The sequence below is a fragment of the Pelophylax lessonae genome (genome assembly GCF_965119305.1).
Source record: "Pelophylax lessonae genome assembly, chromosome: 2".
Taxonomy (NCBI): domain Eukaryota; kingdom Metazoa; phylum Chordata; class Amphibia; order Anura; family Ranidae; genus Pelophylax; species Pelophylax lessonae.
The window spans coordinates 322797439-322941617 of record NC_138769.1 but is presented as its reverse complement, the minus strand read 5'-3'; the positions used below and the strand labels follow the sequence as shown (position 1 = coordinate 322941617).

The following is a 144179-nucleotide window of genomic DNA, read 5'->3' as shown; positions in this document are numbered from 1 at the left end:
AAACAGAGGGGCGGGGACTACGTCTGTCAATGAGCTAAGAGAAAAGGATTTTACGGTAAGATTTTACAAAAATCCATTTTTCTCTAGCGCTCATTGACAGACGTAGTCCTCGGTGATACACCACCTTCGGGACGTCCCAGAGCAGTATCACAACTGAGGGGTGGGAAAATGGAAATCAAATCCCAATCTAGAAGGCCCAACCGGTGCCAACTAGAAGTTTACAATGCTCATCCTTAATGATGAGACTCAACAAAAAGAGAAAACAATTTTTTTTTTTTTTTCAAACAGAAAAAAACCCTCGAGGTAGACCACCGGTCTCCTCAAATTGCGGCCTGCAAAACCTTGCGGCCAAATGAGGCATCCGCCGATGCCGTCACATCAATTTTATAGAATTTTGTAAAGGTATGTACTGACGACCAGGTGGCCGCCTTACATACCTGGACCACTGACGCCTGATGGCGAAAGGCCCAGGAAGTACTGAGCGCTCGAGTGGAGTGCGCCCTAACAGGGAACGGAGGACTCTGACCCTTAATAGAATAAGCCTGTACCACCGTTTGTCTAATCCATTTGGCAATGGTCGCGGCAGATGCAGGCAAACCCTTTCTGGGGCCATCCGTGATCACAAAAAGTGAATCCGTCTTACGGAATGATTCCGTAGCTTTCAGGTATACCCTGATTGCCCGAACCACATCTAAGGAATGCAACGCATGTTCCCGATGATGCTTGGGCTGAGGACACAAGGAAGGTAGTACAATATCTTCATTCAGATGAAAATCTGAAACCACCTTGGGAAGAAAAGATGGCTTAGGATGAAGTACTACCTTATTCCTATGAATCACTAGGTATGGGGACTGGTATGATAATGCAGCCAGTTCTGACACCCTGCGAGCAGAAGTAATAGCCACCAAGAAGGCCACCTTCTGGGATAAAGTAAGCAAGGGAATCTCCCTGATGTTTTCAAAGGGAGGTTTCTGTAGAACCGACAAAACCAAATTAAGATCCCAAGGCGGTAAGGGCGCGCGGACTGGAGGAGCCAGGTGCCGCACCCCCTGGATGAAATTCCGCACCAAGGATTTGGTAGCTAAAGGCTTCTGAAAGAAGATTGCTAATGCTGAAACTTGACCCTTGATGGAGCTCAAGGCTAGCTTCTGCTCAACCCCCTGTTGCAAAAAGGCCAATATTCGAGACACCGAATAGGTATGTGGAGGAAATCCTAAAGATTCGCACCACGCAATATAAGTTTTCCATGTGTGATAATAGACTTTGCTGGAAGTCGCTTTCCTTGCTTTAATAAGGGTAGGAATGACTGAAGCTGACAAACCTCTGTCCTTCAGTACTTGGGTCTCAATGGCCAGGCCATTAAACCCAGCGACTGTAAAGCATGATGGTAAATTGGTCCTTGAGACCACAGACACTCCCTGAGACGAAGTTCCCACGGAACGTCTACGACTAACATGTCCAAGTCGGCCAGGCCGGCTTGAGGAGGCCAGCCTAGAATTTCTAGGACCACTGGCGCTGATTGGATCTGAACCAGGCGTCCCTAGAGGTATCTGGCCCCGACCATCCGAGAAAGTCTGGTCGTTTTCTGTTCCCACACATTTATCAGATACCTGATAGTTATCAGGAAAGGTGATCTTTTCTGGTTGAACCTCAGGGACCGAAGTCACCCGACTAGAGGCTACTTGGCCTATCTGGTCAACCAGATCCGATTCCTGTGAGGTATCGGGACTAATCTTAGGAAAAAGTAAAGGAAAAGATCTATTCAGGGAACGGTAATTACCGCTTCCTGTAGTACTTAAATGTTGGAAGGGAAGAATCGCACCGGTAGTAGTGGTTGATGCTCGATCTAATGTCCTGAATACCGGTGAAAACGTCCCCCCACCCTGAAACCGGGTGGGGGCGCACCTTCAGGCTGTGTACTCCTTTGCTTCGGGTTTGGCTGGGTTGGTCCTTTGCTTGTCCGACCAGCCCTTCTTGAACCCTCCTGGAGGAGTCTTGCCTTTCCCGCTAGTACCAGCCGGGCGCCCTTTATGGGCGGTAAAGAAAGGTCCTCCCTTGTTGCGAGGTCCCTTAGCTTTAGCAGCCTGTGGCAAAAAAGTGCTCTTGCCCCCAGTGGCATCCTTAATGATTTCATCTAGGTTGGCCCCAAATAGACGATTCCCCTGAAAGGGGAGATTTGTCAAGGTCTTCTTGGAACCTAGGTCAGCTGACCAGCATTTTAACCATAGCACACGTCTGAGGATCACCGCTGTCTTAGATGCATGCCCTAATAAGGGAGTAGTGTCCAAGGCTGCGTCACAGATAAACTGTAGCCCTTGTATAATCTGTTCCATCAAATCAGATGTCTCCTGGGGAATATCTTTTCCCCTAAGATCTTGGCGTACCATTTTCGCCCATTCCGTAAGTGTCTGGGAAACTAGACCAATAACAATTACTGGTCTAAAAGCTGACCCTATCAGAGAGAAGATGGTGCGGGACTCTGCTTCCATCTTTCGATCCACCGGATCCTTAAAGGACGAAGTGTCCTCCACTGGAATAACCGTGGCTTTATTCAGCCTGGAAATAGGCGGATCCACGACTGGTGGTACCGTCCATTTCTTAATGATGGATTCCTCAAACGGATAGCGTCTAGCAATACGCTTGGAAATAGTAAAGGTACGTTTAGAATGCTCCCATTCTCCTTTAATCTGATTACCGAAACATTTAGGTACAGGAAAAGCCTTCATCGTCTTGATGGGCTTATTAGTACCAAAAGGAATCTCTGTTTCAGTTGCCTCTGCCGGTAAAGCCTCAAGTTTTAAGGTTTCCTGCACTGCCACAACTAGTGCGTCCACCAATGCTTCTTCCTGAATAATAGCAGGAGAAGAAGCGTCCTCCTCACTGTCTGAGGGGGCTTTACCTGGGATAACAGCCCTTGCAGAGGAACCTGCAACTGCCGTGACCACCTCTGAATCTGAGTCAGAGGTGTCAGATGGTATAGGGGTAGGCGGGGGTCGCTTCCTTGACCCCCGTCCCTGACAGGCCGCCTCCACCCGAGCCACCATAGACTCCAAAATTGCTGTAAATGACTCTATACTCTGTGCACCGGCGGGTCCCGTGGCCCCCTCGAGGGAAACAGGTGGGGGAATATGTGTGGCAGGGTCCATGATAACTCCAGTTACTTCCTGGATAATATAATTCAAAAATAAAACTTTTTTTTTTTTTTTCGACCCCCAGCACCACAAAAGCCCCTTAGTGTTACCTGCTAGGGATCCCTATCGATCGAGAGAGAGAGAGAGAGAGAGATAGACCCCCAGGCTCACCACTTGATGCTCAGAGTTTAACTGCAACAGGTTACAGCGCTGTCTTAACAAACAGGAAGTCTTTTGGCTGGCTGCCCAGGAAGAAAGGAGGCGGCTCCGCCCCTCTGTACGCCTTCCGGCGCCTCCCCCAAGCTCCACGAGGTGTTTGGATCACCTCAAACATGGCCGCCCCCATGCTGGAGACACGAGGCTACGCCAAAATGGCGGCTCGTGTGATCCAGCAAAAAAAATGGCGGCGGCCCGTACTGAATAGCGGTGTGCTGCAGGGCACACAACACTCTCACTGCATGGGGATATGGCGTGGTTGGCGGTACCGGCCCTGGCGGACCGCATGGCCGTTCGGGAGGCCTGCTAATAGCTGGAGATCTGATTAGGAAGGCAGTCTACATGTCCGTGGCTTCTGACTGGTAGGTAGCTTATTCTTAACCCATAAGATTCCCAGAATGCCACAGATTACATCTTTAAAACATGTATACAATTAGATTGTTAGCTCCCAAACCAAGCCTCCTGGCTTTTTGCACACATAAAATCACACTCAAAGTAGGAGGATCTGTGTCATGTTGTAGGATAGAAAGGGACTCTATCTTACCATACAGAGAGGGGCCCGCGTTCACCACAAAACCCGTCAGGGGGAAAGGGGGAACATACTACTCACCATACCGGAACCAGGCGGGCACCAACTCCTGACAGTACCCCTCTCCACCGGGGCGGGAGGGCTGTCGACCGATACGGACGCCGTGACTCATGGTCTTTGGCGTTTCAGCGAGACGTTTAACTCGCGTGGACAGTCCTTTAATGGGACTTTGTCGCGGCCGACCCAGTGCGGAGCTATGGCCTGCACGCGCTCGTAGGCTGAACTGGGGTGACCACCGGATCTCAACATCCAGCCCGTCGCCCAGTTCAGCTTTCTTGCTTGAAGATCTCACAGGAACACTGGAGAAAAAAGCTGTCTAAAAAAAAATCCTTTAAGAAAAAATTCTTGCCAGGACCTAAGATCCCAGCAAGGTGTCTAGGTCCTTACTCCTAACTAGACAGAAAATAACTGATTTGCTGAGGCAGAGAGAGAGAGAGAGGATATACCCTCTGGGACTGCCCCTGGGGTGTGGCCAGAGCTTTTTAATTTCCTGTCTAGTCCTGCTCCTGTGGAGGCAACATAACCCGAAGGTGGTGTATCACCGAGGACTACGTCTGTCAATGAGCGCTAGAGAAAAGTAACTTGAAGCAGCTCAGAAGGCACATACAGTTGTAGTAAAGTCCTTATACTTAAAATCCACTGACAGGGTTTTTATAACAGAAGAGACCCTAGCAGTCTCTTCTGTCAAATGTCCCCCAATGCCCATCAGTGGGTAATGTGATCTTAGCCGTACATCAGCAGTTCAGATCACATTACTGGCTGCCCTCTGCGCCGCAGCATTATGACTCCCTTGCGCATGCAGAGTGCTGTCACCACAGCCCGACTAAAGTTAAAAAACCTGGAAGGAACACTGGTGTGAAGATGGAAGCACCAATGGACCCATGACAGCACTGCGCTGGAGGGCATAGTTTGCAGGCAAGTGTCATAATGTCCTAGGATTGGATTTTTTGATTTAAGAGATGACTTTACCACCACTTTAAAGAAACTCCAGGAATGGCAGCACTTTTCAGAATTTACCAGCTTGTAAGGGGTTAAGTCTAACAAGGTGTAAGCTATCTCCTGGACATCTCTTCCATTTACATTTTTTACTGAGGGCAAGCGGTTGCCATACTTCTCTAATGCCAATTCAACGATGGCCTTCCATAAAGAGTTTCTTTGCAGTTGCTTTGCTTGTCCTGCTCCTTTTACCCAATCACAGAAGGCTGTGTGTGTTATGTGAGTAAAGCTGCACTTTCACTGCTTAGTAGAAATGTAAATAGCAAATAAAACTAGAGGTGGCATACACCTTTTTGGACTTAACCCACTTCTAAAACAAACATATTCTAAAGGTGCTGTAATTCCTAGTGTTCTGCTTTAAATGCAAGTGAATGCATTTAACCACTTGCCCTCCTAAAGATTTTACCCCCCCCCCTCTCTTCATGTTCAGGCTATGCAATGCTGTACCCTAAACACATTTTATATATCTTTTTCACACAAATAGAGCGGTCTTTTAGTGCGATTCGATCAACTCTGGGGTTATTTTGTTTTTTTTATATAAATAAAAAACCCCAAGGATTTGGAAAAAAAAAAAAAGATGGGTTATACTTACTGATAACTCCTTTTCTAATAGTCTTCCAGGACAGCCCATGAGACCTTAGGCTCCTCCCCCAGGGACAGGAAACACATTCCAAAATTCAAATAAAAGGCGGTGCCTTAGTCCTCACCTTCAGTATTTCATGAGAACCGTAGGACACCCTGTAAAACATATACATAGATATATATATACACATATCATTTATACATAATACCAGATAAATCGGGTGGGAATCCGGCTGTCCTGGAAGACTATTAGAAAAGGAGTTATCAGTAAGTATAACCCATCTTTTCTCAAAGTCGTCTTCCAGGACAGCCCATGAGACGATAAGCAAGAAACTTACCAGTCTAGGGAGGGACCACTGCCTGGAGCACCTTTCGACCGAACGCCTGTTCCTGAGAAGATAGGAGGTCCAGGCGATAATGTCTAACAAAGGTCGAAAAGTTAGACCAGGTAGCTGCCTTACAGATTTGTTCTGGAGAGGCACCGGCCCTTTCAGCCCAAGACGTGGACAGTGCTCTAGTAGAGTGTGCAGTAATGAAAGGTGGAGTCACCTTATTCACCATATAGGCTTCTGTGATAGCCTGTTTGATCCATCTAGCTAAGGTTGCCTTAGAAGCTTTTTCCCCTTTATGGGGGCCGGAAAATTGTAAAAACAAAGTATCATTCTTCCTGAAGGTTTTAGTCACCTCCAGGTATCTCAGAAGGGCTCTTCTGACATCCAAACAACTAAATTCTCTTTCTTTATTGTTGTTTGGGAAATTGCAAAAGGAAGGAAGGACTATGTCCTGAGTCCTATGAAAAGAAGAGACCCTCTTGGGCAAAAATCCTGGATCTGTTTTTAGCACAATCCTGTCGTCAAAAATCATAAGAAAAGGTTCTCTGATTGAGAGAGCCTGTAATTCGCTAACTCTTCTAGCCGAAGTAATAGCTACTAAAAATAAAGTTTTTAGGGTGAGCATTTTTACTGACAGGTCTACCAAGGGTTCAAACGGACTGGTAACCAAAGCCTGGAGTACCAGGGATAGATCCCAAGCTGGACACGTTTTAATCCTGGTTGGCTTTGTCCTGGCAATTGCTCTGAAAAAGGCATTCACATTAGGGTCTTCTCTAAGGGAGAACCGAAGGAAGACACTAAGGGCGGCAGCCTGTACCTTTAAGGTCCCTAGGGAGAGACCTTTGTCTATGCCTTCTTGAAAAAAATCTAAGATAGTTGGAATATCTGGGGAAAATCTCTGATTCTCCACCATCCAAAAATGAAATTTCTTCCAACTTTTTGCATATATTTTCCTAGTGACCGGTTTTCGACAGCTGGTCAATGTTTGGATGACTCTGTCTGAGAACCCCTGAGAACCTAGAATTTGTTCCTCAGATACCAGGCCGACAGGTTTAGGGTCCTGAGAAATGGATGGACCACCGGACCTTGAGTTAAGAGATCTAGTCTCCAAGGGAAGGTCATTGGAGGTAGTGCAGCCAATGCCTGAAGGCGTGCCAACCATGGCCTCTTGGGCCAGTATGGGGTTATCAGGATCATCTCTATATCTACTAGGATTATGGAAAATAATTTTTCTATTTTCCTGTTTGCCTAGGAGGCAAACAGATCCACTACCGGTAGGCCCCAAGGGGTTGTGACTTTGAAAAACACCTCTTGGTTGAGGAACCAATTGTCCTGGTTCATCTGGTGGTGGTGCAGATATGTCTGTGATACCTGGATGGTCCAGCTTCGCCTTATTGATAGGTGAAGAGAGGATTTCCACCCCCAAAGGGTCCTTTTCAACTTGGTGGGAACCTTTACTTTCTGTTCTAAGGAACTTGACTATCCATCCCAATTCTGTAGGAAGAACATTTGGAGTGGACGTAGTTGGAACCCTGCCCAGGGGACCGCTGGGAAACAGGAGGTCATCAAGCACATCCTTCTTGTGACGTCCCTCAGAGAGACCCAGATTCTTTCTGGATGTAGAAGACAGAACTCCAGCCTGTGTCCTTGGCCTACTAGGTCTAGAATAAAAGGGCTGGAAGAAATCCTCTTCCATAGTGGGAGGAAGGCCCCTAAACTTCCTCCCACCCTGGGAAGGGAGTCATTGGGGCTTGTCGGGGCGTTGAGGAGGGTTAAACAGAATGTTGCCCTTCCCTTTTCCTTTATGCCCGGTCCAATGTTTTTTGAAATTTTGCTGGGTTTCAAAAGACTTCTGCTGTTTACCCCTGCCACGAGCATTCCTCTGAGCATAGGGGAATTTCTTCTTTTCTGGGAATCCCTTCTTTTTATCCGCTGTACGCTCCAGGGCTTCTGTTAGGCCTGGGCCAAAAAGGTGGTCTCCTGTGAAGGGAAGACCACAAAGGCGAGATTTAGAAGTAACATCACCTGACCATGTCTTGAGCCATAGGCTTCTTCTGGCCGTATTAGCCAAAGCTGAGGTCCTTGCTGCCATTCTTACAGCTTCAGCTGAAGAATCCGCCAGGAAACCAATTCCCTGAAACAAGAGCGGAAATGATTTATTAATCTGTTCCCTCGATGTTCCAGCAGACAAGTGTGTTTGGATTTGAGATAGCCAGAGCTCCAGGTGTCTGGCTATGCAGGTGGATGCCAGGGCTGGCTTTAAGCTCATAATGGAGGCTTCCCAGACCCTACGCAAAGAGATATCAGTTCTCTTATCCATAGGGTCTTTTAGAGCTCCTGAATCCTCAAATGCCAAGTCAGTGCCTTTGGAGATTCTGGAAAGGGAGGCATCCAGCTTAGGGATTTTGTTCCAAGGCTGATCCCCACTGTTGTCAAATGGATACCTTCTTTTCAAAGTCTTTGGAAAAAAAGGCTTTTTATCAGGAGAATTCCACTCCTGTTTAATCATATCCAATAGGGAGCTATGCACAGGGAACACTCTAGCATGCTTTTTATGACAAGCGTACATCAAGTCATGCTTAGAGAGATGCACTTCTTCCTCCTCAATTTCTAGAGTTGTATAAACTGCCTTTAGTAGGTTATCTACATCCTCCAAGCTCAATTTAAAGTTGGAGCTATTATGGGAATCCTTGTCTATGGGTTCCTCCCCTGATCCTGATCCTTCTTGCTCCCCACCGGAGGAGTGGGAAGAAGAAACTTCCTCCAAACCCACTGGGATATTCAAAGATGGGGCCTGGGCCAATGGAGCCTGAGCTGGGGTGGAAGGCTGGACTGGTGCCTGCATCTTTTCAACGAGAGTTTTGAATGAACTAATGGTACTTTTTAGTTCATCTCTCACTGAGGTCAGCATTTTCTGGGTAGAGACTGCAGGGTCGTCTCTGACCAGTTTAGCTATACATGCCCGGCACACTGCTTTGTTCCAAGAGGAACTCAATTTCTCTCCGCATACAGCACACTTCTTTTTGGGGGGCTGAGGTGGGTTATTGTCCTGAGCCTTGGCCTGGAAGATAAAAGACAAGAGAATTATAATCAGGGAAACTTGTCCTCCTCCCACCTCCCGCTTATCCCCCATCGTGATTTAGAAAAAAAAAGGAGCGGTGCTGCTTAACCCCTGCCCCTAACGATAGAAAAGAGAGGGGGGAAGGGGAACGGAGTTCCTAACAGGTATCTGCAAATAGGGTGTACATTTCCCCTTGCTTACCTGAGAGGTGCCGATGCCAGAGCCGACTTCCACCGCCTGTGCGGTTACTGTCGTGTCCATCGCTCTGTATGGTGATCCCAGCACTGCTGTTTCCACCTAACATCGGTCGCCCATATGTACTCACTGTTCGCGCCTTCGGAAACTGGAACGAGGGTTTCCGGCGCCCGCGGATGCCGTCACTGCGCCGGAAGTGACACTGTCGCTTCCCGTGAGGCCAGAGTGGATACGCTGAGTTCCGCCCCCTCCGTTTTTGGCGCCAACTTCAAAATTTCTTCCGAAGTTAGCGGTTCCGGGTACACAGGACTCTGCTCCAAGGAACCGGCCGACCAACGGAGTGGACTCCCCAACGTTCCACCAGACAGCATCCGTAGTCCTGCCGAGAGGCTAGAAGAACAGGAGACAGCGGTCAGCCCCTATTGCGGCACTAAGGGGGTACCGCTATGGGCTGAGGAGATGCATCTTTCCAAGTCTTTCCAAGGACAGTCCAGGAGACCGGGAGCTTCAGTTCCAGGAACATGTTACCCCCTGTCCGGAGGAAACACTAAATACTGAAGGTGAGGACTAAGGCACCGCCTTTTATTTGAATTTTGGAATGTGTTTCCTGTCCCTGGGGGAGGAGCCTAAGGTCTCATGGGCTGTCCTGGAAGACGACTTTGAGAAAATTTTTTACTTTGGGTTATAAAACATCTCTCAAAATAACTTATTAACTGAAACCGACATCACCAGTGATAGGATTACAGTGATCAGTGCCAATAATATGCACTGTCACTGTACTAATGACACTGGACAGAAAGGGGTTAACACCTAGGGTGATCAAGGTGTTACGCGTGTGCTGCTTTTACTGGGGAATCTATTGTTTTTCATCATCTACTGCAAGCAAAGAGATCCCGTCACATACCACAGAGCTGTGTTTGGGGAAGCTCAGAGCCGATTACCGGCAGTTAATCATTGGCCAGGAAGCGGTGATCGGCATGTGCTGTGACGAATCATAGCACAGCTGCGCCTCCCGCCTGAGTGCGCGGATCACATACTAGGTACGTGAGCTAGCGCAGGGAGGCTGCTTTGCCACTGTACATTCTCATGATGCAGTCATCAAGTGATTAAAAACCATGCTGCACAAGCCCTAACCCAGGTAACTGCATATACCACAAGGATCCCAAACTTCTGAAATATTTTTTTTAGTCTAAGCCATGATCAGTTTATTTTATCGTGCCAAGGTTAGCGAAGAGCTAGAGATAAGTCACAGTATAAAGCCAATTGTATGACATTTGAGGTTATGGGTAAGGGACACCAGTGCACACACAAATTTGAATTTGTTTTTGGTGGCAAAATCTCTGCATTTTATTCTACAATGTAGAGCTCCAGGGCCAAAAGCACTGGATGGCTGTATGGTTTCTGTCTTGACTTACCCGATATCTCTTCTCCCTCTTTCCTGCTTTCATCTTGGTTTACTTGCAATGTGGCAGTAAGTCCTGAACTCCACTCTGTACTGACATCCTCAATGGTCTCCTCAGACAAAGTAACAGAAGAAAGACTTCCTAGCAAGGGAAAAAATATGACTCTGGATAGTAAGTTGTGCACTTGACTTACCCAGTAATTTTGATAACAATATTGTTGCTGGTAAAAGCATATGCAGGATGACTTGTGAAGAACAATACAAATAAAAAGCTAGTGGGTGCAGGAGTGAGTCTTTTGGAACTAGAGAACAAACACTGTTATAGGTCTCCTATAAGCTGCTCACTTTATAGCAAAGAACAGCCACATTAAGAGCCGGTTCACACTGGGGCGACTTGTCAGGCCGTGGGTCGCCTGCCATAGATTAGCACAGGACCCGTTCTAATAGGAGCGACACAAGTCGCTCCGACTTAGAAAAAGGGTCCTGTACTACTTTGGGACGACCTGGAGCGACCTGCATTGACTTCAATGATATGAAGTCCGTGCATGTCGCTCCTAAGTCGCGGTGCGCGCTGTGCACCGCGACTTCACAGGTCGCCCCGGCAAGTCGGATCGCCTCAGTGTGAACCGGCTCTTAATGCAACTTTCAAATAGGCAGGGAATAAATTAATCCTACAAATGTTTACTGTAACAGAAAAAGACCCAATCAAAATACTGATAAGTATAGTTTGCAAAAAAAAAAAAAAAAAAGAAGGGGGGCAGGGGAATGGGGAGTACTCCTCTAGCAAGTGAAGGAAAAAACCCTTGAAAAAAAGTCCCACAGAGACTAAGACACGCCTCCCTTAAGATTCACTCTGAACGACTGATGTGAATGTGTAATGTATATGTAAAGCGCTGCGTAAATTAATAACTCCTCACCAGGCAGGTGACCTGCCACACTCTGAAAACTGAGGGAGATGAACCTAGCTGGCTCTGCACCATGACATACATGTCTTACATGTACATGACACAGAATGCAGAGGAAGCTGGACACTGCTGGGTCACTGCTCAGTGCATAGGGCATAGGGTCATCTGATCATTTCTTTTTTTATTCTTTTAAATAAATAAAGTCAGAGGAAAAATAGAATAGATGGAGCGATTTTGTTTTTTCAAGCAAAGAAAATCACTTGATTCCCCCCATCAACACAGCCCGTGTTGATGGGAAAGGCCCTCCCGTGGAGCTATTGTGCTCTCCTGGCAGGGCGAGCCATCTCGGCTGGGAGAACACACAGATTACAGTGCTAGTGGTTAAAACTGCTGCCAATAATCTGATGAAAAATCCAACAAGCTGGTTGTACCCAAGTTGTTCCATTGATCAACTTGGGTACGATCAGCCTGTCCATACATAACTCGCATCTCACCTAGCCCGTGCTGAACCGTCCAAAATTCAAACCATCTAAGGCCGGCTCTAGATTGTAAGGGAGAACACTGAGTATCTGGCTACAGAACAGAAAGTAAGTGGAAACCCTGCACGTATGGCTACTGCTATGCATGATTACTGAAGGAGTGTTAAGGGAAAGGTATATATAGTGGGTGCATGTTTGTACTGCATATGGCTTATGAAAGCAAGCTAGCCATCAGGAACCAACAAAAGGGTACTTTAAAACTATATATCAGAAATTTAAGTGAAAAAATAAACCCATACCTTCCGAAGTTGGGGTCTGTACCACACTAGTTTGTCCTGGAACAGGAGCACGAGCACTGCTGATCAGAAGGTCAAACTTTGTACTTCGGCAAGTGTTCGTGCACAGTTTATCATGCTGATAAAAGTCAATCTGCCCTGAATCCATCATTTTTCTGCAGAAAGAGAAAAAGATTGATAAAAAGGTCACTTGTTTTAGTGATAAAAGTACATTGGCACTTCCTGTGCTCTGCATATATTTCTTATAGAAACATAATGGACTATGGCAGTAAACAAAAGGCAATTCATATACCAGACTCCTGCAAACATAGTTTGTATGGCAACCATTAGGTTTTCAATGACTGTGTTCAATGGGAATCATTTAAAGCAAACTTGTCATAGGAGAAACATGAAAGCAGCCTTTCCTTCTGCAAAAGCTAGCTAGCAGTTATTGGCCATCTGTTTTAAAATGACTATCGCTATTTTGGAGAAGGAATGCAAATGAGGGCTTCTGAACATCCTTCTGTACCTATGATGCACACACACGTCTCAGTATATAGACAAGTGTCCTGGATCAGTGTTAGCAAAGATTGCCCAAGAATTTCTTTCCTTAAGGCCCGTAAACACGTAGCGATTGTCGGCCGTAAATATTCGGCCGCCGAACGAACGGCCGATTGTCAGCTTGTTAGTATGATGCTTCCGACAACCAACTGCGACTTTTCGGCCGAACAGAATCGGGTGTGCAGGCTATAAAATTTTTGTTGGCCGTCACCAGAACGGCCGATTGTTCGCCAGTCAGTACAGAATTCGGCCGACTAACAGCAGATGAGCAAGACTGGGCATGCTCAGAGAAGAAAAAAAAAAAAAACACACGGAAAGTTAACCATCACATGACATCACTTCTGCAGTCGGCTGTTGTTGGCCGACAAAATTTGTGTGCAGTCTTTAGTGCTTTTCAACTGACAGGACAGCACCGGACAAAAGACGGCCGATCGTTCGGCCGACATTCGGTACGTGTGTACGGAGCTTTATACTTTTAATGCAAGAAGACTAAGATATATGTTGGCCATACAATACTATCAGATGCTCTCTCGCATTTTTTAGAATTTAATTGTTAATAAAAAGAACAAAGATGCAGCCCAATGTGCCACTTCACAAAAGAAAATTCAGAGGTGCCCACCTTAGCATGACTCCCTCCAGGCGAATGGCTCGCTTCCAATCTTTCAGAGTTGATTTTCCAGCCAAATGAACAAAGTGTTTTGGACTAATCATCTGGTCATTAAACTGTGGTGAGAGGGACAAGCCAATAAAAATACATGTTGAAAGTACTGTGCATTTTATACACAAAAGTACAGAGAAAAAAAACCCCAAGTCCTTATCCAATTACCTTGACACATTTGACATTGATCCCAGGACAAACAAATTTCTTCCACAGCAAAACAGCCTTGCTGTCCCCACAGGTGATGGGATATGCAATGTCAATGTCCTCACTCAGTTCCACTGTACCACCATCTACAAGGGAATAGTTAAATTTATTAAAGAGCAGTAAGAACTTCTCAATAGGTAAATAAAGCAAAAGTCTTTTCACCAACCTAAGGTATCCCCCATCTTTAGAGTGTGAGTCTCAAGAGACACAACAGCTGCATTGGTATCAGACATCTCCTCGTACATTCTGTATGGACAGATCATCATACGGTTAGAGCTGAAGATATAGGATATGCAAACAGATAAAATATGAGAATCAAGAACGGCAATACTATAATAGAAGAAACATGCAGGCTGAGCTTTCTGGCCTCTAATTCTGCAAATGCTTGCTGCCCATCTTTCATGTTAACGCTATAACTTCATTACTTTAAGTGACTAACCCCAAACAAGTATGGAAAAGAGGCAAGGACTATTCTGACCCTACTTCTCTGCATACTCAGTACATTTTAGTTCACTGGGTATATTTGAGGGTTTACAACCACTAACCACTTCTGGACCACCCACAGCATATATACTGCGGTCCGGCTGCACAAGATCATGTATAGGCATGTGATTTTGTGTACGGACCGCCGCTTCCACTGTGATTAGACATAGCGGGAGCCAATCAGCAGGTCCAGGGGCCACCAACCACCCACGATCGTGCAGGAGAATGACAGAATGGTCGCCTGCCTATGTAAACAAGGCAGACGGCTGTTCTGTCAGAGGAAGAGTGAGCTCTTGTGTTTCGCTGAAACACAGATCTCTCTTTTCTTCTAGCACATCCATCCCCCACACAGTTAGAAAGCATTCCCTAGGAGCACACTTAACCCCTTGATCACCCCTTGTGTTAACCCCTTCCCTGCCAGTGTCATTTATACACTAACAGTGCATTTTTGTTTTAGCAATAATCACTATGTGTGTGTGTATATATATATATATATATATATATATATATATATATATATATATATATATATATAAAAATGCCATAAATCTATCCCATAGTTAGGAGACGCTATAACTTTTGCACAAACCAATCAAAATACACCGATTAGGATTTTTTTTACCAAAAATATGTAGCACCATACATATTGGCCTAAATTGATGAAAAAAAAAAAAAATTCATTTTATGAAAAAAAAAAATTTATTGGGAATGTTTTATAGCAGAAAGAAAAAAACTTTTTTTTCCCCCCTCAAAACTGTAGCTTTTTTTGTTTATAGTGCAAAAATAGGGTTGTTTGTACTTAGGGCTCTTTCACACGGCCGCTCCGTGTGAAAGCTCCGCTGCGGTCTTTTTTTTTTTTCACGGAGCGGATGACATTTCTGTCATCCGCTCCGTATGCCCGCATATCATCCCATCCGTTTGCGGATGATATGCGGACATAAAGCAAGTCTATGGGGATTGCGGATGTCAGCGGATGACACCGCTGACATCCGATTTTCCTTCCTTTCCGTTTTTTGAACGGAATAAAAATAGGGTTCTGTTCCGTTCCAAAAAACGGAACAGAACTGACAGGAAGAAAATCGGATGTCAGCGGATGGTATTCCGCTGACATCCGCAATGCCATAGACTTACATTATGTCCGCAAAAAAATAGGATGATTTGCGGACATACGGAGTGCCCGTGTGAAAGGGCCCTTACTGTTAAATCCATTTCTCTGGGTTCATCGACGGACACAGCACCCACCCCTCTATGGAGTTCTGACACTTCTAATACTGCTTGCTACTAAACTGATTACTTCGAGCAGAGGGGGGGGGTGTATATATCAAGCTGAGGACGGCCCATGGGCATAGCCAGGTGTTTTTTGTTCTGCCTAGTCTTACTTCTGGAGGTAATATAACCCAGTAGTTTTTATTTATGGAGCGCTGTGTTCATCGATGAACGAAAGAAATGGATTTTACAGCAAGTACAAAAATCCAATTTTTTCCTCTTTCGTTTATTGCCAGACAGCGCTCCATAAATCATAACTACTGGGACATCCAAAAGCAGTGCCAAAAGGTAAATGGGGGGTGGGGAAAATAACCCAAGACTAAAAATATAAAAGAGCCCTTAACCAGGACGCAGGAGCCTTAAACCTCAAGAGGGAACAGCCCTCCTAAACAGCAGCCTGCAAAACTTTGCGGCCAAAAGAAGCAACCGCAGATGCCAAAGTATCTAACATATAGAATTTTGTGAAGGTATGCGACGACCAAGTGGCCGCCTTACAAACTTGCGATATTGATGCCTGATGACAGAAGGACCAAGAAGCACTCAGCGCCCGAGTAGAACCTGACATTTAGTGGAATACGCCTGAGTCACCGTCTGTTTGATCCATCTGGAGATGGTAGCCAGAGAAGCAGCAAGCCCTTTTCTTGGACCGACCATAACCACAAAAAAAGCGAGTCTGACCTCGAAAGGACTCAATAGCTGCCAGATACACCCGAATTGCACAAACCACATCCAAGGTGTCCAAAGCATATTCCTTGGGATGAGCTGGCTTGGGACACAAGGAAGGCAACTCAATGTCCTCATTCAAATAGAAGTCAGACAACTTTGGGCAGGAATGATAGAGAGGGGAGAAGAACCGCTTTATCCCTATGGATCACTAAACAGGAACTGCAACAGGATAAAGCCACCAATCCTGATACCCTGCAGGCCGAGGTAATAGCCACCAAGAATGTCACCTTCTGGTATAACGCAGGCAAGAGAATCTCCCAAATATTCTCAAATGCAGGTTTCTGGAGAACCGAAAGTACTAAATTTAAATACCATGGCGGCAAAAGAGACCGTACAGGTGGAGCCACATGTTGAACCCCCCCTGAAAGAAGGTACGAACTAAAGAGTGCGTGGCTAGGGGTCACTGAAAGAAGATTGCCTGGGCAGAAACATGGCCCTTGATGGTACTCAAGGCCAACTTCTGATCAACGCCCTGTTGAAGAAAGGTTAAGATCCAAGCCAAAGAAAAGGCTAGTGGATGAGCGCCAATCAACTCACACCAATAAATGTACGCTTTCCACGTATGATGGTATATGTTGCTGGAAGAGGACTTCCTCGCCTTCACCATAGTAGGAATCACTGATCCAGACAGACCTCTATACCCCAGTACCTGGCTTTCAATGGTTAAGCCATTAAAACCAGCGACTGTAAAGCAGGATGGTAGATCAGCCCTTGGAATAACTGGTCTTTTATGAGGGGAAGCCACCAAGGGACGTTTACGGCCACCAGACTGATTGGAAGAGCCTCGTCTTCGATTCCTCGCAGGAATTGCGGAAGAAGCCTGAGCTGAGGATGATACTGGCCTTACCATGGCCCTTTGACATCTGCGGTGTCTGCCAGAGGAACCTGTGATCTCGTCACGAACCTCAGTATCCTCCTGTGGAGCAGAACCTGCTAAAGGAGCTGCATGCAAGACTGTGCAAACAGGACTGTCTTGAAGGTGGATACCACTAGACTAAGAACCTGTATGCAAAATGGGAGAGAGAACAGTATGACAGCAGCTAGTGAGTCACGGCCTGTGGTTCAAGTTTGTCCAGAGGAAGGACTACCTTGGTAAGAATTAGAATCAGACCTAGGTAAAATCAATTCCCTAGACAGGGATAGGGGGGACCTTAGGTAGTTCGGACATCAACTGAACCTTTACAGGAATCAAATCTGCACAGGACCTAAAAAAAGACGAGCTTTGTCCCCCTTTCTGGGTACCCCCAAAAGAATAATTTTGTGGATTCCCTTGATGCTCATGAAGGAGGTCCACGAGGCCCAAAACCAGCAAAGATGTCCCCCCCCACACCAATAATGGGTGAGGGCAGACATTTATGCTGAAGGAGTCTTGTCTGCGGGTCTGGAGAAGCTAGCTCAGGGCTTGCCAGACCAAAGACTTGGAACCTTGGACCAAAGACTTGGAACCTCCCGGGGAAGATTTTAAAGATCTATTTTCCAGAAGCCCAAAATAATTTTCTTTGTGCTAAGGAGGAGGGCCCCGTCTGCAACGAGGCAACTTCACTTTCCTAGACTATGGCAGGAAGGTACTTCCCCCCCCCCCCCCCACTGTGGTACCCTTAATGATGCCATTCAGGGTATCCCCAAACAGGCGATCACCTTGAAAAGGCAGATTAATGAGAGTCTGCGGACCAATCCTTAAGCCATAGCGCGTGTCTAATCACCACCGCAGAAACAGAAAGTTTGGACAGCACAGGAGCTGTATCCAAAGCTGCATCACAAATAAACCGCAGTACATGGACCAACTGGTTTGCTAAAACAACATAAGCAGTGGGGACGACAATAAGCCATATGCTCCATAGAGTTGGGCTTTATGGCAGAGTGGCCAGAAGAAAGCCATTACTTTCAACAAAAAACAAAATGGTACGTTTTGAGTTTGCGAAAGGCATGTGGGAGAATGCCAAAATGTATGGAGGAAGGTGCTCTGGTCTGATGAGACTAAAATTGAACTTTTCGGCCATCAAAGAAAACGCTATGCCTGGCGCAAACCCAACACATCACCCAAAGAACACCATACCCACAGTGAAACATGGCGGTGGCAGCATCGTGCTGTGGGGAGGTTTTTCAGCAGCCGGGACTGGGAAACTGGTCAGAGTTGAGGGAAAGATGGATGGTGCTAAATACAGGGATATTCTTGAGCAAAACCTGTACCACTCTGTCGTGATTTGAGGCTAGCACAGAGGTTCACCTTCCAGCAGGACAATGACCCCAAACACACTGCTAAAGCAACACTTGAGTGGTTTAAGGGGAAACATGTAAATGTGTTGGAATGGCCTAGTCAAAACCCAGACCTCAATCCAATAGAAAATCTGTGGTCAGACTTAAAGATTGCTGTTCACAAGCACAAACCATTCAACTTGAAGGAGCTGGAGCAGTTTTGCAAGGAGGAATGGGCAAAAATCCCAGTGGTAAGATGTGGCAAGCTCATAAGAGACTTAGCCAAAGCAACTTGGAGCTGTGATTGCCGCAAAAGGTTGCTCTACAAAGTATTGACTTTAGGGGGTGAATAGTTATGCACATTGGCTTTTTCTGTTATTTTGTCCTATTTGTTGTTTGCTTCACAGAAAAAAAAAAAAAAAACACAACATCTTCAAGGTTGTGGGCATGTTCTGTAAATTAAGTGATGCAAATCAAGAAATTCATGTTAATTCCTGGTTGTGAGGCAACAAAACACGAAAAATGCCAAGGAGCGTGAATACTTTTGCAAGGCACTGTATACATACCAGACGACACAGCCACGTCCGTGGCTACATCAGCCGCATCCTTCATTTTTAAAGTCTCACGTGCTGCACTGATAAGGGTGTCTACCGAGGGGAATCATCCTATCAGATTGATCTGGGGGTGTGATATTAAGCCCCCCTGGACAGGCCGCATCAGGCTCAGAATCAGATGAGAGACTGAGCAGGGAAAGGCAGGGGACGCTTCCTCCTGGGCCTTTGCCCACACGCCACTTCCACCTGGGACACTAAGGACTGCAGGACCACCGTCAGTGCACCCATGGGAATCTGGGGTTTCGAGGGACCTGCCACCTCCATGAGGGGGTTAGTGGGGGGAGATGTGACCCAGAGACTCCATAAGGAAAGGCAGACCTTGCAGTACAATAAAACTATCTTTTGGCACCACTAAAGGCTCCCCCCAAGGTTCAGGGTACCTATCAGCAGAAAGAGATAACAGGGGCCCCCAGGGACTCACCCTACCGATCAGAGGAGCACAGAGAATTTGAAACCCAGCATCACCATGGACACCATCACTGTTCATATGTCCCAGGCACAGAAAGAGGAGGAGGAGCTTTGGCATCCCCACGAGGCTTCGGTTGTCTACAGCATCTCCTGGACTAAGGGAAAAAAATCGCCCCCCGTGACATCGGGCTACACAAACATGGCCGCCAGCTGGAGACCAGCCAGACTAAGGGAAAATGGCTGCCATCAACTACAGCATGCTGCCAGGATCTTCCCTGTGCCCTCTGAACCCTCTGCAAGGGGACCCCTTCCTGAAGGTAGGACATGTGTTGGAGGAGATTCTCACACTGCACCAGTCTCTGCACTGGGCCCCCCTGCACTATACCCATGCTGCAAACAGTGCAGCATGCACATAGGGGTCTCCTACACTGGGACTCCTCCAAACTACCAGGGCAGGACACACTATCCTAGGACCCTTATAGAGTGGGAATAGCAGGGGGGGGGGGGGGGGTTGACCCCAGGGGTCTCCACTGCATCCACTGGCCTGGGACCCCCACTAGACTACAGGCCCAGACAGGGGGAAAAGGGAGTGTGGGGGGGAGCCCAGCTCACTGAGCGATTTTAAGGATGGGAGGAGGGCACCTGCAGGCAGGTCTTACCGTCACTGGAGGTTACCCGCTTCCACCCAAAAAAAAAAATGCCAAAAGGTGGAGGGGGGGTCTGTACTTACCCTTCCATGGTGCGGGTAATGCTCCAAACAGAATCCTCGGTACAGAAGTAGGGGAGCTGTCAGCCAAGGGACCGCTGCGACTCAGACCCAACCCTGGTCGTATGCAACCCTGCGAGACAATTAACTTGCGGGCCAGCCTCTGTCCGTGAGGCTATGTCATGGCCGACCTAGCGCGTAGCTGCGGTCTGCATGCGCTCGCTGGCTGTGGGACCACTGGATCCAGATTATCCAGCCCGGCAGTGGATTGTAGATCACTCAAGAAAAATCAAAAAAGATGTATTGAAGGAGAAGAAAATTCCTAGTACCAGAGATCCCAGCTGGGAGCCTAAGTCCTTACTCCTGACTAGACAGATTAAAAACTGATTACCTAGAGCCAAGGGGGGTTGGGGGTTATATACCAAGCTCACGGGGGCGATTTTCCCTTAGTCCAGGAGATGCTGGCCTAGCCAGGTGTTTTTTGTTCTGCCTAGTCCTACTGGAGGAGGCAAATAACCTAGTAGTTATGATTTACGGAGAGCTGTGTCCGTCGAACAAAATAAATAAAAACCACAGAGGTAATCAAATACCACCAAAAGAAAGCTCTATTTGTGGGGGGGGGGGGGGGGGGGGGAGACATCAATTTTATTTCGGTACAGTGTCATACAACCGTGCAATTGTCAGTTAAAGCAACGCAGTGCTGTATCGCAAAAAATGGCCTGCTCGTTAAGAGGATAAAACCATTAAGTGGTTAAAGATCCTGCCTGTTCGCCAATTTTATTTATTTATTTTTTTTTTTTAAAGCTAAAGTTTCACTTTAAAGTGCTGTTCTGATGGATTCTTTAGGGAAAAATAGCCTAATGGCTTAAACATTTTATATGGACATTTATTCACTTCAGTTTGCAGCTCTCTGCTTTTTTGCATTTTAATAAAGACCTGTATGGATTGAATATTCCATTGGTGTGAACAGCGTTCATTACACTGTAGCATTGTTTGTATAATTCATGCCATTAGGCACTTGCTTCTATGCATGAGGTATTGAATAAGAAGTTGATTGGAGTGTGCTTCATTGTGCTTTTTATTTATTTATTATTTTTTTTGTAGCATCCTCCCAGGTAGGTGCTAGGCAAAGCATACGTGTGGCCCTGTTCTGCTTATCAAGAGGGCCTGATCTGTTAGTTAGCCTGTCGCATGCTTTCAGGTGTGACCTGTTGAGTCTGGGGAATCTCCCCACTGTATCCAATGAAGGACCTTGTTGGACAGAGGAGAAAACCTAGCCAATAGCACCCCAGGGTTTATGACTATCCCACTGGGTGGGCATTTCCGCAATGCATCCTGGGATTGGGAATAAATCCAGGGAGGGCATGTGACAGAGGGTCTTTTGGCGGGAGCAAAGTCCCAGGAGGAGGTGGACGGCTGTCTCTCCTCCTGATGAAGTGAGGAAGGTGGTCCAGGCAGTCAGCCTAGGGACCAGGGGTTGAGCTGTGCTGCAGAAGGATCCAGGGTGCTGACCAAGTGGAGCTGCTGGGCAGACTATTTCTGGAAAAACAAACAGTGTCGTGAGTACTTAAGCATCTGCCCAGGAGTCTGCCTAAGAGAGGGGACAACTCCAGCGGGGTCAAGGGGATCAAGGAGCCAGCTAACCAGGAGTGATACAGTAAAGGGGGTGCCAAGTTGTCAAGCCCTGAAGATTAGGGGGTAAAGAGGGCGCCAGGAAGGGCCCTGAAGTCTCAGCAATACAGTCTACCTTAAAGATTAGCTACCTCAGGAACCTTTAAGGACTCTTTCACAGCCAAGGGCAAAGTGAATCAGCGGCCTAGCCGTGACTAGCTCAACATAGCGTTAATCAGCATTTTTCTGGATCGTCCCTGCCAATTGTGCATAATTCAGTTCAATTGGAGTATCCCACTCATCCCTTCTCCTACCCAAGTTCCTAATAAAACATAAAAAAAAAAAAAAAAAACAAAGAAACTGGACTGGTCCTTGTCTGAGGTAAAAACTCTTGGAAATATGTCAGAATGTTCTGCTGTTGCTAATGGTAACCCAGGGGAACCCACACACAGACACAGCAACTCCCATGGGAGTAGTGCTACATATTTACCTGAAATAAATAAATATTTTATATGGACATTTATTCACTTCAGTTTGCAGCTGTCTGCTTTTTTGCGCTTTAATAAAGACCTGTATGGATTGAATATTCCAGTACAAAAGGCCTTGGTGTGAACAGCGTTCATTACACTGTAGCATTATGTGTATAATTAATGCCATTAGGCTCTTGCTTCTATGCATGAGGTATTGAATAAGAAGTTGATTGGAGTGTGCTTCATTGTGCTTTCTATTTGGACATCTCTAAAAATGTAGTTTCTCCTTAAAGAAAACCTGATATTGCGGACCTCTGCGTCTGAGAATGAAAGCTGCCTGGCTGTCTCTGATTTCAGTCGTTTCTGTATCCATTACCTGGAACAAATATGCAAAGGAGGACTTGACTCTCCTGACCTCAATGCTTGCGCCAGGTCAAAGATCAGGAAAGTACTTTAAAGTGGAAGAAACTCTCCCACTCCGATGCTTCTTTTCATTAAGTCTATATTATTAAACTATAGCCATTGTAATTTAGCCCCAATCGCAAATGACTTTTTTTAAAGTAAGTAAAAAGTCGTGTCTCCAGGGGTAAAGCAGCGCAATCTTGGGCATAGTTTCCCCGCATCCGCAGTAGAGTGCATTTCCACCCTTTCATGTAGCCCTTGCTGTACTGTTAACCAAACCTCATTCCCAATCCAACGTTCCTACAGCAACCGTGCTCCGCTACTCATAGTTGTTTTATTCAACAGTTTTTACTTGTGCCGATCTTGTAATGTTTGCCTGTGTCAGTGTTATCAAGTCCGTTGTATGCTGCGGCTGATCTCCACTGCAGTATGCAGTCTGATGCCCAGGTTTACACCACATGTGATGTCACACAGCATAGGAGGAAGCTCTGAACGACTCTGCAGTCTTGCGGGGTTTGAGCACTGTGCCGCAGAGTGTGTAAATTACAGACACAGCATCCTGTCAATGGACAGACAGCACACAGTGTGCGTGCCATGAATCATGGGAAAAATGCGCATGCACTGGTGACATAAAGAACAGGACAGATTACAGCACTGAGCAAGTAAGGAGACCTCTATAAGCACTAATCATTAGGGTTTTTTCTGCTGATTTAAATGTGATAAAGTTGTTGGGGAGAGTTTACAACCACTTTAAGCAAAACCAGCCTGGCAACTATCATTCTCAAAAGAAGCAATGGCAGCCTACATCTTTCTCTTTCGATAGAAATAAAAATCTTGAATACTACTACTAATACATTTCTAAGGATCTTTTAACCACCTCCCACCCGGGCCATTGTAGATATACGGCCAGGCTGGAGTCTCGTCCTTCTGAATGGACGTTCCGGAACGTCCTTCAGAAGGAGAGAGATCGCGCCGCCGCGGGCGCACGCAGCGGCGCGATCTCGATGTGCCTGTGTCCCTAGGACACAGAGCAACATAACTCGGCAAGAGGGCCCTGTGATTGGCCCTCCTGATCACATGACGGCTGTGTCCAATCACAGCCGTCATGTAATGTCAATACAGCCGTTGTAAGTGAGTATTTCTGATTACTCACTGATCACAGGGGGGGGTCTGTGCTGGTAATCAGATGATTGATTACCAGTGCAGCCCTGGGGGGAGGGGGTGCCACTAGAGCCACCAGGGATGCCCACCCATGACCACCAGGGATGCCCACCATGGATGGCAAACATGGCTCAGAGAGCCTGCCAGTGGTGCCCCCCTATCAGTGCTGCCCACCAATGCCATCTATCAGTGCCGCCCACCAGTGCCCATTACTGCCCACCAGTGCTGCCGATCAGTCCCACCCATCAGTGCCGATCAGTCCCACCCATCAGTGCCGATCAGTCCCACCCCATCAGTGCCGATCAGTCCCGCCTCATCAGTGCGGCCTCATCAGTGCGGCCTCATCAGTGCGGCCTCATCAGTGCGGCCTCATCAGTGCGGCCTCATCAGTGCAGGAAAAAACGTATCCATTTACAAAATTTTATAACCTAAACAAAAAAATTTTTTTTTTTTTCAAACTTTTCGGTCTTTTTTTATTTGTGCACCAAAAAAGAAAAAAAAACCTGGCTGTGATCAAATACCACCAAAAGAAAGCTTTATTTGTGGGGAAAAAAATGACACAAATTTGGTTTAGGTACAGTGTTGCATGACCGCGCAATTGTCATTCAAAATGCAACAGCGCTAAAAGCTGAAAATTGGTCTGGGAAGGAAGGGGGTTTAAGTGCCCAGTATTGAGGTAGTTAATTACAAACAATTAGAAAATTAATTAAGGCACACTTCTACTTATTTCATTTTACAGATGTACAAGAACTGTTTGAGACAGGTTGAAATGATCTGTTTGGTTATAATTTTAACAGATCGTGGAGTAAAATTGTATAGAAATTGCCATACAGAATATACAGTATGCATAATTGCTCCTGCCTGTGGATGTAATGACGCCTTTCAACACGGAACTTGCTGATGGAAGCTGGTGGAAAGAGCCGGCGTAAAACATGCATTGTCTGATGTGTAATGGGCATGTTTATGTGCATTCAACATTTAGGCTAGGTTCACACCATGCGAGACAGAAACGTGCGGAAAATTGTGCGCTTTCTTGGCACACATAATCTCTCTGCCCTTTAGCATGGCAGTGCCATTAACCACTTAAGCCCCGGAGGATTTGGCTGCTAAACGACCAGAGGGGATTTTGCGATTCGGCACTGCGTGACTTTAACGGACAATTGCGCGGTCGTGCGACGCTGTACCTAAACGAATTTGGCGTCCTTTTTTTCCCACAAACAGAGCTTTCTTTTGGTGGTATTTGATCACCTGTGCGATTTTTTGATCACGCGCTATAAACAAAAAAAGAGCGTAAATTTTGCAAAAATAGCAATATTTTTCCCTTTTTTTTATATGAAATTCCCCCAAAAAAAAATGTAAAAATCAAAATTTTTTAATATTTTCGGCCAATTTGTTTTATGCTACCTATGTTTGGTAAAAAAAAAATCGCAAAAAGCGTATTTTGATTGGTTTGCGCAAAAGTTATTGCGTTTACTAACAAAGGGAAAGATTTTTGTCATTTTTGTTGTTTTTTTTTTTTAACGCGTAATGGCGGCGATCTGCGATTTTTTTTGCGGTACTGCGACATTGCGGCGGAAAGATCGGACCCTTGACTGACATTTTTGACACTTTTGGGGTTACCAGTGACATTTCTACAGTAATCAGTGCTATATATATGCACTGTTACTGTAAAAATACACTGGTAGTGAAGGGGTTAACTTTATTTGAGAGGGAGGGGCTGTGTGTGTCCCTAGGGGCGTGATTCTAACTGTGATTGGCTGTGGCTTCAACTGTATGCAGAGTGATCAATGGATCTACATAGTAGATCCATGTGATCAGCTCTCATACAGAGAGGAGAATGACAGGCAGCTTGTTTACACAAGCTGCCTGACTTTCTCCCTCTCCCCCGCCGATCGCAGAGTGGCCGGCGGCGATCGGGTCCGCCGGTCACACGCGCGGGGGGGTCCGTGACCACGCGGGAGCGGGAGCGCGCCTCCGGCGGCGCGCGCTCGCTCCCTAAACCCTCACAGGCGAGCGACGTAGACCTACGTCACTTTGCCTGTGAGGGGCTGACCGCCGCCGTAGATAGTCGTGCGGCGGTCGGCAAGTGGTTAATTCATAATAGCGCCCCCCCCCCCCCCCCTTACAAATCTGTAAAAGCACAAATAAAACATGGTGCTTCAGCACCATGCTCCTTGTTGCAACACAGTTTAGGATAAGAGTCTTTTCGGTGCAAAGGACAGCACACTGAAATGAATAGGCTGTCCTACATGTGATGCACAAGAACGTGAACAAACTGCGGCACCCCCATGCATGTCAATCACTCTAAAATACACATCCTTGAACGTGAGACTCTGGCATTTTTTTTTCTTTTGCACCTAAAACCTAGCACTAGAAAACGCTGTTGCTCAGCTATCAGAGCTGAATTCAGATCTGTAAAAAAGTATCAATCTAAAGGCACCATTTTTATCATCTGTGTACATGAGCATTTAGAGAATAGTGAAACTGCAGCCTGGCACAGAAGCATATCAAGGAACTGTTTTTAACAGGTACCTGCTTCCACTTCCAGGTAAGATTGTTGCGGTGATCTATGAGTATGTCCAACCCCTCCTCCTACCCCTGCAGCCTTCTGGGACACAGGGACACAAACAGGTCCCAGAAGATGGCAGGACCATTCACAAAGCACAGCACAACTCGCACGTGTGAAGTAGGAAACCAGCTGTGAGACCTGAAGGCTTCACTGTCGGTTTCCCTTAGTGAAGATGACGGCGCTGGACCCGAAGCCAATTGAAGAATTGGCTCGGGTGCCAACATCACTAGATCCCTAGAAGTTAAGTATCCTTATAGTAAAAGTCAACAGCTACAGTCATTTTTTTATTTGGGGGGGAGTTGGAGCTCCTCTTTAAAGTGATATTAAATACTTTTTTTTTTTTGTTTAAAAATAACAAACATGTTATACTTCCCTACTCTGTGTAGTGGTTTTGCACAGAGCAACCCAGACCCTCCGCTTCTCAGGTCCCTCTCTTCTGCCGAGTGCCCCCACAGCAAGCACCTTGCTATGGGGGGGGGGAGGGGGGGGTCACCCAAGCAGCTGCTCTGTGTGTCCCATCAGTCACAAAGCCACGGCTTGGCCCAACCCTCTCTCTATTGACTGACAGCAGTGGGAGCAAATGGTGCCTGCTGCTGTCTGTGCCAATGAGGAGAGAGAGTCCCCAGACAGCCAAGGCTCTCGTGCAACATCGCTGGATCAAGATGAGGCTCATAAGTATGGGGTCTGATGCACACAGAAGGTTTTTATCTTAATGCATTAAGATAAAAAAAAAAAAAAAAAAAAAAAAAAAAACATTCTGCCTGTAGAACCACTCTAATGCCTCTTTCACACTGTACTGATATAAAAGCATTAGACGTTCCGGATAGAGAAAAAAAAAAAAAAAAAAAAGAAAACACGAAAATGGGCTGTATATCACTTCTGCACATTTGCAAGTATGCACACAGAAGCAGAAAGCATGGCATTTGCGCATATTTGCGAGTTTACGTGCAAAAAACACTGATCGGCAAATCAGATTTCGGTTCCCATTTTGTTTTTTTTCCCCCTTGATCAATACGCAGCGCATTGAAAAGGCACATTGAAAACAACACCTACACAGGTTGAACTGGATGGACTATTGTCTTTATTCAACCTCACCTACTATGTAACTATGTAACTATGCTGCTTAAAGAAAAACACCCACAACATCTGTATGCCTGACAACTGAGAATTTTCAGGCAGCAGTTTGCAAGAGGTCTAACAAAAACACGAAACTAGGTTAGAGTGCAGTAATTTACACGCATGCGCACACTAGTGATCGATATCGTTTTTTTCGTTGCCAACAACGATATTTTGGCCAATGCATATCTGTATCAGGCCCATATTTTTGTACATTTTACAAAATATATTTTTTTTTGACCAGTACTTTTGTGGAGGGATCTGGGGGTCTAAAAGATCCCAAACCCCTCCTCTGCACTTAAAAGCATTCAAAACGCCAAGTTTGGCTGTTTGAATGCTGTAATTTTTTTTAAATCTGGCGCCAGACAGTACCCGGAAGTGATGTCGCTTATTATATCACTTCCGGGTTTTTGCATGGAGACCCAATCAGAGCCGAACGCCGCTTTGATCGGGTCTTCGGCGGCGTCTCACGGTGGGAGGGGGAGACACAGGCGAGCCGCGGAGGGGGGGGGGGGGTTCCCCTCCCGTTTCTTGTAATGACAGCCGGGCAGCTTCTCAGCACCATTGGTTGTCATTACAAGACAGCCGACCGTTGGCTATGGACGTCAGTACCGGGGTGATGCCTCTAGCTGCAGGCATCACTCCGGTACAAGCAGTTTCCCGAAATATCGGCAACCTCCGGGGCTGATTCCGATATATCGGGAAAAGTGCATATCGGCCCTCGATATATATATCAGCTTTGCCGATAATCGGTCGATCCCTAGCACACACACAGCAACAGTAGCAATTAGAAGAGGTACAACAATTTTATACATGCATACGCCTTTACATGTGTATGCACAATGTCTTAATCTGGCACTAGAGCCTGAGTTTAAACATCAAACGATTCCATCTATTCGCAAGAAGCCTAAAGCTGCGGACAATGAAATGTACCTATTGCATGCACTTACCCATGGGGAATAGATTGCAGCTGCAGGATAACCTGCGTCTTGGTGTCTTCAGGGTCCTCACCTTCTGTACAATCGCTAGGAATCACCACAACGTCCCCCATGGGGACAGTCACCTCCGCGTTGGCCATATGTCACATGGGTGGCTTTGCCGCATTCAGTAGTCTGTTAATTAGAAAGTTTGTCAACTATGTATGATCAGAAGACATCTCACAAAGCTGGAAACACAACCCATCACTACACAACACTGCACAACTCTCCCAGCCCCCATTCCACTCACAGAATACCAGCTGCAAAAACATGAATCACAAGAAAAACAAACTCTGCCTTAATTCCCAACCCAAACCATTGACACACCTGCGGGGCTCAGCTCCCTATAGAGAAACCTTCAGGACTCCTTTGACAATGGTACATTTCACTCCATGCTATCGGCCGAAATCCCACCTCTCCCCCGGGTGCTCACTACTACTCAACTCCCCGAGATTGTCCGGACCTCACCAGAACGCGCATGTGCTATTCACACCTACCGAGCCTGCGCACTCCCGCCACTTCCGGTCAGATGAGCGCGTGCACGAGCCGAGCAAGACGCTTGTTCTCCCAGCCAATCAGCGCGCTAGAGACAGGAAAGAGGAGGGTGTCGGTACAGTGTGTCCCACGCTGCTCAGCTCCACGCATGCCCGATTGTATTGACTTGTCCTATCGGGAAATGGCTGAAACTTTATATCATTAAACAAACATTGTTTAAGCACTCTATTAAGAGCAATTGCCTTTTATTTTCTTATTAAAAAAAAAACGTTTTCATTTGTTGCATTTTAGTTCTGTTTTGCAGTCACTTCCTGTTTACATGCAGGCAGTTTTCATTGTGGGGTTGCTGATGGTGACAACGGTGGACGGTGCATTACGGTTGACACTTTTTCTTCAAGCCAAACCCGAACACTTAAAGCGGAGTTCCACCCTAAAATTAAACTTACCTCCATCTTCATGCCCGGGTCACCTGAAAAACAAATGGATAATCGCATTTTTTTTTTTTTTTTTTACTTACCTGGTCTAGAAGATAGTATACTTACCTTACTTCCTCTTCCTCCCCTCGGCGGCCACGGCGAGTCGTCACTTCCTGGCTTGCAATGATTCCTGGGAGCAATCAATGCGCCTGCATCGGCCCCGACGTCAGTTCCGGTGCAGGCGCCGTCATACCTTGCTAAACAGCTTCTGGGCATGCCCAGAAGCTGTGCAGGGATGACGCTGCAGCACCGGAAGTGACGGCGGGGTCGGTGCAGTGCATCGTGGGACCGAAGAGGACACAGAAGAGGATCACGCTGGCTTCAAGCTGCCCACACCTGAGATGGCAGCGCTGGACAATACTTTTTCAAGGTAAGTATTTCTTCTAAAAGGTAAGTGCAACCCGGGACAGATCAGAGGCTAGCCATTGTGGAATGTACTAGCCCTGACTGTCCCGGGGGTATTTTTATTAAAAAAAGCTTTCCCAGGGTGGAACTCCGCTTTAAGGCTTCATGTACATGGGACGTTGTTAAAAGTCCCTTTAAATGCTGGAATTTTTAGGGCGTTTAAAACGTCCGTTAAGTCGCGAGCGCTAAACGCGGGTCATCGCGTTCGGCGCGTTTTTGCTTTTCAAACGCTGGGAAACACACGTTCTAACGCAAATAATTGCTTTCCAAAAAACGTCCCTGAACTCAACTGTCTGCAAATGACTGTAAACGACCCTGTGTACATGGACAGATAAGATAACAGAGGAGGGTTCAGGGGCTTCTGAAAAAAACGCCCAACTGCTCCTAAACGGCCGTTTACAACGTCCCGTGTACATGAAGCCTTAGAGGCACGCAGTAATTTTTTTTTTTTTTTAGCATACCCTATAACAGGGATATGCAAACTGTGGCCTTCCAGATGTTGCAGAACTACAAGTCCCATGAGACATAGCAAGACTCTTGACAGCCATAAGCATGACACCCAGTAGCATGATGGGGCTTGTAGTTTTACAACAGCTGGAGGACCACAGTTTACATATCCCTGCCTTATAGGATTGTAACAGACCTAGGACACCATTGGGCATGCCAAAGAGAATAGTAATGTGGCACATATAGTGCCCCCTCACTACGATTGCCACCTCATTCCTTTAAACCAGGACACATTATTTACACAGGTTCTGTGGCTGATTAAAGCGGAGTTCCGGCCTCAAAAAAATATTTTCAATAAAAATACCCTCGGGACAGTCAGGGCTAGTGCATTTCAGTAACGACAGCCTCTGAACTGTCCCCGGGTTCACTTACCTTTTACAAGAAATACTTACCTTGAAAATGTCTTGTCCAGCGTTGCCAGCTCAGGTGTGGGCAGCTGAAGCCAGAGCGTCCTCTTCGGTGAAGTCAGAGTCCCAGAATGCCCTGCACCGCCCCCGCTCGTCACTTCCGGTGCAGGCGCAGCATGCCCAGAAGCTGTTTAGCAGGGAATGACGCGCCTGCTCTGGAAGTGACGAGCAGGGCCGGTGCAGGTGCATTGACTCCTGGGAGCGATGACGTTCGGCTCCCAGGAGTCAATGCAAGCAGGAAGTCACGGCAGGGGCCATGGCCACAGAGGGAGGGAGTGGAAGGAAGGTAAGTATATTTTCTTCTAAAACAATTAAAGTAAAGCAAACAAAAAATCGTGATTATCCAATTCTTTTTCAGGTTATTTAGAGCAAGCGGATGTCAAATTTTCGTTTTGAGTCTGGAACTCCACGTTTAGGTGGTAAATAAAACTCACTCAGTGCCTTAATGTGTATTATATTAGCCTCAGAACCTGTGTAATTATTATGTGTCCTGGTTTAAAGGGATGGGGTGGCAACGCTGCCCCTCACCCTCCTGTCAAGCCCTGTTTTCTTGTCTAAATGTGTCTGGGTTTCAGGTGAAACTTTCAGGTTTCACATGATTCAAAACCCGGATTGTCTGGGTAAATCCTGGACAAGTGGCAGCCCTAATGTAGGCATGTGCAATGCATGTTGAAAGAGCCACTTGTAAACTTATTTTAGAAGCTTGTGTGAGAGGGTGACAATGCCAGAGCATATTTGGGAGAAAGCAACTGAGCGTTGTCACCCTATAATAGCTTTAGGTGTCTGAACAAGGACCATTATAGCAGGATCACTTGGTACCTTTTTAAAGGAGAAGTATGGGCAAAGCTTTCTTAGCTATACTTCTCCCATGGGTCACATGAGTGCAGTTTGTTCTGCGCTCCAAAGACCCATTTTCAGCCGACAGCGGGCCAAAGCCCACTGTCAGCTGATGTCACAGAGACGGTCCAATGAATATGTGCTATCCCGTGCTACTGGGAATACAATAAATCCTAATGGGTGGCTGCAAACAACAAAATTGTGCCCCCGCAATCCTAACAACCACATAACCAAAAAAAATATTACTGCGCCTTTAAACGTGCCCTTAAATGTGCCTTTAAATGTGCCTTTAAATTACTGCCCTTTAAATGTGCATTTATATTATATCCTCCTGTGATATGAATAAAACATAAACATTCCAAACCTTTGTTTGTGTCCTTTAAAAAAAAACAATATATATATATATATATATATATATATACATATAATATATATACATATATATACACACTGTATATATAAATATATACAGTGCCATGAAAAAGTATTCCTACCTCTTGAAATTTTTCCACATTTTGTCATGTTCCAACCAAAAACGTAAATATGTATTTTTTTAGGATTTTATGTGATAGACCAACACAAAGTGGCAGCAAAGTGGAAGGAAAATGATAAATGGTTTTCAAAATTTTTTACAAATAAATATCTAAAAAGTGTGGCGTGCATTTGTATTCAACCCCTTTACTCTGTTACCCCTAACTAAAATCTAGTGGAACCAATTGCCTTCAGAAGTCACCTAATTAGTAAATATAGTAATTTATTCTTGGTATAAATACAGCTGTTCTGTGAAGCCCTCAGAGGTTTGTTATAGAACAGCATCATGAAGGTCAAGGAACACCCCAGACAGGTCAGGGATAAAATTGTGGAGAAGTTTAAAGCAGGGTTAGGTTATAAACATCCCAAGCTTTGAACATCTCACGGAGCACTGTTCAATCCATCATCCGAAAATGGAAAGAGTATGGCACAACTGCAAACCTACCAAGACATGGCCGTCCACCTAGACTGACAGGCCCGGCAAGGAGAGCAATAATTAGATAAGCAGCCAAGAGGCCCATGGTAACTCTGGAGGAGCTGCAGAGATCCACAGCTGGGAGAATCTGTCCACAGGATAACTATTAGTTGTGCACTCCACAAATCTGGCCATTTTCGAAGAGTGTCAAGAAGAAAGCCATTGTTGAAAGAAAGCCGTGGTCAGATGAGACCAAAATTAAACTTTTTGGCCTAAAAGCAAAACACTGTGTGTTGCGGAAAACTAACACTGAACACACCATACCCACTGTGAAACATGGTGGTGGCAGCATCATGTTGTGGGGATGCTTTTCTTCAGCAGGGAGAGGGAAGCTGGTCAGAGTTGATGGGAAGATGGATAGAGCAAAATACAGGGAAATCTTAGAAGAAAACCTGTTAGAATCTGCAAAAGACTTTAGACTGGGGTGGAGGTTTACCTTCCAGCAGGACAACGACCCTAAACATACAGCCAGAGCTACAATGGAAGGGTTTAGATCAAAGCATTTTAGAATGGCCCAGTCAAAGTCCAGACCTAAATCCAACAGAGAATCTGTGGCAAGACTTGAAAATTGCTGTTCACAGACGTTCTCCATCTAATCTGGGAGAGCTTGAGCTATTTTGCTCAAGAAGAATGGGCAAAAATGTCACTCTCTAAATGTGCAAAGCTGATAGAGACATACCCAAAAAGACCTGCAGCTGTAATTGCAGCGAAAGGTGGTTCTACAAAGTATTGACGCCAGACACTAAATAACAAATGAATATATGAACAAAAATAAATAGTCCACAAAAAGTCCCAATAGTCCAAAAGATGGAGAGATAGTATAGACCAATTCCCAACTTCCAACTGTGCAGATGTAAGAAAACAGCACCCAGACGTGGAATAACACCAGCTGCTTACCAGATGTTATTGGATAAAAAGCGATGAATAAGGACTCATGTTGGCTATCAAACAAAGGATAGGTCACACCATACGGTCTCATCAGCTCCAATACTTTAGGCAGCCATAATGTCAGGTCAGCGATATAGGTTCAAATCAACCCACCAGGAAAGGTATATGTTCATAACAACTCCAGTTCACCTGTACGTCATTTGATGAAGTGGCATCACCCTGGTACCATTTTTTTTCAATAGTTATCACAAGAAAGCTGACCGTCCGCTTTAAAAAAACGGTACCAGGGTGATGCCACTTCATCAAATGACGTACAGGTGAACTGGAGTTGTTATGAACATATACCTTTCCTGGTGGGTTGATTTGAACCTATATCGCTGACCTGACATTATGGCTGCCTAAAGTATTGGAGCTGATGAGACCGTATGGTGTGACCTATCCTTTGTTTGATAGCCAACATGAGTCCTTATTCATCGCTTTTTATCCAATAACATCTGGTAAGCAGCTGGTGTTATTCCATGTCTGGGTGCTGTTTTCTTACATCTGGAGAAATTTGACTGTCCTGCACAGAATCCTGACCTCTACCCGATAGAACACCTTTGGGATGAATTAGAGCAGAGATTGCAAGCCAGGCCTTCTCGTCCAACATCAGTGCCTGACCTCACAAATGTGCTCTAGAAGTATGGTCAAACATTCCCATAGACACACTTCTAAACCTTGTGGACAGTCTTCCCAGAAGAGTTGAAGATGTTATAGCTGCAAAGGGTGGGCCAACTAAATATTGAACCCTATGGACTAAGACAGGGATGCCATTAAAGATCATGTGTGTGTAAAGGCTGGCGTCCCAATACTTTTGGTAATATAGTGTATTAACATATGTCAGACGCAGATTTTTGGATTCTGTGTTACAGATTTAAAGGCAGTGCATGCTTGCTCACCTGTGTGAATGGCTTTATTGAAAACAATGCAGCTGCATTTAGATCTGTAAAATGCGTTTTCTTTTTTTTTTCATGGCCGTGTGAAAAAGGCCTGAAATTTAATAGAACTATGTGAGATTTTAGCAGTTGGGTGTGGCTTGTTTATACTTCCTTCAAAATATGGCATTGGACATGATTTTAGCGCTCCGAATGTCAATCAAAGCATCTATCACTTAAGTAAAATAGTAAGCTTCCTGTTTACATGTTGTGTTTGCTTTGCTATGCTTTACCCCCTGTCGCTTTCTTGGTGCTTCAAAGCGTCTCCAAAGCCTCCTTAGACGTCTAAAACAAAACTTGCTAGCAGCACTTGCTGCTTTTGAAAGGCTTTTATTTAGCCATAGCTTTGTTTTTCTTTGGAGGTATTGCAGGTATCAGATATCCCAGGATGCACTGGAAAACCAACAAGTGAACCAGAATGCCATCAGCAGTCACTTCCGGCTCATGTGTATAAATTCTGGAAGTGTCTTGTGCAGACGTCACATCTGGTATGCAGCGAGAGGCAGCAGAAATGTGAGGGTGGTCTGGACTGGAGCAGAGAAACTAGCAGATGGCACACTTGAAATGTAACATGGGAATGCTATAGTGGAAGGTGAACAGGGACCAGAGAGAGAGGACTGAGAAGAAGAGGATCAGCAGAAATGGGGGACCAGAGCAGGAGAAACTAGCAATGTCACGCGTGGTGCACAGCATGGAAGCAATATAGCAGGAGGTGGGCGGGGATCAGAAAGAATGGAGGATCAGCAAACCAGAGGATCAGCAGTCCTGCGGGGGAGACTACTAAGCGAAGAATCAGTAGAGCTGGAGGTTACTACTGAGCGGGTATCAGCATAGCTGGGGATTATTACTGAGCAAGGGATCAGCAGAGGTGGGGGGTACTACTGAGCGGGGGATCAGCAGAGCTGGGGTCACTACTCAGTGGGGGACCACCAAAGCTAGAGATACTACTGAGTGGGGCATCAGCAGAGCTGGGAGTATTACTGAGCAGGGGATCTGCTTAACAGGGGTACTAATAAGCTGGGGATTTGTTGAACGAGAGTACCAATGAGCTGGGGATCTGCTGAACAGGGAAACTATGACCCGAGGATCTGCTGAGTGGGGGTACTATTTAGCTGGGGTTCTACTGGGCCCCTTTAAAAACAAATAAAAAATCAACACACACACACACAGGGCTATTGCCAAGCTTCATTAGAGCTTCAAAAAAGCATCAATGAAGCATCATCAAAGCATCATTGAAGCATCAAAATTACATCAAAAAGCATGTTGTAGGAGCTTTAATGTGTGTTAAGTTGAAGCAATTGTTAATTAGCCTTTAGGTCTTTTGCATGCCGACACCTAAAAATGCCACATTTTTAGGCATTCATGCATACTTTTTTTTACTGATCTAAACACAGCTTATTATTTTAATGGGCCTGTACACTCAGGGGTGGAAACTTGCACTGTGTATGGATCAATAAAAAATAAAAAAAATCGGTGTTGCTATACGGTATTTTACACGCATATGTGCATGTACAACATATCTCTAGAAAAGCTGGGAGAATTTTTATGCGCATTTCCAATACAGCTCATATTCAGGTAGAAATTTTCTGCTAGGAATCTGAAGTTCATACATCAGTACCATGTGCAAGTATCTCTAAAGCCAGCTTTAGGTTTGCAATGTCTACATGGAAGTTTTTTGGTTCTCTTATTTTCCCATCAAAACAGACTGGTATAGCCCTAATACAGTGCCTTGCGAAAGTATTCGGCCCCCTTGAACTTTTCGACCTTTTGCCACATTTCAGGCTTCAAACATAAAGATATAAAACTGTAATTTTTTGTGAAGAATCAACAACAAGTGGGACACAATCATGAAGTTGAATGAAATTTATTGGATATTTCAAACTTTATCAAATAAAAAACTGAAAAATTGGGCGTGCAAAACTATTCAGCCCCCTTAAGTTAAAGCGGAGTTCCGGGCACAAAAACGATATTTTTTTTTGTGCCCCTCCGCTAGTTCGAGATCACCTGAAAAGGAATTGGATAGTTTTTTTTTTTTTTTGTTTACTCACCTTTTAATTGAAGATCGTAAATACTCACCTCAGAGTACTTCCTCCCTCGGAGCCGCGGCTCACCCCGTCACTTCCTGTCTCGCTATGATTCCTGGGAGCTGAACGTCATTGCTCCCAGGAATCAATGCGACGGCACCGGCCCCGCTCGTCACTTCCGGGCATGCCCAGAAGCTGTTTAGGAATGCGGCGCCGCACCGGAAGTGACGAGAGGGGCCGGTGCATTCTGGGACAAGAAGACGCAGAAGAAGACACAGAAGAGGACCGCGCTGGCTTCAGCTGCCCACAAGAGAGATGGAAACGCTGTGGAAGAAATTTTATAAGTAAGTATTTCTTCTAAAAGGTAAGTGCGAACCGGGACAGATCAGAGGCTAGCCATTGTGGAATGTGCTAGCCCTGACTGTCCCGGGGGTATGTCTATTAAAAAATGACATCTGTGCCCGGAACTCCGCTTTAATACTTTGTAGCGCCCACTTTTGCTGCGATTACAGCTGTAAGTCGCTTGGGGTATGTCTCTATCAGTTTTGCACATCGAGAGACTGAAATTTTTGCCCATTCCTCCTTGCAAAACAGCTCAAGCTCAGTGAGGTTGGATGGAGATCGTTTGTGAACAGCAGTTTTCAGTTCTTTCCACAGATTCTCGATTGGATTCAGGTCTGGACTTTGACTTGGCCATTCTAACACCTGGATATGTTTATTTGTGAACCATTCCATTGTAGATTTTGCTTTATGTTTTGGATCATTGTCTTGTTGGAAGACAAATCTCCGTCCCAGTCCCAGGTCTTTTGCAGACTCCATCAGGTATTCTTCCAGAATGGTCCTGTATTTGGCTCCATCCATCTTCCCATCAATTTTAACCATCTTCCCTGTCTCTGCTGAAGAAAAGCAGGCCCAAACCATGATGCTGCCACCACCATGTTTGACAGTGGGGATGGTGTGTTCAGGGTGATGAGCTGTGTTGCTTTTACGCCAAACATAACATTTTGCATTGTTTCCAAAAAGTTAGATTTTGGTTTCATCTGACCAGAGCACCTTCTTCCACATGTTTGGTGTGTCTCCCAGGTGGCTTGTGGCAAACTTTAAATGACACTTTTTATGGATATCTTTAAGAAATGGCTTTCTTCTTGCCACTCTTCCATAAAGGCCAGATTTGTGCAGTATACGACTGATTGTTGTCCTATGGACAGAGTCTCCCACCTCAGCTGTAGATCTCTGCAGTTCATCCAGAGTGATCATGGGCCTCTTGGCAGCATCTCTGATCAGTCTTCTCCTTGTATGAGCTGAAAGTTTAGAGGGACGGCCAGGTCTTTGTAGATTTGCAGTGGTCTGATACTCCTTCCATTTCAATATTATCGCTTGCACAGTGCTCCTTGGGATGTTTAAAGCTTGGGAAATCTTTGTATCCAAATCCGGCTTTAAACTTCTCCACAACAGTATCTCGGACCTGCCTGGTGTGTTCCTTGTTGTTCTTCATGATGCTCTCTGCGCTTTAAACGGACCTCTGAGACTATCACAGTGCAGGTGCATTTATACGAAGACTCTATCTATAAGGTGGATTCTATTTATCATCATTAGTCATTTAGGTCAACATTGGATCATTTAGAGATCCTGATAAAGATATATTCTCCAATAGGTGTAAATCCCTCGTGCCTATGGAGGTCCTATCTGGGGATGAGTGAGTTAAATAAATAAATAAATAAAGTATGTGAAGGGTGGGGGTAGCAGCTGCTATATGATAAAAATAGAGAGTGAAAAATTAAAACCCCAAAATAGTGGGATTAATATAGCGCTTGCTAGTAATTATTCAGGGGTGAGCAGTTGCTTGTTCGTGCACTGGATAAAATTGACAATCAAGTGGTATAACAACATAAAATTATAAATAAGTAACTTTTTGTGTAGGTCACACAGCTATGTGATAGTAAACCAGTGATGTTCACAATTAACCACTTTACCGCTATGTACCGGAGTACTACTGCGGCAAAGTGGCTCGTTCCCGTCTGACGACGTAGACCTACTTCGCCAGACTCCTCCCCCTGTAGGCGGCGCTCGCGCGCCGCCGGAGGCGCGCTCCCACTGTTTTCATTCACAGCGGGAGTCGGGCCAGGGGAGGAGCAGCGGCAATCGCCGCTGCTCTGCCCCGATCGTCGGGGAATCCAGTTTGGAGATCCGCCCGCCTGTGTAAACAGAGCGGGCGGATCTCCTCAGTGACAGGCAGAGGCGGCTCTAGGCTTTGTGAGGCCTAAGGCAAAACTTGGACATGAGGCCCTACTCATGCCCATAATGCGAAAACTAATTAAAGCGATAAAAATTAACTGTATAAATTGCATATATTAAGAGCCTTAACCTTTGTACTATGAATTCACAGTTTCTAGGATTTTCTCTAGCCAATTCTTCTTTAATCAAAGATCATTAAACATCGGGTATGTATGTATATATATATGTCTGCTCTTACATCACAGTCCCCAGCATTTCCCTATAGGTCATGATTCCCTGAGTCCCTCCTTACATCAGAGTTCAGTGTCCCCCCTTACATAAGAGTTCTCCTTTAAATCAGATTCCCCCCAGCATCTCCTCCTTACATCAGAGTCCACAGAATTCCTCTTTACATTAGAGTCCCCCTCTTTAATCAAATTTCACAGAGCCCCCTTTACATCAGAGTCTCCAGAGTTTCCCCCCTTACACTGTAAGAGGGAACTCTGAAGACTGATGTAAGAGGAGTTCAGGGAACCCTGATTTAGGGGGAATGTTGGGGACTGTGAAGTTGGGGAGTTCTGGGAATCCCAATTTTAGGGGGAATGCGGGAGACTCTGATGTAAGGAGAGTTCTGGGAACCCTGATTTGAGGGGGGAAAGCTGGGGACTCTGGTGTAAAAGGGAACTCTGTGGTCACCAAAGCTCCCCCTTGCATTAGAGTTTCCAGAGACCCCCCTTACACTTCCCTTCCTCAGTCCGCCACAGTCTAGGGCACAACAAGTCCCACTGCAGAAGGCTGCCATACCTGAGTCCCTACAGAGGGCACTGTAAATTTCAGTATAGTGCACTGCCATTCCTCCCTGAGGAATGGAAGCCTACTATGCTTGGACTTGTACTGCTCTCTGTAGGGGACTGAGGAACTACTGCCTGCTATGCTAAGACTTGTAGTGCCCTCTGTGGGGACTAAGGCATGGCAGCCTGCTATTCTGGAACTTGTAGTGCCCTCTGTGAGGGACTGAGGATTCCTCAGTCCTCCACATTCTATGGCACTATAAGTCCCAGCATAGTGGGCTGTCATTTCTCAGTCCCTCACAGCTAGGGGGAAAAACAACAGAGTTAAACATCTAAAGGACAACTCCAACCAAAACTAATATCCAATAATATGCTCCATATGCTATATAATGTCAAAGCCCGGCTACCCCTAACCTTCCACCTCGGGTGCTGTCATTGTGTAGGGCAAAGGACTCTAGCTCCACCATGTTTGGCTTTGATGTCAGATATGCAGGACTGGCTCAGCTCCACTCTCTTCCCTGGCAACTGACTCTGGCGTCACGGGGGGGGGGGGGGTGCTCTCCTCCTCCCCCAGCCACCCAGGGGCCCTCTCCTTCTCCCCCAGCCACCCAGGGGCCCTCTCCTTCTTCCCCAGCCACCCAGGGGCCCCTCTCCTTTTCCTCTAGCCACCCAGGGGCCCTCTCCTTCTCCTCCAGCCACCCAGGGGCCCTCTACTTCTCCTCCAGCCACTCAGGGGCCCTCTCCTTCTTCTCCTCCAGCCACCCAGGGGCCCTCTCCTTCTTCTCCTCCAGCCACTCAGGGGCCCTCTCCTTCTTCTCCTCCAGCCACCCAGGGTCCCCCTCCTTCTCCTCCTCCAGCCACCCAGGGGCCCTCTCCTTTTCCTCCTTCAGCCACCCAGGGTCCCTCTCCTTTTCCCCTTGCCACCCAGGGACCCTCTCCTTTTCCCCTAGCCACCCAGGGACCCTCTCCTTTTCCCCTAGCCACCCAGGGACCCTCTCCTTCTCTTCCAGCCACCCCCTCCTCCCCCAGCCACCCAGGGCCTTCTTCTCCTCCTCCTCCACCAACCATTTTATGACTCTTCCAACTTCCCTGGGGGTACTTACCCCCTTTGCGTAGTAGACACCACAAATCTATAACCAGCCTGCAGAGTGACAAGTCGGGGCCTGGTTACCTGTATGTTTCTGGGCCAGGGCAGAGCTCTCCTCTCAGAGCAACAACCAATGATATCAGAGTGAGCTGACCGGGCAGTCACTTCCTACTGAGGTACACACCCACCGATTCCTCCACATCTTAGGATTACATGATCAGACGGCCATTCCCCAGGCAGAGAAGTGTAAGTGTCGGCGGACAACAGACACCTGGCAGCCGCAGTGAAGGGACTGCAGCACACTGCTGCAACTTTTTTATCCGAGGATTTAAAACAATCTTTTACTTGGGAAATTTCCCTGATTGCGCCCTTCTAAATGTTATCGCTCCGCCACTGGCCGCGAGGCCCCTGTAGGTGCGAGGCCTTAGGCGACCGCCTAATTTGCCTAATTAGAGAGCCGCATATGGTGACAGGGAGTGACAGATCGGAGTGTTCAGCATAGCTGGACATCCGATCTGTCCCTGTCTCACACAGTCACTTCCCCCCCCCACACGTCAGTAAGCACCAGGCATACATTAACCCCTCCCTCTCCAATAAAATTAACCCCTTCCCTGCCAGTGTCATTTTTACAGTAACAGTGCATATTTATAGCACTGATTACTGTAGTAATGTCACTGGTAACCCCAAAAGTGTCAAAAATGTCAGTCAAGGGTCCAATCTGTCCGCCGCAATGTCGCAGTTCCGCAAAAAAAATCGCAGATCGCCGCCATTACTCGTTAAAAAAAAAAAAAACACCAAAAATGACAGAAATCTTTCCCTTTGTTAGTAAACGCAATAACTTTTGCGCAAACCAATCAAAATACGCTTATTGCGATTTTTTTTACCAAACATGGGTAGCAGAAAACAAATTGGCCAAAAATTAAAAACAAAATTGGTTTTCACATCTTTTTTGGGGGGAATTTCATATAAAAAAATGTTAAAAATATTGTTATTTTTTCAAAATAAACGCTCTTTTTTTGTTTATAGCGCAAAAAGTAAAAATCGCACAGGTGATCAAATACCACCAAAAGAAAGCTCTGTTTGTGGGGAAAAAAGGACGTAAATTTCGTTTGGGTACGGCGTCGCATGACCGCGCAATTGTCAGTTAAAGTCGCACAGCGCCGAATCGCAAAAAGTGGCCCAGACGTAAGACAGCAAAATGCTCTAGTGGTAAAGTGGTTAATATGCATAAATAGATCACAATAAGCATCAACTTTAAATAAATAATTTGATTAACATAAAGTGCAGAGATAGTGCCAGACTTAGTGCGCAAAAATGTCCAAATAAACAGTTCATAAGTGACTTAGTGCATGGGTAGGAATTTTCAGTGCCAGGTAAAGGAAAGTGCTCGTGCTCAGTGTTGGGTCCTCCAGTAGTCCAACTGCTGGTATATTGGGCGTGACTTGAAATAGTGGGGGTTTGCAATCACCAGAGATAGTGGGTCTTAAATACCTTATGGTAAAAAGACCTTCAGAGCTTGTGGCTTCCTGAACCTGGGAGGTGACTGCTGGGCCTTGTAGTTCCCTGTGGTCCGGGATCACTCCCTTGGGTATAATCGATCCTCCAGGTCCGATATTTAGGGAGAAATAAAAGTGCTCCAATAGTGCAGTACCATTAAAAAAATTATTTTATTGAATAGTGCTGGTAAATAGTACAAAAAAGTATAAAACGGCTGCTGCGGATGGCGCCTGTAGGGGGAACGCAAACCGGTAGTCACCGCTCTCCACCTACAGGCGCCATCCGCAGCAGCCATTTTATACTTTTTTGTACTATTTACCAGCACTATTCAATAAAAGACATTTTATGTCGGTAATCAACGCCCCCTTGGTGCTGGAGGAGCTGCACTCTGCCGTCAGATCCTTTAGGCAAGGCAGGACCCCGGGCTGCGACGGTCTCCCAGCGGAGCTCTATGTAGCGCTGTGGGACCTCGTTGGCCCGGACCTGCTTGAGCTGTACGAGGAGATGGTGGTGGAGGGCACAATGCCTCCGTCGCTGAGGGAGGGGATGATCACGATTTTGTATAAGCGGAAGGGGGAGAGATGGGATCTGAGAAATTGGCGTCCCATCTCTCTCTTGAACGTGGACTACAAAATCCTCGCCAAGGTTCTGGCCAACAGGCTGAAATCTGTCATCGGACAGATCATCCACCCGGATCAGACTTGTGGCATTCCTGGCCGCAGGATTGCAGACAGCCTTTCGCTTGTCCGGGACACGGTCCAGTACATTTGAGGCCGCCGTGTGCACACGGCCCTGGTCAGTCTTGACCAGGAAAAGGCCTTTGACCGTGTCTCCCATGAGTTTATGTGCAGAGCTCTGCGCAGGTTTGGTCTTGGGGACATGCTTTGTTCGTATGTGAATGTGATGTACCATGACATTTGTAGCACGGTGTTGGTGAATGGCTGGAAAACTGACCCTTTCCCTATTCTCTCTGGGGTCAGACAAGGCTGCCCTCTCTCACCTCTGCTTTTTGTTTGCTGTATAGAGCTCTTTGCCAAATGCATCCGACAGAACCCAGAGATCAGAGGGATCACCGCACCGGGACCGGACAGAAGGGTTGTCAAGTGCTCACTCTACATGGACGACGTAACGGTGTTCTGTGCTGACCAGCGCTCCATCGACTCGCTCGTCCAGACCTGTGAGGACTTCGACAAAGCTTCAGGGGCAAAAGTCAACTGCGGGATGTCAGAGATCATGCTCTTCAGGAAGGTGGTTCCTGCCTTCTTCTGCATCCATCCCTTTCAGCATCAAGGCGGACTTCATCAAAATTCTTGGAGTTTGGTTTGGAGCTGAGGGCGCAGCCCTGAAGTCTTGGGAGGAGAAACTGTCCAAGATGAGACAAAAGTTTGGACTATGGAGCCTCAGAGAACTCACCATCGAAGGGAAAACACTGGTACTCCGCAGCGAGATTCTCCCTGTGTTGCAGTACCTCGCCCAGGCCTGGCCCCCGCGGGTCAACACCTGTAAGGCCATCACCAGGGCGGTGTTCCACTTCATCTGGGGCTCCAAGATGGACAGAGTGAAGCGGGCAGTCATGTTCAAGGAACCCCTCAAGGGTGGTAAGGGAGTGCCCGACATCGCAACGTTACTGGGGGTGTTCTTTGCCTGCAACTGCATCCGCAGAACTTTAGTAGACAGAACTTTGGACTCTGGAGGCAACTCCATGTCCCGTTTTTTCCTCCTGCCTCTCTGGAGGTCCCTTGGATGGGACAAATGGGACAGCTCCATCCCCTACAACTGGGACACTCCTTGGTACTACTTGGACACTTTCAAGTTCATCAGGGAGCGGGGGCTGCATGGAGTCAAGCCCGACTTGTAGAAGCCAAAAACTATCTACAAGTTGATCAGAGCATCGGACATTGCTGAGACTGTTCCAGGCCTCCCTTCAGCCACTTGCAAAGTGGTCTGTAGGAATGTTTCTTCAAAAGGACTCACCAACAGGCATAAAAATCTGGCGTGGATGGCTGTCCAGGGGGGGTTGCCACTCAGGACATTTATGCATGCCAGAAGCTTGTGCAGATACAGGCACTGCCCCTTTTGTATCATCCATGAGGAAACGTCATTTCACGTTTTCTGGGAGTGCTCCTTTGCACAGAGCCTGTTGAGGGCCTTGGAACCTGAACTTAGAGACTTTGTTCCACAGACTGCCATCACACACTTCGGTGTGCTGAATGGACTTTTTCATGGAACTTTTTCCCAAGAGGACATTGACAACGCCTGGCGGGTGGTCTGTTGCTTTAAGGACGCTTTATGGTGCGCCAGAAAGCGCCTTATCCACCAGAGGGAGAGGATGTCCATTGAGGACTGTCGCAGACTGGTCCACAGTCTGCTCAGAGACTATAGCCTGATGGATCTCATGGAGGAAGAGGAGGTCTGAAGATTTCCCCTTCCCCCACTCTCCCTTGTGTGTCTTTGTCCATTCAATAAAGCTTTGGGGCTGTGATTTCATTCCCCTCCCCTTACCCCACTCTCCCACCCCCCCATCACACCTGTTGCTTTTTTGAAATGTTATATTATTTGATATCGTTTGAGTAATGCAACGTATAGATAACGTATTTTCCAGTTTCATGCTTTAGGGGTATTGCGGCGTCATGCATGATGTGATGGCACGGGGTATCCTTACTCCGCACAACACATCAGGCATCATACTGCAGAATGAATGTATTTGATTGAATGTATTTATTTGTATGACCGAAAATGTATTGTAATGCAGTGTATTTATGCGCTGCGTCGCAGTACAGGGGAGATTGTACCCCGACAAAGTATTGTTTTTTGTATATCTTTTTTGCAAATAAAGATTACATTTTCAACAAAACCGCTGCGCGCTCTGCCCATCCACCCCGAGTGTGACTCGGAGATACCGATCCTAGCATAGAAAATCCACCCCGAGTCACGCTCGGGGTTACCCCTAGGCAGGTTAAAGAAGGATTTACAGCATAGTGCTCATGCTGTGTAATCTGTCCTTCCCTATGCTGTTAAATACCTGCTTGATCCTGCCTGTTCCTGTATCCCGCTATGTGTACTGACCATGGTAAACATGGCTGCTGATCCATGATTATCGTGGTCAATTTATGTGCCTCGGTAATCCCGCAGTCTCTTCTCTCTCCCCCTGCCTGTCAGCTCGGGAGTCTGTGTGTGTGAACCATCTCCTCCACTCCCACCGCTATTCCGCTGTGGCTGTTAGGTCATTGATTACAAGTCCTGGAATCCCGCGAGCAAGATATACAGTGCAGTGTATGTGTTTTTTTAAATTATGCAGCAATACCTTATTTTAGAGAAAACACATACACTGCACTGTATATCTTGCTAGAGGTGATTCCAGGATTTGTAATCAATGACTTACAACTGCTTTAAAGTGTAAGTCCACCCTAACAGTAAAATCCCTGCATCTACAGACATCCACGATCTAACACTAACCTATCTAGCCCTGTAAAGAAGAAATCAGTATACATACTGTATCTTTTCTGAAGCCAATCTGACCCGAACTCCAGCAGTGGAAGCTCTGCAGAGAACACATCTGCCAATGGCTGTGAAATGAATGGGAAGTGATGTCACCCATAAAGTTAGTATGGGGCTTCCATTGTCGGCTGTGTCCTCTGCACCCACCTGCACAGCGAAGCGGCCGCTGATGGCTCAGTGTGGGATCGGGTCGGATTAGCTTAAAAAAACTTTTTTTACAGGGCTAGATAGGTTCATGTTAGATCATGGATGTCTGTAAATGCAGGGATTTAAGTGGTAGGGTGGACTTCTACTTAGATGACCTTAGATGGATAAAAATTTGGGCAGGTCAGCAGGGCAGGGACTGGATGAATTGTGATCCATGTGTGGCCAACACAGTTGAACAGATGCCGATCTACCGATTGACTTCTATTTCAACTGCCCTGTTGGAGTTATCTCCTCTTTTAGCTGCTTGTCGTCCGCCCACCCTATAGGAGTTTTACTGCTACAGGACGGCAGCTGTGTGCCAGATCACATATACTGTATACGTGATCCCGCACTTACGGGTAGGGGCACACATGTGCTCCGACGGGGGCTCACTCCCACTGTTTACACACAGCAGAAGCCGATCGGCGGGTGCCGGCACCCACTGAGCGCCAGGCAGAAAGACAAAACTTTGATCTGCTGATGTAAACAGGGCAGATCGCCGTTCTGACAGAAGGGAAGGTAAAAAAGTTTGTGTCCCTGCAAAGCAGGGAATAAATTCCATCTCTTCCCCTAGTAAAAGCACCCCACACAGTTCACATAAACACTGGCTAGGCACACAGTTAATCCTATGATCACTCCTGATGTTAACCCCTTCCCAGACAGTGCCATTATTACAGTGACAGTGCATATTTATTTAGCACTGATCACTGTATTAGTGTTACTGATCCCCAAAAAGTGTCAGTTAGTGTCAGAATGTCCGCCACAGTATCGCAGTCCCACTATCAGTCGCTAATTGCCGCGATTACTAGTAAAAAAAATAAAATAACTAAAAATTTCCCATAGCAGGGCCCTCAAATTCCTCCTGTATTTAATTGTATTCTAACTGTATTGCCTTCCCTCACATTGTAAAGCACTGCACAAACTGCTGGCGCTATATAAATCCTGTATAATAATAATAATGTTATACTTACCTATTCTGTGCAATGGTAATTAAGAGAGTGGCCCCGAACCTCCTCTTCTGGGGTCCCCTGCCTGCACTCTCCGCTCCTCCTCTTCTCTGTGTGCCACCACAGCATCCATAGACAGACACAGCCCGGCTTGGTCCTGCCCCCTCCTCACAGGATTCCATCCGTCCATCGACAATATTAATAATAATGTACATTAATTGGGATGTTTTTTTACCAAAAATTTGTAAAAAAAATACATATTGGCCTAAATTGACGAAGAAATTCAATTTTTTAGAGGATATATTTTATAGCAGAATGTAAAAGAATTCTTTTTTCCAAAAACTGTTGTTTTTCTTTTGTGTTTTTAATGCAAAAATAAAAACAGCAGAGGTGATCAAATACCACCAAAAGAAAGCTCTATTTGTGGGCAAAAAAGGACATAAAATATATAGATCGCCACACAATTATTGAGGTTATCTTACCCGGAAGTGGGAGCGGGTACCTGGTTTTGACAAGTATCTGCCCCCCCCCCCCAAAAGGTGTTAAATGTGGCAGCGAGGGGAGGGGGGAGTGGATCTCTGCTTTAAGGAGATTCCTCCTCTCTATTCATCCTGTTTACCATTAGCATTGAAAGTAAAAGAAAATCCCAGAATTTTGGGTTGTCTAAAAAAAAAAAAAATAATAATAGAGTTGAAATCTTCCAATGGGGACATAGTTCTGGTGATCAGGGGGTCCCCAAGGAATTCCCTCAACCACTTTACCACCGGAGGATTTTCCTGCTTAACGTCCAGGCCACTTTTTGCAACTTGGCACTGTGCGACTTTAACTGACAATTGCGCGGTCATGCAACCCTGTACCCAAACGAAATTTACATCCTTTATTTCCCACAAACAGAGCTTTCTTTTGGTGGTATTTGATCATCTCTGCGCTTTTTATTTTTTGTGATATTAATAAAAAAAGAGCGAAAATTATGCGAAAAAATTGACATTTTCTACTTTTCAATTTTTGTCATATATTTAGGCCAAAATGTATTTAGCTACATGTCTTTGACAAAAAAATTCTCAATGAGCGTATTTTTAACCACTTTAAGACCGGAAGATTTTACCCCATTCCTGACCAGGCTATATTTTGCGATTCGGCACTGCATTACTTTAACAGACAATTGCGCGTTCGTGCAATGCTGTATCCAAATTAAATATATGTCCTTTTTTCCCCACAAATAGAGCTTTCTTTTGGTGGTATTTGATCTCCTGTGCGATTTTTAATTTTTGAAAAAAAGAGTGACAATTTTGAAAAAAAAAACAATATTTTTTACATTCTGATATACAGTATAACATTCCCAAAAAATATTTTATAAATCAACATTTTTTAACATTTTAGGCCAATTTGTTTTCTGCGACATATTTTTGGTAAAAAAAAAAAATCACAATAAGTGTATTTTGATTGGTTTGCGTTTAGGTCTACGTCGCCAGACGTTAACGAGCCACTTTGCCGCAGTAGCAGCACAGTGAGCAGTGGTTAATTTGCAGAGATTTCCTCTCATTTCCTGTTTTGTCTATGGAACAGGAAGTGAAGGGATCTCCCCCCAATGGGACACAGAGGACAAAAAAAAAATCTGACAGGTGTGATAACCCTCCCCTAAGGCTCATACACACTATAAAAAAATTGGGCGATAATTTTGGTCCAAGTAACTTTTGTAAGATTTTCGTATAGTGTATACGCAGCTTTCTACAGCTGATTGTGACTTTCTAAATGAAAATTTCAGAAAGGACAAGCTCCAAAATTATTCTCATACATGAACAGAACAAAAGATTTTTGCTTAACATGTACCGTTTTTGTACAATTTTCGCATGAGAAACATCAGAAACGAAAGACTGCGCATGATCAGAAACAATAAACAACACAAAAAAACCTTTGTTGTACGAGAATTTTCATACAAATTTTCTCTTTATCGGTCCTGATTCGCTGCGAAACAACGAGGAAAATCTGCCTGATTTATGTGGAGTGTGTACCCCACTTTACTCTATCCAACATGAAAAAAAAATGTTGCCTATAGTTCTACTTTAACTGTAAATTGGCACCCTCAACCGTTTACGCAGTGCGGACTGCCTGCGCTTCTGTTGCGGTGCGGGAAACTGCACAGGGAATCGCTGTGGTTCCCACATCGCATCAGTGTGAACCTAGCCTAAACGTTACGCAATGCTGCTGTTCTATAATTTTCCTCTGGACCGTATCACTTCCGGTGTGGCCGAGTCACTTCCATGGAGGTGCTTTTTTTTTTTTTTTTTTTTTTAATCAGGATTGAAGGATAAAATATTAGAACATACAGAAAGAAAAACTGAAACAACCAACTTGACATGGTAGTATGTAAGTTCAAGTTTTACATCAGCTGCAATTTAGAATAAAATAAAGGGGAACAAATAAAACTGTCCAGCAGGTTTATGCAGGGATTTTAATGTTGAGGTAGACTTCTACTTTAACTACATTATTTTGAAACCCCTGAGATGATTTAGATGTTTAGTTTTGAAAGCTTGCAGTCAGATGGTGGTGTCGACCATCTTGGTACGCCCCGCACAGCTTAGCACCAAACCTATAATCATAAGGTGCCAACTGACATTTTTGGACACCCCCACTCAGTCCCAGCAAGCCTGTTATCAGAATTTGGCAGCAGACATCTTGCTACACCCAACCCATTCTTTAATTTTAAATAATTTCAGCAATAGATTGAACTTATGGAAAAACTGCTATGTGGCCATATATATAGTTCTTTACATCAAAACACCTACGTCCCAAATAGAACATGTAAAAGAATGCTTCAAGGGGTTGCCGTGAGGCGAATGCATAAATGAAACCCAACTCAAAAGGTGGAAGACGCCCATCCACCCAATGTGAAGTGGGCCATTGCATTGCATTTTTTGCCCTACCCAGGCTATAGACATATCCAACACTATTAAAGACATACAAATGTTTGCACGCAATCTTACTTTTAAATACATATATGATGAAGAACGCAAACAAAAACAAATAGAGAGAGACATTTCAGAAAAAATGAAGAATTTTACTATGGCAGAGTGTAGGGCTCTGCGTGATTTAGCCTTGCTGTATGAGGAGGGGAATACGGGCGACCCCATGGCTCCTCAGGCGTTGTCCTCTGGGACATTGGGTCCCCTGTCTCCCCCTCCACAAAATCAGCTTGGCCCGCCAGGAAGAGCTTTCAAACCAAAATCCCGAAAATTTCCGGATCTCACTACTTGTCTTAACATCTGGACATTTGTACAACAAATGACCAAAGATCTCAAATCCCAGTCGTGGCATCCTATTTCCATGAATATAACCCCGGAACAAGAATTGGCCATTTCAGAACTTAAAAACAATCAGGAAATTATTGTCAAACCCTCCGATAAGGGGGGTAATGTTGTCATTATGACACATTTCCAATATTTGGCCATGTGTTATAAAGTATTGGATAACAGAGAATGGTACATTCCCATTTCACAAACCACAATAGGTGGTTATATCAAGGAATTTAGATATTTGATTGTTGATGCCTTCCATACAGGACTGATCAATAAGGATACATTAGATTTTTTGAATGTTAAGTTTCCCAGATTATCTACTTTTTACTGCCTACCAAAGGTACACAAAAATAGGTCTGACCCCCCAGGCAGACCTATTGTGTCTGGCAATGGGTCATTGACCGAAAATGCGAGCAGATACATAGATTCGTTTCTGCTACCACATGTCTTACGATTGCCATCATATATTCAAGACACTTTGGATTTTCTGCGACATCTGGATGGGATTCATGTTCCTCCAGACGCCCTGTATGTGACAGTTGATATTGAGGCTTTATACTCCAGTATCCCTTACGAGCAGGGTGTCCGGATGACTGAATCCTTCCTAAAAGAACAGGACAGGCACACCTGGCCCTTAATGGCATTTGTAACCAAGTTATTATACTTCATACTGACTCGGAATTACTTTTCATTTAATGACCGTCTGTTTCTTCAAGCCCAGGGGGTGGCCATGGGCACTTGCTGCGCACCTTCCTATGCTAACCTTTATCTAGGAGGATGGGAGAGACACTTGTTCTCGGATGATGGAATGGAACTTTGGCTTTCTCAAATTATCTGTTGGTACAGATATATTGACAACCTGTTCATTATCTGGACAGGGACTCTATCAGATTTACAGGACTTTCTTACCAGCCTCAATATTAACGAACTTAATTTAAAGTTCACGTATTCCATTCATCCCCGAGCAGTGTCCTTCCTAGACCTTGAGGTTCACTTAGAACCTAATGGTACCATTTCTACTAATTTATACAGGAAACCCAGTGCCGGTAACACGGTGCTATGCGCAGCAAGTGCCCACCCTGCCCCCCTGGTCAAAAGTATACCCTACGCACAATATTTAAGAGTGCGCAGGAACTGTTCCTCAGATGCAGACTTTGTGGACCAGGCCAACCAATTACGGTCCAGGCTATTGGACCGTGGATATACACAATCGACCCTTAGGAAGGCTTTCAACAAAGCATCAGGCCATTCAAGGACCTCCTTATTGCATAAAAAACCTAAACCACCTCCATCTAATGTGGTCAGATTGATTACACAATTCTCTGGTAATGAAGGGACTTTACGTCACCTTCTCAACAAACACTGGCATCTACTAACTAGTGACCCTACGCTTAAAAAGTACATTAGAAATACTCCTCAAATTACGTTCAGACGGGCCCTTTCGTTAAGAGATCAGTTTACCAATAGTCATTACGCTGAAAAACCCCCCACTTTAAAGTCTCCGAAAGGTACATACAAATGTGGATCATGTACACGTTGCCCATGGGTCCATCAAGCCAAGGGCATACGTTTACCAAATGGGGAATGGCTAAAGTGCAAATCCTTTGCAGACTGTACTACACGGGGAGTCATCTATCTTATGACTTGCCGTTGTAAGGCATTTTATGTAGGCAAAACTATCAGACAATTTGGTCAACGTATAGGCGACCACCTCAACTGTGCAGGAGGTGGTAAGACCCTTACTAGTGTCACTAGACACATTGGCCTACATCACAGGTATAATAATGAAGTTGTGTCTTTCTTTGTTCTAGAGGTGGTCCCCCAGGACCCCCGTGGGGGCGACTGGGATAGCCGCATCTTACAAAGAGAGACACTATGGATTGAACACCTTAGTGCTACCTTGCCTCCTGGTATCAATGAGATGTTGACATATAAGTATTTTCTATAATGCCAAATTTATATTCAATTATATTCAATTTTTTTGGCATAATAACAGCAATCCTGAAATTTATAATCCAATTTGCCTTTCCCCTTGTCTTGAATTTGTGATCTCAATGAAACGAACATTGTTTTGCTCTCTATCCATGTCTCTCAGCAGACTCTGGTGCGCGCACTACGTCCTGAGCTGTTCCCATTCTAGGTGTGCACAGTGGGGGGAGACCCAGTTGTTCCTGCAATTTGTATGTTGAAATTATTATTTAAGTGATTTATTGCAGACACCCGATTAGCGGTTGTCAGTGTAATATATCATATTGATCTTCTTTATCCTCTGTATATGATACTTTTTTAACTGTTTCTGTATTTATGTTGTTGTCTCTTGCCAGCTCACTGTTTGCTTCCCCTGACGCGGCACCGGTGTGCTTGTAATACCCCTACTTTTTTGATTGGCGGACGCACCATGGCCGTGTGTTGGTCCCCAGGGGCGGGCTCCTCCACGGGCAGGTTCCGCCCGTGGTTTCCGCCTCCTCTTGCAATCCCGGATGTGGAGCTCCACTCTGTTATGTCTGGGAGAAACAATGCGCGTGCGCTCACTCGCGCATGCGCACTTCGACAGCGGGTCCGGTGCGTCACTTCCGGCCCTCACAGATTGGATGACGCCCGGATTGTGGCGCGAATAAAGACACAGCCATGGCGTGTTAGTAGCCTCAGGCGGCCATTGTTGTTGTGCGATCTGGACACCAGGTATTGAATGCTCATTTTTATGCTACTTGGTCTTAGGATGCATTATAACGGTATGATTACCCTATACTTATTATTTTGATCCTCTTTTTTGCATCCCTACCCTAATTGTAGTTTGTCTACAGAGGGTCCGATACTTGGTCACCATGGAATTTCTTCCTTACTGAGACTTATTTGATGACAATCCCTGCTCATAAGGATATCCCTCTATGTTCAACTATACAGCCTGCTGATCGCACACCTTGGCCCTCCACTATCTTTAAGACCATATCTATGGTATGAACACATTTGATATTGCATTTGATTTTGTATATATATCCTTGTGTTGCGTTATTTAACTAGTCAAGGATATTATTATTCTAACCTTTATCCCCAATGTATCTGTTCTCTTTCTCAGATGTGGGATCTAATGGATCACACCATCATGCTGTAGTATGGGTCATCTTTTGTTTTTAATTTTAAAATAGAGGACTTAAGGATATCTGTGAGGCACTTATTCTACCTACTCAAGTATAGGTGGGTTTTCTCCTCCTTCTTCTGAGTATACTTGTAGATGGTTGCTTTCTCCCCTTTTTTACTATCTCCTTGTATCCCCTTGTTTCCTCTTTTACTTTGAGTCTAGTGTCTTCTTCCATGCTACCGCACCCGCCCGGGGGACCTTCTTAAATGGCTGGGTGGTCTACCTCCAATCACTCTGTCCAACTGTGCCTTTATGGCCCCACTAGGGGACACGCGCACGGGTGCTGGTCTTTCGGGGTGCAATCAGTGAGCTGCTACATTGTAACATGTATTCATGAAATTGTATCATTGACGCTGTTTTTCCTGTTTCATTCATATTATATTAGAGCATCTATATCAATTTGTCTAAACGCCGCGAAACATGTAAAGTATTCCAGACGGACATGGACCCCTTACAGCTATTTGCCGGATGTTCTGGCTCCTTGATGTATTTGTAAACTTCCATGCCCTTCTTGCTAGAATAACATATATATATATATATATATATATATATATATATATATATATATCCTTTACTTGTCATATCCTATGTCCTTTGAATGGGTGTATTTATCCTGTTCTTTGTACTTTTAAAGATATGTGTGTTTTGATGCAATAAAGAAAAATTTTTTTTTTCAATTTTATCACATTGTCTTTTGTATGACACCAATAAAGTCCCGTCTATTGCTCCCCCCTCACATTTGTTTCTTGGGGCTCCCGGTGTCGCGAATGCAATGGCCCACTTCACATTGGGTGGATGGGCGTCTTCCACCTTTTGAGTTGGGTTTCATTTATGCATTCGCCTCACGGCAACCCCTTGAAGCATTCTTTTACAATAGATTGAACTTATTTAACCACTTAAGGACAGGAAGGTTTCACCCCCTTAATGACCAGGCCATTTTTTGCAATTCGGCACTGCGTTACTTTAACTGACAATTGCGCGGTCGTGCAGCGCTGTACCCAAATAAAATTGATGTCCTTTTTTTTTCCCCACAAATAGAACTCTCTTTTGGTGATATTTGATCACCTCTGCGGTTTTTATTTTTTGCGCTATAAACATCAAAGGATCACAATTTAAAAAAATATATATAAACAATATTTTTTACTTTCCTTTACTATAAAACATTCCCAATAAAAAAATGTAAAAAATTACATTTTTTCATCAGTTTAGGCCAATTTGTATTCTGCTACATATTTTTGGTAAAGAAAATCCTAATAAGCGTATATTGATTGGTTTGCGCAAAATTTATAGCGTCTACAAACTATAGGACACATTTATGGACTTTTATTTATTTGACCAGGCCATTTTTTGCGATTCGGCACTGTGTTACTTTAACAGACAATTGCGCAGTCGTGCAATGCTGTACCCAAATAAAACTGATGTCCTTTTTTCCCACAAATAGGGCTTTCTTTTGGTGGTATTTGATCACCTCTGCGATTTTTATTTTTTGGGCTACAAACAAAAAAAGAGCGACAATTCTGAAAAAATATATATTTTTCTCTTTCTCCTATAAAAAAGAAAAAATCTAATCTTTTCATCCTTTTAGGCCAATTTGTATTCTTCTACAATATTTTTGGTAAAACAAAATCCCAATAAGCGTATTTTGATTGGTTTGCGTAAGGCCCCGTTCACATACAAGCGACGCTACTTCGCACCGCGACCTCGGAGCGGCCGCCACGGACTTCATAACATTGAAGTCTATGGCGGTCTCCTCCAGTTCGCCCCAAAGAAGCTCCGGACCCTTTTTCTAAGTTGGAGCAACTTGTGTCGCTCCTATTAGAACGGGTCCGCAGCTTTCCTATGGGAGGCGACCTGTGAGGCGACCAGGTCGCCTCACAGGTCGCCTTAGTGTGAACGGGGACTTAAAGTTATCGCGTCTACAAACAAGGGGAAAGATTGATGTCATATTTATTTATTTACTAGTAATGTCTGCAATCAGCGTTTTTTAGTGGGACTGCGACATTGCGGCGGACAGATCGGACCCCTGACTGACATTTTTGACACTTTTGAGGGGGCCAGGGACATTACTACAGCAATCAGTGCTAAAAATATGCACTGTTACTGTAATAATGACACTGACAGGGAAGGGGTTAACCTAGGGGTGATCAAAGGGTTAAGTGTGAGCCTAGGGGGTATTTTCTGACTCTGAGGGGGGATGGGCTTCTGAAATCAGTACAGAGACCTGTGATCCTAAATAGGAGGATCACAGGTGCTCTGTGTTCATTCCAGAGAGAAGAACGGTCTGCTGTGTTTACAACAGCAGACCGTCTACGGGAGTGGAGTGCCCGACAGCATTTGCACCTGCTGGCCCCACGCGCACCCATAGGGGCGCTCCAGGGAAGCGCTATACAGGTGTCGGGATTCGCAGGAACCTGCTGTTGTATAATTGCGGCAGCTAGTCGGCAAGTGGTTAAACCCCTCCATGAACCCCCCCCCCCCCTTCCACTTGCTCTAGCATTCTTATTGGTTGAGAAGAATCATGGAACACCAAATTGTACAACATGGCCTGGTCACTGAGTGATAATCCTTCTGGTGATCAGTTGATAGATACCACCATAAACTGTTGCTGTGAAAACTTTAAAGAATTCATTCCATTTTGGAACAGACCTGGTATATCTCCAGTATGGATTAATTCTATCTTTTACCAAAGTAATGTGGACGCCCGGAATAACGATCACAGGCAGTCCGGTTTATAAAAATTATGCTTTCGAAATCTCTTGATGTCGATTCCGCACCACAGACCCCAAAAGAGGAGCCAGTGATGTGCTGAGAACAGCACAAGCCCTTTTTAACGTTTCCTTGGCCGAGAAAAAAACCCAAGTGTACGAGCTCATAACCGCATATAAGGCGACCTTGATTATTAATTTTTATTTTTTTCTTATATTCTCATTTTAGTATGTAGTCTATATCTTGCGATATTATCACAACTATTAAAACTTAAATTTACAGTTAAATTAGACTAGTTTTAACCAAAAACAGCATCCTTCCCAAGCAAGTTACCACATGCAAATCAGATGCAGAGAAACTAAAGGATCATGGGAAAGTGCTTATTGTGCGAGTGCGACAAGAAAACAAAGGCTCCGCCGTCCGGCTGGTATTCATTACGTCACTTGTTGTTGTTGTGCCGCTTGCCAATAAACACATGCTAACATATTACTTCAGTGCATTCCTAATAAAGCTTGCACACGGCCTTTATCAGTGCAGTATAACAGGGTACGCTGTCGAGTGTTGATAAAGTTATTGAAAAAAAAAAAAAAAGGACAAGCTGCACGTGAGCGGAGGTGTGGCCGGATGACGCGATTCCGGCGGGTGAGGAAGCAGAATAGGTGAGGAGAGTGGGAGTTGTGTTCGTCGTGATGTTTGTACGGCTGTTGGCGCTTTATGCTGCAGTGTGTTTTCCTCATATAGGTGTAGGCTGCTGCCCATATCGGCCCGTCCTCTCCGGCCCAGCCTGACCCGTGTAGGTGAGCTGTGCTCCGAGGACGGCGAGCCGGGCTCCTACCCTGTCAGTAAATGGGCGCTATGTCCATGCCTCGTAGTCTTTATGTAGGGTTGTATGCTCAGGCCTTGTAGTTTTGTCATTTCTTAGGTGTAAAATGAAGTGTAACTGTATAATGTGAGCTCTACCAAGTACCAACTCCAGGAAAGTGGAAAAATCCTCCCTTGAAGTGAAGCTTCTTTGCATTGCAGAGGTTGGATCCTTGTTTAGTCTATGGCCCCTTTCACACGGGCGATCTGATCCAGTCTGCCTGTCCTTTTTTCAGCAAGGACCTAATCGGACATCCTTATAGACAGACAGGTGTAAATAGACTTGTCTGTTTACATCTACCTACTTCCAGGTCCGGTCCCGCCAGCTAAAAAGGGAGTCTGTTCCTACTTTTGTTTATTTTAGACACATTTTTATTGGTTTTCAGAGAAAAGTAAATCCAAAACCTATGCGAAGGCATCGGAAGAAGAGCATAACTGCCTTCAAAATATACAAACTGTAGTACAAGTCATTAGAATGATACACGCCATACAGTAGTTGTGACACTGCAAAGCTCAATTGACCCTTATGCCCCTTTTACACTTATTTGACTTGTCCTGCGACTTAGGACTGCAAAGTCTCAGCCCATGATTTAGAATGAGTACCATTCATATCTGTGCAACTTCAAAGTAGTCCCTACAGTACTCTGGTCCGACTTTGATGCAACTTGAGGTCCATAGACTTCAAGAGTACACAGGCATTGCTTTAAGGCATACAAGTGTAAAAGGGGCCTAAGACCCCTTGTACACGGGCGATCCGATTAGGTCAGCCTGCCTGTTTTTTAGGCGAACCTAATCGGACCCTCCACAGTCTCTTTTGTAGAGAAGCGGATGTCAGCGAGCACATGTCTGCTGACAACCGCCACCATCCGATCCTGTCCGCCAAAAAGAAATGGATGGTGGTCCTTTTCCCCATCTGTCAATCAGATGGAAATGAACAGGCAGTTTGTTTCTGTCCGAGTGCCCCATAGAGGAGAGCGGGATTGTGTTTGTGTCTGCTCTGCATAGCGAAGTGGACCCAGACCTGTCATTAACTGCTCGGCGGGGATCAATGGCAAGTTCCCCCGCTGAGCAATCGGATCCAGCTTGACAGAGGTGCCTGTGTAAAAGGGGCCTTAGGAGTTGGAAGCAAAGAAGTGGTAGCTGCAAATACAGTGAAGGAGTTTAAGCATGTATGGGATAGGCATAAGGCTATCCTTCATATAAGATAGGGCCAGGGACTATTCATAGGATTCAGATATATTGGGCAGACTAGATGGGCCAAATGGTTCTTATCTGCCGACACATTCTATGTTTCTATAATATATAGTAAACCTACCCCAAAGTGACTAAAGGCCCGTACACACAAGTGGAAATTCGGCCGGGAATCTTCGTCTGAGGACCGATCTGCCGATTTTCGGCTTGTTAGTATGATGCTTCCGACAACCGACTCCGACTTTTCCGCCAAAAAAAATCCTGGTGTGCAGGCTGTATAATTTTTGTCGACCATTAAAGAGGTTGTAAACCCATATTACTTTTTTTTTTTTTTTTTTGCAACCTGTAAGAGAAACACATAATGAGCTAGTATGCATCGCATACTAGCTCATTATGAAGTGCTTACCTTAGAACGAGCCCCCGCCGTGCCGCCCGCTTACCTGTATGACGGGCGACATGTCCAGTCGCCCGTCTTCCGGGATCGCGGCATCCGGCCATCTGATTGGCCGGAGCCGCTGTGATATCACGGCACGGGGCTCTGAAGAAACGGTACCAGCGGCCGTTCCTTCAGAGCGCATGCGCCAGTGACGTCACTGGCTGCATGTAAGGTAAATATCTCCTAAACGGTACATGTTTAGGAGATATTTACAGAACCTATAGGTAAGCCTTATCATAGGCTTACCTATAGGTAAAAGTGTCAGAGGAGGGTTTACTTCCTCTTTAAAACACATCCGATTTTCGTCTCATTAGTACAGATTTCGATGGGGAAAAATCTTATGAGCAAGACTAGACATGCTCAGAGACGAAAGAACACAAAGAAAGCAATCCAACACATGACATCACTTCTGAAGTAGAATTCTGTCGTGCGGGAAAATTCATGTGCAGTCTAGAGCACATTCCAACCAACAGACACTACTCTGGACAAAAGACGGACGACCGGTCGGCGGAAATTCGTTGCGTGTGTACGGGGCTTTAATGACACAGCTAGACCATGGCCTACTATTCCTATTTCTATCAGTTGAGAAGGCTACAGAAAGCTAGGGTTTTAATAGAGGAAGGGGTAGATGAGTGAGGCTCCACATACACCTGGATTTTACTTAGGGAGTTGATGAGCTCAGCTTTTAGGTACCATTCGGTATAGCTAAAAGGTAGCATCTGGGAAGACAATTCTGTTGGGGAGAAAAAGTATTCCATGAATGTCTCCATCTGACAATGAAACGTCTCTAGGATTTGAAGTTTTGGACAATAGTCTCCAATTTCTCTATACATTCTCTTGTATTTAGGTGGATCGGATCAGTAGTAAACAGACAACAGAGTCTGTTTTCTCCCAGCCTCCCCTAAAACAGAGCGGGCAGGCTTTGTGTCCCCTCTGCAGAAACAGAGTGGACACGTATGTCTCATCCACCAAATCTGTATGGGTTTTGTGAGCTGATCCTCTGCTGATCCGAATGGAATTCACCCTGTGTGAAAGGGGCCTAGGGGTAGAGGATAAAGGAGTACTTGCCTTATGGGCCACTTTTTGCAACTTGGCACTGTGCGAATTTAACTGACAATTGCGCGGTCATGCAACGCCGTACCCAAACAAAATTTACGTCCTTTTTTTCCCACAAACAGAGCTTTCTTTTGGTGGTATTTGATCACCTCTGCGCTTTTCATTTTTTGCAATATTAATAAAAAAAGGGCGACAATTTTGAAAAAATAACAATATTTTTCTACTTTTGACAGTTAAAAAATATCCAATATTTTCAATTTTTGTCATATATTTAGGCCAAAATGTATTTAGCTACGTGTCTTTGACAAAAAAATTTTCAATGAGCGGAAGATTTTACCCCATTCCTGACCAGGCCATATTTTGCGATTCGGCACTGCGTTCTTTTAACGGACAATTGCGCGGTCTTGCGACGCTATGCCCAAATTAAATTTGTCCTTTTTTTTCCCCACAAATAGAGCTTTCTTTTGGTGGTATTTGATCACCTGTGCAATTTTTACTTTTTGCCCTATAAACAAAAAAAGAGCAACAATTTTGAAAAAAATAACTATTTTTCACATTTTTTTATATGAAATTCCCCCCCCAAAAAATGTAAAAATCTAAATTTTTGAACATTTTAGGCCAATTTGTTTTCTGCTACATATGTTTGGTAAAAAAAATCGCAATAAGCGTATTTTGATTGGTTTGCGCAAAATTTATCACAGCTACTAACTACGGGAAATTGTAATCATTTTTATTGTTTTTTTTTTTTTTTAACTAGTAATGTCGGTGATCTGCGTTTTTTTTTGCGGGACTGCGACATTGCGGCAGACAGATCGGACCCTTGACTGACATTTTTGACACTGTTGGGGGTACCAGTGACATTACTACAGTAATCAGTGCTATAAATATGCACTGTTACTGTAATAATGACACGGGCAGGGAAGGGGTTAACTTTATTGGTGATCAAGGGGTTAAATATATGCCTGGTGCTTACTGACGTGTGTGGGGGGAGGGGACTGTGTGACACAGGCACAGATCGCAGGTACAGCTATGCTGAATCCTGTAATCTGTCCCTGCCTGTCACATAGGAGATCTGCCCGCTTTGTTTACACAAGCGGGCGGATCTCCTCACTCGATCCCCGACGATCGGGGAAGAGCGGCGGTGACCACCGCCTCTCCTCCCCTGGCCCGACTCCCGCTGTGTCTGAATACAGTGGGAGCTTTCCTCTGGCGGCGCGCGCGCGCAGCCCACAGGCGGAGGAGTCCAGCGACGTAGGTCTACGTCGCTGGACGATATCGAGCCACTTTGCCACAGTACGCTCCATGTGAGCGGTCTGCAAGTGGTTAAAGTCTAACTCCATGTGTGTTTTCACTAGTTTATTTGGACCAGGTGCTTCCGTTGGGCATGCTTTGTAAACTATATATAGCCTTGGCTGCATACAGTATACAGCTCTGTGTTTCCACAGTGGAATGGGAACTTACTGGTCACCTTCCGGAACAAAATTGAGTTGGGCTGTGCTCAGCCATTCATAGACTGCTTTGTATTCTTTGAATGAATACAAAGCTTCCTCTGATAAACTGAGGCTGGTGGATGACATCACGATCTCCAGCTCAGCCAATCAGGGAAAGTTTTGTATTCTATGAGATTTTTTTTTTTTGGAAGACCCTTCCCGCTGCCGGAACACTATGCTGTATGTAGCTGATGCAACATACAGTTTATACAGCACTTCTGAAGGGTGCACCAGTTAGTTTTGCAAATAGTTAAATGAACAGTAAATGTTGAGTTAGGCTTTACCATGGAAGAATCCTTGAGATAACTTTCTGGTCTCAGGAAACCCCGCTAATAACCATATTCACAATTCATTGAACATAATAAGGTTGTCAGTGGGGAGGAGTGCTCCTTATATTTCTGGCCAGTGGGAAGAACGTCTTACAGTTAGCTAACAAGGTCATTTATGTCAGTAGTTGCATATCTAAGGTTGGAATTGCTCAAAGTACCAATAGCAACCACTTGAGACACCCTAGGGCACCATAGGGCAGTAGTTGAGAAAGGTTGATCTAAGGTTTGTGGGTGGATGTGATCAGGATCAGTAGGATTCTGTAAACTACCAACTTGACGTATCTTAGAGGAGAACAGACTGAAAACAATAAAGCAAGCAGGATTCAGTTCAAATCTGAGTCTTGTGTGTAAAAGATGCTGTTATGACTCGCAAGACCTTGTAAATATGGGTTTTAGTTTGTGTAAGGGCCAGTTCACACCATAGAAACGCAGTCTGAATGCTTTCCCGCATGCGCATTTTTGATGCGTTTTTGTGGGTTTCAGTGCGCGATATAGACGAGTGTATCCCCCCTCCCTCTTTTTTCTTAACCTTAAACAAGGATGTGTGTTCTAGAGCATTTTTGGTGAGTTCCAGTGCGTTTGATACGTTTACTGCGTTCCAGTGCAGAAAAAAATGCTTTATGTTCTACTTTTTTTTCCCAGGAACTGGAATGCACTGGAACTGATGGCACTAGTGTGAACTATGCCATTGAAAAGCATATGACCTACTATCCATGCATTTTTAATGCAGATAAAAACACCTTGGACTGCATGTGGTGTGAACTGGCCGTAAGGGTGGATTCACAGACACAGATGTCAGCACATGTCCACAGTGCATTTGTGTGTGTTGCAGTGCCCAGCTTTTGCATTACTTTGCTTTTACATATGTTCTCTAGTACACTAAAATGCTTCCTACCTCATTTTGTTTTTTTATTAATCTGAGTTTATTGAATTTTGCAGTTGTAACAAGGATAAAATACAAAAACAACAAATAAAGAAGGGACAAAGGAAAAGGTAAATATACATGTGGTATGTCAAAGCAGATGTAAAGAGACGTGTCAGCCATGAGACTATTCTAATAAAATTAAGTTATTCTATGTATTCTTCCATGTAGGTAATGGACACTATTCAGCTTGGTCATATGGTAGGATCTTTCGTTAATCTAGGTTAGAAGATGGAATAGATTGATGTAGGCCCTTGTCGGAGGTGGGTGTACAGTAGCTCCTGGCTGGTCATGTATATTTAAAGGGGTGGTGTTGAGGAAACAACAAGGGGAGGAGGGAGATAGAAGAGAAATGAGAAAAAGGGAGAAGGAAAAAAAATCTAAACATTTTGGAAATAAGGATAAAAGGGATAAGGGGGGGGGGTGATGGTGGGTGGATACAGAAGAGGGTATAGTCCCTTAGGTAATTGCAGAATTCTTGAGAGCCTTGAAAATTGGTTCAAGCAGCCCAAGTTTGTATAAAGGTGTCTCATATTGTCCTCTTAGGCTAAATGTTTCATCTGTTTAGTGTGTTCCAGATCTGCGACGTATCTGCCTCCATTTTCTCCTTTCATCCTTCCAGGACGGCCTACATTTGGGAGATTATGGCTCCGCCTCACAGGAAACACAACTAATTTGCAGCTGTTTAAAAGGGTCCCACCCATCCTTAGCTCCAGTTCAGTTGTGTTTCCAACCTTACATCGGAAAGTTTTTTTTTTTTTTTTACTAACCTGAGGCAAATAGCTGGCCAAGACGGTACCCCTGGAAGGCAGCTTCGGTCGGCCTAATAGCAGGTTCCTCCCTAGCTGTGTCCTTGGAAAAAGGAGCTTTCAGGTCGCCAAACATACCAGGTAGTGCGGTTTGCCTTGTGGTGAAGGTCCCTCATACCTGAAGTCCTGCTGGTCTCTGCAGGAAGTCTCCTCCATTCACTTCGCTGGGCGGTAAGGATTTCGAATTTCCCGCCGAGCGGTGAGCCCCAAGCCTCGCTATGGAGACAGGAAGTTCCGGCGGAAGGGGCGGAGCGGCTGACTCCCGGAAGAAACCCAGCGTGGAGGAGACGCCGGATCGGAGCGAGCTCGGTACTACCATGGCTGACTCTCCGACTCCGAGAGGGCGGAAGCCCCAGAAAGAGACACAAGCAGCCGCAATCCTTACAGGGGAGAAAGCGGCAACGCAGGTGGCGACAGGATCGGGTAAGTGATACCGATGGCGGCCGACTGCTGTCTATTATGTGACAGGTATGCCATGCCATGCTTTTTCCTGTATATTGCCGTAGTGGTAGGCAAGAAGGTTATGTCGCTTCATGGTGTCCTCTCTTATTGTCTTTTCATGTGTTGTCACAGGTACGCCACCGGCACAGGAAGCCCCTGCCAGACCCTTATCCTCAACTAAAAAATGTGGGGAATGCAGGGTTAGGTTGTCTAAATCTTACACAAAGCCCTTATGTCAGACTTGCATTAATAAATTGGCAGGGCAGGACCTAATGAAAGATTTGCTTAAATCTATGAGGGAGGAAATGGTAGCTACAGTACAGTCCTTTAAGGCTACAGCAGCTATCCCTCTAGTCCCAGCAGTGGAAGGAGCAGATAATGCGTCCTCCCAAGACGGTGGGTGGTCAAGGGGACCCCCATCCCTCTGGGAAGAGTCTCTATCCATTCCCTCAACTCAAGTTAGGGAACAAGAGGATCCAGAAGAAGGTTCTAGTTATTTAAGAGACCCTTCTAGTTCAGAGGAGGACTCAGAAAATAACAGTGAAGGGGAAAAAGTTAAAAATCTTTTTTCCTTGGAATATATGCAGGGTCTTCTTAAAGTGGTATATGACACTGAAGAAATTCCTATTCCGGCAAAGAAGTCTTCTTGCAAAGACAAAGTGTACAAGGGCTTGGGGAAAGCCCAGTACAGAACCATTCCCATTCACCAGTCATTAAAAGACATAATACACCAGGAATGGAAAGTGCCTACATATGCCTTATCCAGGCCAAAAAACTGGAAAAGAAGGTTTCCCTTTGAGCCTCAAGAATTGGAGGTATTCACAAAAAAACCTAAACTTGATGCTCCCCTGGCACAGTTATCAAAAGGAACAGATTTATCCTTTGAAAATGCCGGGCATATTACAGATCCTATGGATCGCAGGATTGAATCCGTATTAAGTAAGGCCTGGGATTCTAATGCATATAATACAACTATAGCATTAGCTGATACCTGTATGGCCAGGAATACAGACTTTTGGCTTAAGGAACTGTTAAAACGTGTCCGCAGTATGGCAGGATCACAAGATCTGATAGATTCCTTAAACATGATTAGTAAAGCTGCGTCCTATTTGGCAGACGCAGCTGTGGAGTCATTAACAGCATCTGCTAAAACAGCAGCATTAGTAAATTCTGCTAGAAGGGCGCTTTGGGTCAAAGCTTGGGAAGGTGATACAAACTCCAAAGTAAGACTTTGTGCCCTGCCCTTTGAAGGTTCATTACTGTTCGGTTCAGGACTTGATGATACCTTGTCCAGATCTGCAGAAAAGGGGAAAAAGTTCCCCACCAAGAGAAAGTACAAATCAGGAAGATATTCCTTTCGAAACTTCCAAGGCAAGAATCAAAAAAGACCATTTAAGGCCAGGAAGAAAGGCTCTGGAAAAGGAAAACAAGGGGACAATTTGTTGTTCCTTAAACCTGGGCCTAAACCTAAAGAATCTAACTGACGTCAGCGTCAGTGTAGGGGGCAGACTGACCCATTTTGCTTCCCAATGGGAAAACATCTCTGCCAGTCCCTACTTTCTGCATCGGGAAGGGTACCAATTGGAGTTGGTCTCGCAACTGGTACCAAATTTAACTATGACCTGTCCCTTAAAAATAGAACAGAAGTTCATGGTCAGAAAAAATCTGTACCAAAATGTCTGTATGACAATGTTGGGTGTAAAAAATGCTTACCTACATGTTCCAAGGTACGGGGAACATCAAGTAGTTCTCAGATTCACCATAGTTACAGAAGAGGGGGCTGCACGTGGACAGCCCAGAGCTTCTCCTTTTTGCTTGGCAGCAAATCCAGGGATCTTTATAAAAATTTGGGTCAAGGTAGCAGGTCTTCTGTACCTACTAGGCCAAAGTTTGGTCCCGTGTCTGGACGATATGTGGATTTGGATAAAACCAGCAGATCTACTGGGAATCGGTTACCATCTCATCCAACAGGTAGAATGGGAACTGAACCCCATAATTCTCTAACACCTGGTCCAATAAATTTGGCAATCAGAAGTGGACATGTTTGTCACGCAGCAGAGCCAAAAAGTAGAGCAGTTCTCCCTTCTGATAGTACAGAAGGATATGCTGGGCTTGAAGGCCCCAGTAATACCTGGGCCTTTCAAGCTAACCTATGCCTTTCCACTACAGAATCCAATATCAAGAGTTCAAGGATGGTCGCAACCACGCCTCATCCGAGTCACGCCTGGGTAGCCAAAAACGATGTGATTTGCAACCCTGGTGTCTCTATTAGTGACAGTACCTCGGAAAATACTAGATCTATCACTACAAGGAACTCAACAATCTGGATAGGGAACGCCAAATATTAAAAGAAAAAAGATGCTCACACAGAGTCATTGAGACCCTCCTTTCTAGTAGAAAGCCAGTAACTAGAAAAATGTATTCCAAAATCTGGAAAACTTTTTGTACTTGGCAGAGTCAGAAGAAGGATTCCTCTGCCTCAACCGCAAGGATCCTGGATTTTTTACAGGATGGGGTAGATAAGGGGGTGGCGGTGAACACCCTTAAAGTACAGATAGCGGCACTTTCTGTTTTTTTAGACAAAAGGTTAGCCCAAGAACCTTTAATTAAAAGATTTCTGTTGGCTCGGAGAAGGGTGTCTCCAATTAACAGAACTATTGTTCCAGCCTGGAACTTAACGCTAGTACTAGAGGCATTATCTAGTGATGCGTTTGAACCTTTAAACAAAATTAGTTTAAATATTTTGTCTATTAAGTTAACCTTTTTGTTAGCAATCACCACAGCCAGGAGAGTGGGAGATTTGCAAAGCTTATCCATAAAAGAACCCTTTATGAGAATTCTCCAAGACAGGGTGATTCTTAAACCAGATCCACTGTACCTGCCCAAGGTAGTGTCATCTTTTCATAAGAATCAAGAGATGGTTCTCCCATCATTTTGTGAGAAACCTAAGTGTGCAAAAGAAGAAAAATTCCATTGTTTAGATGTTAGAAGATGCCTTCTAGCATATCTAGAAAGAACCAAGAGTTTTACAAGATCTAGTCACTTGTTGGTTCTGCATTCTGGACCAAGGAAGGGTTTACAAGCATCAAAACCCTCAATCTCTAGGTGGATTAAACAAGCCATTAGTATGTCATATAAGGTGTCAGGTACCCCCACACCAACAACTCTAAAGGCACATTCCACAAGGGGCATGGCAACTTCCTGGGCCGAAAAAGCCGGAGCATCCTGGGAACAGATCCGCCATGCTGCCACTTGGTCCAGTCAAGATACCTTCCTAAAGCACTATCGTGTGGAAGTACTGTCGCAACAAGACCTTGCCTTTGGCAGAAAGGTTTTACAGGCAGTGGTCCCGCCCTAAGGTAGGCCAGTATGGATTCCTTTATCATCCTCCCAAATGTAGGCCGTCCTGGAAGGATGAAAGGAGAAAACTTACAATAAGTTCACCGGTAACGGCTTTTCTCTTCAATCCTTCCAGGACGGCAGGCCTACTTCCCGCCCTATGTGGTGGTGAGTTCTAAAAGAATATGTATATATAAATGTATATGTATTTATATGTAGCTGTTTGACTATATTCCTTAAAGTTCGGTTGGAAACTACTTTCCTATTACTGGAGCTAAGGATGGGTGGGACCCTTTTAAACAGCTGCAAATTAGTTGTGTTTCCTGTGAGGCACAATCTCCCAAATGTAGGCCGTCCTGGAAGGATTGAAGAGAAAAGCCGTTACCGGTGAACTAACGGTAAGTTTTTTTTTTTCCCCCAGCACACTCCATAGAGAATATTGCTTTGTGTTTTGTCCATGTATTGGGATTGCGTTGCGCATGTGGTGAGAACAGGATCAGTATGTATAGCAAGCTTTTACAAATTGCTTGCACAATTTTCAGCACATTTCCAGCAACATTGTTGAAGCTTTTTTGGCTAATTCAGGAGGGAGATCAGACCCATTCTCGGATCTTAGCTGCTGTGTGTGAATCCACCTTGGAGCTGAATACAGGCAACACATAGAAGTGTATGCGGACGCAGCGGCTGCATGGACACAGTCGCATGTAACATTTTACATGCAGGTAGGAGTGGGTGCATGGATCCAAATGTAGAAATTGTTTGCGGGCTTTTACTAAAGCTGGAGAGTGCAAAATCTGGTGCAACTCTGCGTACAAACCAATTTATTTTCTAGGTTTTATTGTCAAAGCTTAATTGAACAAGCTGAAGTTAGAAGCTGATTGGCTACCATGCACGGCTGCACCAGATTCTGAGTGCTCAAGTTTTAGTAAATCTCCCTCTGTGTGTTCATACATGTGCAGCTGTTCCTGCCTGCATATCAGATTTTGACCTGCGACTGTGTCTGTGCATCAGCTGTGTTTACATGCACTTCTGTGAGTTGCCTGCACACACTTCCAAGGTGGATTCACACGCAGGAGACAGCAACTGAGATCAGAGGACGGGTCTTATTGCCTGTCTGAATTAACAGGCTTTTACATTTATAGCCTACTGAAATCTTTTCAAATGCTTTGTAAAAGATTGCTTTAATACAAGCTAAAGCCTGTGTGTACAAGGCCAAAGGGCTGTGTCCGCTGATGTTGTCTTAAAGACAAAGAGGTCTTCAACAAAATATAGCAGAAATAGTAAAGAATCCTAATATGACATGTAGTGCAAATCTTAAGTTCAGAACCATGTATGAGGAAAGCAGTTCACCTAGGAAGGGTTCTTGTGTGAACACCACAGTTACTGTTCATTGTCGCAACCACGCGGACGTCTGCACAGTTTCAAAGAAAGTAACTTATGCAAAACAGAGGGATCACATGATAGATCTGTTGCTTCAAGTTCCCTGGCAGGCTGAGTAAATCTTTGCTCATCTGGTGCCTCATTTACAAAACCTGCTAATATGGCAGTGTCGATCACTGCTTAATGCCTCAGTTCATTAACAAACACTACATGGTAAAGGACAATGGCAGAATCCCAGCCTGATGCCAATACAGGGTAATACTGCAAGGCTTAAACTGAAGATAGCGTGCCAATTTTGTACCAAGCATTTCTTTTTACAGCTCATTTATTGTGGTTTTGATTGTTCTGAAAGTTAACTTTTACTGAAAGAAATGTGGAGGTTGCCACTGCTGACTTTGCTGATTTTACTAATGCTAGTTGCCTGGGCGTCATGCTGTGACCCTCTTACTTATTCTGAGTCAATAACCTAGAACAGGTAAAGATTTGCAACTTTTTTTCTGAGGCTCCGTTCACCATTGTTGATTTGGAATAGCTGCAATCCTTCTTTCGATTCCAAATCGTGGTAAAGCACGCAATGTGCATTTGGGTGCCATAATTCTTAATGGCACCCCAAGAAGGTTGCATTTTTGCAGCGATTGTCACACGAAGAAGCTCATCACACAGAAAGGAGCAAAGGCTTCATTTGTGTGACATACGCGCATAAGGCGACTCTTTAAAGTGAATAGGCTGCCCTATGCACAGCACACGCAAACTCATGTAAATCACAATTTAAAAATCACAAAAGGGGAATGCTCATTCCCAATACCTGAAATCTGAAAGGGGTCGTCTGATTTTTATTATCAGCATGCTAGTTGCAGATCAGTGACTCAAAAGTAATAAAGCCAGAGGGCTACTGTTAAGGCTCCATTCACACCTGAGCGTATCGTTTTCAGGCGTTTTTACTGGCTTTTTTCAGGCGTTTGTTCTGGCTTTTTTCAGGCGTTCTGGCTTTTTTCAGGCATTTTGTTCTGGCTTTTTTCAGGCGTTTTGTTCTGGCTTTTTTTCTGGCTTTTTTCAGGCGTTTTTTGCAGGTAATTGGAGGCAGGCATTGACATCTAACAAAAACTCTTGTAATCAGCCAAGAAAGAAGCTCATGTACTTTTTTGAGCTTCAGGCGTTTTTTTTTTCTGGCGACAAAACGCTCCGATGTGAACAGGGGCCATTGAAATTAATGGGATTTTGCTTGTTGGGCGTGTTGAGACTTCAGAGATGAGCGTTTTACGAGCTGAAATACGCTCAGGTGTGAACAGGGCCTAACAGTTAGAAATCTGGTATTTTCAGAAGCAGGTCAGCAATAACAGCCCTTTTATATGTCTTAATGAATGTTTACTTTCAACTGACTGGCACACTTACCCAAGTATAATCATTTGTTAGAGAAGGTGGGGGGTTTAATCCAAGTTAATTAACCACTTGCCGACCGCCTGCTCTATTTGTGGCAAAAAAAGGACATCAATTGTATTTGGGTACAGCGTCGCACGAATGCGCAATTTTCCGTTAAAGTAACACAGTGCCGAATCGCAAAAAATGGCTTGGTCATTAAATGGGTAAAACCTTCCAGGGCTGAAGTGGTTAAATGCAGTGCCACCACATAAATGTTTCTAGAACACTGTAGCTCAGCAGCCACCAAACATGGCTGCACTCCCAGTTCTTTTTGAAGGGGGTTTTCTGAGCCCTGTTGCAGAATAACCATTGTGCCAGTACCCAGCATCCCGCAATACTTGGCACTCCTAGAGAGCTGCCTGCTCTCCACTATCCACTAATCACCATGTGAAACATATTTAAAAAAATAAATCTCATCACGTATTGTTTTTTTGTTGAATTCTTTATTTATAAATAAGGGATGTAAATAGTTATACAGCATGTACAAGGTAGCTGGAAGTCAACAGCTGAGAGATTTACATGTATCATGTCAGGTACCACATAGAAAGTAGGAGACATACTTAGGACTCCTGCTCATATATACTAAGAGTCTAAGTGATGGGATTTTAAAGGTGCGACCTCTCAATGATCTAGATTCATGCATAATAAGGTTAAAAAATATTGTTTTTGTTAAGACACACATTATAAAATGTGATTAAAATGTATATTGCATCAAAGCAGCAAGCTTAATCCCTCCCATAAACAGGCTAAATCCAAAGCCAAGAAAATATAATGTGGTATTGTATCAATAACAATTCAAAAACAGATTAACAATATATGGTTACTGGATGTAGCCTCATGAACTTGACATGTTTCACACTCTAGCTTCCTCAGGAGTCCTAGGGATGTAGTGACAGCAAAAAAAGATTACATATAGAAAACGTGTAGGGGACATGGTTAGCAATTTGGTGGCCATGTGAAGCAGCCAGCCGAAATAAGCTTGAACAACACTGAAAGTTGATCAGTCACCGGGCCTTACCTTCATGGTCACACAATTTAGGATGAAGAGGAGAAACATACCTCTTGATCATCTGGAAAGCAAAAAAAGTGTAGTGGCTGTTTTGCTGCCAGATTGTTGTCTCAGTCTGGTTTATCCATTTTGCTTTGGGTTTATTTTTTGCCACTTCATAGACATTACCCTGGATGGTTGATGATTGGTGTGAAGTAGAAACAAATTTGATTTTAATTGCAACAATTCAAAATTTGCATGTTATTGTTGACCTTGATATTTTCAGCTACATTTTATATGACCCTGTTCTGCTCAAATCTTCAGTTATTGTTTTTCAGCACTAGATTTTCAGTTAATGGTTCAGTTACCTGTTTGAGAGGTGCACAGCCATTTCCCTTGCATTTTCTATCTTACTTGTGGACTCGTAAGTAGGGTACAGTCTTCGCAAAAATATTTTTAATCTACTATCCGGTTTCAGTAAGATTTCTAAATCAGGAACCCCCTTGTGTTTTTAGTGATCAGCGGTGAACCACTGGTAGAAAAGAACACCCAAGCAGCCCCCAACATTTTTTGTTGTATGTCTTTGTTGCAGCAACAGGCAGACATGTGCACTTCAGTCTGTACACAACTTATGATGTTGTTGTCCACAGAAGGCCAGTGACCATGGCGTGTGTACTGAACGGTCCCACCGCCGTGTGTGATGTCATTACAGAGCTAGATACTCAGCTGGCTGTAAGTAAGAAGCGTGTGAGCATGAACTGCTGTATAGTGATCCCAAGTGTCTCTATGCTGTATGGCCCTATTAACCATCTGCAGTGCAAATAATGTGTGTATACTAAATTATAAACATGCTTCACTGTGTAATAATGCTGAGTATCTGTAATAAAAAATCCCACTGAATAGTTATTAATGTTTCCAATATAGTTGAGTGGTGTTGAAAATAGTTTGATCTTGTTATAAGGGGTTAGTAATGGTTCAAATAAAATCAAGATTAACGCCACACATATATAGTGTTGTATGATTTATGTATGTGTCATTTTTTTGACTTGAACAGTAATACATACAAAAGCATTTACACTTTCACCACGGATTTATCCATTTCTCTTTCGTTCATTGACGGACACAGCTCCTGATCTTCTTAACCATTGGGTTATGCTGCCCCCTGCAGGAGTAGGACACTAGGCAGAAAGAAGTCTGGCTACCCCTTTGGGCAGTCCCAGGGGGGTATACTCCCTCTCTCTGCTATAGGTACTCAGTTTTTTTTTCTGCCTAGTCAGGACCCAGTTACTTGCTGGGTTCTCTGGTCCTGGCAATTTCTTCTTTTTAGATAGAATTTTTTCTCCATTTTTTTTTTCCTGTGAGATCTACAATCAACTGCCGGACTGCTAGACGGGCTGGATATTCTAGATCCAGTAGTCACCCTTGTCTGGCCAGCGAGCGCACACAGACCTCAGCTGCGCGCTAGGTCGACTGTGACATAGCCTCACCGGACGAGGTCTGGCACGTGAGTGAAACACCTCGCGAGGTCGCATACGACCGGGTCTCGGCCCGAGTCGCAGCATTCCTCCTGGCCGACAGCCCCCCCCCCCATTTCGATGACTAGGAGTTTTGTCTGGAGTGGTGCCCATCTGGTTCTTGGTATGGTGAGTAACTGTCCCCCCCCCCCCCTCTCCCCCTGAAGAGTTTTGGGATGGACGTGGGCCCCACCTTGAGATGGTCAGACCCCCCCCCCCGGGTTCCCCTCCTTCCCGTCAGGAACCCCCCCTCATTTGTCCCCCCATCCTGGCGATGGGGGCAGGGGGGTTGCGCCCGGATGATCAGCTGTGCAGGGGGGGTACACCTGGGGGGAGGGCTCCTGCCAGGGCCCCTGTCCTCCCTGGGCCTGTCCTTGAGGCCTAGGGATCCCTCCTGGGTCCCTGGGAGCCTTGTGGGCTGCCATACCATGGCGGTATTGTGGTCTTGGACAAGTCGGCTTACCTGTTAAAGATGAATAAGATCTTGTCCGACCGGGAGACCTACATCACCCTTCCAGCCAACCCCACTTCTATTTATAGAAAAAGATTTGATTTAACTCAATTATCAGGGTTACCAGGATAAAATCCTTAAAAGGAAAGTGAAAGCGTTTTTTGGTACCTGTGGTCCCAAGGGTACCGGTGATTTATTACATTCCGAGGGTTCATAAGTATCCAGTTAACCCTCCAGGTGACCCCATCGTTAGTGGATTGGATTCAGTTACTTCTAGGGTGGGTAAGTACTGATGGGTATCTTCAGCCCTTGGTGATGCAGATTAAATCTTATCTGTGTGATTCAACTCGGTTATTGAAAATACTTGATGGGGTGGTGTGGAGGGAGGGTTATTTTCTAGCTGTTGCAGACGTATCCTCCCTCTACACCATTATTTCCCATAGACATGGCTATGAAGCAGTTGATACTTTTCTGGAGCGTGACTCTGGCTTAATGTACTTTTATATTGCGTCGACTCTCTTTTGCCATGGAGCACGATTATTGGCTTTTATTACTTGTAAAATAGGGGGGGTGGCCATAGGCGTTAAGTTTGCACCTAGTATGGCAAATCTTTTCATGGCCAAATGGGAGGAGGATGTTATTTTTAAGGAACGGAGATCTGAACTCCTCCTTTGGAGGAGGTATATTGACGATGTTCTCGTTTAGGATGGTAGCATTTATTCTTTGCATGATAATTTGTTTGGTATTCAATTACAGCATGAGGAGAGTAGTGAGAGAATCCATTTCCTGGATCTCTATATAGAGGTCGGGGTTGGTGCTCTCATCACCACTATGCATTTTAAGGAGACCAATCGCAACAGTTTCATCAGCAGTGATAGTTGCCACCACCCCTCATGGCTTAAATCGGTCCCCAAGAGCTATTTTTTGCGGGTACAACATCACTGAACCTTTTTAGCTGATTATTATCAGCAGGCCTCTGTTGAAAACTAGGTTTGTTGGTTATTAATCTGCCAAATTAGATTTGGACATCTCAGATGTAGCAAATCATGATAGGGCTAACTTGTGGTCACCCCGGAGTCCAGCCTGTCCGGAAGGGGTGACGTACTTGGCAAATATTCTGCTCAGGGGATCTGGACACTGGAGGAGTCTAGACTACTGATCAATGTCTTAGAACACCGAGCGATCAGACTGTGCCTGGAACATTGGACGGATTGTCTCCAGGGATGTCCAGTGCGTATTTAATTGGAAAATGCCACGGCCGTGGCTTGTGTCAGTCACCAGGGGGGCACAAGAAATGTGTCCTGGCGGCTCTAGAGGTAGCCGGCTTTCTATGGTGGGCAGAACGGTTTGTTCCAGCCGTACACATTACCGAGGTGGAAAACTGGCAGGCGGATTACCTCAGTCAGCAGGCGTTGGACCAAGGGGAGTGGTCCCTTCATCCGGAGGTGTTGTGTCTCGGGTGGGGCATCCCCGAGGTGGATCTGTTGGCTTCCCAGCTCAACAGAAAGGTGCAGAGGTTTGAGGCTCAGTCACGGGTTCCTCTGGCAGACGCCACAGATGCGATGGTGGCCCCGTGGGTTCAGTATTGTCTGATTTACGCATTCCCTCCTCTCAAGCTTCTGCCAAGACTTTTCTATGCAGGATCCAGGCAGAAGGAATTCCGGTCATCTTAGTGACCCCGGACTGGCCTCGCCGGGCTTGGTACGCCGATCTGGTGCGGCTGGTCGCCGACAATTCTTTGAAGCTTACTCTCAGGAAGGGTCTGCTGTCCCAAGGACCAGTTCTCAATCCCAAGCTTTACAGTTGTCACTAGGTGTTTCCAACACTGTTAAAAGCTTGGAAACCTACTTCTAGGAAGATCTATCGCCGTATGTGGAAGACGTACATTGCGTGGTGTAAGTCTCTTGGGGTTCATTCTCGCTCTTGTTCGGTGGCTCAGATCTTGACCTTACTTCCAACAGGAGGTTGAGCAGAAGCTGGCCTTGAGTACTATCAAGGGTCAGGTGTGACACAGCGGGAGTCGGGCCAGGGGAGGAGAGGCGGTGATCACCGCCGCTCTTCCTCGATCATCTGGGATCGAGTGTGGAAATCCGCCCACTTGTGTAAACAAAGTGGGCGGATCTCCTATGTGACAGACAGTCGCAGATTACAGGATTCAGCATAGCTGAACCTGCAATCTGTGTCTGTGTCACACAATCCCCCTCCCTCCCACACACACGTCAGCATGAGGCATACATTTAACCCCTTGATCACCAATAGTTAACCCCTTCCCTGCCAGTGTCATTATTACAGTAACAGTGCATATTTATAGCACTGATTACTGTAGTAATGTCACTGGTACCCCTAAAAGTGTCAAAAATGTCAGTTAGGGGTCCGATCTGTCCGCCGCAATGTCGCAGTCCAGGGAAAAAAAATCGCAGATCGCCGCCATTACTAGTAAAAAAATAAACAATAAAAATTACAAATCTTTCCCGTAGTTAGTAAACGCGATAACTTTTGCGCAAACATCAAAATACGCTTAGTGTGATTTTTTTTTTTTTTAACCAAAAATATGTAGCAGAAAACAAATTGGCCTAAAATGTTAAAAAATCTTGATTTTTAATTTTTTTTGGGGATTGTTGTATATCCGAATGTAAAATATATATATATATATTTTTTTTTTCCAAAAGTGTTGCTCTTTTTTTTAAAAAATTAAAAATCGCACAGGTGATCAAATACCACCAAAAGAAAGCTCTATTTGTGGGGGAAAAAAAGCATCAATTTAATTTGGGTACAGTGTCGCATGACCGCGCAATTGTCCGTTAAAGTAACACAGTGCCGAATCGCAAAATATAGCCTGGTAAGGAATGGGGTAAAATCTTCCGGTCTTACGCTCATTGAGGATTTTTTTTGTCAAAGACATGTAGCTAAATACATTTTGGCCTAAATATATGACAAAAAATGAATATATTGGATATTTTTTAACTGTTTAAGTAGAAAATGTCTTTTTTTCGCAAAATTTTTGCTCTTCTTTTTTTTATTAATATCGCAAAAAATGAAAAGCGCAGATGTGATCAAACACCACAAAAGGAAGCTCAGTTTGTGGGAAAAAAAGGATGTAAATTTAGTTTGGGTACAGCATTGCATGACCACGCAATTGTCAGTTAAAGCCGCGCAGTGCCAAGTTGCAAAAAAGTGGCCTGGACGGAGAGTTAGCAAAAACATTAGGTGTGGCCAAATCAACTGTTTGGAACGTCCTTAAAAAGTAAGAACGCTCCGGTGAGCTCAGCAACACCAAAAGACCCGAAAGACCACGGAAAACAACTTTGGGTGGATGACTGAAGAATTCTTTCCCTGGTGAAGAAAACACCCTTCACAACAGTTGGCCAGATCAAGAAGACTCTCCAGGAGGTAGGTGTATGTGTGTCAAAGTCAACAATCAAGAGAAGACTTCACCAGAGTGAATACAGAGGGTTCACCACAAGATGTAAACCATTGGTGAGCCTCAAAAACAAGAAGGCCAGAATAGAGTTTGCCAAACGACATCTAAAAAAGCCTTCACAGTTCTGGAACAACATCCTATGGACAGATGAGACCAAGATCAACTTGTACCAGAGTGATGGAAAGAGAAGAGTATGGAGAAGGAAAGGAACTGCTCATGATCCAAAGCATACCACCTCATCAGTGAAGCATGGTGGTAGTAGTGTCATGTAGGGCTGCAACTAACGATTAATTTGTCTGTCGACTAATCTATCGATTATTTTTACGATTAGTCGACTAATCTAACGATTATTTTTAATTTTATTTTTTTTGCTTAATTGAGTGTTTTTTTGATTAGCTAATTAATCTTGTAATTAATACAGACCCCTCAGTAAGCCCCCTCCCAGTACAGACCCCTCAGTAAGCCCCCCTCCCAGTACAGACCCCACAGTAAGCCCCCTCCCAGTACAGACCCCACAGTAAGCCCCCTCCCAGTACAGACCCCACAGTAAGCCCCCTCCCAGTACAGACCCCACAGTAAGCCCCCTCCCAGTACAGACCCCACAGTAAGCCCCCTCCCAGTACAGACCCCACAGTAAGCCCCCTCCCAGTACAGACCCCACAGTAAGCCCCCTCCCAGTACAGACCCCACAGTAAGCCCCCTCCCAGTACAGACCCCACAGTAAGCCCCCTCCCAGTACAGACCCCACAGTAAGCCCCCTCCCAGTACAGACCCCACAGTGAGTAAGCCCCCTCCCAGTACAGACCCCATAGTAAGCACCCTCCCAGTACAGACCCCTCAGTAAGCCCCCTCCCAGTACAGACCCCACAGTAAGCCCCCTCCCAGTACAGACCCCATAGTAAGCACCCTCCCAGTACAGACCCCACAGTGAGTAAGCCCCCTCCCAGTACAGACCAAATAGTAAGCACCCTCCCAGTACAGACCCCACAGTAAGCCCCCTCCCAGTACAGACCCCACAGTAAGTCCCCTCCCAGTACAGACCCCATAGTAAGCACCCTCCCAGTACAGACCCCATAGTAAGCACCCTCCCACCTAGTACAGACTTAGTAAGCCCCCCTCCCTGCAGTCAGTCTGTAGGAAAGACCCTAGATGTCTCGTATGTAGGACTGTGCCCACCCACTCATGTCCCAGGAGCTGTGGGGACTGACTGCTGGTAACATAAAGAAAGCCATGTGCACTCACTTGTTGGGCCCCCTCATTGAACTTCTGCAGGCTGAAGTCCTGGTCCAAGAAGGTCCGGATAAGGAGTATGTAGACTCTTGTTCTCATCCAGATGAAGGGATTGGGGAGGCTGGCGCTGCTTGCTGTAATCCCGCCTGATACATCGCTGCTCCGCTGCAGCCGGGGGCAGGAATGGGAGCCGCATGGGCTGAGCTCGGTCCCCTCAGACTCAAGCAGGACACTCGGAGCGCCGTCCACACATCCTGTGCACCTACTAATCCCTCCCCGGGAAACACAGGACTCAGCTGAAAGGGGCCGCTTACTACTAGGAGCCCGGGGAAGGTGATTTCACCCGGCCGGCAATGCTTCAAGCGGCGCTGCGGCCGGCCAGGGTGCGTGTGACGTCACGTGTAGACGCGTCGACGCCTTTCACGCACGTCGACGATTTTTTGTAGTCGACTAAGTCGACGCGTCGTGGCAGCCCTATGGCGTGGGCATGTATGGCTGCCAGTGGAACTGGTTCTCTTGTATTTATTGATGATGTGACTGCTGACAAAAGCAGCAGGATGAATTCTCAAGTGTTTCGGGCAATATTATCTGCTCATATTCAGCCAAATGCTTCAGAACTCATTGGACGGCGCTTCACAGTGCAGATGGACAATGACCCGAAGCATACTGCGAAAGCAACCAAAGAGTTTTTTAAGGGAAAGTGGAATGTTATGCATTGGCCAAGTCAATCACCTGACCTGAATCTGATTGAGCATACATTTCACTTGCTGAAGACAAAAATGAAGGGAAAATGCCCCAAGAACAAGCAGGAACTGAAGACCGTTGCAGTAGAGGCCTGGCAGAGCATCACCAGGGATGAAACCCAGCGTCTGGTGATGTCTATGCGTTCCAGACTTCAGGCTGTAATTGACTGCAAAGGATTTGCAACCAACTATTAAAAAGTGAAAGTTTGATTTATGATTGTCAATCCGTCCCATTACTTTTGGTCCCTTAAAAAGTGGGAGGCACATATACAAACTGTTGTAATTCATACACCTTTAACCTGATTTGGATGTAAATACCCTCAAATTAAAGCTGAAAGTGTGCATTTAAAACACATCTTGTTTCATTTCAAATCAATTGTGGTGGTGTACAGAGCCGCAACGATTAGAATTGTGTCAATGTCCCAATATTTATGGACCTGACTGTATGTCTGATATTGTTTTTTGGCTGGAGGATCATAGACTGGAGTCAGATCTTCAGACCTTGTGGAGAACTGCCTGTGGGCCATGAGCCAAGTGGATGATATCTGGTCTATGCTACTTTTGTTTCATTGATCTGATATGATGTTCCCTCTAGAGTCTAAAGGCCTTGACTGTCTCAAACCCATGGTAAATTTAATGATTAACAAGGTATAGCGTTGCTGAAAGATGCTCAAATCGGCAACATGGGGATTCTGGTATAACCTTTTCAGCATTTTTACTCATCATATACTTGGATTTAAAGTGACACTGTGGCAAAAAATAAAAAATGCATGTATGATACAGTCTGTCAGTACGGTAGCATTAAGGCCTTTTGCACACAATACTCCTGTTTGAGCATCTACTTTTTCCAGACTTTTTTTCGTGTGTATTTGCATGCATTGAGGCTTAAATTACTGACCAAAAATGCTGATTTCTCTTACGTCCTCCGACAGTAGCCGCCACCTCGAAGTCATCACTATTGGGTATTGACTTCCGCTCCGCAGGAGTACTGACCAAAAATGCTGATTTTTCTATTTTGTTTTTACTGAAGAATGCACAGCGCTTGTTTACGCACCCGTGTGCACAGGCACATTACAATTAATGGGCTGTATTTTAGCTCAGAAAAAAAAAAAAAAAAAGCTGTACTAAGCTTTTTCAAGCTGGGAGATGCTCAAACGGGTATCGTGTGCAAGAGGCCTAACACAGCAGTCTTTGTTTTTCTGAATCCCCCTGTAACAGTTTATTACATTTTAATCTAGCCAGTAAGTCTGATTTTTTTTTTTTTTTTTTTTGTGGTCCTAAATGATATTTGTTTTGCCCCTAAAATAAAACATATTATACTTACCTGCTCTGTGCAGTGGTATTACGCTCCTTAATAGATACAGTGGAGGAGTGAATGCTGCAATCGCTAAGAGAGGATGTGTGTTACTGGATGATCACCACATGAAAACAAAGGAATAAATGCTTGAAAAACTATTGCAGTCAGCACATTCAGCGATTGGCAAACTACCATATATTACATTTTTGGTTCAAAAAGGAAAATATTGTAAACTCATAATTTTTTTTTTTTTTTATAAATTCAATGTTTATTAAAAGAGTAAGAGGCATACAATACAGGCAAGAGTAATGGTACAGGTCCATATACAAAATATAAACAGATAACAACTCAAGAGGAAACAAAAGTGAACCTCCAATACCTATGACCACATAGTGATGGATAATATAGGAGATGTCAAAGAAACTCGCTACGGGAAGCTAGGCCCCCGGAGAGGTCTCACCCTCCACCGGCATCCATCACATGGCTGGGGTACGGAGGAAGAGAGGAGCAATCCGTGCGGCCCGATCTCATCCGTCCACCGCCCCCCCCCCCCCCCCGCAGTTGTCTAGAGGTAACAGGCGTACGTATGCCCAGGGGGAGAGGGGGAAACATTTTTTTTTTTTTGAGGATGGGAAGAACCCACAGAGTAAAGAGGGGAAAAAGGAGAGTAGAGCAAGGAAGGGGGGAAGTTAGAGGGGAAAGAAGGGGGGGAGGGAGGGCTTTGAGAGGAGGAGGGGGGGGGGGAGATGGCCAACCGGTCTACCTGTAGCAAGCTAGGCAACCAAGTCTTTGTATTCTGCGGAAAAACTGAACTCATGCCAGTAGTACCATCGTTTGAGGAACTTCTCCCTAGTGCCCCGTTCTGTAGTCACAAGATCTTCCATTTCGTTGATACTAGCTACTATGGGAGGTTGTGACTGTTTCCAGAGAAGAGGGACACAGCTTTTGGCCGCCGTGAACTCATAATTTTTAAAAGACAAGTATGGGTAAAACCGTTTTTGTTCATATTTCTTTTGTGACTAACAGAAGTACATTTTCTTGTGGTCTCCTGTGACCCAGAATCATCCCACTGTTGGCTGACATCACAGAGAGGGTCAGGACTCTGGAAGGATCCCAACATTAGTGCTGGAATCCAACCAGGTGCCTGATTGGCAGCTGGCTCAGCCTCACATCGGATTTCCCTAGATTTGCTGTTGATAGGACACTGCCCTTCCTTTCATTTTGGGTAAAAAGGTAATATTCATATTTTTTTTTTTTTTTTGGTAAATGTAAGGTTATCGCAAGGAACATGTAACTTTGAAGAATAATAACACACAAAATTAGGGATGGGATAGAGTTGAATTTTTGAGCCAACTAACAACTCTAAGTAGAGGAAACTATTTAGCAGCTGAAGTCTGATGCTACCTTCTTATCTTTCTGCTCATTTTTACACAAACTCTAATCTGTGTAATTTAGCCACACAAATATGTTCAGTGTTTAGGAAAATTGGGTGCGTCAGTTCCTCATCAATTTGTAGTGTTGTCTCACACATGGGTCAGCAGCTGCTGCCTTCTTGTCATGTAGGCATTCTCAAAATGTATTGTACCTGATTACATACATTTTTTGTTGAGTTATTATGGGTCCGGAGGATGGCTAAAGTATTGGAACACTGAAAAATCATATTTAAATCCTGTTTCTTGCAAAAATTAAAGCTGAACTCTGGGAAATTTAAAGGTCCTCCCTTAGAGTGGGGCTGTGCCCACACTGCAGGCATTAATTGCTCATTTATGTCTAAGGGGGCTGCAGTTTTACTTACCTGATCCTCCACTTTCCCAGGTTTCCTCCATGTAGCTTCTGCTCCCCTGCATTTTAGTGATCAGCCGCTGAGGTAATCAAGGCTGATGCAGAGACCACGGCCCTAACACCAAAAGACAGTCCACTACCAGAGTAGAAGGAAGTGGAGGATCAGGTAAGTAAAAGTGCTTTTGCCGTCCCCTAGACTAAAAGAGCAGTTAATCTTTGTAGTACTGGTGCAGCCCCTAGAGTTCAGCTGAAGTAAAACTTGCTTCTGTACAAAAGATTATTTGTATTGTAATTTTTTTTTTTCGTTGCTATTTTACAGCTTCTTGGGCCTGGGCCCCACACCCAAAAGCAGCGTTCTGACGTGTCCCGGTTGGGTGAGCTGAGGGGTAAAGCTCTCCAGATTATGAACCAATTCGGAGCTTCCACACTCATCAACCTGTCTAACTTTTCAACTTCCTCCACCATGTCTGCCTCAGCCACTGTGAAACAAGAGCAAACCGTGGCCAACAGCACTGCAGGAAGCAAAGTACCTGGCACAACACCAGGAGGAGGACGAGCAAGTCCAGATGCCAACCAGGTAAAATATCACTGGTAGAATTGGAGACAAGATTACCTTCTGTTCTTCTCGTGTACTGCATCAGATGTCTCATTTAAATTCAAGTTCCAGGAAGCATTGCTTAAAGTGGTTATGAAGCTTTGTTTTTTTTTTATAAACAAACATGTCTTTACTTACCTGCTCTGTGCAATGATTTTGCACAGAGCAGCCCCAATCCTTTTCTTCTGGGGTCCCCTGCTCCTCTTCATCAGGTGCCCCCAGGGAAAGCAGCATTCCCTGGGGCCACCCGTACGTGCACGCTCTTGTGTCCTACTGCTGCCAGATTTAATTGACACTAGTGGGAGCTAATCACTCCCGCTGCTATCAATTTTTCCGAAGAGGAAAAAAACAGCGGCGGGAGCTACTGCGCTCATGCAGATTGCTGAATCAGATGGGCTCAGGTAAGGAAAAAGAGGGGGGGGGGGTCTGTTTTGTTTTTATTAAATTATTATTACAAAAGTGTCGCTGCTGACTTTTAATAAACACATATTCACCTGTCCTTCTGTCCAGCGATGCACCCGCCCGAAGCCTAGCTTCTCTCTCTCCCCGACATGGCTCCCTAAATCATCACAGTCTGTGGAAAATGTTGCATTTCATTTGGAAATCAAGGTCTCGACCTCAGTGGACGGAATCCAAGTTGAATGAGGTCCAGTGTGAAGTTTCCACAGTCGGTGATGATTTGGAGTAACATGTCATCTGTTGGTGTTGGTCCACAGTGTTTTATCAAGTCCAAAGTCAGCGCAGCTCTCTACCAGGAAATTCTGCAGCACTTAATGCTTCCCTCTGCTGACCAGCTTTATGGGGATGCTAAATTTCATTTTCCAGCAGCACTTGGCATGATCATGGTATCGCTGTGCTTGATTGGCCAGCAAACTCGCCTGACCTAAACCTCAGAGAATCTGTGGGGTATTGTCAAGAGAAAGGTGAAAGACACCGGACCCAACAATGCAGACAAGCTGAAAGCCACTATCCAAGCAACCTGTGTTTCCAGAACACCTCAGCAGTGCCACGTTGCAGTGATGCAGTAATTCATGCAAAAGGACCCCCCGACCAAGTATTTAGATGTATACTATACTGTTAGATGGACATACTTTTCAGTAAGCCAGCATTTCTGTATTAAAAATCCTTATTTTTTATTTGTCTTGTGTAATAAAATTTTCTGAGATACAGAATTTTGGGTTTTCTCTATCATTCGACAGACGCAGCTCTGCTTAATCATAGACTGTAGGGTTATGCTCCTCCCACTAGGGATAGCCCTAGGCAGAATAGACTCTGCTATACTGAACAGTTAGTTCTGCCTAGTGACAGGGATAGGACCTAGTTCCCTGCTGGGACTTCAGTCTTAGCTGTAACAGGGAAAGTTTTTTGTGATTTTTTTTTTTTTCCAATTAGTTCCTGAGGACCAAGATCCAGAGGAACTACAAGCAACAGGGGAGAAACTTATTTGGAGTTTCTCTGGAGTTGGACAACAAGCTGTCTTCCCTCAGAGTTTGCATGCAAGCTTTGGGTCTGATGGTGTCAACCTTCAAAGCGGTTTCGTTTGCTCAGTTCCATACAAGAGCCTTGCAGAGGGAGATTCTGGTGAAGTGGAACAAGGAACCAAAGTCCTTGGACTCCTTGATTCGGTTGAGCCACAACACCAAGTCTGTTGTGGTGGATTTACTCTCTAGCACTATGCCACGGCGAGTCAAAACTTCAGATCAATGTTCTGGGAAAAAAAACAAGAGCTCAAACTTTGAGTCATTGGACGACTCGCCTACGCGATTGTCCGGTTCAGTTTTAATCAGACAACGCCACGGTTGTGGCTTACATCAATCACCAGGGGGGCACCAGGAGTTGGCCGAGATTCTGACTTGGGCAGAAAGATTTGTTCCAGCTCTTTCTGCTGTACACATCCCAGGTGTGGAAAACTGCAGACGGATTACCTAAATCGTCAGGTGTTGGATCAAAGGGAGTGGTCCCTACACCTGGCGGTGTTTCACCTACTGTGTGTTCGGTGGGGGACCCCTGAGGTTGATCTGTTTGCCTCTCATGTCAACAAGAAGGTGCAAAGATTTGTAGCCAGGTCTCGAGATCCCCTGGCCGACACCACAGACGCCCTGGTGGCTCCTTGGGATCAGTATCGGCTGATTTATGCATTTCCCCCGTTGAAACTTCTGCTGCGTCTTCTGTGCAGGATAGAGGTGGAAGGCATTCTGGTGGCTCCAGACTGGCCTCGTCGGTCTTGGTACGCAGACCTAATAAGATTGGCCACCGGTACCCCTTGGAGACTTCCTCTCAGGGAAGATCTGTTGTCTCAAAGTCCGATCTTCCATCCTGCTTTACAGTCGCTGGCTTTAACAGCATGGCCGTTGAAAGTCAGGTGTTGAGAGATAGGGCTCTCTCTGAGTCTGTAATTCCCACTCTCTTGAGGGCTAGGAAGTCGACTTCTCGAAAAATCTATCATCGTACGTGGAAATCGTACATTTCTTGGTGCGAATCGCTGAAAGTGCACCCTCGCTTGTTTTCTATCACCAGGGTTTTGGCTTTTCTGCAGAAAGGGGTTGAACAGCAGTTGGCCTTGGATACTATCAAAGGCCAAGTTTTGGCTTTGGCTATCTATTTTCAACGCCCGTTAGCCACGCACGCCCTTATCCGGACAATTATTCAAGGTGTTCGACATTTGTCGCCTCTGCGGCGATCCCTGTTACCGCCATGGGATCTCAATTTGGTGCTGTGTTCTTCAAAAGCCTCCTTTTTGAGAAAATTCGGGAGATTTCACTGCTTGCTTTATCTCAGAAGGTTGCCTTCTTGGTGGCTATCACTTCTGCCCACAGAGTATCTGAATTGGTGGTGTTGTCTTGCCGCTCACCTTATCTTGTGGTTCACAGAGATAATTTGGTACTTCGACCTAATCGATTGTTCCTTCCTAAGGTGGTTTCTGATTTTCATTTAAATGAAGACATTGTACTGCCTTCCCTTTTTGTCCTAAAACCTCAGCATCCTAAGGAGTCTGCTTTACATTCTTTGGATGTGGTCCGGGCTATCAGGGTTTCCTTAGAGACCACTGCGTCCTTCAGAAAATCGGACGCTCTTTTTGTCCTTATGGATGGACCTTGTAAGGGACTGGCTGCGTCTGCTGCAACCATTTCGAGATGGATGAGACAGACGGTGGTACAGGCCTATTCACTGAAGGGTCAGGTTTCTCCTTTTCCAGTGAAGGCACATTCTACTAGAGTACTGAGTGCCTTCTGGGCTTTTCGCCATCGGGCATCGGTGCTCCAAGTTTGCAAGGCGGCAACTTGGTCGTCTGTGCATACATTCACTAAATTCTACAAGGTAGATGTGTTGGCATCAGCGGATGCTTCTTTTGGCCGCATGGTTATGCAGGCTTCAGTTTTAAGAGAGCCCCCCCGTTTTGGTTTCTCTTTGAGGGGTTTCTCTTTGAGGGGTTGTTTTTGGTTGAGCTCTGTTTTACCTGATTTGGAATGTCCCAATGGCTATGTTGGCCATTGGGGCATTCAGGTTTTTTGTTCCTGTCTTATTTTCACCCCTCATGTTTTTACTGCTTTGGGACATCCCTATAGTCTGTGATTAAGCAGAGCTGCATCTGTCGATGAACAAAAACCTGGATTTTTGTAAGAACTTACAATTAAAATCCTTTTCTCTGAAGTTCGAGAGACGCAGCACCCGCCCCTCTACTTTTTGAATTATGGTTTATTTTTTCTGTCACTGCTTGCAACACAACTGTATAGCAGAGGCTGAGGGGTTATGCCTGCTGAAACAGCCCCTATAGGCGTGGACACGTTTTTTTCCACCTAGTGCCTATCCCTAGTGGGAGGAGCATAACCCTATAGTCTATGATTAAGCAGAGCAGCGTCTGTCGATGTCAATTTTCACTAGCTGTGAGCCATAATCAACATTAAAAGAAAAAAAATGCTTCAAATATATATTAAGCTGCACCTGTATACTTACCCAGCCACTCCCTCCCTGCCTTGTCTCGCTGCTGGAGCCCTCATTATTGGGGCAGGGTTTCCAAGTATGGATGAGTACATGTCTTCCCCTGTGACAACAGCACTTAGGCCTCAGATGCTAGTCACCAAGCCTGAAAATTTGTGGCATGACATCACCTCCCCCCGTCTTAAGTTCTGACTCCAGTCCACATCTGAGCTTTACCAGACAGCGATGCTAGCAGGTGGCATAGGCTTGGTAAATGTATAAACCTGGGGAGGTGGGCTGCGGATATAACTTTATATACATGTGACTCCTGCTGCTAAGTGGCTGCTTGTTGCTTATAAAACATAAGCTAGATACAAATCTTTTATAAGTAAGCTTACATAAAGTGGTTGTAAACCCCACACACAAAATGTGAAGAAACCATAACCTTCTATAGTGTGGACTTGTTTTATTAAGAGCACCAAGTGTCATTTCTGTCTGTGGCTTTGTTCCTCTGCTATCCTCATGAATCACTTCTGACCAGTTTTCCTGACACCAAGAGAATAATGTGCTGGGTGAAGGGGGGGGGGGGGCGGTCCCTTCCCTCCCCTCCAATCAGTTCTGTAGTGTGGAACTACAGCTCTCTGCCTACTTTTTTTCTAAACTGTTAGACAAGCTTATAAATTCTGAAATTTGGACTGATGTAGTTATGAGAAGACCGCAGATAAACGTATACAACGTATGTAGAAGGATTTGTTTAATCTCTGTGTATCACGTGAGAATAGCCACTTCACTGGGTATATGGAAGGGTTTTCAACCACTTTAACAGTGAATGTTCTTGCAAAATCCAAATTGTGACAAGTTCTCTTTAGGTACTCTTGGAACTCTGATGATTGCCATTTAAATTGGGCAACAGTAGTTGTGCTGAGTGACTGTAACAGCTAACAGAAAAAAAAACAAAGTGTTATTTCTCTTACGTCCTCCGACAGTCGCCGCCACCTTCATATTCGTCACAATGGGGTATTAGACTTTGCTCCGTAGGAGTAGCTAGGCAACAGAATATGTTAACATTAAAGCTTTTAACATATCCCACCCCCAGGGGGTGGTCCCCTCAGTCAATACCCTCCTACTTCCTGTATCCATATCTCAGTTTCAATGTCTAGCTTGTCAGGAGTAGCTGGATGTCTCTATGCTGGGGCATTTTGTCTCAGCCTTTTCTTTTTTGATTTTTGTTTGAGTTTTTTCTCTCTCTTTACTTAGCTGTTCTTTTTGTCAGCATTAGTTAGTTCTTCTGATGAAGAGGATTCGTGCGGGCTGGGTCTCGGGCTGATCCCCCTGGTCGCAGGTTGTGGGTCAGTGGCTTCCCAGCCTGCCATCGAGCGTTCAGTCAGGTAACGCTCCTGACACAATGAACGACCCATCCCTGTTCGGTGCAGGGATGCTATGGTGAGGTGGCTACCTCACTGGACGCTGTGTGGTTTCTCAACCCCAGTTTTTCTGCGTCCTGACTGCGACTCTCCCTGTCACATGTGCAGTGGCTTGTTTGCCTGTGCGGGTTCCCCACGCCATCTAGGAGGTAAGTGTATCTGTGTGGGGACCTGTCTGTTTGGGGGGGTGTCAGTCTGGGACTGTGTAACCTGCCTCTGTTCACACTGTTAAGCTCCCTATCTCTCTGGCTGCATGCTGTGGGCTGCAGGGGGGGGGGGGGGGGGGGGGCTGTGCTGCACTATCTGTGTCAGACTGTGGATGTGTGACAGGCTGTGTGCTGTGGGGCATGATGTTTCATGTTTGGGCACATACAGCGATCGCTGCGGCGGTCCGCCATGTTTTTTTACTATGCTGTGTTGTTTGTTCTGCGGTCCTCACTGTAGTGGAGGAGCGGCGTTTTCAGCGCCAAACGGCGCCATTTTGGCTGCGCTCGCTCCGGCCGCATGATTACACTGCAGGCGGCCATTTTCTTGTAGCCTTCCATAGGCTTTCGTAGAGCGCCCTGAGTTTCATCACTTTTCCCTGGGTGCACCGATCGAGGCAGCAGCAGCAGTGGTCTCTCCAGGTTTTTATCCTCTCTTCTTCCTATATCCTTACCTGAGTTAAGTTTTATCCCTGTGGGGGTCTCATTGTGCTAGTGTGTGTGTGCGGTGGGCTGCGCTCGCCGCGCTTGTTAAAGGGGCAGTTAACCCTTTATTCTCCAGCATTTTTTTGGGGCAATGGATTCTCAGGAAGGCAAATTTCCTGCCACTCTGGTGGGAAGCCAAGGGACTGCTGTTTCCCCCCCCAGGGGGGGATTTGCCTGCGGTGGTGGCTAACTTTGCTGCTCAGGTGCAAATGCTTGTGGCTGCTCAGTCCACAAAAAGGCCCAGAGTTTCAATTTCCTCTGATTCAGAGGGTGATGGTGATGGGGCTGCTATGGCTGGGGTCTCCTTATCGGGGTCCCGTTCCTCCCTGGATCTCGTGGGGTCCGAGGTGGAGGCTGAGGTTGAAGGGGTTGATAATTCCCCCCCTGGCTCGCCTGAAGAGCTTGCAATCATGGATGAATTGGTTGCTTCTATAAAACAAACGCTGCGTTTGCAGGATGAACCATGTCCTCCTGCTGCCCTGGCGGCTTATGGGATGCAGAAAAGACGCAAGACATCGCAGGTCTTTCCCTGCACTGCTGATTTTCAGCGCGCTGTTAAGGAACAATGGCGCAATTTATGCAAGCCTTTTGCTGTGCCAAGTAGGTTCAAGCTGCGTTATCCTTTCACGCCTACTACTGATGAACGGTGGTGTGTACCTCCTCCGGTGGATCACGCGATCGCAGTTTTGAATAAGTCCACTGCGATTCCTGCAGAGGATACTCCGGTGTTCCGAGATGCCACGGATAGGAGACTGGAGTCTCTTGCCCATCATACTTATTCTGTTACGGGCTCAATGCTAAAAGCTCTGTTTGCCTCTCTTATGGCAGCCCAGGCTGTCGCGAGTTGGACGCAGGTGCTTAGGCGCGTCCTGGTGGCTGATTCGGCCTCACCGGCGACATTGGATATGGTGGATCAAATCCATCAGGGTGTCATGTATTTGTGTGATGCGGACTTGGATTTAGTGCCGTTGGCTGCACGTGTACACAGCGTGGCGGTGTTGTCTCGCCGCCTGGTTTGGTTAAAGTGTTGGTCTGTGGACCAATCTTCGCGCAAGACCTTAGCCAATCTGCCTTATGATGGATCTCGCCTTTTTGGAGAATCCTTGGATACGTTGATAAAGGGGATCACGGGTGGTAAGAGCACGCTCTTGCCCCACTTCCGCAAGGCTAAGGCGGCTCCTGGTAAGAAGCATGCTAATTTTCGGCCTTCTCAGGGGTCCTTTCGTGCCTTTCGGTCGCACTATAAGGGCAAACCGTTCAAGGGTCAAGGCTCCCAAAAGAAGCCGTGGTCAGGTAAGCAGAAGTCCGGCCAGTCCGGACCCGCTGCCCATAACAATGCGGCCTGAAGGGACGTCCTCACCCAGTTCTGGGGTGGGGGGACGCTTGCTCGGTTTTCTTCAACCCTGGCTGGCCCGTGTTCGGGACAGGTGGGTTCAGGAAATTGTTCGATCTGGCTACAAGATCGAGTTTCTCTCCCGGCCGGAGAGCAGATACTTTCCCTCAAATCTTCAACTGTCTCCGGAGCGTGTGCGGGATCTGCACCTAGCGGTGCGGGACCTGAGGGCTCAGGGAGTGGTGGTTCCGGTTCCTCATCGGGACAGATTTCGGGGGTTCTGTTCCAATCTATTCACCGTGCCCAGGAATGGCCTCCATCGATTTGAAGGATGCGTACCTTCACATCCCGATTTTCGAAGGTCACCAGAGGTACCTTCAAATCGCCATTGCGGAGGATCACTACCAATTCCTGGCGTTACCTTTTGGTCTCGCTTCGGCTCCGCGGGTTTTCACCAAGGTGCTTGCGCCGGTTCTGCCTTTGTTGAGAGCCCAGGGCATCTCTGTCCTGGGGTATCTGGACGATATTCTGGTTCGGTCTGCGACCAGCCAGGGTCTGGAGAAGGACCTGTCCGTCACGTTGCAAACTCTACAGGAGTTTGGTTGGACGATAAATTTTCCAAAGTCGACGCTGGGTCCGTCGGTTCGGCTTCCCTACCTGGGAATGATCCTGGACTCGGTCCAGGCGAAGGTCTTCCTGCCAGACGACAAACTCAGGACTCTTCAGGAAGAAGTCAGGTCCCTCAGGGACGTTCCGTGCTCGTCGCTCCGGACATGCATGAGATGTCTGGGGTTGATGGTCTCGGCTTTCGAGGCGATTCCCTTCGCCCAGTTTCACACGCGAGGTCTCCAAGCGGAGATCCTGTCCAGGTGGGACGGGCGACCACAATCTCTGGATCTCCAGATTTCGTTGAGCCATCGCACCAGAAGGGATCTTCTGTGGTGGCTCCAGTCCCCGACGGTGTCAGGGGGCAAGTCCTTTCGTCCTCTTTCATGGACGGTGATCACCACGGATGCCAGCCTGTTGGGCTGGGGTGGTGTTCTGGGCGTTCTGTCCGCCCAGGGAACTTGGTCGGAGGGGGGAGTCCTCCCTTCCGATCAACATTCTGGAATTGCGTGCGATAAATCTCTGCCTTCGACGTTGGACGGACAGGCTCCAGGGCCGTCCGGTTCGGGTGCAGACGGACAATGCCATGGCGGTGGCCTACATCAACCACCAAGGGGGCACCAGGAGTGCCCGTGCGGCTCGGGAAGTAGCCGACATTCTGTCTTGGGCCGAGACTCGCGTCCCGGCGATATCGGCAGTTCACTTTCCGGGGGTGGAGAACTGGCAGGCGGATTATCTGAGCCGCCAGACCCTGGACCAGGGGGAATGGTCTCTCCACCCGGATGTCTTTCAGAAGTTGTGCGCGAAGTGGGGTCTTCCAGATGTGGACCTGTTCGCGTCTCGTCTGAATAACAAGGTGAAAAGGTACGTGGCAAGGACGCGCGATCCTCGGGCAGACGCGTCAGACGCGTTGGTAGCTCCGTGGCATCAGTACCGACTGATGTATACATTTCCACCGATTCAATTGCTGTCCAGGTTCCTTCGCAGGTTGCACTCGGAACACAGCACGGTGATTCTTGTGGCTCCGGACTGGCCTCGCCGGTCCTGGTACGCAGACCTCGTGAATCTGGCGGTCGACGCCCCGTGGCGTCTGCCTCTTCGAGACGATCTCCTGTCTCATGGGCCGATATTCCATCCTGCTTTACAGTCAATGGCTTTGACTGCCTGGCTGTTGAGACCGAGGTCCTGAAGGATAGGGGTCTCTCCCCTGAGGTCATTCACACTTTGATCAACGCGAGGAAGTCTTCCTCGGGGAAGGTCTATTACCGTACTTGGAAGGCCTATTTTGCCTGGTGTGAGTCCAGGGGGTTTTCACCTCGCACATACTCGGTTTCTAGAGTGTTGTCCTTCAAACGGGTGTCGACCAGCGTTTGGCGCTGGCTACGGTCAAGGGTCAGGTGTCTGCGCTGGCCGTTCTTTTTCAACGTCCTGTGGCTTCTAACTCCTTGGTTGGCACTTTTGTTCAAGGAGTGCGACATCTGGTCCCTCCTAGGAGGGAACCTCTGCCTCCTTGGGACTTGAATCTCGTCCTATCTGTGTTACAACATGCTCCTTTTGAACAGATCAGGGAGATCTCGTTGGCTGTGTTGTCCAAGAAGGTCGCCTTTTTGGTGGCGATCACTTCGGCTCGCAGAGTGTCGGAGCTGGCGGCCTTGTCCTGCAAGTCTCCGTATCTGGTCATTCACTTGAATAAGGTGGTCTTGCGACCTAATCCTTCCTTTCTTCCGAAGCGAGTTTCGGAGTTTCATCTCAATGAGGACATTGTCTTGCCTTCGCTTTGCGCGAAGCCTAAACATCCGAAGGAGGTGAGGTTTCACTATTTGGATGTTGTTCGGGCGATTAGGGTTTACCTTAAATCGACTGAGTCTTTTCGCAAGACGGATTCTTTGTTTGTCCTTCCAGAGGGTCCTCGGAAGGGCATGGCGGCGTCGGCTTCTACCATCGCCAAATGGATCAGACAGACCATTGAACAGGCATATGCTTTGAAGGGGAAAGTTCCCCCTATGCCTGTGAAGGCGCACTCTACTAGATCTCTGAGTACGTCTTGGGCCTGTCATCATGGGGCTTCTGTGGCCCAGGTGTGTAAGGCGGCGACCTGGTCGACCGTGCACACTTTCACAAAATTCTACAGAGTGGATGTTCAGGCATCGGCAGATGCTTCCTTTGGCCGCAAGGTTCTTAGTGCGGCAGTTCCTTAGGGTCCCTTGTTTTGGACCCCTGGCTGTTTGGGATACGTTTTTTATCCCTGGGTTATTTGTTTTTCCTGGGTTGTTGCTCCTGTTGAGCACCCTTTTTTTCATGTTGCCCAGCTGGTTTCCTTCCTTTGGTAAGGTTCCTTTCTCTGATGTGGAGACTGCGTTGCCTTTAGGCGCGGCTGCGTTTCCCACCCCTCATGTTTGCACTGCTTTGGGACGTCCCCATTGTGACGAATATGAAGGTGGCGGCGACTGTCGGAGGACGTAAGAGAAAACGGAATTTTTGTAAAATCTTACCTGTAAAATTCCTTTCTCTGAGTCCTCCGACAGTCGCCGCCCCCGCCCCTCTTTTGGGGTTTGGTTGTATACTCTATTGCTATTCCACTGAAACTGAGATATGGATACAGGAAGTAGGAGGGTATTGACTGAGGGGACCACCCCCTGGGGGTGGGATATGTTAAAAGCTTTAATGTTAACATATTCTGTTGCCTAGCTACTCCTACGGAGCAAAGTCTAATACCCCATTGTGATGAATATGAAGGTGGCGGCGACTGTCGGAGGACTCAGAGAAAGGAATTTTACAGGTAAGATTTTACAAAAATTCCGTTTTTCACAATGCCCCTTTTGTAGTAGTGTGTACGACAGCATGCCAGGTACCTTGTGCCTTTCATTTCTGTTCTATATATATATATATATGCACACCTCATGGTTTATTGTGATAGATCAGTGAAATCAGATGTTGAAAGCTTCTTTATGTTTGACTATGTATGATAAAGGCAGTTAGTGGATATTCTGAATATAGAACTGTAAAAACTTTAGGCATTGCTCCATCATCAATCAAGAGCAGAGGTAGAGTGATTAGTGCAAAAAGTTCTCCTGTTAGCACATTCTACTTTACAGGATTTGTCAGCTTTTTTAAACTCTTATTACTTAATTTCAGGTATTGACTAAGAAAAAGCTTCACGATTTGGTCAGAGAAATTGATCCAAATGAACAGTTAGATGAGGATGTGGAGGAGGTAAGACATTCAAAAATGAAACCGGACACTGTTCTGAATTAAAGTGGCTTGGTGACTGATAATTTCTCCCAATCCAGATGCTGCTTCAGATAGCGGATGATTTCATTGAGAGCGTGGTCTCTGCAGCTTGCCAGCTAGCCCGACATCGTAGATCAAACACTTTGGAAGTTAAAGATGTTCAGCTTCATCTAGGTATTTTGCTTATTGTACTCCTGTTTTGCAATCAGGATGGAGTTTAAGATGTCCGAATATGGAATTTCTATTGACATACATGATATTTTATTTTTACAGGACCTGTATTTGTCATTGTACTTATTTCCAGATCCGTTAAAAAAACTGACACTATACACTCCCCAAAAAATTAGGAAGCCTAGGGATGCTGAACTTACTAAAATACTTTTCTCTTTCGTTCATGGACGTGCACAGCTCCTCATCTTCTTGACTACGTGGGTTATACTGCCACCTACAGGAGTAGGACACTAGGCAGAAAAGAACTTGACTATGCCTATAGGCCAGTCCCATGGGGTATACTCCTACTCTCTACTATAGGTACTCAGTTATTTTTTTTTTCTGCCTATTTAGGAGTAAGGACCTAGTTCCTTACTGGGATCACTGGTTCTGGCGCTTTTTTCCTAGACATCACCCCCCCTTCTCTGTGGTCTTCTGCAGGCCTTGTCACCCCTCATCTTCCCACCCCCCATGGGGTGGACATACCGTTTTAGGTCAGTCTGGGGTGTTGAGATGGCGATGGGTGTGGATGATGATCAAACTTTGGGAGGAGGCTGGGCCTGCCATGGCCCTCCTTTCTGTTGGGATCGTTTTTGAGCTCCTGGGGTCCACCACCCTGGGAGCTTGCGGGGCGGCCATGTTTGTGTAGCCTTGGCTGCCTTTTTCTTGTGGTTTCCCATTGAAAATAGCGGCGGCCATGTTTTTAAAGCCGCATGGGCGGTAATAGGCGGTGGGAGCCCCTCCTCAGCCACAGTACTGATCCCTGGATACTTCTCTTCCTGATCGCCACATGGTGTGCAGTTCGGTGCTGTAAGTGCCTGATGGGTGGTAGTGAGTTTTTTTGTGGGGTTCTCTCTCACTCTCTCTGCTGTAGCAGCCGTAGTGTTCTGTGCTGGGCCTGGTGGGATGTCCCTTGCAGTGTGATACTTTTTTTTGTGTGGGTTCCCCTCTCCATTGATTGAGTCCCTGGAGAATATTTCACCCCCTGATCCCCCTCTCAGAGGCTGCCGGGCCCTCTGGGTCCTGACAGCTGACTGCACTGATGGCGGTCCTGGAGTCGTTGGTTTCCAAGGTAGATTTGGTCTTGGGAAAACAGGCTAGTGAAAAGTGTCCCCTCACCTTCACCTGCTTCCTCTGTCTCATCAGATCCTGAATCTGATTCGGCCGCCGCGGATATGAGTTACCCTTTTGGGCCTGCATGCTCAGATAGTGAGGAATATTCCTCTAGCCGCGCATGAAAAGGCGCTAGTGGATGCGCTGATTGTATCAAAGATGGAGGGTGCGACTAACGCAGTCTCGGAGGCGCGGGTCACCTTTTGGCACCCACAGGTCCTCCAAGGCAGCGAAGGTGTTCCCCTTTCCCACTTTCTTTGACAATATTGTCACAAAACAGTGGGGTTGACCAAAACGCACTTTTGCAATCCCTAAGCATTTTGCAATGCGGTACCCTTATAAGGATTCCCTCCTTAAAAAACGGACGGTTCCTCCTGTAGTGGACTCTTCAGGTTCCAGGTTTAATAAAGCCACTAATTCTGTTTGAAGAGTCCCCGGTCTTTACAGATCCGGCTGATAAGAGGTCGGAGGCCTTGACCCGCCATATGTTCACTGTGGCTGGTTCGGCACTTAGGCCAGTATTTACTATTGCCCTGATGTCACAAGCTATTACTGAGCAGGCAAAACTTCTACGTCGGGAACAGCTCTCTCCTCACCCCCCCCCCCCCGGCCCGCCTTAACAGAGCTGCCGGATCAGTTGGTCCAAAGGCTACAGTTTGTCTGTGACTCCTCTTTGGATGCGGCTCCCTTGGTTTCTAGACTGTCTCAGCAGTGGTCCTGCAGCGTATTATCTGGCTAAGAAGGTCTTATCGGATCTTCCATTTGTGGGGGATTGCCTGTTTGGAGCTTCCTTGGATGACATCATCAAAGGCCTCACAGGGGGAAAGAATACTCTTCTATCACAGGCTTCCAAGGATAAGGAGCCCCATCATAGATGGAGGGCCTTTCTTTTCAGCTCACAAACGGCCTTTTCGTCCCCCAGGGTCTCAAGACAAGGGTTCTAAGCCCTTCAGGGCCTCCGCCGGGGGTTCTAAGAGGACCTGGTCTGGCAAGTCACGAGCGGGTTCTGCCAGACCTGTGGACAAGGTTTCCTCTGCATGAAGGGGCGCCCTCACCCTTGTCTGCGGTGGGGGATGTCTTCGCTGGTTTCTGGATCCATTGACCCTACCTGATACAGGACAAGTGGGTCCACAAAGTCTTTCGCTCCACAAAGTCTTTTGCTCCAGCTACAAGATCGAGTTTCGATCTTATTTTCCGGAAAGATTCTTTCCTTCCAACCTTCGATTGGCCCCAGATCGTTTAGGGATCTCTTTAGGGCAGTGCAAGACTTGTTAGTTCAAGTGGTAATTGTTCCGGTTCTCACATCGGAACGTTTTTAAGGTTTTTACTCAAACCTGTTTACGGTTCCCGGGAAGGAAGGCAAGGTATGTCCAATTCTGGACCTCAAGCGCTAAACTGCTTTGTGCGGGTACAGAAGTTCCCGAATGGAGTCCATTTGCACAGTAGTGGTGTTCCTACACCAGGGGGGTTTCCTCACTTCCATTGACATCAAGGACGCCTACCTTCACATTCCAATATGTGCTGGCCACCAGCGCTTCCTCCGCTTTGCTGTGGGCGAGGAGCATTATCAGTTTTGCGGCGTTACCCTTTGGTCTCCCCTCCGCTCCTCGGGTCTTCACAAAAGTATTGGCCCGGTGCGAGCATTGTTATGTCAGCAGGGGATTGCGGTACTGGGGTACCTGGATGATCTGCTTTTGTGAGCAGAGTCTCTGACTGCTCTTCTGGACAACTTGGAGATTACTCAGCGAACTCTGCGGGAGTTCGGTTGGATTCGGAGTCTTCAGAAGGCTTCTGTCCACCAGTCTGGGGTATCTGGGTCTGACTCTGGACCTCAGCCAGGGTGTTTCTTCCTCTAGAAAAACTCCAAAAATTGCAGGAGGCAATTCAGCTTCTGCTGTCCAGCTGATGGTAATCTCTTCGGACTTGCATGTAGGTGCTGGGTCTGATGGTGTTTACCTTCAAGGAAGTTCTGTTTGCTCAGCTCCACATGAGATCTCTGCAAAAAGAAATCCTGGTAAAATGGAACAAGAATCCTCAGTCACCGGCACTTTGTTAGGAAAAATCTTTTCTTCCCCTGTACTGGATGGTCATCATCACGGATGCCAACCTGTCTGGGTGGGGAGGCGTCCTTTGCACGGATTGTGCTCAGGGGGTCTGGACTCAGGAAGACTCCAGGCTACCGATCAATGTACTGGAACTCCGAGCGATCAGACTTTGTCTGGATCATTGGACGAGTCGTCTTCAGGCGTGTCCGGTACTAATTCAATCAGACAATGCCACAGCTGTGGCTTATGTCAATCACCAAGGGGGCACAATAAGTGCCTTCGCAGCTTGGGAAGTAGCCGGTATTCTAAGGTGGGCAGAACGTTTAGTTCCAGCCCTCTCTGCTGTGCACATTCCAGGGGTGGAAAATTGGCAAGCGGATTACCTCAGTCAACAGGCGTTGGACTAGGGGGAATGAGCAGCACCTGGGCTTGAGTACCATCAAGGGCCAGATTTCGGCGTTGGAGGTTCTCTTTTAATGTCCATTACCACACATTCGTTGGTGCGTACCTTTATCCAGGGAGTTCGACACTTGGCTCCTCCAATGCGGTCTCCATTGCCGCTGTGGGATCTCAATTTGGCAGTTCTCCAGAAGCCTCCTTTTGAAAATATTAAGGAGGTTCCTCTGCTTAGGTTGTCCCAGAAGATGGCCTTTTTGGTGGCTTTCTTGTCGTTCACCTTACCTGGTGGTTCATAGGGATAAGGTCATGTCCATCGTTCTTTCCAAAGGTCGTCTCGGATTTCCATTTGAGTGAAGACATCGTGTTGCCTTCCCTGTGTCCCAGGCCTCAGCATCTTAAGGAAATTGCCTTACATTCCCTGGATGTGGTTTGGGCAATCGGGGTGTACCTGGCAGCTACGGAGTCTTTTAGGAAGTCAGACTCATTATTTGTCCTCACGGATGGACTTCGCAAAGGGTTGGCTGCTTCTGCTGTGATCATTTCCAGATGGATCAGACAGGCAGTGATTCAGGCTTATTCCATTAGGGGCCGGTTCCTCCTTTCCCTGTTAAGGCGCACTCTACTTGGGCGCTTCGTGCCTCCTGGGTCTTCTGTCATCGGGTGTCAGTGATGCAGGTTTGCAAGGCGGCTACCTGGTTGTCTGTGCACAAGTTCACAAAGTTTTATAAGGTGGATGTGTTGGCATCTGCGGATGCTTCCTTTGGTCACAAAGTTTTGCTACTCTTTAGATAACTTCGTCCTCTTTAAGGGTGTTTTTAATTTTTTTCAGGTGAGCTCCAGTTGTTTTATGGTTGAGCGTCCCAACCATAAAACGTCCCACGTAGTTTAGAAGATGAGGAGCTGTGTCCATCAATGAACGAAAGAGAAAATGTAATTTCTGACTTACTGTAAAATCCATTTCTCTGTTCATTGACGGACACAGCACCCACCCCTCTATGGAGTTAGGTTTTTTCTTCTGACACTGCTTGTAACAAAACTGAGTACTTATAGCAGAGAGTGGGAGTATAACCCCTGGGACTGCCCCATAGGCGTAGTCAAGTTTTCTGCCTAGTGTCCTATTCCTGTAGGTGGCAGTATAACCCACATAGTCAAGAAGATTAGGAGCTTTGTCTGTTAATGAACTTGGATTTTACGGTAAGTCAAAAATCCCATTTTATCCCCCCTCAGCAGTGTTATATTTGACGTCAGATTTCGATTTAGCTTTAGTCCTAGTCTTTTGACTAAAATGCCATTTTAGTTTTAGCCATCTGGATTGTGTTAGTTTTAGTTGTATTTTTAGTTGACTAACATCTAATAGGTTTAGGTAAATTGTAGTGCATTATTTCTTTAGCATTTCCAAACTCATTATATACTCCTGGAGTAAAAATCTAATACCATGTCATTATTTATGGTATTAAGGTTTGAACATGCACTACAGATACAGATTTAGATGTTGTTATATATAATGTCCTTATTTAAAAAAAAAAAAATCCAAGTTTCATAAACAAACAAAAATCTTGGTTTTTGACAAACAGAAGTGCAACTTTAAAATATAAAAAAAACAAAGACTGTAAGCTCTACTGACTATATTGCTATTGCACAAATTACCTGAATATATTACCAACATTACTTAATTTTAAAAAAAAGTGTTTGTTTTTTTTCTTTCATCAGCTTAGTAGATTGTCCCCTACTTATTTTTATGTGGTAGTGCAATACATGTTTAAACTTTGAATGTGCTATTATTATAGGCTGAGTATGGAATTGTGTTTCCGATTCAGAAAAGGCCAGTAGACGGCACCAAAGAGATAGTGTAATGTGTGCAACTGCAGAGGAAAAGGAAAGATTTAACAAGAGCCCATGTCTCTCAGCCAATACAGCTTGTGGATAGTCAGAAGGCTAGGGCTTTAACAGACAGGTGGCGCTCGGAGAAAAGCAGAAGTCTCCCCCCCCCCCCCCCTTCAAATCTTTATTCTGCTTTTGTTCATTGACGAAAATTGGAATTGATTTTTGTCATTTGATTTGATTCCAAATTTTATTTTTGATTAGTTTTCGTCACTGAAAACATGCAGCTGACAAACTATAAGTATTTTCATCAATGAAATTGACGCTGCCCCTCATCTGACCCAACAACTAACATTGTGCTTGGAGTATAATTATCCAGTAGGGACCTGATTTGCAGCTCTGTGTGCCCTGGGACCAGCAGATCTGTTTTGCAAGCAATACACCCACTATACAGCGCCTAACACTTTCTCACTTAAAATGTTGGACAGATTAAATGGCAAACACACATTTAAATTAGCCTACACATCTGTAGCTCCCCCTTTCCACTTTTAGGCTGGCCATAGATGGTTCGAATCTCGGCTGTTTCAGCAGTAACCGACCGAGATCTGAACAATGTATGGGCAGGCTAAATGTACCCAAGTTGATCGATCGACTTGGGTACAACCAGTCTGTCAGATTTTACATGCAATTATGCTGTTATAGCAGCTAGCAATGATCACCATGTTCTCCTGGCTGGGACAGCTCCCCTTGGGAGAACACAGTGATTATTGCTTCGTGGGAGAGATTCCTCCATCATCATAGGCTGCAGGAAAGAAAATCGCTCTATCTTTGGCCAGCCTTAGACAATCCCAGTTCTTGATGCAGAAAGCTTTTCTTGGTGGGCTAACCTAATTATCAGGTGTTCCATGAGCAGATTCTGTCCCTAATGTGGAATTAGAGGAAGCTGGTGGGGTTTGTTTTATGACCCTGGCCAGAGCCTGGAGACAACCATTTAATAATTTCGCTGAAGTTAGGCATATGCTAATCAGAACTATGATGCATGAGAAGCTCACCCCTATCTTGTGCCCCGTACACACGCACAGATTGTTGGCCAACCGATCGGACGTCTTTTGTCCAGTGTTGTTTGTTGGTTAAAATGTGCTCTAGACTTACACTGGACTTTTGTTGGCCAACAAAAACCAACTTCAGAAGTGATGTCCTGTGCTGGTTTACTTTCCGTGTGTTTTTTCTTCTCTGAGCATGCCCAGTCTTGCTCATCTGATTTTTGTCTGCCGAAATCTGTACTGACTGAGGAACAATCGGCCGTTCTTTGTTGGCCAACAAAAATTTTATAGCATGCACACCAGATTTTTTTCGGCCGAAAATTCGCAGTTGGTTGTCGGAAGCATCATACTAACAAGCCTACAATCGGCAGATCGGACGTTGGCCGACAATTTACGGCCAACAATCTGTTCGTGTGTACGGGGCTTTAGATGCTAACCATGCCAAGTTTCTAAAAATGTGGGATCCTTGGATCACATGCAATGCTTAGTTGAACATAGACCATACTCTGCTCTCAATGTGACTGCACATAGATGCTGTAACCTGGCCGGACCATGAGGGAATTTCCCTAGTCTTTCCCTTGTTAATGGATACATTACACTGGTTCTTTGATCAGATACCATTTTATCACCTTTTTGCAAAACCAATGGACTCCTCCTACCAGTGTATCTTGCTCAGCAATTGCGATTTAACTATGTTATTTTATGTTTTGACACTTTACCCGCACTCCTTTTATTGTGCCTCATTTTCTGTACATTGCTTTCTTGTAAAAAAAAAAAAAACTTTTAGAAAACCTTAATGAAACAAAGTAGTTATCAGGATAGCAAACATTTCCACACTCCAGTGAGATCTCACTCCCAGGAGAATATCTGAAAGACAACGCCATTCTCCCAAACATGCAATGGTACAGGTTTATAGCCAAATAAAACATTTCATGGCCTCCTTTATGAAACAAGAAGACATCCCTACTATGACTGCTTTCGAAAATGTCCATGCATTCTGTTAATATTAATGCAGATATCTCTCATCTATTTATAATAATCTCACGTAACTTTCAACCAAAGGCCCCTGTATGCTCAAATAGGAACATGACCTTGGAGAGAACTGGGAAATAAGAAGAGAGTAAACTAGCATTCTTCACCTTTTAAAAAAATCCACAATTCCCCCCTTGAATTAAGTAAATTATAAAGTCTTCATGGGGTGTTATATGGTGCCAACATGAATAGCAGCTTTTGTCCCAAATGCGTGCCCAAGCGGATGCAAAGGGTGTAGACAAAGACAGTAATTCATATTGAGGGGACCTGTCTAAAGATTTTGGATTAGGATCTAAATCTTTTTTAATTCCCTTGTCATTTTTTTTAAATGTCCCTAGAAGCTTTGCTGACCAAACTTGTCAGGCATGTACCCACACCTACCAGAAAACTGATCACATATATATAATCCTAGCTGCTAGAATAGTGATACCTTGATAATGGAAATCTTCCAATATTGCCTTTGACCTAGTTAAAACAAAGCTATCATAGATTATGATCGACATCTATTATTAGCAATAATAATTAAATGGTTAGCTCAACTACTTTTATATGGTCTGGAACTTTTGGATAAAATACCATTTGGAAGAGGACCCATAAAGAAAAGGGACCACATGCCCCCTCCCCCACACACATTTCCCCTACCTGTCTAAATTCCCCCCCCCCCCCTTCACATATATTATCTCTTTTTCAGGAAAGCACATTGCACTGAGAAATTTTTCACATCTTTTTATTATGTATCTTGCCTACAAATGCAAGAACAAAATCATAGCCAAACTGCCTGTTTTTGTTGTGGTTACAGTACTACCTTTTTATTGTGTTTTTAGAGCCAGTTCACACTGGTGTGATGCGGGAACCCTGCAAATCCACTGCGAGTTCCCGCATCGCACCCAACTCGCAGGCAGTTCTCACTACCATATGTGAACTGTTAATGTCACCCCCAGATTAGTTTGCATATAGCAGTGCAAACAGTCAATTCCTGTGTGAACACCCATGCAATTCGATCCTGGTGCGGACCAAAAAAAGGGTCCTACACGATTTTGGCCTGAATGCGACACAAATTCAGCCATACAATCTGTGTGGCTGAATTTGCATTGCACACAGACCTCACATGTGATTTGCATAGCAGTGCGGTGCGAATCACATGCGATGTCTGACATCGCTATAGTGTGAACCGCCACTTAATGTCTGTCTGTGCAGAATTATATTATGCATTTGATAACTCATTAACTTTAAAAAAAAAAAAACTTAACAGGAGTTGTAATTTTTCCACATTCTGTCCAAGGGCTCTTTCACACGGTCCGCCTCTGTAGGCGGATCCGTGTTGCTCGATCCCCGCTGAGCCGGCGGATGACAGCTCTGTCTCCGCTTGCAGAGCGGAGAGGGAGGTGTCGCAGCCCCCGCTGCCCTCTATGGGGGATCGGATGAGAGCGGACCACTTGTCCGCTCTCATCAGATCCGATCCGATTACTGAACGGATGGAAAAATAGGGTTTCCATCCGTCCAGATTTCACGCACCGGATCGGATGCGGATGGCAGCGGGTGTCAGCGGAGGTGTCTCCGCTGACATCCGCTGCCCCATAGAGCTTGCATGGAGGATCCGATCAGATCCGCCTAAAAAACTGACAGGCGGATCTGATCGGATCACCCGTGTGAAAGAGCCCTAAAGCTACATAAAAGTTTTGACTTTAGATACAATTTAAATGATACATAGTTATGTATCATTATGTTTATATAATAAATGACACATCGGTATTACAATAAGCATGATAATGGGCTGCTTTATATCTCTGTAAAAATTGCATTCCTTCCACATTGCAACAGTCATCACTTGTGTATTTATGTGGTTTAAAAGTTTGCTTTATGACAGGAACTTTATAGAAATAGGAATTCAACAGTTCTGCATGTGTAAGGCAGGACACTAACTTTTCTGTCATCCACCCAGAGCGACAATGGAACATGTGGATCCCAGGGTTCGGATCAGAAGAGATTAGGCCCTATAAGAAGGCATGCACAACTGAGGCCCACAAACAGGTAAAAAGGGAATTGTTAGGACATCTGAAGTGTTTATTTGTAAATGACATATACTGTATATTTTATTTTGGAAAACAGATTGTTAGTCATATTTGGAATATAGTGGTTATGAAACTCCTTAAAGCGGAGCTCAACACAAAAGGGGAAGTTCTGCTTTGAGGTGTCGTCTCCCACTTCTTTGGCACTTTTGAGTAGCCGTGGGGGGGAGCGGGTACCTGATTTTACCAGGTACCTGCTCCCACTTTCGCTCCGACCACCTAGGCGATTACAGTGGAAGTTTCCACCCAGCTACTTGTACATGTGCAGTGGCCAACCAGGTGTGCAGCCACCAGTTGTCACAGTCGGGTGCCCGTAGTGAAGATGATGGCGCCAAGGAAAGAAGACAGCGGGTGAAACCGACTGGGGTGAGCACACCGTTGGATCACGGAACAGTTGAGTGGCTGTTTTTAAAAATCAGCAGCCAGTTTTTAACTTTAATTTTTTTACAGGAACTCCGCTTTAAGAAAGAATACTGTGTTTAACTGTTACTTTCAGTGAAGGGAAAAGTATCAAGCTTAAACAATGGCTCATAACTTTCCTTATGTGTGGCGTCGTCTGCACGCAAATATGCGGCTTTGCCTTGGTGTCGAGCAGCTGCGTATATGCGCGCATTAGTGCAAACAGTGCTGTGCCGAGAAGTCGCTCCCGACCCAGTTACCGGCGCCAGACGGGAAACTCCTTATCACTTAACACGATTGGGAGATTTCTCATCATGCGACAGCCAATCACGGCAGTCACATGGCCTTAATCTCCGCCCTGCCTCCTGGCATTTAAAACCTCTTTAGGGGCCGGCACCTGTTGGCAGATGGCAAAACGCAGCTGCCCGTTTTTGCTGTCCCCCAACTGTAAACAAATTCTAATGGGGATGGTAACATTCTAATGTCCTTACATCAATCCTACACATGGATAATTTGGGTGGAAGCCAAGTGGCCGATCACTTTTTTTTTTTTTGGATTTTGGTCACCCATAGAAAGATTGAGGGGAGCGTACAGACTCTGATGCAGATGATGCCTTGGTTGTGACCTGGTAACCATCCTGTAGTATTTTTTATTTTTTTTTTTAATTCTTTCAAGTGAGTCACTTCTACCTCTAGTGCCTCAGCAGGTACCTCAGCCTACCATGTCTATTAGATGAAAGATCTCCCCATGCTTTTAGTAGTCTATGATACACACAGAACATACCTGTTTCCCCTGATTGCTCTTGATCAATGTTTAATTATTAATGTTTTTTACACTCACATTATAAATATGTTCACATTTTCTAGCACATTCATTATTACCTATTGTTTGGTGTTTATGTACGAACCCAATTCCAAAATACAGTGCCTTGAAAAAGTATTAATTTTCCACATTTTGTCATGTTGCAACCAAAAACGTAAATTTATTTTATTGGGATTTTATGTGATAGACCAACACAAAATGGCACATAATTGTGAAGTGAAAGGAAAATGATAAATGGTTTTCAAAATGTTTTACAAATATCTGAAAAGTGTGGCGTGCATTTGTATTCAGCCCCCTTTACTCTGATACCCCTAACTAAAATCTAGTGGAACCAATTGCCTTTAGAAGTCACCTGATTAGTAAAGTCCACCTGTGTGTAATTTAATCTCAGTATAAATATAGCTGTTCTTTAAAGCCCTCAGAGGTTTGTTAGAGAACCTTAGTGAACAAACAGCATCATGAAGGCCAAGGAACACACCAGACAGATCAGGGATACGTTTTGGAGAAGTTTAAAGCAGGGTTATGTTATAAAAAAAATATCCCAAGCTTTGAACATCTCACAGAGCACTGTTCAATCCATTATCCGAAAATGGAAGGAGTACGGCACAACTGCAAACCTATCAAGACATGGCCGTCCACCTAGACTGCCAGGCAAGGAGAACATTAACCAGAGAAGCAGCCAAGAGGAGGCCCATGGTAACTCTGGAGGAGCTGCAGAGATTCAAAGCTTAGTCGTGCACTCCACAAATTTGGTCTTTATGGAAGAGTGACATAAAGAAAGCCATGAGAATTCCTGTTTGCAGTTTGCGAGAAGCCATGTGGGGGACACAGCAAACATTTGGAAGAAGGGGCTCAGTTTGCGAGAAGCCATGTGGGGGACACAGCAAACATTTGGAAGAAGGTGCTCTGGTCAGATGAGACCAAAATTGAACTTTTTGGCCTAAAAACAAAGCGTTGTGTGGCGGAAAACTAACACTGCACATCACCCTGAACACTCCATCCCCACCATGAAACATGGTGGTGGCCACATCATGTTGTGGAGATGCTTTTCTTCAGCAGGGATAGGGAAGCTGGTCAAAGTTGTTGGGAAGATGGATGGAGCCAAATACTAGTCAATCTGAGAAGAAAACCTTTTTGAGTCTGCAAAAGATTTGAGACTGGGCTGGATTCACCTTCCAGCAGGACAACGACCCTAAACATACAGCCAGAGCTACAATGGAATGGTTTAGATCAAAGTATATTCATGTGTTGGAATAGCCCAGTCAGTCCAGACCTAAATCCAATTGAGATTCCGTGGCAAGACTTGAAAATTGCTGTTCACAGATGCTCTCCATCCAATCTGACAGAGCTTGAGCTATTTTGCAAATAAGAATAGGAAAAAAATTTCACTCTCTAGATGTGCAAAGCTGGTAGAGACATACCCAAAAAGACTTGCAGCTGTAATTGCAGTGAAAGGTGGTTCTACAAAGTATTAACTTGGCGACTGAATACGAATGCATGCCACACTTTTCACATATTTATTTGTAAAAAAATTTGAAAACCATTTATCATTTTCCTTCCACTTCACAATTATGCGCCACTTTGTGTTGGTCTATCACATAAAATCCCAATAAAATACATTACCTTTTTGGGTAACGTGACAAATGTGGAAAATTTCAAGGGGTGTGAATATTTTTCCACGGCACTGTGGTCGCGATGTAAAATCTATATAAAAACAGAATTTAATGATTTGCAAATCTCATAAACACATTTTATTCACAATAGAAAATGTATCAAATGTTTAAACTGAGAAAAAGAGGTCAGAAACGCCTCTCAAAAAAGTAGACACAGGGCCATGTTTACCACGATGCAGCATCCACTCAGCATTCTGTTTGTTGATTTTACACAGCATCCCAACTTTTTTGGACTTGGGGTTATAGTACAGATAATCGGTCATAAATTTATCCTAACTCCTCCTGATGAATTTGTGTCTGGTTTATACCACAGAGAATGGCTCTCATTAAGAAGACCCAAAAGAAGTAAGACGGCGTGGTTTTCTTGGTCAGCACTCCCAAGTTGACGCCATGATTCTGCAGTGAACTGATGCAGAAGCCACCTCTTCAGAGAAGAGCCTCATTTTTGGACAGAGACTGCACATCTAGTAATGTGGACTTGCCTTTATTAGTCGTGCATTACAGAACCCTCTGGCAGGGGAAGTGTTACACTGTCGTTTTTCCTTTTGTATATATAACCGAAAGTGGTTTGATTAAAGATTGTTGTTGTAATTCACGCTTTGGTTTTTGTGTGAAATTACCATAGAAACCAAAGGATCATCGTTCAAAGAAGACCAAAAATATACCAGAGAACTGCTTTGCTTAAAAATAGTAATTCATTTGAAACAAGAATGTCTGAAAACATTTAGGAATATGTATATAAAAGTACCCATACATGTACAGAAATGTAACTTTGCTGTGCAGCCTATTTTATGTAATTGGCCATTATAGTCACCAAGGGGCAGTTGTGATAACCAGATTCTCCTCTCTTGAATTGTTTTATAATAGTTCAGCCTTAACTCAGTGTTACCTGATTTTTTTTTTTTTCTTTTTTTTAATATTTTTCTGTGCTAAATCACCAGGCTATATTCTGCCTGTGCTCAGTGCTGATAAGATACTTAGAAACATCACACAACAAGGTGCTGTCAAGATTACATTCAAAAAAAAAAAAAAAAAAAAAACTGTTTTGTTGTTCTCCAATAGCCCTTGCAGAATGTCAGCTGTCTTGAGCGCAGAGAGCAAGAGATATGAGGTAATAATGCTAATCGGCACTATTGTAAAAATGTAGCTTATCTGTGGTTTTACTGTCCACCAACCGCCCCCATTAAGCTGCAAAGGCAACCTAATACTAAGTTGATATTTCTGCTGTGCCAAGGAGAGGGTTCAGCTAAATAACAGTACACACATACAGTGCATTCATAAAGTATTTAGACCCCCTTCACTTTTTTCAATGTTATGTTGCAGCCTGATACTACAGTTTCTTTTTTTTTTTTACCATTAATCCGCACTCCGTACCCCATAATGATAAAGTGAAACCAAAATTTTAGAAATGTTTGCAAATGTATGAAAAAAGGAAAAAACTAAATATCACATTGGCATAAGTATTCAGACCCTTTGCAACAAGACTTGAAACGTAGCTGAGATGCCTCCTGTTTCTTTTGATCGATGCTGAGATGTTTCTACACCTTGATTTACCTGTGGTAAATTGATTGGAAATGGTTTGGAAAGGCTTACACCTCCCTATAAAAGGACCTCACAGCTGACAATGCATACTGTATCAGAGCAAAAAGCATGAGGTCAAGGGACCTCAGGGAGCTCAGAGACAGGATTATTGCAAGGCACAGATCTGGTAAAGACTAAAAAAAAAAAAAAATGTATGCTTTACTTGAAGGTTCCCAAGAGAACAGTGGCCTCCAGACTAAAAAAAATGTATGCTTCACTTGAAGGTTCCAAGATAACCATGGCCTCCAGACCACAACCAAGACCTGGTCGCCTGGCCACACTGAGCAATCGGGGGAGACGGGCCTTAGTAAGAGAGGTGACCAAGAGCCTGTTGGTCACTGACTTGGCTCCAGAGTCCCTCTTTGGACATGGGACAAAGTTCCAGAACAACCTTCACTGCAGTCCTCCACAAATCTGGGCTTTATGGCAGAGTGGCTACATGTGCAAAACACATAAAACCCCACTTAAAATTTGAAAAAAAGACTTTCAGGCTGTGGGGAACAAGGTTCTCTGGTCTGATGAAACCAATATTGAACTGTTTGGCCTCAATTCTAAACATTATGTTTGGAGGAAACCAGGCACTGCTCAGCACCTGCCCCAACAGTGAAGCATGGTGGTAGCAGAATCCTGCTGTGAGGGTGTTTTTTCAGCAGCAAAGACTGGTCAGGGTTGAGAGAAAGCTGGATGGAGCAAAGTACAGAGATCTCCTCAATGAAACCTGTTCCACAGAGCTCAGGTCCTCAGACTGGGCCGAAGGTTAACCTTCCAACATGACGACAACCCTAAGCACACATCCAAGACCACACAAGAGTCACTTATGCCCCATACACACGTGCAGATTATCTGCAGACTTTTGTCTGCAGACTTACCAAAACCATATAATATGAGGTCAAACCTAAACACTTTCAATTTGTATGCAATCCGGCAGGCCCTTGCACTACATAGAAAAGGTAAGTCTGCAGACAAAAGTCTGCAGATAATCTGCACGTGTGTATGGGGCATTAGGGACAACTCTGTGGATGTTCTCTAGAGTGGCCCTGACTTGAACCCTTTTGAATATAACTGGAGAGACCTGAAAATGGCTGTCCGCCAACGGTCCCCATCCAACCTGACAGCTTGAGAGGATTTGCAAATGAGAATGGCAGAAAATCCCAAATCTAGGTGTGCAAAGCTTGTCGCATTATACCTAAAAGCACTTGAGGCTTCAACAAAGTACTGAGTAAAGACTCTGAATATTTAAGTACATGTGGTATTTCAGTTTTTTCATTTAATAAATGTTTCCACTTTGTCATTATAGGGTGCTGAGTGTAGATTGAGAAGAAAATTAAACGACTGTAGTTTCAGGCTGCAACATAACAAATTTAAAAAAAGTGAAGGGAGTCTGAATACTTTAGGAATGTATACTATATCCTAACAAACGGAAAAGAAAAAGTTGTACATTTTCCTGCTTCTTGTCAACATACGCATAGCGTTTTCGGTTTCTGTGCTTCCTCGCTTGTTGAGCATTCCACTATGCTGCGCTCCATTGTCTGTTTTTCTTCTCTTGCTGCTCGTAGCAGCTCCCTGCATATAAGGGAGAGTGCTGCGGAAATATTGCTACCAGTTCGTGCAGAAGTCTCTAGATATGGAGCATTTATGGAGTTTGCCATATTTTGTGCCTCCTCTCGGCTGACGTTTCGAAGATCCCGCAAGTCACTTTTGGTTCCCAGCAGAAAGAAAAACAGTGGATGAGGTTGGGCCCGCTCAGTCACTTCCTGGTACCAGTTTTGGATGTTCTCAAATGTCTTATGAGCAGTCAGATCAAATAAGAGGATAACACAAGCAGCATTTCTGTAATAAGATCTTGTTACAGCCCTAGAAGAAAGACAGAGAACAATTGACTGAGGAATAGCATAATGTGTGTTTTCATTTTCACATGTCTGTAAACATATAGCAAACTATGTATGGTTACAGCATATGTGAGCACTGCAATCCTTGGTTTTTCTTCAGATGGCTCATTTATTGATTTTCATGCTTCCTTGAATCCTTTACTAAACACATTGCTTCCCCATTGAGGCGATTTCCCTTTTACTTTTGTCATGTTACTGGGGCAGGGAGTGAATAGAAATTTCTTCAGTGGGGACACAGCAATAAATTCACTGTTTTTAGTAGAGTGATAAAAACATGACCCTCTAACCCTTCATTGCTCTATCCAAAAGTAAAATATAAATATTGGGGTTTATTTACTAAAACTGGAGAGTGCAAAATCTGGTGCAGTTCTGCATAGAAACCGCTTCCTTTTTTTTTTTTTAAGTAACAAATGTGTTATACATACTTTCTCTGTGCAGTGGTTTTGCATAGGGCAGCCCAGATCCTCCTCTTCTCAGGTCCTCCTTTGCTGCTCCTGGCACCTCCCTCCTGTTGATTGTCCCCACAGCAAGCAGCCTGCTGTGGGGCAGCCGAGCTGCAGCTCCGCATGTCCATTCAGACACAGAGATGATGTTCGGCCCGACCCCTCTCGCTCCTGATTGGCTAATTGACTTCAGGAGGTAGAGTCCCAGACGGCCAAGGAACTCGTGGACATTACCGGATAGAGATGGGATTCAGGTAAGTATTAGAGGGGTGCTGGGCTGGCTTTTACACACAGAAGGCTTTTTATCTTAATACTTAGAATGCATTAGGTAGAATATAAAATCTTCTGCCTTTTCAACTCCTTTAATTGGACAAGCAGGGTTTAGAAGCTGATTGGCTGCCATGCAAAGCTGCACCAGAATTTACACGTTCCAGTTTTTTTGTCTGGAGTACTACTTCAGCCACGTTTATTACTGCTAAGAATAATGGAACATCTAGTACCAGTCTGATATCTTTAGCACACTTTACAATGACAGACAGCTCTTGCTCAGCAGAAGAGTAACTTTTGACTAGCAAGCAATTACTTACTTGGCATAGCTTCATTCAATGAGGAAAACCGGTCCAGAAATGAATAGCTGCCATTATTTTTGACCATGATCCATGGTTGTCATGTTTTTATCCCTCATTACTTGATGAGTCACTAAGCTTGAACAGGTATGTCAGGACATGTAATATATAGATGATTGTTTCAGGCCCATGACTCACTAATGGAAAAAAAAGGACGAGTCTGAAACTTGCACCTGCAACAACAGGTCAGTAACGTCAGCGCTCATATTTCCAGCCTGATATTTTACCTATAATGAGTAACACACAGATTGCCAATTCAAATGTCCTGAAAATGCAATTGGTTGTAATTTATTGATCTGCATTCTTTTTTTTTTTTTTTTTTTTTTTTTTTAATCTAGACTGTTTTAGCTGCTTGGCTGTCCTACCAGTCCCCTGGCTTCAACTCTAGAATGCAAATCAGAAGATCTGACATCACTTTGAATTTATAAGAGCAGTGTGTACAGCAACTGTTTCTTGGCATTTGGAAGCCTTTTAAAGCAGCTTTCAACTCTAGCCTGGGGATCAAACATTAAAGACACATTAAAAAAATGTTTCCTGAAGCTTGCAAAGAGCCTTGCAACATCTTGTTGTACACACTGATTATACACAAGCCGACGTTTGCATATACAAGGCCTTCATTCAGGACTTTTGGTGTGCTTTCAGAAAGCGCACCAAACCACAGGATATAATAGAAGTTTATGGATCAGTGCAGCTAATCTGCGAAAGCGCTCGAATAGCCCTTTTTCTCTTTCAATCATTGACGGACACAGCTTCTCCTATTCTTTATTGGGTTATACTGCCCCTTCAAGAGTAGAACACTAGGCGGGAAAAAAAAAAAATTCTGGCTACAACCATGGGCAGTCCCAGGGGGTATACTCCCTTCTCTCTGCTATAGGCACTCAGTTTTTTTTCTGCGTAGTACGGAGTAAGGACCTAGTTCCTTGCTGGGATCTTTGGTCCTGGCAAAATAGTTTTTTAGATGGCAAATGTTTTTTCCTGTGAGATCTACAATCAACTGCCGAACTGGGTGACTGGCTGGGTAATCTAGATCCAGTGGTCACTCCAGTCTGGCCAGCGAGCGCACGCAGACCTCAGCTCCGCGCTAAGTCCGCCGCGACATAGCCCCAGTGAACGGGGGCTGGCCCTGCGAGTTAAACGTCTTGCAAGGTCGCATACGACCTGGCCTCGGCCTGAGTCGTGGCGTTCCTCCTGGCCCACAGCCCCCCCATTTCGATGGAGAGGAGGATCTGTCTGGAGCGGTGCCCACCTAGTTCCTGGTATGGTGAGTAGCTGTCCCCCTTATTCCCCTGGAGGGTTTTGGAGTGGACGCAGGTCCCCTCACCTGTTCCTACCACCCCCCCTCCACTATTGCAGGGTCTGTATAGGTGGTCTGGACATCCCTTGGGGTGGGGGCCGGGCGCCATGCTGGGGATGGGGGGGCGTGCACCATTGGCTACCGGATAATCGGCTGGGCAGGGGGGTTGTACCTGGTGGGGGCTCCTGCCAGAGCCCCTGTCCTGCCTTGTGCCTGTCCATTGGCTAGGGATAACTCCTGGGTCCCAGAGAGCTTTTTGGTGCCGCCATTTTCTTGTAGCCCATAGGCTACAATGCATGGTGGCCATTTTGCAGTGGTTTGCCATTGAAAACAGTGGCAACCATGACAGTGGAGCCAGAAGGTGGCGTTTTCGGCAGTGGGAGCCCCTCCTCATCCCCTAGTGCTGTTTTTCACTTCCTGATCGCATACGTGTAGGGCAGATTCTCCTGGTGATTAGCGGTACCTGGTTTTGCGAGTGGTGAGTCTGATGGGGTCCTCTCCCTCCTTCAGCATGAAGGTGCGGCCTTACCCGTATCTAGGGTTGGGGGCGTTTTTGCTGGTTTCCGGACCCATAGACTTCCCTGGTAAATGACAAGTGGATCCCTAAAATCATATAATCTTTTATCCAGATCGTATGACTCGGCCTTAGCCAGAGTATTTCTTCATCCGGACAAACTTAGACACTACAGGTTCCAGTTCGTCTCCTGCTTACCAGAAGATCTACCATCGTATGTGGAAGACGTACATTGCATGGTGTGAATCCCTTGGGGTTCCTCCTCGCTCTTTTTCAGAGGCTCGGATCTTGACCTTCCTTCAACGGGGGGTTGAACAGAAGTTGGCCTTGAGTACAAGCAAGGGCCAGGTTGGCGTTTTTTCTTCCAACGACCCTTTGCTTACATCTCTGGTGCATACCTCTCTTCTGGATGTTTGGCTCTTGGTCCCTCCAATGTGGTCTCTTTTGCCACCTTGGGACCTCAATTTGGTATTTTTTCGGTTCTCCAGAAGTCTCCCTTTGAGAATCTTCGGGAGTTTTCCCTGCTCACGCTGTCCCAGACGGTGGCCTTTTTGGTGGCTATTACCATTGCACGTATAGTGTCGGACCTTGCGGCGTTATCCTGTCGTTCACCTTATCTGGTGATTCACAGGGATAAGGTGTAGCTTCGCTCCTGTCCGTCTTTGCTTCCTAAGGTGGTCTCTGATTTTAATTTGGATATGGACATTGTGTTGCCTTCTCTGTGTCCTAGGCCTATACATCCGAAGGAATTTGACTTGCATGCCTTGGATGTGATTCGGACCATTAGGGTGTACTAGGCAGCTACAGAGTCTTTCAGGAAGTCAGACTCTCTATTTGTGCTCATGGATGGCCTCGTTAAGGGTTATCTGCTTCCTCTGCGACCATTTTTAGATGGCTCAGACCTATTCCATCAGGGGTCAGGTTCCTTTTTTCCCCTGTCCAGGCGCACTCTACTAGGGTGCTTAGTGCCTCCTGGGTCTTCCGTCATCGGGCGTCAGTGACGCAGGTTTGCAAGGTCATCGGTGCACATTTTTACAAAGTTTTATAAAGTGAATGTGTTGGCATCAGTGGATGCTTCCCCTGGCTGCAAGGTTTGCAGGCTGCTGTTTATAGAGGACCCAATCCTCTTTGAGGGTGTATTGTTTTTTTTTTCTTTTCAGGTGGACTTCAGTTGTTTGGTTGAGCCCCTGTTGGCTAATGTTTAGCCTTGGGAATTTTTTGCTGTTTCCCAACCTCCATGTTTAACACTGCTTTGGGATGTCCCAATGGTTAAGAATATCATAAGCTGTGTCCTGCAATGAACGAAAGAGAAAATGGATTTTTGACTTAATGTAAAATCCATTTCTCTGCTGTTCATTGACGGACACAGCACCCACCCCTCTGTGGAGGTATAATTCTCCTGACATTGCTTGTAACAAAACCGAGTGCCTATAGCAGAGAAAGGGAGTATAGCTCCTGGGACTGCTCATAGGTGTAGAATTTTTTTATGCCTAGTGTTCGACTCCTGTAGGGGGCAGTATTACCCAATGGTTAAGAATACCAGAAGCTGTGTCCGTCAAACATCAGAGTAATGGATTTTACGGTAGGTCAAAATCCCATTTTTATAGGTGCTAATATATCCATTGTGTATCTGAAGTTTAACCCCTTCATGCTGGCCTAACACAAAGATGCGGTCCCACTGGACTTTTTTTTTTTTGATGGAGCTGCATTTTTGTGTATCTCCCTTTGTGCTGGGAGTGCGAGCCCTGAGCACCGTACTCCCGATTCTGGGTCACCTGATTGCTGTGATAGCCTCTGATTGGCTATCACAGTGATCAGTCACTGTAAAGCCCTCCCCATGTTTTTTTTTTCTCCTGTGAATAAAGGAGAGAGATACATACGCCTGCCCACGCCATTCATTCACAGTCCTCTGTGAATGGGGAAACTGCAAGTCCCAGCAGCCTTTTAGACTGTTGGCTTGTAGTTCTTATTCTCATTCATTCTTCCAGTCAGTCAGTATCTGCTTGCTCGTATAAGGTACGAGCAAACAGATACATTGACAGGTCTGCAGGAGTTCTGCATGGCATCAGCGATCGATCGGGATAAAGGCAAGTATAATCCTTACATCCTTTTAGTCCTTTGGGTTGTCATGCTGCAGAGACTGCAAGCTTTTTGTACAACGCTTTGTCAACAGTGATCTAATACACCAGGGCCCAATCTTGCACCCCTAATTGGCAATAAATAGCTCATTGACTAAACTGCAATCTAGCGACTTCCAAAATAGAATTTCTCTATAGTTATCATAGGGCTTATCTTTTTTCCCTTTTGTACACTGCTAGGACAAAAACATTATTTTAAAACAGTGTTGCCTTTTGGTCACATCAGAAAATCCAGTGCAGGTCCTGCTTAATCTGTTAATGAGCCCTGCTGCACAGTTTTTTTTCCAAATCTTATAGTCCTTATAGTAGATCTAGGGTTTCTGAATAAAACCCACCCCAGCTTGATGGTCCTTAGGAAATAGTAATTCCTTCCCTATTTTCAAACCCATAAAATGATGGGAAGAATCTTCTTTATACTTTGATTTCTGTAGAGCCATAAAATTTTATCGGAAGAAATCCATACTGTGGAAAAATAAATAGCGTGTACTATTCACAGCATCCAAGAGAATTGCTAAGTTGTCAAAGAACACCATAAACAGGTGGATCAGATACGCTATTTTGAACCATACGCGATACACACTTTTTAAAAGTAGAGCATCCCGGTGACTTTAGAGGTCATTTCACAGGTCTTTGGCTGCAGCATGGACATGGAACAAGTCGAGTGTCTGAACAGCTCTGCAAAACTGGCATCTGGCCTATTTTTGATATGGTTGTTTGACACATCTAGATTGCCCTATTATTTAATTGGGAGTAAAGATTGCAATACATGGATTAAATTTCTACTGATTCCTGCTGTATCGGCCAAAATTGTTTCCATGGGTGGCCGTGGCCTGGCTTGACAAAGGTTGATTATTGTCGAAGTAGCCAGGCTGAAAATTCTTGGCTGAATGGCGCTTGCATCTAATCTGTTACATCATTGTTCAGGTATTTTTTGACTGTTGTGGGTGCTGACTGTCAGAATACAATAGCCTCCACCGCAGTTTCATCCATCCATCCACGCTGTTTAGATGGGTGAGTAATTTCCTTTCTTCACTGGTGTCCCACTAGCTTTAGCCTTGGTAAGTGGGCCCTGCAAGTAGTAGCCTTATCCTAGTAGGTTATTTCTCACATATCCTTTCATGTGCTCTCCTGGAAGATGATTGGTGAAATCAGAGTTACTTTCCTGAGAACTCATTTTCCAGGATAAAATTTGCACAATATATTCTGTATATATATTGAGTATATATATGAGTATATATATTCAATATATTCTGTTCTGTATTGCGTTGACAAGTTACGTTCAGTTCTTGTTTAAAGTAGAAATAAATGCAATACAATCACCCACCTTTTAAATGTTGCCTCCCCATCGCTCTTAGAATTCCTGCATACAGTTTCTAATAAATCTCAAAGTAAAAACCTATGTTTTTCAACTTTTTCCAAGTGGTTACATGACTGCAAAGCTCCCGCAAGTGTGTCTGTGTGGCTGGTGGGCGTGAATTCCTTTAGGGCCCACAACTCCTTAGATCTATGGACATCAGTGAGATTACATCACACCTCTAAGTTTTCAGCAGTGTTATTAGCCCTCTACAGGTAAACCCACTCGCCAGAGCTTTGTAGTCACATGACCACTTTAAAAAGTAAAAAAGAAAAAAAAAAAAAAATTATTTGAGATTTATTAGAAACTGTATGCAAGAAATACAAGTGAAGTGGGTGGGCAATTGCATTGTATTTTTTTCTACTTTAATGTTCAGGAGATCAGGATCTTCCTATTGGTTTTGGATGATATGTTTCCAGCTTTAGGTGTTTGAAGCCTCTCACTCATGTGCTGTCCTAGAAAATGCTTGGATATTGAGTTACTGGGTAACTAACAGTAAGGCCCCTTTCACACTTGCGGACCGTTCAGATCCGCCTGAAAAACTGAGAAAATGCCCCATGCATCTCTATGAGACATCGGAGGTCAGCGGAGACATGTCCGCTGACATCCGATCCTGTCTGTCAAATCCGGACGGATGGAAACCCTACTTTCCATCCGTCTGGCGGATCGGATCGGATGAGAATGGACAGACGGTCTGTTCTCATCCGATTCCCCCATAGAGAAGAGGGGGGACCTGACAGCTCTTTCTCCACACACAGCGCAGAGACAGAGCTGCCATCTGCCTGCTCAGCAGGGGATCGACAGATCGATCCTCCGCTGAGAAAAACGAAGCTGCAAGTGTGAAAGGGGCCTAAATGTGGTTTTAATTCTGGAAAGTCTATTTTTAATTCTGGAAAGTCTATTTAATCCATATTCCAATCTTAACCACTTGCCGACCGCCGCACGACTATATACGGCAGCAGTCAGCCCCTCCTGGGCAAAGTGACGTATAGGTACGTCACTCGCCCACGAGCCTGTAGGGGGCGAGCTCCCACTCCCGCACATTCACTAACATCCCCGCACGTGTGACCGGTGGCTCCGATGTCCGCCGGTCACTCGCGATCTCGCTCAGGAGAGGGAGAAAGGGAGAAAGGCAGACGGCTGATGTAAACACAGCCATCTGTCATTCTCCCTTAGATCATGACAGAGGCTTTGGGATCCTGCTATGTAGGATCATATGTCTCTGTTATGATCTAACAAGCCACGCCTTGACAGTTAGAAGCACGCCCCTAGGGACACACTTAACCCCTGCATCACTAATAAAGTTAACCCCTTCCCTGCCAGTGTCATTTTTACAGTAACAGTGCATATGTATAGCACTGATTACTGTAGTAATGTCACTGGTACTCCCAAAAGTGTCAAAAATGTCAGTCAGGGGTCCGATCTGTCCGTCGCAAAGTCGCAGTCCCGCAAAAATAAAATCTCAGATCGGCACCATTACTCGTTAAAAAAAAAAAAAAAAAAGACAAATCTTTCCCTTAGTTAGTAAACTACATAGCAGGATCGTGTAGTCTCTGCACTTACATCAGGGAGAATGACAGACGGCTGTGTTTACATCAGCCGTCTGCCTTTCTCCCTTTCCAGCGGGAGATTGCGAGTGGCCGGCGGACATCGGAGCCGCCGGTCACTTGCGCGGGGATGTCAGGGAGCGAGCGAGTGACCGGAGGCTGGTGGGCGAGTGACGTACCGGTACGTCACTTTGCCCAGGAGGGTCTGACCACCACAGTATATAGTTGTGCGGTGGTTGGCAAGGGGTTAAAATACACTTATTGGGATTTTTTTTTTTTTACTAAAAATATGTAGCAGAATACAAATTGGCCTAAAAAGATGAAAAAAATTAGATTTTTAATTTTTTTGGGGAATATTATATAGTGGAAAGTGAAAAACTGTTTTTACTTTTCAGAATTGTCGCTCTTTTTTTTGTTTATAGCGCAAAAAATAAAAATCGCACAGGTGATCAATTACCACTAAAAGAAAGCTCCCGCCCCCGCTCGTTCCCTGACATCCCAGCGCGAGTGACCGGCGGCTCCGATGTCTGCCGGTCACTCGCGATCTCCCGCTGGAGAGGGAGAAAGGCAGGCGGCTAATGTAAACAAAGCTGCCTGTCATTCTCCCTGGTGTAATTGCAGAGACTACACGATCCTGCTATGTAGGATTGTATGTCTCTGTGGTTACATCAAAAGCCACGCCCCTTGACAGTTAGAAGCACGCCCCTAGGGACACACTTAACCCCTTTGTTCACTAATAAAGTTAACCCCTTCCCTGCCAGTGTCATTTTTACAGTAACAGAGCATATTTATAGCACTGATTACTGTAGTAATGTCACTGGTACCCCCAAAAGTGTCACAAATGTCAGTCAGGGGTCCGATCTGTCCGCTGCAATGTTGCAGTTCCGCAAAAAAAAAAAAATCGCAGGTCGCCGCCATTACTAGTTTAAAAAAAAAACAATAAAAATGACATAAATCTTTCCCGTAGTTAGTAAACGCAAAAACTTTTGTGCAAACAATCAAAATCCGCTTATTGCGATTTTTTTAAACAAAAATATGCAGCAGAAAACAAATTGGCCTAAAATGTTAAAAAAAATTTTGATTTTTACATTTCTTTTGAGAATTTCATATAAAAAAAATGTGAAAAATATTATTTTTCAAAATTGTCACTCTTTTTTTGTTTATAGTGCAAAAAGTAGAAATCGCACAGGTGATCAAATACCACCAATAGAAAGCTCTGTTTTTGGGAAAAAAAGGACGTCAATTTAATTTGGGTACAGCGTCGCACGACCGCACAATTGTCCGTTAAAATCACGCAGTGCCGAATCGCAAAATAGGCCCTGGTCTTTGAGCAGCCAAATCCTCCGGGGCTTAAGTGGTTAAGGGGGAAAATCTTCCACTCCAGAAGTGGTTAAGGCAATTACTATTGCACACATATCTTAAAAAATACCTGTCAGGTAAAGACCCAGAAAAAGGAGGTAGTGATCACTGAATTGCCAAATCATCAAATAAAAATAAGGATGGTAGGACTAAACAGTACACCTTCAAAACCATGCCACCTCCAATAAAGTATGTGTGTCTGTATAGAGCCTTTTAATATTGTATGGCTCTTTAACAACTGGTGTTTTTGTATACACATCTTTGTTGTGCCCTGCTAATGAGCACAGAAGAGAGGTAGAGCTTTGATGAGTTCATCTCCCCACCCACCCACTAGGGACTTTCATGGATGTCAAGGCCTTTAAAAAAAGTCAGCAGGGAGCACAGCTGAGTCATATCCTTAAACAAGGGGAATAGATTTTACCAGTTTCCAGCCGTCTGAACAATGGGAGACGTTCTGTGGATTACTGCTTTTATTAAAGGACTTCCATTGTAGATTGTAAACTAATGAGCTGGGTCCTCTGATTCCTCTTGTATTAAATTGTAATTGTACTGTCTGCCTTCATTTTGTAAAGCGCAGTGTAAACTGTTGGCTCTATTTAAATCCTGCATAATAACAATGCTTGTTTTTTTTTTTGTTACATCACACTACACACAAAGGCCAAACCTCATTATTGTTTTTGTGCACTCTTGTTATTTACGGCATCCTCTTCTATAGTAAGGAATAAGGAAACAATTTCTAGTGAACCGTGAATCGCCGCATTCCGCACCTAACATGCACTGGTGTGTTTAAAACCTAAACTAAGACTATGCATGAAAGGACAGCCATCTACAATCTTTATTAGCAATTGCAAATGAGAAAATATACAGCAAATGTGTGTGTTATCCTAAACACGAGTGCATGCAAAAAATAGTAAGGGTCCTTTCACATGGCCGCTCCGTGTGAAAGGTCCGCTGCGGGACTTTTTTTTTTCCACGGAGCGGATGACATTTCTGTCATCCGCTCCGTGTGCCCGCATATCATCCCATCCGTTTGCGGATGATATGCGGACATAATGTAAGTCTATGGGCACTGCGGATGTCAGCGGATGACACCGCTTACATCCGATTTTCCTTCCTTTCCGTTTTTTACACGGAAGAAAAAATAGGGTTCTGTTCCATTCGTAAAAACGGAACAGAACTGAAAGGAGGAAAATCGGATGTCAGCGGATGGTATTCTGCTGACATCCGCAGTGCCATTCACTTACATTATGTCCGCAAATCATCCGCAAACGGATGGGATGATTTGCGGACACACGGAGCGGCCGTGTGAAAGGACCCTAAGGGTTCCTATTTTTTTTTTGCATACGCCTGTTTGCAGAACTTATGTTTATTATAGCACTGTTGTAAACACGACTCGGCAGCATACAGCCTCTTGCTGTCCCTGTAGAGCTCAGACTGAGGGGATGGAAAGGCAGCACTATGAGCCCTTCGTTTGTATTGTAGTGCAAGGAACATGCAGATAGGAGAGTCCAGAGCCCTCAAATGGTGAGCTCAACAGTCTGCTGCTTCTGCTTAGACTCCACGCAGGAGAGTCAAACCGGCGGCCCTACAGAACTGCAAGTCCCATCATGCGTCTGCCTGCGGGAGTCATGCTTGTAACTGTCAGCCATGCAATGCCTCATGGAACTTGTAGTTCTGCAACAGCTGGAAGGCAACCAGTTTGACACCCGTGTGAGTCTCTAGTCACAGGGTGGGGTAGGGACAAGACTTGTAAGTGTTCCTAAACTGCAGCAGAATAGAAATCAAGTCCCCTGCCCTGCCAGACAGTTCCGCTTTAAAGCAGTTGTACGCTACTGGTTTTTTTTTTGGACGTGCACGTTAAAGGCATAATGTGCTAGTATGCATCGCAACTTAGTACATTATGTGAAACTATGTGATTGTAATTGCTGGAGGCAGCATCCATCTTCTCCTGGTCTTCCTCCAGGGTCCCTGGACTCTGGCTGTGTGACAGGCCAAAGCCACAAGGATGTCACTCCCGCGCATGCGCGTGGAGCCATCATTCATGGCACAGGTATCTTAAGGAATGGCACGGTGACGTCATTGGCTGCATGCAATATAAATATCTCCTAAACGATGCATGTTTAGGAGAGATTTACAGTACCTCTAGGTAAGCCTTGCTAGAAGCTTGCCTATAGGTACAAATTATACCTTAGACTTTAATAGCTGCACATACACAAAACTTTGCTCACCGATATCGCTCCTGGCCAGCTGTATCCCAGAACTGCAGTCTGACTTTAATTCCATCCTCTGGTTCTTCGATTCGACAACAAAAGTCTACCCCTACTGTGGGTCCAGTTGTCTCCGTAAATTCATCATTTGTATATCTCCGTAAGAGAGAAGTCTTCCCAACTCCAGAGTCCCCCAGCAGCAGGACACGAAACTGAAAGTCCCATGCGCAGGCCATGATGCAGAAGTTACCATATAAGTGAAATCTCTGCTGTCCATTTGTCTCCCTCCTTTGTCATTCGTCTCCCCTCCCCAGTCTCTTTATTTGGTTCTGTCTTTTATTACTGAGTTGCTTTCAAGTTTGTACTCGTGGATGGCATTCCTTTGTCCTTCCTGCTCAGTCAGGTTTCTGCAGGAGTTTGCAATATGATATGTTTTCTGCTTCGTAAATGCCTCTTATTTTATCTACTGTTTTTTTTTCTTTTTTTTGTTGTTGCAATGTACTAGCACAGTTAGATCTGCCTATGAAGTATTTTCAAAACGCAAAATATGTCGTACCAGCATGCATGGCTAAACACTGATGCACAGAAGCACTGGTGTTTACACGAGTACATGGGTGTACAGCTGCTCAATTTTATAGCCGAGATTCTGCGGCACCTCAGGCCCAGGAATACGTCAGGAATTTTATGCCGGCCATATTTATTGCCTGCAAATGTATGTGTGCATGAGGTCTAACAATTGAGATTATAGTTATTGAGTTTACATCTACTTTACAAAAAAATCATATTGGGGTTTATTTACTAAGGGCAAATCCACTCTGTACTACAAGTGCACTTAGCAGTGCAGTCGCTGTAGACCTGAGAGGGGCATGCCAGGAAAATAAAAAAACAGCATTTTTGCTTACACATGATTGGATGACAGAAATCAGCAGAGCTTCCCCTCATTTCAGATCTTAACCTTAGATCTACAGAAAGTGCACTTACAGTGAGTGGATTTTCCCATAGTAAATAACCCCCATTGCATTCTTAAAACATATCGGTAACCTCCGGGGCCAATTCCAAAATATCGGGGAAAGTGCATATCGGCCCTCGATATATCGGCTTTACCGATAATCGGTTGATCCCTAGTCGTAACTTTGTCCCTGTGAACCACCAGGTAAGGCGACCGACAGGACAACGCAGCCAACTCCAACATCCTATGCTCAGAAGTAATAGCGACCAAAAAGGACACATTCTGTGACAGAGTGAGCAGATGAAGTTAAAGCGGAGTTCTGGCCACAAAATCATGCCTGTAGATTTTATGGCATCCGCTTCATTATCCTTACCTGAGCAAGAATTGGATATTCCCGGCTTTTTTTTTTTTTGCTTACTTACCTTATTAGAGAGGATAATATACTCCCCTTACCATCCACTTCCTCCTTCCTCGGCCCGCGCCGTCACTTCCGCTTTGCAATGATTCCTGGGAGCTGAACGTCATCGCTCCCAGGAATTAATGCGCCTGCACCGGCCCAGACGTCAGTTCCGGTGTAGGCGCGTCATACCTTGCTAAACAGCTTCTGGGCATGCGGGGCCGGCGCAGTGCATCGTGGGACCGAAGAGGACGCAGAAGAGGATAGCGCTGGCTTCAAGCTGCCCACACCTGAGATGGCAGCGCTGGAGAAGAAATTTTAAAAGTAAGCATTTCTTCTAAAATGTAAGCGCGAACCGGGACAGATCAGAGGCTATCCATTGTGGAATGTACTAGCCCTGACTGTCCCGGGGGTATGTTCATTGAAATTTTTTTTCTGTGGCAGGAACTCCGCTTATTTTCAAAAGGAGGCTTTTGAAGTACCGACAATACCAAATTGAGATCCAATGGAGGTACCAGGGATCGCACAGGAGCAGCCAAATCACGAACCCCCTGCACAAAAGTGTGAACCAAGGACTTCACCGCTAATGACCTTTGAAAAATATGGCCAAGGCGGAAATCTGGCCCTTGATGGTGCCCAGAGCCAAACGTTGATCTACACCTAGTTGTAGAAACCCCAATAGGTGAGAGACAAAAAAGGAACGGGGAGAACACCCCCCCCCCCCCCGAAACTCACACCAAGTAATGTACGCCTTCCAAACTCGATGATAAACCTTCCTAGAAGTAGATTTCCTAGCTTTCAACAGTGTAGGAATCACTGACTCTGACAGCCCTCTGTCCTTCAGCACCTGGCTCTCAATAACTAGGCCGTTAAAGTGGTTGTAAACCCACATTTTGAACTTTTACCTATAGGTAAGCCTTTAATAAGGCTTACCTATAGGTACTGTAAATATCTCCTAAACTTGCACCGTTTAGGAGATATTTACATTGCATGCAGCCAATGACATCATTGGCGTATGTGCTCTAAAGAAACACGGCCTGTGCCGTTTCTTCAGGGCCCTGTACTGTGACCGGCGGCGAGCAGGAGTGACGTCACGTGGCTCCCGGCCAGTAGCATAGCTGGAGTTTGCAGACCAGGAAGGAAGACGGCTGAAAATGGATACAGCCTCCAGCGGGGACGACGGGGGCTTAGTTTGGAGGTAAGTGTCACAAAGTGCTAGCATGCGAGTATACTAGCACATTATGCATTTACTTTTCAGAGGGGGGGGGGGGGGAACAAAAAAAAACAAAAACACCGGGTTTACTTCCTCTTTAAAGCCAGCGACTGTAAAGCAGGATGGAAGATTGGTCCCCGAGACAGAAGATCTTCTCTGAGAGGAAGTTTCCAAGGAACGTCTGCTACCAGCCTTACCAGGCCTGGGTACGAAGGTCGGCAAGGCCAGTCTGGCGCCACCAGAATGACTGGAATACCTTCCACCTCGATTCTGCGTAGCAGATTTGAATAAAAACCTTGATAACCTTTTGATACTGGAACCAGCACAATGACTCCTTGTGCTAACAGGTCCTGCACTGCCCCGTAGAGCAGTGGTTCTCAACTCCGGTCCTCAGGACCCACCAACAGGCCAGGTTTGCAAGATAACTAAATTACATCACAGGTGATCTCATTTGCTGCTCAGTGATTGCAGTATTCTAGTCTGCATCCCCCAAGGTAATACTTAAAATCTGGCCTGTTAGTGGGTCCCGAGGACCGGAATTGAGAACCACTGCCGTAGAGGCCCTGCAGCCGATTGTGAGACAGGCATAAGCTGGAAGGAAAGAACCTTGCTAGAGGCAAGGACTGAAGCTCAATCTTGTAACTGAACCGAATCAACTCATGGACCTATTTGTCCTGAAGGAACAGGGTCCACGGGTCCGGAAAGAAACAAAGACGATAGAAGATACTGGTGAGGGCACCCCTTCAGGCTGAGGAAGGCTCGTCTGCGAAACAGGGTCCGCTTTTGACTTACCGTTCCAGGGTCTCTTGGAGCCAACCGTGAAAGTACGGGTGGATCTTGAACCCCTTTCCTGCGATCCAGTCAAACAAAAGGGCCGCTTGTGAGCCGAATAAGAAAGGCCACGAGGTTCCTTTCCTCTAGTAACCTGCGGAAGTACTCTTACCTCCCGTAAGACCCTTAATAATCTCCTCCACAGAGGCACCGAACAAACGGTCACCTACAAAAGGTAGATCAGTCAACACCTTTTCAGAAGCCTGGTCGGCCGACCAGTACTTCAACCAAATAATGCGGCAAAGGATCACCGCCCTCACATATACTCTGCCAGCCAAAGGGGCCGCATCCAAAGATGCCTCACAAATGTACTATAGCCCCTGAATCAACTGATTCGGCAGCTCAGTAGGATGTTGATCCCCTTCCAGATCCTGGCATAAAATTTTTGCCCATCCTGTTAAGGTCTGGGATACCAAGGTGACAGCAAACACCGGCCTCAAAATTGAACCCGCCACGTTGAAAAGGTATCGAACCAGAGCCTCAGCTCTCTTGTCCACAGGATCCTTAAAGGATGGAGAATCCTCCACCGGTAAAAGCATGGCCTTATTTAACCTGGAAACCTGAGAGTCCATCGACTGTGGAACCGTCAGTTTCTTCAGGAGAGACTCCTCAAAGGGATATCTCCTAACGAAACGCTTAGGTATTCCAAACATGCGTTTCAGGGATCCCCATTGACTAGCGACAATCTCGTCAAAATAGGCAGGAAAGGGGAACAACTTACTCACTTTGGACGAACTGTGGGTGCCAAACTGCACCGGCGTCGCCGACTCAGCATTAGCTGAATCCTCCAACTTTAAATTTTCCTGCACTGACACAATCAGTGCCTCCACCAGCACCTTTTCATGCGCGGCTGCAGTGGAAGAGGATTCATCCTCACTGTTAGAGCACTCAGGGTGCGTGGACTCACGTCCGTGGCAGCCGAATCCACCTCAGGCTCCTGAGGCGGCAGATGATACAGGTCGAGGCGGTGGGGGGGGGGTGTCGCTTCTTGCTAGGCCGCCTTTGCAGGGCCATATCAACCTTTGACACAAGTGACTGCAGGGCCGCCAGGGCAGACTGAGACCCAGAGGGTCCCGCACCTTCAAAGAGTGGGTCAGGTGGTGATACACGTTCCAGGGGCTCCATGGTTAAATCGGACCCATGCTGTGCATGAAAAATGGATTTTTGTAAAATCTTACCGTAAAATCCTTTTCTCTTAGCTCATTGACAGACGTAGTCCTCGGTGATACAGCACCTTCGGGTTATGTTGCCTCCACAGGAGTAGGACTAGACAGGAAATAAAATGCTCTGGCCACACCCTAGTGGCAGTCCCAGAGGGTATATCCTCTCTCTCTCTCTGCCTCAGCAAATCAGTTATGTCATAAAAGCAGTCTTTAGAGAATTTAACCCAACCCAACTCAAAAAAACAGAGGGGCGGGTACTACGTCTGTCAATGAGCTAAGAGAAAAGGATTTTACGGTAAGATTTTACAAAAATCCATTTTTCTCTATCGCTCATTGACAGACGTAGTCCTCGGTGATACAGCACCTTCGGGAAGTCCCAGAGCAGTATCACAAATGAGGGGTGGGAAAATGGAAATCAAATCCAAATCTAGAAGGCCCAACCGGTGCCAACTAGAAGTTTACAATGCTCATCCTCAATGATGAGACTCAACAAAAAAAATTTTCAAACACAAAAAAACCCTCTAGGTAGACCACCGGTCTCCTCAAATTGCGGCCTGCAAAACCTTGCGGCCAAATGAGGCATCCGCCGATGCCATCACATCAATTTTATAAAATTTTGTAAAGGTATGTACCGACGACCAGGTGGCCGCTTTACATACCTGGACCACTGACGCCTGATGGCGAAAGGCCCAGGAAGTACTGAGCGCTGGAGTGAAGTGCGCCCTAACAGGGAACGGAGGATTCCGACCCTTAATAAAATAAGCCTGTACCACCGTCTGACTGATCCATGTAGATATGGTCGCGGCAGACACAGGCAACCCCCTTCAAGGGCTATCCGTGATCACAAAAAGTGAGTCCGTCTTACGAAAACCACTTTAGGAAGGAAGGATGGATTCGGAAGAAGAACCACCTTATCCCTATGAACCACCAGATCTGGGGAACGACAGGATAATGCGGCCAGTTCTGACACCCTGCGTAGAGAAGTAATGGCCACCAAGAAGGCCACCTTCTGGGAATGTAAGCAAGGGAATCTCCCTAATATCTTCAAAGAGAAGTTTCTGAAGAACCGACCACACTAAATTAACATACCAGGCGGTAAGGGTGCGCGCACTGGCGGAGCCAGATGTCGCACCCCCTGGATGAAATTCCGCACCAAGGAATGATTAGCCAAAGGTTTCTTGAAAGAAGATTGCTAACGCCGAAAACCTGACCCTTGATCATGCTCAAGGATAGTTTCTGCTCAACCCCTTGTTGCAGACAGACCAAAATTCGGGTCACCGAATAGGTCTGTGGGGGAAATCCAATAGATTCACACCATGCAATATAAGACTTCCATGTGCTGGAAGTCGCTTTCCTTCCTTTAACTGGAGGTAGGAATAACTGAAGCTGACACTCCCTTGTCCTTCAGTACCTGGGTCTCAATGGCCAGGCCATTAAGCCAGCAACTGTAAAGCAAGATGGAAGATCGGTCCCTGAGACCGCAAATCCTCCCTGAGAGGAAGTCTCCAAGGAGCGTCCGCGACTAGCCTCGCCAAGTCGGCGTACCAGGCTTGACGAGGTTAATCCAGAATTTCCAGAATAACTGGAATTCCCTCCACCTCTATCCTGCGAAGAAGTTCCCGCAGCAACTTGAGAGGATGGAAGGCATGCCGTAGCTGATACTGCCCCCACGGGGCAATCAGCGTTTCTGCTGCGTCCGCTAGAGGATCGTGGCGCGAGCTACAAACCTCCGCACCTTCCTGTTAGGCCAAGGTGCCAACAGATCCACATCCGGGATGTCCCAATGAAGGGACAGCTAGGGAAAAAACCTCTGGATGAAGAGGCCATATGCGATTGGATCCGAATCGGGCTGCTCTAGAGCTGCTCGATCCAGTAAATCAGACAAAATCTGATCGCTCTCAGTTCCGATACCCTTATTGGTAATCTGGATACTATCGGAAGAAATGATTTCCCTTGGTTGAGCATTGGAGACTTCCTGGTCCGTTCGCTCAACCGGATCCGATTGTCCAGGGAATCGGAATTCTGATTCCATTAAAAAAGAATCTCCTTCAGGAGAATTCGGGTATGAGACTGGGTATACGGTACTGCCTCTAAGAAGGCCACCATCAGTCCCAGCCAATTGACGGACAGCAACATCCGAATCGTTGACTGAACCTTCTGGAGTTTCCCAGCAAGGAGAAACTCTCTTGCCCAGGATGTATCCAACCTTAGGCCCAGATAGTTCAGTCTCCTGGTGGGAACCAGGGATGATCTTTGGGAAAGCGGAAAAACGCTGATGTCCTGCGATGATGGGGATATAAAGATAGGCATCCTATATGTCTATGGACGCCAGGAAATCTCTTTGATGCAGGGAGGCCACCACTGTACGGATGGACTCTATTTCTTCCCAAGTCCAGATTTGGACGCACCTTGCCCTCTTTCTTGGGCATTGTGAATAGGTTCGAATAGAACCCCTGAAACCGTTCAATGTTAGAAGGGAAGAATCGCACCGGTGGAAGTGATCGAAACTCGATCCTGTGTCCTCCAGAAACCGGTGAAGACACCCCCCCCCACCCCAGAGATGGGTAGAGGCGTATCAGGCTATATTCTTCAGGCTTGGCTGAGCCAGACTCTTTGTTTACCCGACCAGCGCCCTTTGAAACCCCTCTAAAGGAATCTCAGTCTCAGCCACCTCTGCCGGTGTAACCTCAAGACTAAAGGTTTCCCGGACGGACACAACTAGTGCATCCACCACTCTTGTGCTATGGCGGAGGCAGAAAGTGCTCCTCACTGCTGAGGAGATATTACCTGAGACAACAGCCCCCTAAGAGGGACCTGCAACTGCATTGACCAGTTCCGAATCCGTATCTGAAGTATCTGATAAACAATAGGGGTAGGCGGGGGTCGCTACTTGACCCCCGTCCCTGACAGGCCACCTCCACCCGGGATACCAAAGACTCCAAAACTGCAGATAATGCATTAAAAACAAGTGGGGTACTGGAGGGTCCTGCGGCCACCTTGAGGGGATCAGGTGGGGATACCTATGCGGCAGGGTCAATGATTATACAAGACACTTGCCAGCGACAAAAAATGACAAAGTAAAAAAAAACTTTTTTTTTTTTTTTTTTTTTTGTGTCCCCCAGTCGCAACAGCGCCCCTCAGTGTTACCTGCCTTTTTGGACCCCACAGAGAGAGAGACAGACCCCAAGGCTCATCCCTGATGCACAGAAGTTTTCATCAGCTTGCTCAGTGCTTGTCTTGTTACAGACAGGAAGTCTTTGGCCCTATTTCCTGGGTAAAAGAGGCGGCTCCGCCCCTTAACACGCGTGCCGGCTCCTCCCCCTGGCTCCATGAGGTGTTTGAGTCACCTCAAACATGGCCGCCCCCATGCTGGAGACACGAGGCTACACCAAAATGGCGGCCTCGTGCGATCTACCAGACAATGGCAGCGGCCTGCACAGAATAGCGGCATGTCTGCAGAAGGATCTCGGCCTCACAACCCTTCACCCTCATGGTGGTCAGCGTGGTCGGAGGTACCGGACCCTAGCGGGCCGTATGCGGTCCGCTGCTTAGCTGGAGGAATGATCTGGAATGCAGTATACATGTATAGACATCGCCCTGTGGCTACTGACAGGTAGGATACCTTATACTATCACAGTAAAGTTCTAGTACTGCCACTGACTACAATCATTTACACATCTTTACAATTAGATTGTCAGCTCCCAAACCAAGCCTCCTGGCTTCTTGTACACAAAAATCACACTCAATTAGGGGGATCTGTGACATGTTGTAGGATAGAGGGGAACCCATCTTTACCATTACAGAGAGGGGCCCGCGTTCACCACAAGACCCGTCAGGGGGAAAGGGGGAACATACTACTCACCATACCGGAACCAGGCGGGCGCCAACTCCTGACAGTACCCCTCTCCACCGAGGTAGGAGGGCTGTCGACTAATACGGGCGCCGTGACTCATGGTCTTTGGCGTTTCAGCGAGACGTTTAACTCGCAGGGTCAGTCCCCGTCCAGTGGGACTATGTCGCGGCCGACCCAGCGCGGAGCTATGGCCTGCACGCGCTCGTAGGCTGAACTGGGGTGACCACTGGATCTCAACATCCAGCCCGTCGCCCAGTTCAGCTTTCTTGCTTGAAGATCTCACAGGAACACTGGAGAAAAAAAGCTGTCTTAAAAAATTCTTTTCTAAGAAAAAAATCCTGCCAGGACCGAAGATCCCAGCAAGGTATCTAGGTCCTTACTCCTGACTAGACAGAAAAAAACTGATTTGCTGAGGCAGAGAGAGGATATACCCTCTGGGACTGCCCCTAGGGTGTGGCCAGAGCATTTTATTTTCTGTCTAGTCCTACTCCTGTGGAGGCAACATAACCCGAAGGTGCTGTATCACCGAGGACTACGTCTGTCAATGAGCGATAGAGAAATAATTTTTTTTTTTATAGGAAAATAAAAACCCTTGTACACCGCTACCGCTGAGGTACCACAAGGATCAGCCCGCCTGCAGCACTGTCTAGCAGAGGAAGGACTCTATACCCACAGGAACTCACCACTATGCACCCAGAACTGGATTCAGAGCGCCAAACTGTCTGTCATGCTGCGATCTGAAAGGAAGAGGAAGCGCTGACACTGTCACTAGATGCCCCCGCCGCAGTGGACTTGAAGAAAATGGCCACCGCATAGATTACAATGGGAAACCCCAAAAATATGGCTGCTGTACTACACAAAAAAGGCAGCCGAGGCTGAATACAATCATCCACGGCAAAATGGCAGCGCCAAGAGGGACCCCAGGGAATTTGTAGTCAACCAGGGGGAGCCCTCCTGCACAGCAATAAATGCAGGCAACCCTAAAAGGAGCTGGTAGCGGCACCCCAAAGGGGGACTAAGGGAGAGGGATGGGGGCAGGTGAGGGTGACCCTTACAGGGAAAAAACCCTGCTAGGGAGGGGGGAAACCATGAGGGGAGGAAGGACACGGGGGGCCTACCATCCCCAGGAAGGGCCTGCGTCCACCCCAGCAATTCCCAAAGAAAAGACACGGGACACTACTCGCCACACCTTGGAATTAGGCGGGCACTAGTCCTGGCAGTTCACCGCGTCATCTTGGAATGGGGGTGCTGCGGCCAGAGGCCAGGGCTATGCGACCTCGTGAGGTGTTTCACTCGCTAGCCAGCCCCCGTCCAGTGGGGTTGTCGCAGCCAACCTAGCGCGTAACTAATAGATGGGTCGTGCTCACAGGCCAGACTGGGAAGGCCATAAGGATCTATGATATCTTGTGCGTTGCCCAGTCCGGCTGCTGATTGTACAGTATCTCACAAAAGTGAGTACACCCCTCACATTTTTGTAAATATTTTATTATATCGTGACAATGCTGAAGAAATTACACTTTGCTACAATGTAAAGTAGTGAGTGTACAGTTTGTATAACAGTGTAAATTTGCTGTCCCTTTAAAATAACTTACAGCCATTAATGTCTAAACCGTTGGCAACAAAAGTGAGTACACCCCTAAGTGAAAATGTCAAAGTGTCAATATTTTGTGCAGCCACCATTATTTTCCAGCACTGCCTTAACCCTCTTGGGCATGAAGTTCACCAGAGCTTCACAGGTTGCCACTGGAGTCCTCTTCCACTCCTCCATGAAGACATCACAGAGCTATTGGATGTTAGAGAACTTGCGCTCCTCCGCCTTCCATTTGAGGATGCCCCACAGATGCTCAATAGGGTTTAGGTCTGGACACATGCTTTGCTAGTCCATAACCTTTACCCTCCGCTTCTTTAGCAAGGTATTGATCGTCTTGGAGGTGTGTTTGGGGTCGTTATGTTGGAATACTGCCCTGCGGCCCAGTCTCCGAAGGGATGGGATCATGCTCTGCTTCAGTACGTTACAGTACATGTTGGCATTCATGGTTCCCTCAATGAACTGTAGCTCCCCAGTGCTGGCAGCACTCATGCAGCCCCAGACCATGTTACTCCCACCACCATGCTTGACTGTAGGCAAGACACACTTGTCTTTGTACTCCTCATTTTGTTGCTGCCACACACATTTGACACCATTTGAACCAAATAAGTTTATTTTGGTCTCATCAGACCACAGGACATGGTTCCAATAATCCATGTCTTTAGTCTGCTTGTCTTCAGCATCATCTTTAGAAGAGGCGGTCCTCTGGGACAGCCATGCAGACCAATTTGATGCAGTGTGCGGCGTATGGTCTGAGCACTGCCAGGCTGTCCCCCCCACCCCTTAAACCTCTGCAGCAATGTTGGCAGCACTAATTCGTCTATTTCCCAAAGACAACCTCTGGATATGATGCTGAGCATGTGCACTCAACTTCTTTGGTCGACCATGGCGAGAGCTGTTCTGAGTGGAACCTATCCAGGTAAACCACTGTATGGTCTTGGCCACCGTGCTGCAGTTCAGTTTCAGGGTCTTGGCAAACTTCTTAAAGCCTAGGCCATCTTTATGTAGAGCAACTATTCTTTTTTTTCCGATCATTAGAGGTGAGGTGCATGTTGAACTTCCAGTGACCAGTATGAGAGAGTGAGAGCGATAACACCAACTTTATTACACCTGCTCCCCATTCACACCTGAGACCTTATAACACTAACAAATCAAAGGGCATCGAGGAGGGCAAATGGCTAATTGGGCCCAATTTGGACAATTTGACTTAGGGGTGTACTCACTTTGGTTGTCAGCGGTTTAGACATTAATGGCTGTGTGTTGATGGCTGTGTGTTGAGTTATTTTGAGATCGCCGCCATTACTAGTTAAAAAAAAAAAAACAATAAAAATGACATAAATTTCCCGTAGTTAGTAGCTGCGATAACTTATGCGCAAACCAATCAAAATACGCTTATTGCGATTTTTTTTTTACCAAAAATATGTAGCAGAAAACAAATTGGCCTAAAATGTTAAAAAATTTTGATTTTTACATTTTTTTTGGGGGGTGGAATTTCATATAAAAAAAATGTGAAAAATATTGTTATTTTTTCAAAATTGTCGCTCTTTTTTTGTTTATAGCGCAAAAAGTAAAAATTGTACAGGTGATCAAATACCACCAAAAGAAAGCTCTATTTGTGAGGGAAAACAAGACATACATTTAGTTTGGGTACAGCGTCGCACGACCGCGCAATTGTCCGTTAAAGTAACAGTGCCGAATCGCAAAATATGGCCTGGTCAGGAATGGGGTAAAATCTTCCGGTCTTAAAGCGGTTAAAAATACGCTCATTGAGAATTTTTTTGTCAAAGACATGTAGCTAAATACATTTTGGCCTAAATATATGACAAAAATTGAATATATTGGATATTTTTTAACTGTCAAAGTAGAAAAATATTGTTATTTTTTCAAAATTGTCGCTTTTTTTATTAATATCGCAAAAAAATATAAAATCGCAGAAAAGATCAAATACCACCAAAAGAAAGCTCTGTTTCTGTGGGAATAAAAGGATATAAATTTTGTTTAGGTACGGCGTTGCATGACCGCGCAATTGTCAGTTAAATTCGCACAGTGCCAAATCGCAAAAAGTGGCCCAGATGTAAAGCAGGAAAATCCTCCGGTGGTAAAGTGGTTAAACAGCAGCCTGCAACACTTTGCAGCCAAAGGAAACATCTGCAGATGCCAAAGTATCTACCTTATAGAATTTTGTAAAGGCATGCATCGACGACCAAGTGGCCGCCTTGCAAACTTGCGAGTTTGAAGCCTGATGACGGAAGGCCCAGGAAGCTCTCAGCGCCCGAGTACAATGCGCCGTGACAGGGAAAATTGGAACCTGCCCTTTAATGGAATAAACCTAAGACACCGTCTGTCTGATCCATCTGGAGATGGTAGCTGAAGTGGAAAGCCCTTTTTCTGGTCTGCCCGTAACCAAAAAAAGTGAGTCTGACCTCTGAAAGGACTCATTAGCTGCCAGATACACCCGAATAGCACGAACCACATCACATCCAAGGTATGCAAAGCAAATTTCTTGGGATGAGCTGGTTTGGGACACAAGGAAGACAACACAATGTCCTCATTCAAATGGAAGTCAGAGACAACTTTGGGCAAGAATGATGGACAAGGACGAAGAACCACCTTATCCCTATGGACCACCAAACAGGGACTGCAACAGGAAAATGCTGCCAATTCCAAAACCCTGCAGGCCGAGGTAATAGTCACCAAGAATTTCACCTTCTTGGATAACGTTGACAAGGGACTCTTCAAAATATTTTCAAATGGAGATTTCTGGAGAACCGAAAACACTAAATTTAAATCCCATGGGGGCAAAAGAGACCATACAGGTGGAGCCACATGTTGAACCCCCTAAATGAAAGTACGAACTAAAGAGTGCGTGGCTAGGGGGTCGTTGAAAGAAGATTGCCAAGGCAGACACCTGGCCCTTGATGGTACTCAAGGCCAACTTCCGTACAACGCCTCGTTGAAGAAAGGTTAAGATCTGAGCCACAGAAAAGGAACGAGAATGAGCGCCAAGCGACTCACACCAAGAAATGTATGCTTTCCACATAGAAAGGTAGATCTTGCTGGAAGACGACTTCCTAACCTTTACCATAGTAGGGATCACTGATCCAGACAAACCTCTATACCTCAGTACTTGGCTTTCAAAAGCTAAGCCCTTAAAACCAGTGACTGTAAAGCAGGATGGTAGATTAGTAATTTGGACAACTGGTCTTCTCTGAGAGGAAGCCCCCAAGGGACGTTTACAGCCACCAGGATGATTGGAAGATCCTCGCTCTTGATTCCTCACAGGAACTGCAGGTGAAGCCTGAGCAGAGGAGGATACCAGCCTTACCATGGCCCTTGGATGCTTGCATCGTCTGCCAGAGGAACTCATGATCTTGCCACGAACTTCAGTTTCCTCTTGCTGAGCCGAACCTGCTAAAGGAGCTGCATAAATTGGATATGTAAAAAATTACTGCACCACTATCTGCAAAAACAGCTGCTGACACTACAATACAACAATATTGTTAAACAACGAAAAATCAAAAACAGGTACCACGCTGTAAAGAAAGTATCAAAATGCTCTAGCACTAAAAATGATACATAAAGAAAGTGTCAGAATGCTCCAACACTAAAAATGATACATCACAATAACATAGATATGTGCAAAAACTGTATAAAGTGCAAATAGATATATGTGCAAAATACAGACAATGTAATACTCATAAACATTACAATAAATGGTGAAATAAAGTGTGTCAGAAAGCTCTAACACATAAAGTGCTTCATCATGACTACTGTATATGAACCTTTGCAAAAATGTATGTTGAAAATATATAAGTGCAAAATGCTATATGTGCAAATTGCAAACAATGTGTTGCCAATACACGTCAAAAAGGAAAAAATGTTGAAAAAGTGCAAAATCCTTGAAATAGTGATCAAATCAAGCATAAAGTCTGTATCCAAGAAGAGAAGAACAATCCGTGTTCGGAAGTAAAAGGATGTCACCACATGTGCGACCGTCACCATAAGGGTGTAAGTCAGAAGCGCTTATCAGAAATTGTGGACTCTACAAAGAGTCAAACAGGCAGAAGGTTATTAACCTTACTGGTACAACATCATTAAAAGGTTGGCTTATTGTCCACAAGTCTCTCGGATACCCAGAAAAACAAAAGGTCTCCACAGTGTAGTAATATCAAAACCGGGCTTTATTAAAAAGGTAGAAAACTTACACTTTCTGTACAAACAGTTTTTTTTTTTTTTCTAATGCCCGTGGTGTGTGAAACACACTCAAAAGACTTACACCCGGTGCATAAAAAAGTGCACACAAGCAAACGTGAACACACAAAAAGTGCACAAGGCGTACACACATGGCCCTCCTCCGAAGAGGAAGGGCCCTGACCCTGATCCCCCGGGGCGCGAAGCTCCTGACAGGGACTGAGGTACTCACTTAGGTCCACCCAGCCGAAGCCGGGCAGACCCCATTCTTCAGGGGGACTGCCGAAACAGCCCACCCCGAGTACTAGGTAGGGCTCTCCCGAAGGGAGACCCCATGGGGGAGGGCGAACTAAGCCAAAAGGCCATATCCACCCCCTCCCAAGACTTACAAGGCAGGCCCGAGGACCTACGCCATCCAAGTCGTGCAGTGACAAAACAACCAAAAAGGGACATACGTGAACACACAAACAAAGAAAAACAGAGTGGGGAAAAGGGAAGTGGAGAAGTGCTGGGTAGTGCCTAAGTGCTAGACCTCGGCAGGCCCCCCGGCCAGGAATAAAAAATTCCTCTGGTGTTGGCCAAAAGGCCCACCCCAAGAGGCAGGTGCAGAAAAAGTGTGATGGTGCAGTGACCAAGGTGCCACAAAAACTCAGGTGAGCTCCCCCTCACCAGTGAAATTGAGGCACCCCTGGGCTGCCACCCCAGGGGCACGTACACCACGGGCTTTTTCGGTCTCAGCCCCCTTTCTGTACAAACAGTAGGCAATTCAATTGTGACCACAAATGGTCTCCAAAGGGCGCAATGACATAGGATAAACTCACTCCACCCTTTATCCCATGTCATTGCGCCTTTTGGAGACCTTTTGTTTTTCTGAGTATCCGAGAGACTTGAAGATAAGTCGTCAACCTTTTAATGATGTTGTACGAGTAAAGCCCGTACACACGTACCGATCGTCCGCCGAACGATCGGCCGTCTTTTGTCCAGGGCTGTCGTGTCTGTTGAAAACTGCAAAAGACTGCACACAAATTTTGTCGGCCAACAACAGCTGACTGCAGAAGTGATGTCATGTGATGGTTAACAATCGGCCGTTCTGGTGTTGGCCTACAAAAATTTTAATGCCTGCACGACAGATTCTGTTCGGCCGAAAATGCGCTGTCGGCTGTCGGAAGCTTCATACTAACAAGCCTACAATCGGCCGATCGGTCGGCGGCCGACAATCGCTACGTGTGTACGGGGCTTAAGGTTAAAAACCTTCTGCCTGTTTGACTCTTTGCTACCCGAAGTAAAATCCACGATTTCTGGTAAGTGCTTCTGACTTCCGTTATGGTGACGGTCGCACATGTGGTGACATCCTTTTAGTTCCGAACACAGATTGTTGTTCTCTTCTTGGATACGGACTTTACGCTTGATTTGATCACTATTTAAAGAATTTTGCACTTTCAAAATTTTTTTTCTTTTTGACGTGTATTGGCAGCACATTGTTTGCAATTTGCAGATATAGCATTTTGCACTCTATATACAGTCAGGTCCATAAATATTGGGACATTTGAAATGAAACAATATGTGCTTTAACTGCAGACTTTCAGCTTTAATTTGAGGGTATTTACATCCAAATCAGGTGAGAGGTGTAGGAATTATAACAGTTTGTATATGTGCCTCCCACTTTTTAAGGGACCAAAAGTAATGGGACAATTGGCTGCTCAGCTGTTCCATGGCGAGGTGAGTGTTATTCCCTCATTATCCTATTTACAAGGAGCAGATAAAAGGTCCAGAGTTCATTTGAAGTGTTCTATTTGCATTTGGAATCTGTTGCTGTCAACTCTCAATATGAGATCCAAAGAGCTGTCACTATCAGGGAAGCAAGCCATCATTAGGCTGAAAAAAAAAAAAAAAAAAAAACCCATGAGAGAGATAGCAAAAACATTAGGTGTGGCCAAATCAACTGTTTGGAACATCCTTAAAAAGAAAGAACGCACTGGTGAGCTCAGCAACACCAAAAGACCCGGAAGACCATGGAAAACAACTGTGGTGGATGACCGAAGAATTCTTTCCCTGGTGAAGAAAAAACCCTTGACAACAGTTGGCCAGATCAAGAACACTCTCCAGGAGGTAGATGTATGCGAGTCAAAGTCAACAATCAAGAGAAGACTTCACCAGAGTGAATATTGAGGGTTCACCACAAGATGTAAACCATTGGTGAGCCTCAAAAACAGGAAGGCCAGATTAGAGTTTGCCAAACAACATCTAAAAAAGCCTTCACAGTTCTGGAACAACATCCTATGGACAGATGAGACCAAGATCAACTTGTACCAGAGTGATGGGAAGAGAAGAGTATGGAGAAGGAAAGGAACTGCTCATGATCCAAAGCATATCAACTCATCAGTGAAGCATGATGGTGGTAGTGTCATGGCGTGGGCATGTATGGCTGCCAGTGGAACTGATCCTCTTGTATTTATTGATGATGTGACTGCTGACAAAAGCAGCAGGATGAATTCTGAAGTGTTTCGGGCAATATTATCTGCTCATATTCAGCCAAAAGCTTCAGAACTCATTGGACGGCGCTTCACAGTGCAGATGGACAATGACCCGAAGCATACTGCAAAAGCAACCAAAGAGTTTTTTAAGGGAAAGAAGTGGAGTTATGCAATGGCCAAATCAATCACCTGACCTGAATCCGATTGAGCGTGCATTTCACTTGCTGAATACAAAACCAAAGGGAAAATGCAGGAACTGAAGACAGTTGCAGCAGAGGCCTGGCAGAGCATCACCAGGGATGAAACCCAGCGTCTAGTGATGTTTATGCATTCCAAACTTCAGGCTGTAATCGACTGCAAAGGATTTGCAACCAAGTATTAAAAAGTTAAAGTTTGATTTATGATTGTTAATCTGTCCCATTACTTTTGGTCCCTTAAAAAGTGGGAGGCACATATACAAACTGTTGTAATTCCTACACCGTTCACCTGATTTGGATGTAAATACCCTCAAATTAAAGCTGAAAGTCTGCTTTTAAAGAACATCTTGATTGTTTCATTTCAAATCCATTGTGGTGGTGTATAGAGCCAAAAAGATTAGAATTGTGTTGATGTCCCAATATTTATGGACCTGACTGTATATTCAATATACGTTTTTGCACAGATTCATATAGTCATGATGAAGCACTTTGTGTTAGAGCATTCTGACACTTTTTTATTACACCATTTATTGTGAAGTTTATGAGTATTACATTGTATTTTGCACATATATCTATTTGCATTTTATCCAGTTTTTGCACATACCTATGTTATTGTGATGTACCATTTTTAGTGTTTGAGCATTTTGACACTTTTTTTATAGTGTGGCACCGGTTTTTGATTTAACCACTTTAGGACCGGAGGATTTTCCTGCTTTACGTCCAGGCCACTTTTTGCAACTTGGCACTGTGCGACTTTAACTGACAATTGCGCGGTCATGCAATGCCGTACCCAAACGAAATTTACGTCCTTTTTTCCCCACAAACAGAGCTTTCTTTTTTTGGTATTTGATCACCTCTGCGCTTTTCATTTTTTGCGATATTAATTAAAAAAAAGAGCGACAATTTTGAAAAAATAACAATATTTTTCTACTTTGACAGTTAAAAAATATCCAATATATTCAATTTTTGTCATATATTTAGGCCAAAATGTATTTAGCTACATGTCTTTGACAAAAAAATTCTCAATGAGTTTATTTTTAACCGCTTTAAGACCGGAAGATTTTGCCCCATTCCTGACCAGGCCATATTTTGCGATTCGGCACTGTGTTACTTTAACGGACAATTGCTCGGTTGTGCGACGCTGTACCGAAACTTTTCCCCACAAATAGAGCTTTCTTTTGGTGGTATTTGATCACCTGTGCGATTTTTACTTTTTGCGCTATAAACAAAAATAGAGCGACAATTTTGAAAAAATAACAATATTTTTTAAATTTTTTTATATGAAATTCCCCCCCAAAAAAATGTAAAAATCAAAATTTAACATTTTAGGCCAATTTGTTTTCTGCTACATAAGTTTGGTAAAAAAAAAAAAAAAAAAAATCGCAATAAGCGTATTTTGATTGGTTTGCGCAAAAGTTATCGCAGCTACTAACTATGGGAAATTTATGTCATTTTTATTGTTTTTTTTTTAACTAGTAATGGCGGCGATCTGCGATTTTTTTGCGGGACTGCGACACTTTTGGGGGTACCAGTGACATTACTACAGTAATCAGTGCTATAAATATGCACTGTTACTGTAATAATGACACTGGCAGGGAAGGGGTTAACTTTATTGGTGATCAAGGGGTTAACTATATGCCTGGTGCTTACTGACGTGTGTGGGGGGAGGGGACTATGTGACACAGGCACAGATCGCAGGTTCAGCTATGCTGAATCCTGTAATCTGTCCCTGCCTGTCACATAGGACACATTTACACAAGCGGGCGGATCTCCTCACTCGATCCCCGACGATTGGGGAAGAGCGGCGGTGATCACCGCCTCTCCTCCCCTGGCCCGACTCCCGCTGTGTCTGAATACAGCGGGAGCGAGCCTCTGGCAGTGCGCATGCACCGCCCACAAGGGGAGGAGTCCAGCGACGTAGGTCTACGTCGCTGGACGATAACGAGCCACTTTGCCGCAGTACGATTAATGTGAGCGGTCGGCAAGTGGTTAAAGGAGCTGCATGTAAGTCTGTGCAAACAGAACTGTCTTGAAGGTGGATACCACCAGACTCAGAACCTGTATGCAAAATCGGGAGAGAGAACTATCTGTATGACAGCAGCCGGCGAATCGTGGCCTGTGGTTCCTGAAATTTGTCCAGAGAAAGGTCTGATTTTAATTCTGAGCAGGGTGATCCTAGGTAATTCAATTCCCTGGACAGGGATAGGGAGGACCTTTAGTAGTTCGGACATTACCTGTACCTTTGCAGGAATTAAATCTGCACAAGGAGACTCAGGACCTACAAAACCTGAAATGAACAGCTTTGCCCCCCTTTCTGGGTACCCCCAAAATAAACATTTCACGAATCTCCTTAGTGCTCACAAAAGAAGTCCACTGGGCTGGAAACCAGTAAAAATGTCTCCCCACCCCAAAAATGGGCAGACCTTCATGCTGAAGGTGTCTTGTCTGCTGGTCCGGAAAAGCTAGCTCTAGGCTTACCAGACCAAGGTTGCTTAGAACCTCCCAGGGAATATTAAAAAATCTATTTCCCTTATTCTCAGTCCCAGAAGCACAAAATAATTTTCTATGGACTGAGAAGGAGGGCCCCTCCGTCTGCAAAGAGGCTCCTTCCCTTTCATAGTTACATAGTTAGTGAGGTTGAAAAAAAAGACATCAGTCCATCCAGTTCAACCTATGGTGTGTGTGTGTGTGTTTGCTGTTAACCGTACATTGTATACCCCTGTATGTTGTGGTCTTTAAGGTGCCCATCTAATAGTTTTTTTTAAAACTATCAATGCTCCCTGCGGATACGACTGTTTGCGGAAGGGAATTCCACATCCTTACTGCTCTTACAGTGAAGAACCTCCTGCGTATTTTAAGGTTAAACCGCCTTTCCTCTAGTTTTAGTGAGTGGCCACGTGTCTTATTGTATTCCATTTCTCTGAATAGGTTTTTCCATATGCTAGGGTTGCCAGTACAGTATTTGTACATTGATATCATATCCCCCCTCAATCGTCTCTTCTCCAGAGAGAATGGGTTCAGTGCTTGTAGTCTTTCCTCATAGCTGATGTCCTCCATTCCCCTAATTATTTTTGTTGCCCTTTTTTGGACTTTCTCCAGTTCCAGCACATCCTTCCTGAGGACCAGTGCCCAGAACTGGACAGCATACTCCAGATGTGGCTGGACCAGAGTCTTGTAGAGTGGGAGAATAATCTCTTTATTTCTGGAGTGAATCCCCTTTTTTATACATCCCAGTATTCTGTTGGCTTTGCTTGCAGCGGCTTGGCATTGCATGCCACTGCCAAGCCTGTTGTCTACCAGTACCCCCAGGTCCTTTTTTATCCTAGACTCACCCAGAGGCCCCCCCCCCTCCCTAATGAGTAGCTTGCTTTCTGGTACCCAAGTGCATTACTTTACATTTTTCAACATTAAACCTCATCTGCCATGTAGTTGCCCACCCCATTATTTTGTTCAGGTCCGCTTGTAAGGTTTCCACATCCTGCCCAGAAGATATTGGCATGCTTAGTTTAGTATCATCCACAAATACTGAGATTGTACTAGATATCCCCTCCTCTAGATCATTTATGAATAAACTAAACAGGATTGGCCCCAGGACAGAACCCTAGGGGACCCCGCTTTCCACACCCGCCCAATTTGAGTACTCCCCATTAATCACCACCCTTTGCAACCTCCCCTGGAGCCAGTTCTCTATCCAGGTACTCACCTTATGGTCCATACCTACCTTCCTTAGTTTGTACAGTAAGCGTTTGTGGGGAACGAAATGCAGGTGAGGAGAAAGACCAGCGCTATGGATAAATTCTCAGAGACTTTATTGCATAAAAATAGGTTGCAGCCACCAACCAACCCCTAAAAAATTAGGGGTCAAGTATCATATAGGGGGGGAAGGTAGTTGGAAACGGCGCTACCTTTTATATATAAAATAAAACCAACAGTGTATCCAGACCGTGAGGTAACTTTTTTAAGATATGTGCAAAATAAAGTGCCAGTGCAAAGAATATGTGCATACAAGACAAACCAAGCAGATATAAATTATTGAATGTATGGCCGGATAATTAAAAATCACAAAGTGCTGGTGAAATTGTTTAATGTGACAAGATATGGTATATGTATATAGTCAATAAATACTAATAAAAAAGCATCCATGAATGTGCTTACAAAATAAATAGGAAGTGAAAATGAATAGATAAAAAAGTGATGGTGGTGAGCTTTAGGTGATTGTGTCCCAACTTCCACTAGAGGTCGCACTCACCCCTCAGCAAAAGTAACAATCCTGGCTGCAAAGGGTAAAAGCAGAAACTTCCCAGATCTGGCTCCAGTGTATCCTTAAGGACAGGTGGATCCCATCTGAGTGTTTAAGCAAAAAAGCCTCATAGCGTATTATGTAATGTTGATATTACGGAAGGGAGCAGCAGTAACTCACGGTTAAGCTGTAGTTGATCGACTCAGAACGTGTTTGCAGCGCCGGGGAGCTTCCTCGTTCCACACACGGCGGACTGCAGACCGGAAGTGACGTTGACGTATGGTACCGCCCTACGCATTTCGTCATTGGACGTCTACTGGAACGGTGTCCGTCAATCAACCTCCCAGTCCTTTTATAGCCGGAAGTATCCAAGCAACCAATGATGCGTCTGCCTGCATATTGGTGCTCCAGCTCGGTTCACAGGGGACATTTTGGTACACCCAGTGTCCACCGGCCAGATTAAAGATATATAATCAACGGCTTTCCACATCATCATGCTCAATAAAACTGCAGCACACATTCAAAAATTGACAAAAATAGACAAACCGTTGTGGGGAACGGTGTAAAGGCCTTTGCAAAGTCCAGGCACACCACATCCACAGGCTTACCTATATCTAGGTGGCAGCTCACTTCATCATAGAAGGTTAATAGATTGGTTTGGAAAGAACGATTTTTCATGAATCCATGCTGATTACTACTAATAATACCATTTTCATTACTAAAGTCTTGTATGTGGTCCCTTAACATCCCCTCAAAAATCTTGCAGCCTACTGATGTTAGGCTGACCGGCCTATAGTTACCCGGGATATATTTCGGCCCCTTTTTAAATATTGGTACCACGTTGGCTTTTTTCCAATCAGCTGGCACCATACCCGTCTGTAAACTATCCTTAAAGATCAAGAATAATGGTCTGGCAATCACCTGGCTGAGCTCTTTAAGAACCCTCGTGTGCAAGCCATCCAGTCCCAGTGATTTATTTATGTTAAGTTTCTCTAGTTTAGTTCTAAGTCTATCTTCTGTTAGCCATGGCGGTACTTTGAGGTGAGTTGTTTAGTTTGGCCTTACAAACTGGGTTAGTGTAGCCCCCCCCAATTCTTTTGTGAAGACTGAAGAGAAGAAATTATTTAACACTACCGCCTTTTCCCGGTCCTCTTTGGCCAAAACTCCCTTATCGTCTTTTATGGGGCCAATGTGTTCTGGTCTCGCTTTCTTACTGTTTATATACTTAAATTTTCTGGGGTTCTTTTTACTCTCTTCCGCTATATATCTCTCGTGTTCTATTTTAGCCGCCCTAAACATGCTGCGTATCACAGCCTCTGCTTTCCTGTCCGCCGGGTCCTTAAAGGACAGGGATTCCTCTACTGGGATCATGGTTGCTTTATTCAACCTGAAAACAGGAGGGTACACCACTGGTGAACTAGTCCACATTTTTAAAAAGTGACTCCTCAAAAGGGTAACGTACAGCAAAATGTTTGGGGACCACAAAGGGTAATTTTGGTTGTTCCCGCTCCTTACAGGAAAACCTGTCAAAATAAGGCACATAAGGAAACACCTTTGGAGTACGAGGTGACTTATGCGTACCAAACGACACAGCCACGTCCGTGGCTACAAAAGCCGCATCCTTCATTTTTAAAGTCTCACGCACTGCAGTGATAAGTGCATCTTCCTTTCACTCGCTGCTGCGACCATGAAGGAATCATCCTTACTATCTGATGCATCTGGGGGGTGTGATATTAAGTCCCCCTTGACAGGCCGCATCCACAGCGGCATCAGGCTCAGAATCAGATGAGACAGACTGAGCAGGGGAAGCTTCCCCCTGGGCCTTTGCCAACATGCCACTTCCATCCAGGACAATAAGGACTGCAGGACCGCCATCAGTGCAACCAGGGAAAGCTGGGGTTCCGAGGGACCTGCCACCTCCATGAGGGGGTAAGTGGGTGAGATGTGACCCTGGGGCTCCATAAGGAAAGGAAAACCTTGCAGTACAAAAACAATCTTTTGGCACCACTAAAGGATCCCCTCAAGGCTCAGGGTATCTATCAGCAGAGAGAGAGATAACAGGGGTCCTCAAGGACTCGAACTCGAGAATTCAAACTCAGCATCATCATGGACGCCATCCCTGTTCATATGTCCTGGGCACAGGAAGAGGAAACTGAGGAGGAAGAGCTTGAGGAGGAGCTTCGGCATCCCCACGAGAATTCGGCCATCTCCAGCGTCTCCCGGACTAGGGGAAAATGGCCCCGTTACATCATTGGGCTACACAAACATGGCTGCCAACCAGAGACCATCCAGACTAAGGAAAAATGGCCACCATCAGCTACAACGCTGAAGCATGCTGCCAGGATCTTCCGTGTGCCCTCTGCAATCCTGTACCCTCTGCAAGGGGACCCCCTTAACCCCGAAGGTAGGATACATGTTAGGGGAGACTCTGCACCAGTCTCTGCACTGGGACCCTCCTGCGCTATACAGTGCAAACAGTAAGGCATGCACCTAGGAGTCTCCTACACTGGGACCCCCTCCAGACTACCAGGGCAGGACAAACAACTATCCCAGGACCCTTACAGAGTGGGGATAGCAGGGGTCTCCGCTGCATTCTCTGCCCTGGAACCCCACCAGAATCCAGTTCCAGACATGGGAGGGGGGGGTGAGGGGGTGGGGAAAGTCCAGCTCACTGAGGGATTTAAGGATGGTAGGAGGGAACCTGCAGGCAGGTCCGACCGTCCCTGGAGGTTACCCGCGTCCACCCCAAAAAACTGCCAAAAGGGGAGAGGAGGGACTCTACTTACCCTTCCATGGTGAGGGTAATGCTCCACACAGAATCCTCACCACCAAAGTAGGGGAGCTGTCGGCCAAGAGACCGCTGAGACTCTGACCCAAGCCTGGTCGTATGCGACCCTGCAAGACATTTAACTTGCGGGCCAGCCTCTGTCCGTAAG

The 144179-nt window shown here is 45.4% G+C and overlaps 3 protein-coding genes across 4 annotated transcripts in view; 1 reads left to right on the top strand and 2 right to left on the bottom strand.

The window, feature by feature from the left end:
• The window catches only part of GMEB1 (glucocorticoid modulatory element binding protein 1), a 51302-nt gene extending 22490 nt beyond the window's left edge, over positions 1 to 28812 (bottom strand). Inside the window, exons 1-7 of one of the 2 annotated variants that reach the window (XM_082246271.1) lie at positions 28792 to 28812; positions 28268 to 28429; positions 13756 to 13835; positions 13551 to 13675; positions 13344 to 13447; positions 12188 to 12339; positions 10518 to 10646 (exon numbers count right to left, since the gene is read on the bottom strand). In XM_082246271.1, the coding sequence (XP_082102397.1) occupies positions 10518 to 10646; positions 12188 to 12339; positions 13344 to 13447; positions 13551 to 13675; positions 13756 to 13835; positions 28268 to 28395 (718 nt within the window). In that variant the 5' untranslated portion in view covers positions 28396 to 28429; positions 28792 to 28812. Of the gene's footprint in view, positions 1 to 10517; positions 10647 to 12187; positions 12340 to 13343; positions 13448 to 13550; positions 13676 to 13755; positions 13836 to 28267; positions 28430 to 28708 lie in introns of both variants that reach the window. The other variant, XM_082246270.1, reaches the window with a different exon arrangement.
• A 33166-nt stretch (positions 28813 to 61978) lies between these two features.
• On the top strand, positions 61979 to 105790 carry TAF12 (TATA-box binding protein associated factor 12). The gene is made up of 7 exons (XM_082248375.1): positions 61979 to 62030; positions 70986 to 71067; positions 81093 to 81350; positions 92474 to 92551; positions 92629 to 92743; positions 102175 to 102263; positions 105509 to 105790. The coding sequence occupies exons 2-7, from the start codon at positions 70999 to 71001 to the stop codon at positions 105542 to 105544; spliced, it is 645 nt and encodes a 214-aa protein (XP_082104501.1). The 5' UTR covers positions 61979 to 62030; positions 70986 to 70998; the 3' UTR covers positions 105545 to 105790.
• A 2415-nt stretch (positions 105791 to 108205) lies between these two features.
• Positions 108206 to 120478, bottom strand: LOC309547493 (ras-related protein Rab-39B-like). The gene is made up of 2 exons (XM_082247364.1): positions 120169 to 120478; positions 108206 to 108630 (listed from the first exon to the last, which is right to left on the bottom strand). Exons 1-2 carry the CDS (start codon positions 120381 to 120383, stop codon positions 108231 to 108233), a joined length of 615 nt encoding a protein of 204 aa, XP_082103490.1. The 5' UTR covers positions 120384 to 120478; the 3' UTR covers positions 108206 to 108230.
• Positions 120479 to 144179: the final 23701 nt, after the last annotated feature.

What these genes read in the sequence shown, in the direction of transcription:
- TAF12 (XM_082248375.1), top strand. Translation starts at nt 70,999, where the DNA reads ATGGCGTGTGTACTGAACGGTCCCACCGCCGTGTGTGATGTCATTACA. An exon ending in AGCTAGATACTCAGCTGGCT is followed by an intron (nt 71,068 to 81,092) that starts GTAAGTAAGAAG and finishes GCTATTTTACAG; the next exon opens with CTTCTTGGGCCTGGGCCCCA. An exon ending in CAAGTCCAGATGCCAACCAG is followed by an intron (nt 81,351 to 92,473) that starts GTAAAATATCAC and finishes ACTTAATTTCAG; the next exon opens with GTATTGACTAAGAAAAAGCT.
- LOC309547493 (XM_082247364.1), bottom strand. Translation starts at nt 120,383, where the DNA reads ATGGCCTGCGCATGGGACTTTCAGTTTCGTGTCCTGCTGCTGGGGGAC. An exon ending in GCTGGCCAGGAGCGATATCG is followed by an intron (nt 108,631 to 120,168) that starts GTGAGCAAAGTT and finishes TCTTTCTTCTAG; the next exon opens with GGCTGTAACAAGATCTTATT.